The 144179-nt window shown below is 38.4% G+C and overlaps 1 protein-coding gene across 2 annotated transcripts; it reads right to left on the reverse strand.

Moving 5' to 3' along the window:
- Positions 1–23827: 23827 nt before the first annotated feature.
- On the reverse strand, positions 23828–91507 carry SLC38A4 (solute carrier family 38 member 4). Of its 2 annotated transcripts, none has more exons than XM_019653096.1 (18): positions 91485–91507; positions 62244–62301; positions 60231–60340; positions 51029–51259; positions 46583–46673; positions 45944–46059; positions 43072–43145; positions 42512–42604; positions 38027–38108; positions 37854–37936; positions 37695–37753; positions 36556–36831; positions 36344–36423; positions 34925–35025; positions 33622–33746; positions 28608–28752; positions 27587–27684; positions 23828–26121 (listed from the first exon to the last, which is right to left on the reverse strand). In XM_019653096.1, the coding sequence occupies exons 4-18, from the start codon at positions 51145–51147 to the stop codon at positions 26020–26022; spliced, it is 1644 nt and encodes a 547-aa protein (XP_019508641.1). In that variant the 5' UTR covers positions 51148–51259; positions 60231–60340; positions 62244–62301; positions 91485–91507; the 3' UTR covers positions 23828–26019. The 2 variants fall into 2 exon arrangements, with proteins under 2 accessions (XP_019508641.1, XP_019508640.1); XM_019653095.1 differs by lacking the exon at positions 91485–91507 and adding an exon at positions 84195–84274.
- Between the last annotated feature and the right edge of the window lie 52672 nt (positions 91508–144179).

Here is a 144179-nt window from a genome sequence, read left to right on the forward strand (position 1 = left end):
CACCACAAAAGCAGCTTAACTTGCATATTACATGGCTCCTGCAAAAGAAAATAATTTGTTTGGTAACTTTCTTTTATCATCTGCCATGTTTTTACTTAAATGTGTCTAATTAGCCTGTGTTTGTTGTGTGCCAGCTGTGTAAGTAATTAGGAAAGGAGCCCAAGGCACCATGTCTGCTCCACCATTGCTGGGTCCTGAGTTCCAGAAAATGAAACAAAACAAAACAAAATTAAAAAATGAAAACATACTTTTCCCTTAAATTCCTGCTGCTTTTCCTCTCTCATTCTGACGCAGAGGGCGGAGAGCCATAAAGATAATTTAATCGTTCAGGGACTGCAAAATGGTTTCAAGATGCCAGCCCTCTTTATCGTGCCCTGATCGCAAATGGCTGAAGAACAGGAGTGGCTTTAATATACATAAACCTGATGATACAATCACCAATAAAGTACTGGAGGAGAAAAAGGGGGTTCGTTTACATTTTACCCTACACATAAGAACACAGGGAAGTCACGGCAGGGGTGGTAGAGATTGGATTTAAAATTTATCAGAAATGCTGTATGCATAATAAATTTGGAGGGAGGAACAAACCTGATCCAGGGAGACCAAGGAAACACTATTTCAGTCATTTTCCAAAAGATGATGCAGCCATTGTAAGTCAGGTCAGTGTTAGAAGGAATGATGAGGCAAATCTGGGAAGTATTTAAGAGAACAATGAAGGCGTTGGTAATTGATTGACTGAGGATGAGCGAGGGATGAAGGATGGTTCCCTTTCTGTAGGCTTGGGTGACTGGGTGGACAGTGTTGTCACCACCTGGAATATAGAATACAGGAGCAGCAGGAGGTGTGAGAGAAGATGATGTAGAAGTTGTAGCAACTTAAGGCTGTTTTCTCCAGTTTTCTTAAGCAAAATAGGAAGCAATGCAGGCTGCTAATAATGAGAGGAATGGGAATGTTAGGGTCTTGAGGATGGTGAGGGTTTGCAATGGTAACTGAATATAGAGAAGGTGCTTCCAAAGGTAACAAAAAGCCTGAAAAGCGGGGCTGAGGACTCAGTAGAACCTGGAGAACATGGACTGGAAGAGTAATAGGATTTTCTCTAGCAGTGTCAACTGCCGAGCTGTTGGAGGAGAGAGAGAGAAGCTGCAAAAAGGAGACATTCTGTAAGGTGTGATGGTTCCTTTGTTTTGTATACTCATCACCGAAGTCTTGACTGGGATAGTCAGGTAGCATTTACCCATGCCAATTGCTGACCGACACAATTTATGTTGTAAACGAATTACTGTGTAAACCAATACACTTAGGATAATCAGTGTGAGAAAGATTTGAGGGACCTAGGTGTGGAGGAAGGGAGGCTAGTCAAGACAGTCTGTGCAAAACATAAGGTTCTGGTCTAAGGCAATCTTAATTGAGATATAACTGAGGCCTTTATGACACCAACAGAAAGGTGGATATTTTTGGATAGTGTTTTTTTCATTTGTTTGTCTGTCTGCTTTAATGTGTGATTGAATCTTTAAAAGAGAAAAAAAATGCTGGTGTATCATTTTTAAGAGACACTATGATTTGGCAGTAAGACCACAGGTGCCAGTAAATCAGCTTTCTGGGTTCAAATCTCAACTGTACCATGTAAGAGTTTTGTGCTCTTTAGCAAGTTACCTAACCTTCATCTCTAAAATGGAAATAATGATTTTACTTAATTATATGGTTATTGTAAGAATTAAATAAGTGAATACGTGTAAAGAAAGGGCTTGGGAAAACTGCTTGGGACATATTTAAAAACTCAGTAAATATTGGTATTATTTTCGTACGTATTTAACCCAAATGTCATCATCTCAACCTTGTTGTTGATATTAAAACTAAAGTAGCCAGAGGCCCTGCCGGCCGTGCCCTTCCCAAGTTGGTGTACATCCCTGGGGGTCACAGCAGCTCCTGCTCACCAAGCTCATCCACTTACTTCTCGTGTCCCATGGCTCTCTTTTTTTCCACCTCGTTGGTCCAAATGTAGACCACAAGCACCTGTTCTAGATTTCCCCAAAGTATCTTCATCACAAGGCAAGTTAGAGGCATCTTATCCATGGCTCAAAGGGTACTAAGCAGCAGCTTATACCACAGCGCTGCAGGATACTGGGGAATGGAATGGAATGCCCCTGTTTTTGAAAGTCCATTGGATATTCCCATTGCTTGGAATGTGTTCCTGGCCATAGCTTTGTCTCACATGGCCAGGTTACTGAGCCTCTTCCTCTCTCTTTCAGCTTTAACTTCTTCAGCTCTCTTTCTTTTTAGCCTAGTCCTCTATGTCCTCTTTCCTGGGCTGCCAAAGGTACTTCATCTTTTTTTTGTTGTTTTTTTTCCTTTATTATTCACAGGAAATTTCTCTTTGTTTCACACCTCCGCCTTCCAAAATCATGGACTATCAGGGTGTTCTGTCAAATTAAAAAAAAAGAAAAATTATCTCACTAAAAAAAATGCTGCTGTCAACTTTTAAAATAAGTTTTTCCTCATTAAATGTACTTAGGTTCACAATTAATAAATGCTACATAGTGCTACTCTAATATAAATGTCTCATGCCTCTGTATAGCAATGATTCATAAATGCTAGTGAAAAAATCTCTTTTTATACAATTTGTTAATATTTGGTAGAGAATTTTTGCATCTTTGTTGATGAGAAAGATTGATTTGCAATTTCCTTTTCTTGTAATATTCTTGACAGTCTTTAGTGTCAAGGTTATACCGGCCTAAGAAAATAAGTTGGGAATTCTTATTCTTTTTCCCTTCTATGAAAGAGTTTGCATAAGAGTATTGTTATTTCTTCTTTAATATTTGGATCTGGAGTGTGTGTGTGTGTGTGTGTGTGTGTGTGTGTGTGTGTAAAGGTTTATTTATGGGAACCTAAATAGTTTTTACTTTAATATTTCTTATATTAAAAAAATAAAAACTAGTTATCAACTCCTATGGCTCAGAATTCCTATAAAAATATAAGAACAAAATCAATTTATATGCTAAAAATAAAGCTGAAAAAACCATGATATTCAAAATTAACAATATTATTTGAGTGTGATGGATAATTGTTTTCCTTGGCTAAGTTGCAATTTGAAATGTGAATGCGGGTATTCTGAGACTGTCCTTCCTAAACTCTTGCACAAAGGGATAACTCAAGTCTCCCATCCCTTTCCTTCATTCAAAATATGAGAAACTTTTTTTAAAAGGTACACAGTGACATCATCTGGCCTTCATTTAGCAGAAATGCCTCATCTATGTATTAAATACTTGTATTGTTTTCTTTATTTTTTTATTAAAGATTTTATTGGGGAATTGGGGGAGAGGATCCACGCTGGGGAATTGAGGGAAGGGGAACAGACAAGTTGTTGTCATTTTGTTCTTCAGTATAGTTGTGGAGGACGTTGCTTCACTGGCCCAAGTTGGCACCATCATTGCACTCTTCCTGGGTGAGGCAAGTCGGTCACCGACCTCTGGACGGCCGCTCCTGGTGGCTCTTGGCAGCTCATGCCGGCTGCCAGCCACCCACAGTAGCCCATGGCAACCCACTGCAGCAGGGACTGCAGCCTACGCCGCTGCCAGCGACTCACCACAGCCCAGCTCCAGATCGATCTGTTGTTCACCAACTTAGCTGTAGAGGGCAGTGTCACTGGCCCCCATGTGGGATCCAAACCAGGGCCCTGCTGCTCAGAGCTGGTGTCCCAAGCCAGCTCTTAACCAACACGCCAGTCGGCCGGCCCTGTATTGTTTTCTTTTTGCTACCAGCGTAATGCTCTTAATAAAAGGCTTTCCCCAAATATCAATGCTGAAAAGGGGTTAGTTTTTCATGAGTAACTTTTCATATTGTCTCTTTCTCATCATTAACTCTCTTCATCAATTATCTCCCCTACTGAAAAAAATTCCACTTTCTGGGCTGGCCAAGTGGCGTGTTGGTTAAGAGTTGGCTTGGGACACCAGCTCTGAGCAGCAGGGCCCCAGTTCAGATCCCACATGAGGGCCAGTGATGCTGCGCCCTCTACAACTAAGATGGTGAACAACAGCTCAACCTGGAGCTGGGCTGTGGTGAGTCGCTGGCAACGGCGTAGGCTGCAGTGGGGCTGGCCGGCAGCTGGCGTGCGCTTTCATGAGCTGCCATGAGCTGCTGTGAGCGGCCGTCCAATGGCCTGGGAGTGACTGCCTCACCCGGGCAGAGCGTAATGATAATACCAACATGGGCCAGTGAAGTGACGTCCTCCACAACTAGACTGAAGAACAAAAGGACAGCAACTTGTCTGTTCTCCTTCCCCAATTTTCCAACGCTATTCGCTCCCCCGATTCCCCAATAAAATCTTTAAAAAAAAAATTCCACTTTCTGTCTCTCCTTTCCTCATCTTTCTGTTTCTGTTTCTCAGTTCCCTGGTTTCCCGCCCCTCTTTCTTGCCCTTCCCTTCCTTCTTTGTCTCCCTTTTGTGCTTTAAGATCGTTTTTTTTATATAATATTAGAAACATTTCATATCATTCTTTTTCTAGAGTAAAGCCCTTTTGACTTCACTATAATGAGTTAATATTTGTAAACCATTTAAAATAGTTCCAGGCACATAGTAAGCATTGTTTGAATACTCATTTTTATTTATTTACTAAATTCATAAAAAGGACATGCCTAGGCATACTTTGGAGCCCATCTTGCTTTATAGTGATTTGCTTTTAAAACTTCAGGAATTAAACCACATTGGATGGGATCCAAGATGCACCTATTCTCCCCTCTCCTCTCCCAGTATTACTGAGATATAATTGACACATAACATTGTATTGGTTTAAGGTGTACAGCATTAATGATTTCATATATGTATATATGCATATTGCAAAATGATCACCATAATAAGTTTAGTCAACATGTATCACCTGACATAGGTACAAAATTTTTCTTGTGATGAGAGCTTTTAAAATCTACTCTCTCAGCAATTTTCAAATATGTGATACAGTATTATTAACTATAGTCACCATCATGTACATCACATCCCCAGGACTTATTTATCTTATATGTAACTGAAAATTTATACCTTTTGACCATCTTCACTCATTTCATCCATCCCGTACCCCTGCCTCTGGTTACCACCAATACAGTCTCTGTATCTGAGTTCTGTTTTTTAGATTACACACATAAGTGAGATCATACAGTATTTGTCTTTCTCTGCTGACTTGTTTCACTTAGCTTAAGGCCCTCAAAATTCATCTATGTTATTGCAAATGTTGCCAGATGGACTTATTTTATACTAACTCTTGCTTTTGAGTGAAAAACAGAGGGTGATTTCAGTCTTACCAAGGACAAAGATCCTAAACATCATGAATGCTGTAGCTAATATATTGCAGGAGAATGAATCGATGCTGAACAGTAGGTCTAATTTCATGTGATTAAACCTACATATTATACATAAAAATAACACAATTGTTTTAGATGCTCAATTTTGCATTTCTTTTAACACCCAGTTTCACACTTACTTGTACTTCTGCTTAACAAAATTGGATACTGGTTTTACAGAAAAACCCAGGAATAACTGAAAGAACTACACATCTATTCATCACATATGTGTTTGAATTTGAGATAATTTTAATTACAGCCTAAATGTGGGTTTTTAAAAGGACTTTGAGAAAGTAGAGGTATATTGACAGAAAATAAACATTTCCAAATCTGAAAAGACTTATCAGAACCTGTATTCAGGGCCCACATCCTGGGAAGCCCAAATCTGGGAAAGCCTGTAAAGATGTTTAAGACTTGCAGGATGCAGAGACGACACAGATTGTGAGTGGAAATCCCTGATTCTGGCTCAACGGAGCCCTTACAGCTATTAGCTGCTTTGTTTTCCTTCACGTCATGCACAGTTGAGTTTAATAAGGCTGTTGGGGGGTCTTTTCACCTCCACATGTTTCCTTATGTTTCCCTGAGCTATGACCGACCCATATGGGCACTGTGAGCTAGGCTCTCAGCTGCTGAGATAGCAATATACCTCTTAAGTCCCTTCAAAGGAGCATTTTACAACCTCTGCTTCTCAGCTTTTGAATGTGAGGAAATGATCATTTTAAACAAGGGTTGCAATAGACCTCAACTTTGGCACCTTCTTTGTTAGCTATAACTACTTCAGGAGTAAACAGGATGGCAAAGTGAGAGCTCTCATCAAGCACAGCCATTAAGAGAACTTAATTCAACAACTACCAGATCCTGATGTCTGCAAACCCACCTTTACATGGAAGTACGTACTTTGTAATGTTAATTCTTTGGCAATGCTGATGAAAGCCCATAAATGATTTGTTGCCAAGCAAGGATCTAGCTGTTTCCACCAACCTGACAGGGCTCTATTCAGCACAGTGTGACTGACAGATGACTACCTTACAAATAGGATGACCATAGATCCCCATTTTCTAGGACAGTCCTGGTTGATGCATATTGTCCCTGTATCCATCCAGTTAATAGCCCTATTCACTCCCAACCATGTCCAAATTTGGATTACAAACTTAAAGGACAACTTAAAAACAAATAAGAGGTCAGAAAAATGTTGTACCAGGATATGCATTATCTGTTCTTGTCCTATAGGGTTCCTAGCATTTGATAAATTGTTGATTTCTGCTAATTGAATTGGGAACCTAGTGGGATCTTCAGTGACAGTGGGAGGCAGGGGTCTTGCCCACTTACTCTGCACCCTCCCTCCAGCCTTCCCTTCAATCTAAATGAGAAAAGATCATTGGCATTACGTTGCCCCTTTCCCACTGTATTCCTTCATCTCTCCTCCTTCCCCGCTCCTTCTCCTTCTCCTTCTTTTTCTGAAACTATTGTTCTAGATTGTTTTTAAATTACATTTTCCATTTTAGGAATCTCTGCTCAACAATTGAGATACATGTTACAGCTGCATGATCAGAAATTATGGGCCTCAATTATGTGCTTTACTGGTTACTTGTCCTGTTTCTTCTGTTCCTGTTCTGTTTCTTGTATCCCATGTCATTCTCTTTCTTGGATTACATTTTTATTTTGAGTAATATTTTCAGAAAGTTATGTGGGTGGCAAAATTTCTAAATTGCTTGCATGTTTGGAATTATCTTCATTTTGCCTTCATACTTTGATGGTAATTTGGCTGGAAAAAGTTTCCAAATCCTTTTTCCGCAGAATATTTTGGTTATTTCTCCATGGTTTCCTAGCTTCTCCCCATGCCAATCAGATGTCTGGTGCCAGATACACTCTAACTCCTTTCTAATTTTCCTTCCACTGTCTTGCTGTTTTTGAAAGTTTGTAGTATTTTCTTTGTATCCTTGGAATTCATAAAAATCACCAAAATGTGTTAATATTTGCCTAAAGCACTTAATGAGCCCTTTGATCCAAATGCACACACTTTCTTCAGCATGTGTTAATTTCTTCCATTATTTCTTTGATTTTATTTTTCCTCCATGCTCTCTGTTCTCTCATTTTATTGGGTAAATATTAGATCTCTGGATATAGCTCCATGTTTATTAACTTTCCTCTCATAGTTTTCTTTTTTTTTTTTTCTTTTCTGTGTTCTTGTAAAAGTCCTTAGCTTAAGCGTCCAGGCTGCTAAGTATGCCGCTAGTCCTCTCCATTCTTCTGTTCAGTCCTTGTACTGAGTTCTCATTTTAGCGACCAGGTTTTTAACTTCAAAGAATTGTTTAGTGTTCTCATGCTTAAATTTCATACTATTCCCTTCTCATTTCAGGGATATGATTTTCTTGAATTCTCAGAAAAGATTTCTGTAAATAATGTTTTAGGATTTATTTAGTTTCTTGCATTATTTGTGCTTCCCTTGAGGATAATTCCTCTATTTTGTCCATCCTTGGCTTTCTTTCTCTTTTCCTCAAGTGTTGGGGCCTGTCTCTAGAGTAGGTGGGCCAGTGTGATGGGTGAGCTTCTTCTGAAAGCAGGGAAGCTTATCTTCTGAGTATGGGACTTCATGTCCACAGTGAAGGTAGAAGTGACATGGGAGGTTACCCGACTTCCCTCTCTAGCCCCAGGGTTCATGCTGGCATTCCCTAGATGGAAAGGCTATTATTTCGAGAGGTATTCTTGGGACTTTAGACTGGGGGCAAATGCTATAGACAACTGCTGGGAACAGATTCCCATAATCTGTTAGCTTTCGTAAACATCCAAGTCCAGTTTATCTGCTTTATAGCATACAGAATTTCCTTTATATTCTGGTCTGTTAATGTCAGCTTTTTGGTTTTCTAGTGCTGCTATGGATTTGTTCTTTTTGGGGCATTTAGGAGAAAGCAATAAGTAGCCCATCCATTTTGAGCTTTCAGTGCACACCAATCCACCAACTATTCTAACCCCAGGGAAGGCTTGACCAATTCGAACCATATGGACTTTATTGTTGATAAAGTTGACCATAAAACACCTGTTACTATGTGCTTCCATTTACCGCTTTCTAATTGTGTCTTTAATTTTATAATTTTTAAAAAATTTCTAATTCATTCAGATGGAAGGAAATCCTGTCACATGCTACAACATGGATGACCCTTAAGGACGTTACCCTAAGTGAAATAAGCCAGTCACAAAAAGACAAATACTGCATGATTCCACTTACATGGAGTATCTAAAGTAGTCAAGCTCTTAGAAACAGGAAGTAGAATGGTGGTTGCCAGGGGCTGTGGGGGTGGGGTGGGGAAAGAGTTGTTCAATGTGTACAGAGTTTCAGTTTTGCAAGATGATGAAGTTCTAGAGGTGTGTTCTGTAAGAAGGTACTTATGGTTAGCACTGTACACTTAAAAATGGTTAAGATGGTAAGTTTTATGTTATATGCTTTTTTGCTATAATAAAAAATCAAATACTACAGCTTTAAATCTCAATTTGAGAAGAGCTTTATATGTAAACACTCCAGGACGAGGGAAACAGCTCACTTAAATTCAACCATAGCTGTAAATGACCAGTATCCACACCTATTCTAACAGCAGGTTTTCATTGCAGAAAGGATGGCTGAGAACTTGAATCTTTGGGGTTTTCAAAGGGGTCAGGTGGGTACAATGTGATGCCAAAAGGTTAGACAAAAAGTCAATGGTGTTCCGATGGTGAGGGGCATATTTAGGTGTTCAGCAGTACCAATTCGATTGGTAGATCATGTCCTATAAAATTCTTTCAAGGAGTCAAAGAATGTTTGAAAAAATGAATTTCCTATGGACTCTTGTATGTAGCTCATGAAGTTATAAGCTTCTTTTGCAGATTATATTGTTTATGTGAATATGCTGTGAAAAGCTAAACATATACAAGCTAGGTACTAATCATGATAAAATCAGCAACAAGGAATTGTTTTGACTTGCTTTTCTTTTTTATATCCCCAGTCAGATAACTCGCTAAAAGCTAAATTTAAAAAAAGCTCCATATTGCAGGATGACTCTTCATACTGCTGTCCTGACTGTATGCTTTCAATGTCACGGCAGTAACATTACACTAAGCATTAAGAGGTTATAAAATATTGAAACTCCAAATTAAATAATGTATGAAAACTAGGAAATGCTAATGTTTTGATGGAGGATTATGAAAAGAAGCACAGAACACTCAAAATAAACTTTTAAGCTGTAATTTTATTTGTAGCGGGAGAATTTACCTTACATAAAGTTAATAGTTTTAAATACCTCAGAACAAACTATCCAAAAAGTAACATTTTATTTCAAAAGGGCCTTGCTTAAGTGGTTTTCTGTTTTATCTTTTTATTATTATAAATATTTGCTTTATAAATATATTCTCCCTTGTAATGAAATCAGATGACTGAATTACTACCTGTACTGAGATATCTGAGATCAGAAGACTTTGTTCAGCTTATTTGAAATTCACATCAGTACCATGTCTATAAGAAACTGGCCATACAGATTCTGTGAGAGAGAAAAAAGAATTATTCTAACAGAAAAAAATGGGCAAAGAATATAAACAAACAACTTTCCAATGATGGAGCATGGTTATAAACATATTGCTAAATATACGTGTGCAGTCAGATTTATGCTAATTAAAATAATGAAGTACTGCATTTCCCCATCATAAAGGCAATTATTACATAATGAGAATATCAAGGAGTTATCAAATTGTAGGGAAATGAGTACTCTCATAGCCTACTGGTGAGAGAATAAATTAATGCTGTGATTTTGGAGAAGACTTTGGCAGTTTCTGTTCCATTCATGATGCGCATGCTGTATGACCCAGCTAGAAAAACGCTTGCACATGTATATAGGGAGGTGTGAATTATGATCTGCGTAATTCACTGCAGCATTTTTGTAATAATGAAAAACATTTGAATGAATGCCTGTTACTTGAGGAGTAGTTAAATAAAATGTGATATAGTCATACAATGAAGTACCATAGTTAAAGCAATAAAGCTATATGAATCAACAAAATAGATCTCAAAAAGTTATACTAGGAAAGTTATAGAATAAATATAATACATAAACTTACAGTTAAAAATGACACCAAGGCAATTTTATATTTTTATTTATGATATAAAAATACAGAAAAAGACCTGGAAAGATACACAGAGAATGTGAAAGTGGAAGCTTCTAGGGCTCTTAAAGGGCCAGAACTGGCACAGGGTCATTTCAACTACAATCTCTTGGTCAAGCTGGTCCCTAGGCCAGCCCAGATACAATGGGATTTCCCCTCTTGATGGGAGGAATGGCAAGCATATGGGCAGTGTTAGCGACGGTGGAATTGGTGGCGGTTATCTTTGGAGACTGTCTACCATATTTTCCTTTCCCTATTTCATGCAATTATCCTCCATCTCTTGGCTCCTTTACTCTCATATCTTCATCCAAGCTTGCTTTTAGAAAAGATTTCACAGGAATCTTTTACTTTAATTGTGACTATGAGACAAAATATGCCATTCTAATGGAACATTTGCATTTCATAGCTCTGTCTGATTGTGGCAAGAAGTGATTTATCTTTTTTTAAGGCAAGTTTAGGCATTCACAAGAAGGGGAAGTGCTTTTTAGTCTTGCTTGTTGTCACACCTCATGGTTTTCTAAATGCTTCACCTCCTCCACCTTCTCAAAAGCTGGCTGGAGATAAAAGGGTAATATCACCCTGGAGGGATTGAGTTCTCCATTCACAGATGCTGCCCAGAGCGTGGCTGTGAACTTCTGAAGGATGTTCATTGTTACATGGAACAGAGGTGTCCTGTATCCACTTTCCCATGGCTTTAGGGTCCACAGTTAGTTAGCTATTGACCTGGTCAGATATCAAATACTGGGCAACAAGGAGTCATCTAGTCATCTATTAAAAAATATCTGTTCAGGCCTGTGTAGCTGGGTAATATACAAGGTACTGGTGTACCAGAAATGAACAAGACAGGCAGGGTCTGCCCTCACAGAGCTTCTAGTCTCATGAGATATACAGACAAGGAAACAATGAGTGCAATATGGGTTAAGTACAAATAAAGGGAAATTATAAGGTGCTAAGGGAAGACCACAGAGGGATATAAACAGTGGTGTGCTGATAAGGTTTAACCACTGGCTGTTCCAAAAAGACAGATAAAACAAATGCCCCCACCCCATGTGTGGTGTTTGTCATGTTCCATGGTCTAAAGACGCCAACCAATTTCAAGCTACTAACATGATGTCACTGAACGGAGTTATAAAGATGTACAGGTCTTAAAAGCCAGTACAAGACAAGGGCAGTACTCTGCTGGATCTAAACCATTGGGGTAGGAGGAGAGGAACATCAGATATCAGAAAGGCTTTCTGGAGGAAGAGCCATCTAAGGTGAGAACTGAAAGCTGAGGCAGAATGAGCCAGATGAAGAGGAAGAAATATTCCATGTACAGAGGACAGCATGAGTCAGGGCCAGAAAGGGGAGAGAGGGCATGGCACTTTGGAGAATGACAGAAGATCAGTGTGGACCAAAGGCACAGTACTGAGTGATACGTATGTGTGGGCCGGGGAAGGAGGGGACATGTGCACATGTGTTGTGTACAATGTGGTGTGTATATATGCATGGTATGGTGTGTACATGTATGTGTCTGTACACATGTATACAAGTGTGTTGTGTGGCAAGCATATGTGTACCTGGTACAGTAAGGTAAGTGTGTGTGTGTGTGTGTGTGTGTGTGTGTCTGTCTGTCTGTCTGTCTGTCTGTGTGTATCTCAGCTCTGGCCACCATAACAAAATACCAACTGGGTGGCTTAAACAGTAGACATTTATTTTTCACAGTTCTGAAATTTGGGAAGTCCATGATCAAAGTGCCTGCAAATTTGGTATCTGGTGAGGGCTCTCTTCCTGGCTTGTGGAAGGCTGCCTTTCTGCTGGGTCTTCACATGTAAGAGAGAGAGCCCTGTTCTCTGTCTCTTCTTCTTCTTCTTCTTCTTCTTCTTCTTTTTAAGTTTTAAAAAATATAGCTAACATACAATATTATACTAGTTATTTCAACATTTACATATCTAAAGAAGTGATCATCATGATAAGTCCAGCAACCATCTGACACTCCACTATGCTATCACATTATTATTGACTATATTCCTTATGCTTTACTTTACATCCCAATGACTGTTTTGTAACTACCAATTTGTACTTCTTAATGCCTTCACCTTTTTCACCCTGCCCCTCAAACCCCCTGCCATCTATCACCCCTATAAATCTAGTACCCATATGACACCATCTATAGCTATTACAATATTATTGACTATATTCCTTATCTTTGTAACAACCAATTTGTACTTCTTAGTCCCTTCCCCTTTTTCACCCTTTTCCAACCCCCTCCTGTCTGGCAACCATCAAAATGTTCTCTGTATCTATGAATTTGTTTCTGTTTTGTTTGTTTATTTTGTTCTTTAGATTCCACATATAAGCAAAATCACATTGCTTCTGTCTTTCACTGTCTGACACTCCACCCAGCACAACGCCCTCCAGGTCCATCCATGCCGCTGCAGATGGCAAGAACCCATTCCCTTCCCTGGCTGAACAATATTCTATTGTATATATGTATCACCTCCTCTTTATCCATTCATCCATTGAAAGACACCCAGGCTGTCTCCACATCTTGGCCATTGTAAACAATGCTGCAGTGAATATATGGATGTGCATGTCCCCTTGAAGTAGTGTTTGGGGTTTCTTCAGATAAATACCCAGAAGTGAGATTACTGGGTGCTTCTTTGTCTCTTGTTATAGCTTTTCTTTTAAAGTTTGTCTGGTATAAGTATTGTTACTCCAGTTTGTTTTTTTGTTAGTTTGTTTCCATTTTCATGAAATATCTTTTTCCCATCCCTTTACTTTCTTTCAGTCTGTGTGTGTCTTTCAATCTGAAGTGAGTCTCTTGTAGGCAGCATATGTAAGGGTCTTCTTTTCTTATGCATTCATCCACCCTATGTCTTTTGATTGGAGCACTTAATCCATTTACATTTAAAGTAATTGTTGATAGATATGTAGTTATTGCCATTTTATTACTCATATTTTTTCATCTTTTTTTTTTTCCTTCTTAAAGAAATCCCTTTAAGTTTCCTTGTAATTCTGGTTTGGTATTGATGAATTCTTTAGCTTTTTCTTGTCTGGGAAGCTCTTTATCTGTCCTTTAATTCTAAACAATAGCTTTGCTGGGTAGAGTATCTTAGTTGTAGGTCCTTGCTTTTCACCATTTTTAGTATTTCCTGCCAATCCCTTCTGGCCTGCAAAGTTTCTGTTGAGAGATCAGCTGACATTCTTATGGGTACTACCTTGTTAATAGATAATTTTTCTCTTGCTGCTTTAAAGGTTCTTTCTTTGTCTTTAACCTTTAATTATGATGTGTCTTGGTGTGAACCTCTTTGGGTTAATCTTGTTTGGGACTCTGCACTTCCTGAGCTTATATATTTATTTCCTTCATCAGATTAGGGAAATTTACCATCATTATTTCCTCAAATATGTTTTTAATTTCTTGCTCTCTCTCTTCTCCTGGTATTCCATGATGCAAATGTTGGTATGCTTAATGTTGTCCCAGAGGTTCCTTAAACTCTCCTCATTTTTTTGGATTCTTTTTCCTTTTTGTTGTTCTGGTTTGGTATTTTGTGCTATCTTCTAAATTGCTGATTTGATAATCTGCTTCACCTAATCTACTGTTAATTCCCTATAAACTATCCTTCATTTCAGTTATTGTATTCTTTATTTCTGACTGATTCTTTTTTATGTTTTCTTTTTTATTAAAGTTTATTGGGGACAATTAAAGACAATTGTTAGCAAAGTTACATAGATTTCAGGTGTAAAATTCTGTAATACATCATCTATATATCACATTGTGTGTTCACCACCCAGAGTCAGTTCTCTTTCCATCACCATATATTTGATTCCTTTTACCCTCTTTTTTATGTTTTCTATCTCCATATTTATATTTTCTGTCTTTTTTGTTGAAATCATTGAGCATCCCTATAGCCAGTGTTTGGAGCACTGCATCTGGTAGATTGCTTGTCTCCATTTTGTTTAGTTCTTTTTCTGGAGCTTTGTTCTAGTCTCTTATTCGGGACATGTTTCTTTGTCTCCCCATTTTGGCTGCCTCCCTGTGTTTGTTTCTATGTATTAGGTGGGACTGCTATGTATCCTGGTCTTGGTAGAGTGGACTTATGTAATAAGGGCTCAGTGGTACAGTCTTCCTGGTCACCTGAGCAAGGTACTCCAGATGTGTCCCTTGTGTAGGTTGTGTGTGCCCTCCTGGTGTAGTTGAGTCTTGATTTCTGTTTGCATATCAGTGGAAAGAATTGACCCTCAGGCTCACTGGTTGTGAGGACTAGTTGTGACTACAGTGGGGGAGTTGTGGTGCAGAGGCTGGCCCTATGGAGCTAAATTTTCTTTAGCAGGGCTCTGGTGCCTGCCCAGTGTACCCTTTGGGTGTGTTGTTCCTAGAAGCAGCTGGGTGATTATCCAGCTGGGTCTGAAGCTGGCCACTGTGTGTGCCAGCCCTGGGGCCTCTGGGGAGGGCCCCACTGCAGGCCAAGTTCAGCTGCAGCCTGTGCCATACCCAGAGCTTCCTGGCAGAGAAGATAACTGCCCATGCTGTGCTTGAAAGTGCCTCAAAAGGCCAAGTCTCAAATTGAGGCTGGCTGTTACTAGTGCCAAGCTTAGAGCAGCTTAGCCAGAGGTATGGAGTATGTTCTTTATTGTATTTTGTGAACCTGTGAGAAATTTTAGGAAAGCCCACAGCATGAGCCAAGGCAGGCTGTTTATATGGAAAAGCCACTAGAAGTGGCTTGGGTGGGCCTGAAAGTTAGGTGCGGCGGGGTCTCAGGGAATCAGGGCAAATGAATGGTGTTAGCCAGGTTAATGGAGACTCAGATATGGCAGCCACTTGTGTCTGCATATTGGGAAGGGGGAGGACTCAACAAAGAAACAAGGTCTCTACTAGCACCTCTGTCTGGGAGAAAGCTGTCTCTCTAGCCCTCACCCTGCAGCCAGACAATTCATTTCCTCCTCATTTGTCCCTGCCACCTTTGGAGCTGCTGCCCGAGTGCTGGAGCTCGAGCAAGTGAGTCCATCAGTAAGCAAGTCTGTGCATGGGCCCTTTAAGAGAAGCGCCTAGGTGTTCAGCAGCCCTCTGTCTCACTCAGCCACAATCTCCATTGGTTTTCTCAGCCAGAAGTTATGGAGACTTTTCTCCCCTGCACTGAGACCCCCAGGCTGGGAAGCCTTGTGTGGGGCTGGGACCCCTCACTTCTGGGGGGGCAGACCTCCACAGTCGAGCTATCCCTCCCAATTTTTAATGGCCACACATGGGTGTGGGACCAGCTTGTTCCGCATTCTGCCCCTCCTATCAGTCTTGAGGTGGCTGCTTCTTCTGTGTCCTTAGTTATAGGACTTTGGTTCAGCTAGACTTCAGGCAGTTCTGTGATGGTTGTTCTGTAGTTTAGTTGTAATTTTGATATGATCATGTTTACCTACTTCGCCATCTTGACCAGATCTTCTCGTTCTCTTCTTATAAGGGCACTAATCCTATTATGGGGTCCCCATCCTCATGATCTCATGTGGTGTAAGCCCTGACAGTTTTATTTTTCTGTTTTGTAATGCAAGTGGCTGACTTAAGCTTTGATTGCTAAGGCATCCATCTCAAGGAGGTATCCATTTCAAAGACAGCTCTCTCAAATAAACACATTGCTGTCCACCATAAAAGAGTCAGGCCACTTCCCTCCACTAAGATCGTTTTAGCGATCTTAGTCGATTTCAATAACTGACCACCTGTACTACTTTTTTTTTCATTTTCCATGGTTTAAATTTCTGCCCTTATGTTTTAAATTCACCAATAAAGAGTGAATCTATGAAACCTTAGTCCCCCATATTGAACCCCAATAAAAGTAGACCCCCAGGCTTGTGTTCTCTGTCTCTCTCTCTCTCTCTCTCTCTCTCTCTCTCTCTCTCTCTCTCTCTCCCTTTCTCCCTCCCTCCCTCTCCCTCTCTCCTCTTTCTCTCTCTCCTCTGCCACCTTGGCTCAGGTGTGCTGTGTAATTTATAGGTCCTGTGAGTAATAAACCTTTGTTTTTTCAAAGTTTCCTGATGGTTATTGCTGAAGGGCATCTCGCAATTATAATAAGAACCATGAGAACTGGTCTGGCCACAACATTGGTTACTGGTACACTGAGGCCAATACAAAATGCCTCATTTACTCCTAATTACCTCTCAAAGGTCTTACATCCCAATACTATCAAATTGGAAGTTCACGTTTCAAAATATGAATTTGGCAGGGATATAAACATTTAGTCCACAGCAGTGTGTGTGTGTGTGTATGATTCAAGAGAGAAACATGGGGCAAGGATATGAAGAGATGTATAAATGAGGAGGTTATGTCCTGGCTCTTGACTTTATCATAAGATTCTGCCCAAACTGTGGGGCAATCTGTCTTTCAAGGAGATTTTTGAAAATATCACAAGAGTCCAGCAATTTCACAACTTTCACTTGGTAAATTTTCCTCTAGCTGAAGTCTCCTTCATAGATTCAGAGGGTCCCGAGGGAGGATCCAGTTCAGTGCATTTGTGTTTTCAGTGGGTAGGGTTTTGATGCAGGGAAGGGCTTTTCCAGGATCACCTGGCAGGGAGCGGCACACAGCCCAGAGGCCTTCGAAGCCTCATTTCTTGATTTTTTAACTCTCTCATCAGTAGTGTTGGAATTGGAAGTAAAATACAAGTAATTTAATTTAGTTAACTCTTATTCTAAATAAGTGGGCAAAATCCTTACATGAAGCTCTTCTAAACACTACTTCATTTTATAACATTATTAAATAGAAAATAATCCATGTGATGAACACCTTTCATAGGTAAATAATAATTTGATGACATAAACTATCTTCTTTTCATTTTCCTGCACAGCAAGGTGAGGACTACTGTCATTTTAGCAGCTATTGGGTCTTCGGAAAAGTCATGACATATTTTGTCTGTGTTTTTCAAAGGTCATTTATTTATATAAAGAACAAAAATCATTAATGATATATTGCCCATTTTGTTCGATGACCTTTTGCCATCTTTCAGTGAGCTTCATAATTCCTCATTCATAGAAGGACCTGTCTTTATTTGTGAAAAACTAAACAAGGTGCTGATTTACAGCCTCATCTGAATTGAACGTTATACCACACAAGGAGTTTTGAAGAGAGCGAAACAAGTGGAAGTCTGATGGCGCAAGTTCAGGTGAGTATGGTGGGTGTGGCAACATATCCCATTCAAGCTCCAATAATTTTTGACGGTTGATCAAACTTGTGTGTGGTCTCGTGTTGTCACGATGTAACACAACTCCTTTATAATTGACAAGCTCTGGACATTTCTTGATGATGTATTCATTCAAACTGTCCAATTGCTGACAGTACACATTCAAATTGATTGGTTCCTTGGTAGGAGCTCAAAAAACACAACACCTTTAAAATCCCACCACAATGAGAGCATAACCTTCCTCTGATGAATGCCTGCTTTTGATGTCGTCTGAGGTGAATCATCACATCGGGACCAAGACCGTTTGCACACCACATTGTTGTAAACAATCCGCTTCTCATCACCAGTTATCAGTCACTTCAGAAAAGGATCGTTTTCCTCATGTTTAATGAGCATATTGCAGATGTCTATACACGCTGTCAAATGAACTTCTTTGAGTTCATGTGGAACTCAAATATCGAGCTTGTTTACATATCCCAGCTTCTTCAAGTGGTCGTGAATGCTTGAATGATGGATGTTCAATGTTTCTGCAATCTCTTTTGTCATGTAATGTGGGTTTGACTTGATCAATGCCTTTATTTTGTTGTCATCAACCTCAGTGGGCCTCCCTAACTGAGGAGCGTTGTTGAGATCAAAATCACCAGCATGGAATTTCATGAACCATCATTGGCACTGATGTTCTTATAGAACATTATCACCATAAACTTTATGCAACTTTTCACAAGCTTGACGCGCATTCTTCCCTTTATGGAAGTAAAACAATAAAATATGGCAAAAATGCACAGTTTGGTCTTCTATCTTCAACTTGTTGTAAAATCTCCAAAACTCAACCAAATCACTTAGTTTTTTTCAGAATGAAGCTAGAACTGTCAGCTGTGAAATGACACAACAATAACATAGATGTGAATGACTCTAGTACTTCCAAAAATGAGCTAGTACCATCTGTTGCAAGCATGTGTCATGACTTTTCCGAAGACCCAATATATCCTTCCTGCAACCCATCAGCGGCTGACCAAGATTTGTACCATTAGAAAAAAAAATAAATGCAAAATGGCAACTATTTTTGGCCCTCTTTAAATTGCTGAGTTAGCCTAGGCTGAAAGAAATGCTGATTATACATCTGGGAACAGAGGTTTGGGCTGCAGACCAGGTTTAGACAACCTCTTACTCACCAAGTTTTAAGTTAAAAAGCTGACAATAATAGAAAAAATATGCCCATCGTTTTTTTGAGAACAGTCACGTTTTCCTTTGAGATGATAATAGCAAGAACCTGACTATAAAGTAATCAATCTCAAATAACTTATTCACAAATAACCCTGATAAAAATGCTCCATGACCCCGTGCCAGGGAAGCTGAGTCAGGCTGAACAGGAAAGAATTGGGTTTCTGTCTTTCTCCCTGCACCCCTCAGGGGTGGTGGAAAAACTCCAGCTTAGTGACATTTGAACTTAATATCAAACTAAGTAAAGATTGCTGTCCAGCAGCCTTATTGCTAGAGTTACACACTGCCCCAGCCAGGCTTGGCACTTAAGAGACCAGGAGGCCAGTTCAGGATGGTGACCCTTTTGTTATTGCTCCTTTATTCCTGGGACCTCTATTTCCCATTAGTAAAATGGATATAGTATGTTCTTCCCATGATTCTACTAAGCTAATCAATTAGACTAAAATCAGACTGATTTGAAAAAAAAAATTTAGATTGCAGTAAGTTTGTTTTATTTGGTTGCCTTCTGTATCCTTTGGTCTAGTTTCTCCACCTCAATCCCACCTCCAGCACACATGTAGAGGTCCCCCCCCTAATTTCTTCCCTTTGCTGAGGGATTAGGTGCTAGTTGTGGCATTGGATATAATTTCTCTTCTTCACATAGATTGAATTTTACACTTAATGGGTGAAATGAGAAAACTTAGATTAAAAAATGAGGAAACTGAAGCTCATTAAAATTCAATGTCTTGCCCAAATCATGGATCTGGGACTCAAATCCTGGTTTACTGGCTATGTTACACCATTTTTGTCAACAATTCATTCCCATCTGTCCCAGTCCCACCTCTGGCTAGGGTCTGCCCCATCCTTTCAGGTTTTGCTTCAGTCACTGGTTACTGTTCCCTAATTCAGAATTGCACTTTCATCCAATTCCGCCTTTAGACTCAGATGAAAATATAAAAATGTATAGGAATTGGCAGCATGCTTTAGTTCTTTTTCCAGAAAATATAAATTGGCAGAAAAACTTTTCTTTTCCTTAGAAGTTTTTTCTAACTGTAAAAGATATATATNAGAGAGAGAGAGAGAGAGAGAGAGAGAGAGATTCTTTGTAGACAATTTAGAAAATAACAGAAATGTATGAAGATTAAAAACTAACACCACTCATTATTTTTCTGCCTACAAATATCTACCCGCCACCCCCTAGTTTCATTGAGAAATAATTGACATACATCATTGTATAAGTTTAATGCGTACAATATGATGGTTTGATTTACATATATTGTGACATGATAACCACAATAGGTTCAGCTAAGATCCATCATGTCATATAGATACAATAAAAAGAAGAGACAAATATCTACTTTTAAAATTTTAGGTCTATTTTTTTATACCTAGTCCTATTTTTCTGTTTCATGTATTTTAATATGTAACATTGGGATAATAAAGCATTTATTCTTGTTTTTTCCACTTAATATTATACCACAGTTTTTCATTTCATTAGTGATTGTTCAAAATCATTTTTAATGACTGCATCATATTTCAGCCTATGGAGATACTAGAATTTATTAAATCATTTCACAATTTTGGGCTTTTGCAGTATTTCAGAATTGTAACCCATTATGTATTGAAAGAGTACATTAGTACATAAAAGTCAAATTACTTCTCTGAGTATTTCCTAAGAATATGTTCTTAGAAAAGAAATTGGTGGATCCAAAGACATGATCATTGTATTATTTCACAGTTTCTTATTGCTGCCATAACAATTTAGCACGCATTTTGCAGCTTAAAACAGCACTCATCTATTATCTCACAGCTCTATAGATCAGAGGTCTGGCTGGCTCAGCAAAGTGTTCTGCTCAGCGTCCCTCAAGCCTCAAATCAAGGTGTTGGTGCCCTGGGCTCCTACTTGGAGGCTCAGAAGGAGAATTGTCTTCATGACTCATTTGTTAGCTGAATTCATTTTCTCACAGTTTGCACATGGTCTCCTCCATCTTTCAGCCAGCAATGGCAGGTTGAGTCCCTCTCATGCTTTGAATCTTTTTAAGGTCAGCTGAAGAAAATTCTGATTTTAAGCACTTGTGTGATTATTTGGATAATCTTCCTATTTTCAGATCTCTACTTCCATTATATCTGTGAAGTCCCAATTGCCATGTAAAGTAACAGTCTCAGGTTCTAGGAATTAGGGTATGAGCATCTTTGGGGGGATGTTCTGTCTACTGCGAACATTTTTTGGGATCTTTATAAGTATTGCCAGAATGCTTTCCAGGTAAGCTGAGCCAAGAGTTCTGCCACCAGCATTGAATGAGAGTGCTCAGCTCCCCACACACACCAGCACAGAATAGTATCTTTATTTTAGTAATATGACAGGCAAAAACAATTGAATTTGTGTTTTTACTTGCATGTCTTTGATTCACAGTGAGGTCAAACTATTTGTAAATATTCATTCACCAATCATTTTTCTTCTGTGATTGCTTGACCATTGCCCATTCTTTTATTAGATTCTTAGTATTTCCCATAATTTTTACTATCTCTTCACACATTAAGGATATTTTGCTATTATTTTGTAGTAGTATTTTTTAAAATTTATTCTTTAATGTACAGGACTTTTTTTTTTACTGTTGTTTAGTTAGGTGTGTTCATTATGGCCTTTGTGATTTCTTTTCATTGTGTTTTACTTTCAGAGGCAGCTATCAAATAATTCTTAAAATGTCAACTGGTTCGTTTGGCTTTCATATTGAATTTGTTTCATTTTGGTGTATGATGTGAAGAGGGGCTCTAAACTGATTTCTTTTTGCAATCAGTTTATTCTACTCTGTCTATGAAATAATTAGTACAGCATTTTACTGGGAAAAGGCAGTCATGATGATGCAAGCTACAGAAGCAGAGCCTATACACATACTGCTTCCGCACATGAAAGAAAACGCAGAGTCAAGAGAACATGACAGAACTTCTAACCTGGTAAATAAGAATTGATGAAGTAATTTCTCCTGTTTCATTTATATATGTTTGTAAGAAGGGCTGAGAAAAACTAATCAAGTTGATTCCAAGTAGCCAGAAAGGGTTTTTGATGTCTTGGGCCTGTCTAGATAGTACTGGGTTTCCTAACCAAGATTCAAAGTGACTTAGAAAAAGTTATTTTGAATTAAATATCTGTATAAAATAAGAACTAGGTTAGCATACAGTAAACAAAACTAAATATAAAGAAAAAAAATTACCAACCAAAAAAAGAAAGAAAAGAGACTCTTACCCTCCAAATTTGAAAATGTAAACATTAATTATGACAGCACCATTCCAATGAATTTTATCCCAGTAAGACAGGAATTGTAGGACTTCAAGCTGTAAAGACTTGGCCCCAGAAAGATGTAATTAAGACGCTTTTAGAAAAATGAGAAAGCATGCCATAAACTGAGAAAATATATTTGTAATGTGACAAAGGACATGTATCCAAAATATAGAAAGAACTCTGACAAATCCACAATAAAAACACAAACAACCTAATTTTAAAAATGGGCAAAATATTTGAACACTTTGCAGAGGATACATGAATGGCCATTAAACGAAGGTTTCCAACACTAGTTATCAAAGAAATGGAAATGAAAATCACACTGAGATACCGTTTCACACCCACTTGAGAGGCTATAAAGTACAACATACAAAGTCAAATGTTGGCAGGGATATGGAGCAACTGGAACTTGTATATATCACTGGTGGTAATGAAAATGGTAGAACCATTTTGGAGAACTGTTTGGGATTTTCTTAGAAAGTTGAGCATATACTTATCATATGACCCATCGTTCCCACTAATAGTCCATTTCTATCCAATCCCTAGCACTCCCATGTTGTTTTCCTTCTCCCAAATCTTCTATATCTTTCTTTTATTATTCTCATGTTTCTTCTAGTCCCTTTTTCCATCCCAAATAAATTCTCCCTAATTAACCACAGAGAGACTCATTTCTTCCACATTTATTCTAGGGGATATATATGTGATGACATAAAATAAAAATGATTTAGGATTAGCTGTATATTTTGCCTAAATAAGATGGCAGTTGTTTTTGTGGGGTTTTTTGTTTGTTTTTTGACAGCTATAATTGTTTTATGTCAAGAGTAACAATGAAAATAAAACATATACCAAGAAAGACAATATATGTGGATTAAAATTTTTTTCTCGTACAAATAATTCACAGCCTTCAAAAATAGAAAGAAAATCACATCATAATCAATAGTGTTGTAAAGATTTTGTAGGGTGTCAGAGGCACTTGTTTTATTAGGGAGACCACTTCTTGGATGGTGTAGATGCCTGACCACTGCACTGTACACCTGAAATTGAAGCTGAATAATACTAATGTCAACTATAATTTAACATATATAGTCACAGGATGTGGAGTACAGCATAGGGAATAGAATCAATGGAATTGTAACAGCTATATACATTGCCAGAGGGGTAGTATATTGGGGGAGGGGAGGTTATCACTTTGTGAGGGGTGTAAATGTCTTACTATTACATTGTTTTGTACACTGAAACTAATTTTTTAAAAAAGAATATTGTAATAACTAGGTATGGTGCCAGATAAGTACTAGATCCATCAGGGTGATAGATGGGAATGGGGTTGGAGGCAGGGTGAAAAAGGTGAAGGTATTAAAAAATACAAATTGGTAGTTAATACAGTATGGGGAATATAATCAACAATGTTGTAAAGATCATGTAAGGTGCCAGAGGGGCAGTGGATTTATCAGGGAGATCACTTCATAAACTGTGTAGATGCCTGACCGATGCCTATATGCCTGAAGCTAAAGTAGAATAATATTAAAGCTCAACTATAACTAAATGCATAGGTATATTAGTCACGGGATGTGGAGTACAGCATAGGGAAGATAGTCGATGGTATTGTAACAGCCATATAAGATGTCAGAGGGGTAGTAGCTTGGGGGATGGGTTATCACTTCATGAGGAGTTTTAATGTCTTAACTATTACATTGCTTTGTACACCTGAAACTCATAAAAAAAATTTTTTTAAAAGAATCACATTATAGTCATTTGAAAAGTTCGTTTATTATATACTAATATACACTTTCTGTAATAAAAAAAAGCCTCCCAATACATTGAACCATCTTATAAATGCAATAAGAAAATAAAATTTTCATCTGTTTATAAATGGGGTTAAATTAACCAGTACAAGAAACCATATGTATGTCTGCCCTGCAGTCTATGAGAACTTATCCTGAAAATGGCCATGAGAAACAAATGGTTCTTTATTAGTTGGCACTGTAGTATTGCTCTTGAATATTTATAGAATTACATACATTGATATTTTCAAGTTAGTCATTTCAAATGCAAAGTATTCAAAATATATACAGATTTTACAGTTTTCCATTTTTTTGGATTATTTGTTGATATTTACATTTAAATACATTCAGATTAAACATTTTTTAACACTCAGAAGGTATCTTTTTTCACTTGCTAGTGATGAATGAAAATATATTTTAAAGATGCTACTTGGCAATTTTTTTCTAACAGTAACCCAAAAGTTATGATAGTTTCTAGTAATGCTCAAATTCCATAACAAAGTGCACCATTTTACAGTATTATTGCCTCTAGAAAATAATACATAAAAATACATATTTTCTTAAGGCACATTTTAGAAAAAAACAATTGAAATATGATTTAATGTTATCATACTTATACTGTATTCATGATACGTGTATTCACACTTGGCCTTACTAAAATATAAAATATATAACAAATGTTCTTGCTACTGATTTGAAAAAAACAAGTAGCAAACTCCAGAAATTCCAGGTAATGAGTCTCATTTATAAATCCATTTCATGTATGTTGTAGAAGTGAGCAAAAATAATAGTTTGCTTCTGTTTGCAGTGTTAGCACTTTTATTTTTATGGAGAACCACTCAACATTGTATTAAATGGCAAATGAATGTCAGCCAACACCTGTGCAAGCTAAAATGAACTAGATGCTATTTTAGACATGCTAAATTAAACGAACAAGCTTCGTATTAATAATTATTTGCAAATAGGAACTTGTTTTCTTGTAGGTGATTATGATGTTATTGTAAACATTAGAGAAGAGCATTACTGAACCATATATAACTTAGGTTTCAAATTTAAAATATCCCCCATAGACAGATACATACAAATGGATTTTTGCACCCATCCACTTAATTCCCTGCCCCCACCCCCAATAATATAAATGTTTTGACTGTAAAGAGAGAAAACTACACATGTAAAAAATAACAATCAAATGTACCATACATTAAAATTCTGATGACTACAGAATAAGATCATATACATAAACATATAGCAATCACAGTTTCCTGCACTGAATGTTTATCAAATAAAAATGTATCAAACAATACTGGGTAATGTAGCTCCACGTGAACCGTGGCCTTCTAAAAATTCTGAATGAGAATGGAAGACGAGAGGGAAAGCATTGTTCAGTGACAAAAGTAGGACAAGAGGATTAGGAATAACATTAAAAAAAGCAAATGCTCCCAGAACAGGCAGTTTAGCTATACAGCATTATTTTTGTTGTTTCTCTACAATTTAAATAAAACCCCTCTCTATGTTTAGTAAGCTGTTTTAACATTTACAAAACAACAACAACAACAAAAACACCTAGTGAATGAAGAAGTCACTAATTCAACGTCACAAACAGGATGGGCAAATATTCCTTTACTGTTGACCATATGATGTTCTAACCTGGTGTGTGGTCATTCATGTGCCTTACAGGGACAGCTCCTAAGACAGCCTTTTGCCTCTGTTATTAAATAGACCCAGAGTTTTGGGTGCAAGAATAGGGAAAGGCATTAAGTGTAGTGATACATTTACCACCAGGGCATTTTCGGTTGATGTTCTGAGAATACAAGTATTTGGTACCTTTTTGGCAGGGGCAGGTGAGGGGAGTGGGGAGGGAAAGGTATTATCTGATGACCATTACACGCAGCTACACTTATTCTGCTTGTACAGCAGCAAAAATACATCATTTCACACTGCTTCTAGTAAAACCTGGGTAGAAGTGTGCACCACAGATTTTAAACACCTAAACAGCCATTCTTGAGAACAATGATGATTTTCTCTTCTGAAGGTACCTGGTGATGTCACTAGTAAACGTCCTTGGAATCTTCTTGTTATAATCAATATAACTCAGATGTCTTTTGGAGCATAATTTGCACCCATTTCCAGTAGAAAAAAAAAAGTATTTTTCCTTGGGTTAGTGATGCTTGGAACTTGGGGGATTGTAAATCCAGTCAGTTATAATGAGCGCCATGCTTCCCATCATGAAGATAATGCCAACCACAAGGAAAACCAAAGCCTGTAAGTCAAAGAGAATTTGTTAGGGAATAGGGAACCCTACTTATGTGGCACACTGTGTGCAAAGTAAATAAACAGGAAAGTGTTTACCTAAGGCAGCACCTGATTTGCATATTGAATTGCATTATTCTTATAGCTCAGATGTCCATGCCTAGCAGTTTAGTCAATTTAGAAACTTAGCTGGGGAAAGAGGGTGAATGTAGTGGAAATATTTAACCCAAATGTTCAAACTATGATAATGGTTCATTGATTTGGTATATCAAAATGATGGAATACCCTATGCTCTTTAAAAATTAAGTGATAGAAAACATTTAATGACCTAGGGAGAGCTCACAATCTTTTAGGTGAAAAGGGGCAGGTCATAAAATAGTACTATGTATGATATGATCAAAATTTATAAACAAACAAATAAAAACAAAAGCCTAACATAGGTTGCATATTCCTTGGAAAAAAGCAAAGTGTGTGCATGTAGTACAATGTTTTAGAATTTTAACACTAGAAGCAACCTTATATGTCACTGCAAAGATCGGCCTCTTAATTCAATGTACGAGAAAGGAGCAGCTAAAATTTTTTTCACTAGAAAGAATCTAGGATATAATGTCACTCAGTTTTCACATCTGACAAAACTGAAAATGGGTCAGGACAAGTAACTTGCCAAGGTCACACTGCTGTAAAATCTGAGCAAGATGGACTACATACAGTGGAAACTTTGGAGTGAGAAGATGGGAGGAGGTTTTGATATCAAACTGCCTTGAAGTCCCTGAACAACCCCAACAGGTGAATGACTCCCAGGCAAAATTCAGAGTAATTCAGTAAGAGGCATTCTTTTCAAGCCTTTATATAAGACTTTGTGAATTAGTCACTGATAATGTTTATTGGAAAAACAATTATTTCTAGTATATGTTTCTGTAGCTCTGTGATGGCAAAGAAAAACATACTCTTTAGCTTAATGAAACTGTGTTTTATATCTAAAGACGTTAACCGGAAAATGAGGGGCTCTGTTCTGTATCTCAGTCCACACCAGAGGACAACAAGATACTATGGAGGGGAAAACAAAAGCAACATCTTTTCCTTCGGCCCTTCAACCCTAATGACTATGATCAACATGTTTAAATTATTTCATAACACTGCTAGGGAGCCTAATTCCTTCCTGCATCATTCCCCATAGACACTGCAACAATAGCTGGGTGGTATAAACTGGCACACATGTGTGCCTGTGGGCAAACTCCATCAGCCTTTGACAGGTAGTAAGAATTCAACATAGGATAGTTGATACTTGAAGAGAAGAAATCCTGGAATCATCTGAGTGCCGGGAACCCACCCTCCTTTCTCTCCGCCAGAGAATTCCAGCTCATCTTTGATTTTTTGTTCTTGTTCATAAATTCTTTGCACCATGTATAGTTTCTGGTTGACTCTAAGTAGCCAAAGAGCAACATGTAATGGGGGAAATTGCAAGCCTTACTTACCCCAACCTTTTGGGGGGACCGAAGAGGTTCTTTTTTGACGAGTTTAAGATAAAAAGCTGCTGGAAGGATGAAAATCAGCATAGTGGCAGAAGAAGCCCCTGAGGAGAGAAACACAAGACAGATCAATATCTTATGTGGCAGGTCTGACTCGGCAAGGCAGAGACTCAGGGCATGCACTTTCATTTAGACACCAAATCTAAAGCTACCCCAACCTTAGCACTAAAAGCACTAAAGCTCATCTTGTTTGCTCATTCAAAGACATAAAGAAAATGAAAATGTCCCTAACAGCATAGCTGCATACTGAGTATACATAATATATAATAAACAATAAAAAGACTATTACAAATTTACAGGAAATTAGTAATACTATCAACACCTATTAAAGAGGTTGAACTCATCACACACTCTTCCTATCTACTTCCAACTTCTCAGGTTGCTAACACCTAATATTTAAAAGTTTTACATTGTATTTAAAATTGGAGCAATCCCTCAAATCAACAGAATAAAAAATGAAATATATTAATGGACCCTGTTAAGGGAATTAAATATATTTCCCTTAACGGTTCAGGGAAATAATATGTTTTACAAAATCGACCTCCTCTTTCTCCAAAAATACCTTTTAATGCTCAGCTGACACAGACCCAAGAGAGCACCCTGCAGGTAAAATCTACCTTCCTTGCTTTTTGATGTAGTGCTAAGACCTAAGTACAAATTCTGGGTCCACTCCAAGGTACGTGACTTGACTTCTACGTGGCTCAGTTTTCTCGTCTGTCAGAAAAGGCAATTGGACTAGATGACCTATAAGGTAGCTTTTAGCGCTAATGTTTTCTGATCCTGTGAATAACTTCTAGTGTCTGCTGGGAGGAAGTGGAGGGGACCAGTTGGAGCCCCGCTGGACTAATAGGAATCTTGTGAGCCTGATTTGAATGGAGATCCTTGACTTCCCAACGCTGGCTCCCTATCCACCATTTAAGGAGATATCAGCTTGAGTTGACTAAATAAAAGGCTTTCTGAAACTTACCTATGAATCCAAAGATGTATTTTATAGTTGGCACAAGGATGACCAAAATATTATTAAGTGCAAGAAGTATGGCTGCAATCAGGAAATGTCTTATCCAGCTGAAGGGTCTTCTGGGAAATAGCAGTGTGGTCACAGATGTACGAATCTGCAACAAGAAAGTCAAAGGCAAGGTCATTGCTTTATTTTTTACTTTATTATTTCAAATATTCTCATTGCTCTGGAGTGTTTTCTTTGTTTTTCCTTTTTCTCCCAGAAAAGATTTTGATGCTGGTTTTTTTTAAAGAATTTTTGATTGTGGTAAAATACACATAACATAAAATTCACCATCTTAACCATTTTTAAGTGTACAGTTCAGTGGAATTAAGTAAATTCATATTGTTGTGCAACCTTGATGCTGAATTTTGATGTTTGAGATAGTGTCATTTTTCCTTGGTGATATATTTTGTGCTCATTTTCTCAGCTTTCAGAATTTTGTCTTCAAAATAATCTCAGTCAGAAAAAGATAAAATAACAGATATGAGATAAAATTCAGAGACCTGGTAAAACCCTTGTTGATTTCTAATCATGTCTTATCAGACTGGATTAAGCATTAATTGCCAGCAATGCATTGATTTGCATGGGATTAGGAATGGAATTGTTACAAATCTGGGTTTTTCTTAATTTTGCATTGTAATGAATATATTTTCCACCTGATACTTAAAAAATGATACTCTTTCTGTTTATTCCTTTCTCTCTCTCCCCCTTTATCTTTTTCCCTCCTCCCCCAATTATAGATTATAAATGCACGAAAGACAAGGAACAGGACCTAATAATCTTAACATTCCTCAGAGTTTCTAGCTTAGGGTCCTGCACACAGCAGGCACTCAATAAATGTTGCATTAAATCCAACAGAACGACTCGTTTCCCTCCCTTTAGGATCCTTGACAGATTTCAGCCCTATTTTACCAGCTGAAATAAGTAGGCAAAGGGTCAAAAGAGGCTCCATTTGCAGCCACCACTCAAGTTACTCTGATGTAACTGGATAAAAAGATCCTTGTGAGTAGAGGGAGGGAGTGCCAGTTACATGAACAGCTTAACAAAGTTGAAAATACTCTTATCTTTGGAATCTTTTAGACCTAGTGGAATTAGTTTGTTGGTTTTTCAATAAGTGAGCACTTCAGTTAAGCTGGAACTTTATATTTTTAGAAATGCTGGGATTGGTTTTTACTTTAAAATTTTACTTCTGAAGTCTCTTAATGGCACGGAGATGGGAATTTACTTAAAAGAGAGAAAATGTAAAATATATTTTGAAACACATGTATGAAATGACAAAAACTTCGAGCTGAATTGCTTGCAGTTTCTAATGTAACATTCCTTTCATACCACTCCACCAAAAATTGAAGCCATCTGTTCAGGTTTAAAGGCAATTTCATTTCCAGAATTGCAAACCAGATAGACTCTGGAAATGATTTAAGGCTGGCTTTGTGACGGATTTTAAAAATTGGATTAGTGAAAATTATGAAAGTCACTCTGAAAAGTTGGACTGAGGAAAGCAAATGCTTTGATTTTGTTTTCCCCAGCAGCCTATAAATTATGTCCTACAATTAGAGCTTATTCAATATTGTCCAAACTGGACTAACTAGTGTGTTTAAATAAGCTTTCTGTGGTACATATGCCGTGCTTAAGGATTTATTTGTCTGAAAAGGCTAAATTGATAGAATAAGTAACTTAGAGTACATGTTATTTTTTTAGGCAGAGGTCACATCTATGTGCTTTTTAGTCCTGTTACAATAATGCATTGAATTCAATAAGCTGAGTTAGAGGCAATCTTATATGTACAGTGCCTCTGAATGTCAAAGGTTTCTTAAGGTCTTATGGTTCCCAGGAAGACTAAGGTTTGGCCTAATGATGGAAAAGACAGAAAGTGTGCAGGATTAATGGTTGGAGTAAATGGTGAATGCTTGCTCCTCATAGCGAATAATGAATAACAAAACCCCAACAAGAACAGATGATGTGCAGAGTTGCCAGAGGGGCAGGCAACAGGGCAAACAGGGAGATAGGCTGCTGGTGGTGGGAGAAAAGAAGAGAAGGGACCTTGCTGGACATTCCATGTTAAATGCTGCCTTGAATGGTGAGCCTGGGATCAAAAGATCCCCAGCAGTTCTCTTTGCCTGTGTCAGGATAGAAGCAACTCTCTTGGCTTATTGCCCACCAAGTGTTGCCTGCTACTTCACTTATCTAAGTGCCCTTTTCTCTACAGACACAAACTGATAAGAATCTGGGTCAGATGCTGTGGGTGCGAAATGTCCTCAGCAACAGCCATGGCTTCTGACAGGGAATGAGTCCAGAAAAATTCTATGCAGCTCTAGAAAAAACCTCTGTTATTTTCAGAGAGAGTGTTCTGAACAGGAGCCTTTCAGCACATGCTATGCTGTAATGTGGGGACCCAATGTGGAAGTCAGAAATGTGGAGGCAGACTAGAAAGTGGAAGCCTTAGTTCTGAATAAAAAATAAAAAATAAATTCTGCTGAGGAGTAAATCAGAGTTTCACTTTGTAGGATTACTCAGGACAACAGGCCTGGAAATACCTCTGGGTCACTGTTCTACTCCAGTGCATAGCCACATCTGCCATATTCCTGTGCCTGTATCTACATATACTTCAAAGCAGGGTATCTGAAGGTAACATAGCTGAGAAGAATAAATTTGCTGTGGTAACATGAAGTAGAAGTAGCTAGAGAATCTGAGACATGATCTCTTTTTTGTAAGGTGTGGCAGGTGGAATTTGAGTCTCTGTGTTCTTGATAAACCCGTTTTTTCTGTTTTTCATGGTGTTGTGTGAATTTTACTGCATAAAGGGAAGCACAAGTGAATGCAGCATTATTAGTCCTTGGAGAGGAGGTGTAGTCCCATAATAGACACCCTGCCCCATATCATCCCCCTCCTACTACTAAGACAGAGAAAAGCAATGTTGGGCTGCTAGTGAAAAAGCTGGGGTTTTAATTCACTTCATTTACTTATTTGTTTAACAAACATTTCAACCTGACACTATGTGCCTTTTACCAAGAAAAACAAAAACTAATCTAACTGGAGAAAAGAAAGATAATAAATAGATTAATCAAAGAAAAACCATCCAGTCATCCAACAACAACAACAAAACCTTTCTCATATCTTCCTGGGTTCAAAGAAAGAGAGCCCAATTATTTATTGAAAAAAGGAGAAGACAAAATAATACCTAAAATGGACAGGTTTTAATCCAGATTAGGTTTTATTTGCTTGTTTGTGTTATTATTTGTATGTGGGCATAGCAAGGCAACGTAAATAAACTTCTTATTGGTCAAGAGTTTCTTATTCAAAGAAACCTGTAGGAGAACCACACTATGACCAGCATTTCACACATTAAAAATCTTGGCTCTAAATTGTAACAAACAAAAACACCACTAACAACTTCTTCTATCACTTTGGGGGAAAAGTGTCTGAATGTAGCCTTGTGCAAGGGGCTTCACAGAGACAAGAAGGCTGGACCCGCCTTTATTTCGTCCATTACATCCAGGGCAGCTTGGTTCATTTAGCCCAGATCCTCACCCAAATTGGAGTTCAAGGCAAATGTCAGCAAGGGGAACAGCCTATGCTTTTACTAGAAAAGGCAGTTTGTATATCTCAAGAAAAGGCAAGATTCATTTGAAGGCTGTATTTCTTAGTAAACATTGCTGAGCTCATCCTGTGCCATCACTACGCACATCTCTAACCTCCAGGGACTTATCCATGTAAGATGGACAATTACATGGATCATCTCAATGTAACATTGTGAGGGCAAAACAGAATTACACACACAGTGTTTCATAAATGCTAAGGTTGAGTGAAAACACAGAATTAATTATTTTTCTGAAATTTGCTCCTAATGGTCAATTTTGGTTCTAATGGACATTGATGAAGGATGTTTACAAATGACTGCCATTCCCATCAGTCAGATTTATATGGATGCTTATCTGTCACATAGGGGGGAAATTTCTATGCGGATGTCTAGATTTTTAATGTCTAGGTGAAATGGTCATCAGTAAATGAAAAGCTGACTTTCACATTCCATTATCATGATCACAGCCTTCAGTGTCGTGCTATGAGCACTGTATTAGTTCAACTGTTACCCACTAGCTGTGTCACCAGAGCCAAGTCCATTAATCTGCTGAGAACATGATTTCAAAGTACTATATTCAGGTCTTATGAATAAAGAAATATGGAAGCACATAACAGATTTCTTTTATAAAATGCTTTGATTCAACAATGATATGAATGCCTGCTGTGTACCAAAATTTAGTTAGTGATATCCTCACATAACAAAAAGGAGGGCTCCCGACATTCTTTGCCCAGTGACACTGTTTGCTTAGAAATGTGACCCTGTAGTACACTTTCTGTCTACAGCTGTCTTCTGCCTTGTAACCACAATGGAGCTGATTTGAGGCTAAAGCTGTGTGCATGTCATCTGACATACTTTCAGATATATGAGAGGAAAGGTATTATTTAAGAGTAAAATATTAGCCAACATAGTAATAAGGATCTGATTTCATGCTCATGAGAAAGGAATGTGCCAAAAAAATACTTCAGCACACAAACTGCATTTAAAGTGACCACAGTATCATTATGCGAGTAGCCCTCATACAACTCGGCCCTACTTTTATATGAGTAGCCCTCATATGCTTGAAACAGAAAGTGTCACAATCCGTACAGTATGGAACATTCTGTACAGGGCCGTGCCAGTTACTGTGTTGCTTATTTTTCCCCCTCAAATGAATGAGTAAATTCAGTGTTTATGAAAGGAGAAGAGTTGGCAGGGGAGTGCAGACCTATATTTATCCATAGGTGGTGGTTTTAGCTTATGCAGCCCAAATTTCCCTGACCAGCCTGCTCTGTGATCCCAGAAAAACTGACGCCAATGGGAAATGCAAACTCACATTTATAATTAAGTCTCCATCAAGTCAGAGCATATGTACTAATCTATGGAGTCAAGCAGGATGCTTTCATCAGAGCTCCATGTACTTACTGGGAACAGAACAATGGGCACAGTCAGTGTCACTGCCACAAGGACCGCCAGGCGCACCATGAGGAGAGGGGTGTCAAACGTGTACACTTTGCTGTAAGCATGAAGTAATTCATCTTCAACTTCTCCTGCAAAGAGGAAGAAGAGAAAGAGTCCATTTGGTGTTGTCAAGTCAGCAATGGTTACCTGTGGCGACATCTTATGGAGGGAACACAGTACAGTAGGAAGAACCCAGGTCTGGGAATCCAGACACTTCTGTTTTTACCCTGTCTGCAAGCTTATTAGCTGTGTGACCTTTGAACAGGGGGCCCTGAAGCTTAGAAGGTTGTAGAAGCTAATATGAAATTGCTGAGAGGCTTTTGTAGCTCATTTGCATCGTGATAAATCTCTCTGCTCTACAGAAGCATCACAAAACAAAATGAAGTTAAAAACCCCATCAAATGGTGCTCCCCCTCCTCGTCTTTTCCTCCTCAACTTGTCCTGCAATCGTCTTGACTCACTGAGTCAGTCAGAAAAATGCAGAAAGTTGTATTTATACAAAAAAAATATATATTTATTTGATCACACTGATTAGTGTGAACAACTGATACCAGGTCAATGTTTGACTCCCTGAGATTTGTCTATAGAGAGAGCCATGTTTCATGGAAGGAAATGACAACCCTATTCCTTTTGTGTCCTGTTAATATGCCGTAGAGGAAATGTTTTAGGCATAGTCATATATATATATGTACACATATTTGATAGTACATTCCAAGATTGAAGGGCATTCATTCATATACATTTCTTTGTTTAGGAACCCATTCACTATAACACAATAGAATGGGATAAGCAAAAAAAAAAAAAGCCTAATGCTCCAAGTTCTCAGACTCAACTCGACTAGTAAATACGAAGCAGGTTCCAACTCAAGGATGTACTTTTTTAGCCATTTGCTTGGTAGTTAGTTATTCCACCAAAAGAGCTTTATAACATGCAACTGGCTTCACTCTTATTGCTTCTAGACTGAGGAGGACTAGGGAGTGAAGCCAAGGAAATATCATCTATACCTAAAGGAAAATAATTAAATTTGAGGGATTAAAAAAAAAAATAAAACATGTGAATCACAGATTGTTGTAACCTGTTAGCCAGGCTGGTTCAGGTCCCATTTTCTTAAGTTAAATGACAAGTCTAAAAGAGCATGTTAATCTAGTACTTCTATCCATAGAACTTGCTGCTTATTGAGGGTGATTAAAACAATTATACCTGCCGGGATTAATGATCAGTCCCACTAGGATTTGCAAAAAGAGAATGACTTGACAGAGTGACCTACCATAAAAGGTTAGGTAACCAAAGAGGGCAGCAAACAGGTACATGATGAGCATCCCCGTGATGGAAATATTTGACACTGTTTGCATCTTCCTCCGGGACCGGCTGAAAAGAAAAAGAACATGGAGGGGTTTTTGTTTGTTTGTTTTGTTTAATTTATGAACATATCCCTCTTTAGAAATCAAATTTTTAAAATAATGTATGTCTGTGTTGCTCATTAAAAAACCTCATTTGCAGTGCAGAAACAGCTTATTTAAATTTGTCTTAGAGAGCTATGGAGGATTTGTTTTCATTTTTCTATTCCTTCAGTCTTAGAAACAACCATTTTTCTGGAAGGGGACCAGTTTATTTTGTGTCGATAAGTAAACTTGTCTCCTAAATATTTAAGAATGTAATTAATATAAAGATCAAATTGGTTCCTACTGTAGAAAGCCTTCATGTTTTATAGTAGATGGGTTTAATAAGGACAAGAACCTACTAGAATCAGTAAAGCCCTACTTCCAGGAGTTCTGGTATTATAACGAGGATGGTTGGTACTATTACCTGGATAGCTTCTGGAAGCCATTCTAGAAGGCACCCAGTGGCTTAAAGTCAATTGTCAGGCCTCTAGAGTAACTGCTACATGTAATTTTCAAAGTAAATCAAAGACACCAAAATAATTGAAAATGTTTCAAAAATTTTTTTGTGAGGTGAATCAGAATTTATGGGGAAAGTTATTGCTATTTAGTAAGAATGAAGACTGAAGTTGTTGATGGCTGGGTTTAATAAGTTGAAAATTATATGGCATTGTCCCTTAAGGGTAAAGAAGGAAGTTGCTATAAGTGGGCTCAGATCCAATTTATACCCAAGTAGATATCAACAACCTCAAAGGGAAAAGAGTATTATCGATTCATGCAATATCAGCTGGAAGAAACAAGATTGTGTAGCCAGTGTCTTCATTGTACAGATAAGACAATAAAGGTCAGATGTTGGCACATCTCTGTAGTGAATTATTCTAGACAAGGTGTAGGGACTGACCACAAGTGACATCAGAGGCTTAACACGGACACCCTAACTATAATTTTTGGTCTTCATGAGTGTGGTCTTTTCCAGTTCAGGTGACATTACTTCTTTCCACCAAAATTCAAACTGAATTCCCCATGCCAGCCAAAATCTTTACAGCCATTGGCTCCTCCTCCCCCTTTCCTGAACTCCCTCCCCTGGACAATTTCTGTGGAGAAATAGGAGAGAAGGGAGCAGATAGGTTAGTGTAGTAAGGGGGTTGATTCCTATCTTTTAGGTTAAAGCATGTTACTGAAGAGTGGCTGTAGCACAGACTTTCTCTGAAGAGAAAGCTGTAAACCATGCTCCTGTATAAAGCCCCTTTGAACATATGAGCCCATTTTCAAAGCAAATTAGAATACTAAAACAATGGCTGCCTTACTCTTTAAGTTCACTGTAGATGGGAAGGACCTCAGGGTGGCATACAAAAGCAAATGCTAGGATAGGAATTGCATAGGCCGTCTGAAAAACAAAGACAACACCGCATGTTTAGCATTCTGACCACAATGACAATCCCAGGCCATCTCAGTTTATAAAATAAAAATTCAAAGGCAACATTTCTAGGTTCATCAGAGGCCCAGGCCTCTCACTTACCCGGGAGTTGAATACAAAGTATTTGGGTTGACACTTGTCATCACTGTGTGCTTCGTACTCTACTCCACTGCCATGAAGAGAGCCCTTGGCCTGGTTCTCATCTAGCCCTGAAGGATTCTGGTGGGCGTAATCCATCATGAAGTTCACATCACTACTCTCAGAGTTATTGGGTAACATTACCACATGCATTGGAAGTGTATTGTTGAATGTCAGATTTCCAACATTGTGATCCAGAATGGGTAGAGGGCAGGGTATTTGGAATTTTTTATAAATCACCTAAATCATTAAAAAAAGAAAGAAAGAAAGAAAGAAAAAGTTAGCCTTTTGAAGAAAACAATGAAATGAAAATCCTGTGTGTGGCTTATGGAGTGGAGGTGAGGGGCCTGTGCTGAGGATTCCTTTTAGACTAACAGACAATGGGGACGCCCTTTAGCCTCTGTCCTAAGGAAGGAGTTGGAACTACAGTTGGCAGCCTGGCCCCCTTAGAGTCCACAGGACAGGATTTTGCATGAATCCATCCTAAACTTCATTCATACTCTTCCACAAGAAAGATGATCATTTCCTTGTTGTATTTCATATCTTTTAATTCTTTAAACCAATAATAAATAATATGGGTTATCAAAAATCCTCCTCTCCTCCTTTACCTCTTTGGGAAAATACTATGCAGATTTTAGCATCCATGATATTACAAGAAAGTCCCCCTTTCGGCAGGGCATGGGGGGAAGTGAGGAGATTTCGCTCTTCTTGGGTAGCAAGAGAAAAGGACAGATGCATGCAGATAGGGCTGACTCTAGCCGACTCATTTCTCTTCGGGGACTCTTCCTTGCTTCTTCCTCTACCTTTCAAAATACTGGGTTATTGTCATGTTCCTGCTTGAAGTGTTTCTTGTGTCCAAATAGACATTGTATGCTGAAAACATACTATTAGCAAAGGCCTTGACATTCTAACTCAACTATTTTTAAACTCATGACTGTTCTTTTCTCATTCCAAACTAGAATATAAAAAAAAAATTGCTTTTTTTTATGGCAGAACTCCTTCATGCTAATCAAGTGCTTGAACGAAAAAGAGAACACTAATTCAGGCACTAAAAGCACCTCATGCTCCCCAAGCTATAAGCATCATGTCAATAATTCACTTACCACACTGACAAAAAACAGCATGCAGGTAAGTGAAAATCCGCTGGTATAACCAAGGTAACCTAGGGGTTAGCAGAGAAGTTCGAGAAGGTGAATAAGGCATCTATAATCAGCTTACCTATTAGAATGTAAAATGAAAATAAAAATAAAAAGCAACTTTACCTAAATTTTTAAGAAGAGAGAGTGGAAGAATGATTCCCACCGACACAAATATGACGAGGTAGTTGCCATTGAGGTACCATTCTCTAGAAGAGAAAGAAAGGCCAGAACATCGGAATGAGAAAATACCAACTAGAACGAGTCAAGTGACATTACAGGGCGAATATAAGACATACCCAGAATTTTCTTCAAGTCCCATGAATGCTCTGATTACTTCAGGCAGTTCGTATTTAATGATGAAGAGGTAGCTTGACATTGCTAAAAATGAAAAACATGACAGCTAAGTGTTGTGCCCAGCACTAAAGTCACAGGCAAGTTGTGAGAAGTCCTTGCATTTGGGAAATACATTCTTTCTCAGTAAGATAAGCATCTAATCCCCCAAACAGAAAGAAAAGCCACCCACTGTGAATTTTGTACTGCTTCCAAGTTCTTTTCAAAAATAGACATTTGGCCCTCTGGCTCTTGTGTATGGAACTGTGCTAAGAGTATCAATGCTGATCCTGTGTTAAAGTCAGCTCTGAGGTTTTCAGCAAAGCTGCACTTTGAACGTTTTTCCCTTCAATTGTTGTAAGTTGTCATGGGCTGTGCTGAGTGTGCCTGTTTTAGTGTCTATAACTTGGGGAGGGGTCTGGCAACAAAAGGCATGGGTGAAAAGAGAGAGGCTGGAATTGCAGGACAGAGCTGGGTAGACTACATGGCACTCTGGCTCTCCCAGGTGGGGGCCAGTCTGTTCCTCTGTAATCTCCCTGAGCGACACACAAGGTCTCAGACCACCGATTGTCTAAACTGGAGTCATACTGGATTGGTAAAAGAATACAGGAGATGATAGCTTCTATCCCCTTTGTCAATGAAGTTTTTTCCCCCCTCTATATCCTAATCTCCCTTTGGCCAAATAAGAAATTACACAAAGTGGCAAAATTTCTTGAGCATCTAGGTAAGAAATATACATGTGATCATGTACTCTTCCAAAAAGTTAAAGAAATCTATCCACCCTCTCCCTGAAAAAAATATATATACATATGAATAACACAATTTTGCCTACAATTGTAGGGATTTATGCAACGTCAGACTCAATTAAAAATAAACTGACAAGCTTTGCATTGGTAGCTTTAACTGTATGCTGCATCCTACTGGTGAATTGTTGCTAACAGATTTTAAAGCAGGTTCCTAAGTTGCAAATTGAGCTATTAATATTAAACTAAGGAACATGAAAGATATTTCCTTAACCTCAAACAAAAGTAATAATAGTGATAATTCCCCACATTGTTTAGCTCTGCCCATTACTCCATTCAATCATCTGAAATCACCTGTGAAACAGCAAGATGTATGTTATTATCTTCATTACATAGCTGAGGATATAAAGGTTTTGAGAGCTTAAATGACATGTCCAAAGTCTCACAGCTTGAAAACTGTCATTTCCAAAATATAAGTTCCCTGATTTTGGGCTAGTGTTTCTTCTCTATTGTAAAGTGAAATGATTCTTACAATAGCTAATGTATCTTCTGCAAACAGTATTTGGTTAATCTTTACAAAGACCTTGGCTAAAGCTAAATCTTGCCGAATGTAAATAGAGGAGATATGTCTGATTAACTGGCTCAGTGAGGTAACATTCAATTTTAGAAAGCTATTAATTGCTGACGTTCAGTGATGTTACCACTGTTAATGTGTTTGGTCTTTGAAAATTCAGAACGATACAGGCCTGTCTGGGTAATGTCAACAGTATTCTGCCAGTGTTGAAACATCCATGGTAAATGTTAATTTTTCAGGGGACTGAGAAAATTAAACGTTTTAAATGTGGAGTTGCTAAATACAGAAATACAAGTGATTTTCCTTAGGCCAAAATAACCGCTAATCATATAGAATAACCAAAGTGAAAGAATTTTCAGGAACAATGTATAAAATTTCATCTTACTCCTTAAAGCCACACTTCTTTTCATGTGTGTGGCTTGATCGAGAGACCACTTTATAGTTTATTTGATTATTTAGATGCATATTAGTAGCTATACTTTGAGCAACAGACAGTGCTATTGCCACTCAGCCTGTTGGGCTCAGGGATAAATATGCATAAGGTTATTTCAGTTGCCCAAAGAAATAAGTTAGATCAACTATGAGGTGATCCTATAAAATGCTTGATACCTTAAATCTTGACAAGGCTGAAAATTTGAGCCAAATGTACAGCATTCTATTTGGTGGGGGATTGGGAGCCGATATGGTTGTGGTTCCAAACCAGCGAAATGAATGATACAATCCTGACATTATTGTCAAATTCTACCCAGGATTGTAGTCTTAACTATATAAAAATATGAAGAGAAACAAATACAAATCATTAAGATATGCCTGAATTTTATTTATTTCTTCGCTAACTATCCATTAGAGGAGCAGGTATAGTTGGATAAAGGTTATTAAAGGAATTGCTGCATTCCAGAAATCCTAAATAACTCCAGTGATTTTTGTTTATCATAAAGGGTTACCTTTTTGCAAGATTTTTGTGCAAGTTTATTTACTGCAGCATTGTTTGTAATAGTGAAAAACTGTTCATCAATAGGGGATTCAGTAAACCAATTATGGTGTAATTGTACAAAGGAAAACTTGACAGCCATTAAAAAGAATAATATGCAAATATATTGAAATAACAAATATATGAAATTGTTAAATTTTAAAAACCAAGCTGAAAATCAATGTTATAAGATGTTGTGATTTTAACAGTAACGGTATATTGGTTAAGTTTGGCGTAGAGGAAAACCTGGAGTAGTTATTTCTAAGGGTGACTTGCATAAACATTTCTTTATAATTTATGTATTTATGTAATGTTTTAGTTTTTCACAGTTAGCATATATTTGTCTTATAATTATAAAAATGCCCATTTAGAAAATAATCAGAAGGGCTCCAGAGAGAATGGATATTGAATCCCACAACCAGGGAAGAAGGAAGCATTATTATGTGAACTCTTATTATGTGCCATATGTTATCTTATTTCATCCCCACAATGACCTTGTGAAATGGAATATTACTCTCATTTTCATAGATAGAAAATTAGAAGAGTAAAGTGATTTTCCCAGGGTCACAGTTAGTGACAGAAACAGACTCAAATTCAAGTGCGTCAAGAATACAGAAGTCTATTATCTATGCAAGGTTTTTAAAATATCTTTTCAAAAAAAGTAACAGATTAGATACCTACAAAGAAGGCTAAGGGAGCCCAGAGGAACTACTAGTCCCTAAAAGCCTACAGAAGCAATGGCTCATGGGAAGGGGGGAGGGATGTGTGTGTGTGTGAGTGTGTGTGTGTGAGTGTGAGTGTGAGTGTGTGTGTGCGTGTGTGTGAATGTGTGTGTCAGGGTTGGAGGACTATAAGAATAGAGGAACTGAATATAGTTTGTGATGGTATGATGGTATGACACAGGACACATAGGGGATAGATAGATAGATGATAGATAGATAGATTTGAGGGTTATAGGAAAAGTATCAGAAAGGTAGGTGGAGAAAAGATGATGGAGACCATTATGTGTTAGGCCAAAGAGTTTAAATTTTACCTTGAAAATAATGAGGAAGAATTTTATGCACAGGAGAAGCAAGAATAGATTTGAATTTAAGAAAGCTAATCTGAACGATGAATTAGATATGGGAGCAGAGGAAACTCAAGGCAAGGAGACCAGTTAGGAGGCTGCTACAATAGTCTGAGCAGAAATGGTGATCACTTGAGCTGTGGTGGTGAGAACAGAATGACGGGAGATTCAAGAGCTAAGTAAGAGATAGAATGGACAGGAGCTGGTTTGCATTTGATTGGATATTCATAGTTAAAGAGAGACGGAAAGGAAAAATTTAGGATGATACCCAGATTTCTGGCTTAAGAAATTGGATACTGCTGGTATTATTCATTGAGAGAAGAAAGAACAGAAGAATAGAATAGCAGGTTTTGGGGACTGGGTAGGAGGTGAGGACAAGCGCCACTATGTGGGTATATAGTCTGGACCACGCAGGGGGACATAGCCAGTAGGACATCTGAAATTAGGCCTAGATGCCTTCTGAGGGTCAAAGACACAAACAAGAGGCCTAGTGAAGCTGATGGGCAAACATATCACCTGGAACACTATTAAAAATGCATATCTCTAGGCTTTATTCTGGAAATTATAATTCAGTAGGAATTATAAAAACCTGTAGAATCAAGCCATCTATGGTTTATAGTGCTTCTGACACCTAGCTAGACTTCACCTTAGCACATCTCTAAAGGGCTGGACCTGTGCGGGCTCAGGGACTCCAAAATTTGGCTATACCCCTCAGATGCTTAATTTTCAATTTTATGAAATAAATTCAGTCATACATATAAAACATCAACTGTTCTGGCAATGACAAAAATAAGTATTAATGCTTTAATTTTTCTTTGAAAAATAGCATTTGAAATCAAGGAAGTTTTTATTCTATTCTATGTTTTAATTCTAGAATTCAATTGGTAGGTTTCTATATTGTATTTCATTCTTACATGTTGGTATTTTTAATTAAAGAGGGACAGCAGGTCTATTTAAGAAAATTTATCTTTTTAACTTAAAAACTACAAAGCTGTTTTTCTGGATTGAAAGCGCTTCTGTATTGCCCTAAGAGTTCTCTTCTGCACTGAACGTTCTTTGGAAAGTTGAAGTCGCCTGTTGAAAGTTATATCCCCTTACCTCCGATGTTCTGCATTGTAATGGAAATGAAAGCTCCAATTTTCCCAGGCCATCCAAATGCCTTTTCCCCTAACTTTTCATAAATTAGAGATCCTACAATCAAAGACAAAATAACCTTTGTTAAAAAGATTGTTTTAATGACTCAGATATGTCTATAACAAAATTCTACAATGGACTGTCAAACATGTAAATAAGCACCATATAGAAATTATAAAACCCAAAAAGATGCAATCTCAGAAACGAATACGAAACAGGTGAAAATGTTCTTCAAACAAGAAGCAATGGCTTCATTCCTGTTAGCTCCATGCGGTTAAGTCAAAACTGTCACTTGCATCATCCACCAAAAATCTCTTTTTCTATTTGGCTTCCACCTGAGCCAATTGACTTTCACCGCTCTCAGTTGCCCAAATAACCAGAAACATTGAGAGACCACGTTACTGGGGTCAGAGGAAAAGGAAATGTGACATTGACTCACATCATCCTTCAGTTATGGAGCTACTGACTGAAAAACTTTTAATGAGAATCAAAATAGAACATTTTGGACTTAATGAGTAGCATACCTCCTTCCTTTGAAGTCTTTAACAAGAGGTGAACTGAATAGAGTGATAATATCGCCACAGCGAGCAGCATGATTCTGTGAAGGGAAAAGAGAGTAGAAAATAAAGTTTCTGTAATAAGTAAGACATAATAATGTTAGATATTACAATAAATTGTCACGTTGGTCTTTTTAATTAACTTTCAAAAAGTATGTGGATTTGGGGGAAGCCGAGAAATTCTTTTCAGCGTTCCACACATACTCTTTAATGTCACAGAACTGGAATTTGAACATATCTTGTTTTTAGTGTTACCAAACTTCGTGGTTCAGAACTTCAATGCTAAATGTATAGCAAACTTAGCAAATACTAAATCTACTTACTCAGCACATGGGTCTATGTGCATCTTATTTGCATGATATTCACACGAACACATATATTGAAGTGCTATTCAATAGTCTGACTGAAACTTAATCTAAAACTCTACAAATAGAACCCAAAGCATGTAATGTCTGAGCCCCATTGCTACTGATCTGGCACATTAGATGATAAGACACTTTGTGAACAAGAGGGTCAGGCAATTGCCTGTGTAATAGAGAAACAGAGAAAGGTAAGTATACGGTGCAAAAAAAGTCCTTTTCTGTATTCAGAAAAAATCACTTCTGGTTCAGGACCTTCCACATGTACACATACATGTATGGTTTCTTTATGTAGATAGTGATCGGTGTTGCTCCCAAACCAAGAATTGGAGAGCAAAAATAAGGGTAGATAAAAGCATCTGTATAATAAATTAAGGAACAATACTAAACTTTACCTGGAATTTTTTTTAAATCATATTTGCGTCTGTTTTACATGATGAGAGCAAACTAAACATTTTCCCCACGATTGACAATATTCTTTGGTAATTCCTACCGAACTCGGTGTTGCAAAATGTACACTTGGACCATGAGTTATTCATTTTATAGCTACTCTATACTGTGCTCTTATTTTCCATAAAGTGTTTGCCAGAACTGCGTAATCAATGACTTGTTCATGTATTTTTCCATATGCCTTATGAACTTACCTACTTTTAAAGAATTACATAATTCAGATTATATAATTTTGTTCCCTGGAAAAATAATGAGCATTCTCTGTATACTAAACATAGGCTTGCTTTGGCAGAAAACACTAAGAGTAAAACCAGTGAAACCCTGTGTCACTTGCTGTGAAATAAGGAAGAGAGCTGAATCCCGTCTGTGCCGCTTGGACACACAAAACACATCCACTGTGTCTAGCCATTTAGCTGCTCTGGCAAAATTAAACTGCTCCATGTTTGTAAGCCTGAAATGAGGCCCTTGGGTTTAAAAGTGGAATATTCTCCTCCCATGAGAATGATCTGTGGCTCTAGGATTTGGGGAAGTGTTTCTTTTCCCTAGTAATGGGTGATCTATGCTACCTTCCTAATTATTTTTAATAGTATAACAAGGAGAAGGCAGCCCTTTTTGTCTTAGAGATAGTGTACATTGCAAAATTATACAACTGTATAGATGAACACATCTCTAGCCATTAAAATTAAGAGAATTAAAAATAAAAAGGTTTATTTCAAACATGGCTTATAAAAGTAAAGTTAACATAAAAAACCCACTCAGGTAACAAATATTGTAACTGAAACATTTCAATGAAAGCGCTGACACAACATAAACATTTATAGTCCTGCCTGATCCTTAGCCCTCAAATAGCTTGTGATTATCTAATCATAAGTGATGTACAGAGCATAAATAGCGTATTTTTGTAATATAAATGTTGCATTCTTAGACAGTTATTTAATGCTCTAGCATTGCATTGGGGATTGTGATGCGTTCACACTGATGCCTGACTAACATTAGACTTTATTCTTGTAAAGAATTCCAGTGCTGCCAACTGTGTCTTAGAAAATACCAGGGAGTACGTAATACACACAAGCATCTGGGGCTGTCTGTCACAAACAGTGCAATATCCATCCTCCAGGTCAGGTATGTGGCATTATTACTTTGAGGCAGCATTTGACTACATTTGATTAAAATGAATAGGTTTAAGAAATAAACTTGAGCCACTCTGTAAATACTTCCTGTGCCAAGCAATGTACTAGGTCTTGGGGATGCAGACATGCAGTGAGCCAAACCAGGCCTGGGCTCACCTCTCTGGAGATTATAGTGTAGCAAGGAAGATAGACATTAATCAAATGAATCAGACAACTACCCTAAAATATTACAACTGCTGAGTATATAATAAGGTGATTTGTCCCAGTCATGGAGGTCGGGAAAGGCAGCACGGAAGTGAGGCTTAGCTGAGATATGAGGAGTTAACTGGATGAAAAGGAAAAGGGAAGAGATACCAAGATCATGTGCAAAGGCTCTGTGGTAAGAGGAAACATGGCTCCTTCACGGGATGGAGAGAAGGCCAGTGTGCCCAGTGTATCTGGCACCCAGGGACATGGGGATGGGGTATGACATGAGACCAGGGCGTACAGAGCTCTGTAGCCTGGTTAGGAATGGGATCTTTTTCCTAATAGTGTGATAAAGTCATATTTGCTTCTGGGAAAGATCTTTTGACTACTAACACTAAATTATTTTAAGCATCCACTGAGCAATGAATTACTTTTTTAAATGGTCCTAAGGACTGGTGGGTCTGCTCCATCACTTTGGGTGGTTGTGTGCATAAAGTTTCTGCCATGTTGTTAGAGATGGTTGGTTGAATAAGTACTATGATTAGGCTGCTTTGATTATTCCTCAGGTTACTATTTTATCTAAAAGCAAGAGGAATATGCCAATGCTTTCTCAGGTTATTTCTGTTCACAAAGATCAAACTTCAGATTGTTAATTGAAAGAGCACCAGGTATGCACAGGCCTCGAACCAAATGTAGATATGTCCATTCACTTACATAAAAAGTATGATCCCTGTGTTAGCCATGGCGTAAGACAGGCCCAAGATTCCACTGCCCATGATGGCATTACTCAGGTTGAATGAAGACATTCCAAAGGAGGTGGTTCCAGGATGCTTGAAGAAAAAAGGATGCATTATAAACAAAAAAAATAAAAAAATAAAAATAAAGGCCAAAAAATGAACCATTTTTGGATTATTATTATTCTCCCATTATCTTTACGGGAGAAGATTATAGTCTAAGATTGAAGACAAAGGTAAATTGAAGAAAAGCTTTTTATTGACTCAACTTCAATAAAAAGCATGTAGTTTTCAGTGGAATGCAGTGCTTGGCTTTAGCAGGAGGTCTTAGTAAAAATGAAAAATACAGGCTGAGTAACATAAAGAAAGGGAAAGCATGTATGATTGCAGATTACATTTGGGTTAGAATGATGTCTCCAAAAAACAAATTTCATAAATGATTTATGCAGCCATATGGCGAACAGGAAAAACAAGCCCCTATTCCCGTAAGGGCCTGAATAAACAGAGAATGTGCTGATGAAGGCTTGGAAAATTTCAGTCACACTGTTTTCCCACAGAGAGCTAGGTAGTCAGACAACCCCGAGTCCTGTTTACTGCCCGAAAGCAGAGGTTCGCTTACATGTTCATCGTCATAATCTGCCAGCTTCTTTTTCCCCAAAAATCCATTTGTCAGGAATTTCCGACTTTCAGTATCTTCATTAGCAAATTGACTGAAAACACATACAAAAAGGCAAATAAGAAAGTAAAAACATCTAAGTAAATGCTCTGAATTATATTTATCTTTCAGGTGATCTAAGTAACTGAATATGGGAAGGAAACACCAGACACCTAAAACGCTTTTTTCTTTTCTTTTCTTTTCCACCTTCATACTAGTGTTCCTTCCAGACCAAAGACTGAGCTCCAGTTACAAACACACTTTGGGAGGGAGGGAGGAAGTTATGAAGGAAGAAAATACTGTTTTTATTTGGAATTTTTTAAAGCCACATTTCTTCTCCCCACATTAACTACACAAGGAAGGGAATTCGAGCTAATTTTGTTTCCATGTAGAGCCCTTCCAAAGGAAGGGTACAGAGTGGTGACTGAGGTTTATCAACTACTACCACACCATAATCAGATGATTTTATTCATTCACTAAATATTACTAAGTGCCTGGGCACTGTGATCTCATCTCATTCGAAGCTCAAACATCCCCACAAGAGGCACTTTTTGTGCCCCTACTCTAAAGATGAGGCAACTATGGTTCAGATAAGTGAGGTAGCATGTACACACCCAGCAGGCTCCAAGTCTAGGGTCTTCCACGGGGCCACGCAGTTCCAAGCAGGACCCTGTGGCTGGTATTTTCCCTTTTTTGGTTCCACCTGTTGATTCACACATAGCCTTTGCTGGAAAGTAGTTCCATGGTAGCTCTGTGTTGGGTTTGGTTGTTTTTATGTGTGAGTGTGTTTTAATTTACTCTGAAAAACGTGCTTGGGTAATTAGACAATGGGTGAAACTCAGAAAAACATTAAAGAAACCCAGTGGTTTAGTAGAAGAATTGGAAGAAAGCAGGACTTTAAAAGGTCACTATTCACGGGACATTGTGACTGGTCTGGCTGGAAGCTGCACACCCCTTAACTGTACTGGCAGCTCCTGCAGTTATGTCAGGGGCTCTGAGGACATGAATCGAGTACCAGCCACATTTCCAGAAGGCCTGACTAATGAGTCCAGCTGCCACCATAGTATTTTGACGCTACAAAATATCACACAGGCTTTTTGTCATTTGAAATGCTCAACTATGCATGCTTCATAAAAGTGCTTTATAATTAGATAGAGTGCATTTTTTAGAACATTTCTTGTATGAGAAAGTAAGGTAAAGTCCTTACAAAGTGTTTTATTAAAATAACCCTTAGAAATAAAAAATGTACAAAATAATTATTATAGGAGATCTATACAAATTAATAACAGGAACTAATCCTGAAAAATAATCTTGTGAGGAAGAGGGTTGACAAGGTGACTTTTTGAGGATAGAAAACAATATCAGGTGTAGATAGACCCAGAAGACAAAAATCACAATGTTTTACGTGCTTTTCCAGAACCCAAGGAGTGGGTTTTCTAGGACCTCACAGTGTGCATACAAGTTAGAAACTTTTCCTGGCATTCTCCTTCTGTTTCTCATCTGAAGCATAATGCCCTCAGATGCTGCCTTCTTCCATCTCTGCACCCACTCCCTTTTGTGTTTCATTTAAATACTCTGTAGTTAATATGCTCGCTATGTGGTGACTAGTATATAATATTCATAATTAGAATCTGAGACAATAAGATGAAATGGGCCTAAAGATTATAAAAACAAGTGTCATCCGAATTTAAACTCTGGAATATCCAACAGTCTATGTTTTGCCTTAATGAATAAACTGGAATCCTTTAGTCCATGAGTAGCTTTTAAAATTTAGAATGTGAAAGTAATTAGATTTTCTTTCTTCAGGCATGTTCTTATTTGGGCCTGGGATGAATTGTAGTCATAAAATATGTCAAGATTATCTAAAATATATGAGAAATGTCCCCAGTATTTTAAATGTTTTGATACCAAATCCAGCATGTATTGAAAACACAAGTATAATGATCCCAAATAAATGCATTATGTTGAATTTCTCAAAAAATTTACATTTAAGGGATCAATCCAAACCAAACAGAAACAAAACTCTTCTTTTTATTTTATTTTATTTATTTATTTATTTATTTTTAGCCAAGCCATCCTGCCACCTGTTGTCAGCTCAGTGGCAGCTCAGCTCGGGCCTGGAATCGAACCAGCGACCCTGTTGCTCAGAGCTCGCACTCTTGAGTGAGCTCTTAACCAACTGAGCCACTCAGCCAGCCCTAAAACTCTTCTTTTTAAAGTGATTTTAAAATTGCAAAATGATGACCCATGTTTGAGTGAGGAGTTAAAAGGTAAGTCCCTATGAGCAGTCCAGAATACATTATAGGGAGCTTAACAAAAGCATTCTTGTTCTTTCCATTATGGCTTTTAGAAAACCAAATGGAAATGGCTCTGTAGGACTGTTCTTGGGACAGTGTCCCTTCAGCTTGAACACCCCTGCAGAGCTCCTATTTGTCTGCATCCTTCTCAGAAACAAAAGAACCTTCAGATTAGGATCAATTTACTAAGGGTGATGAAGTGAAGGAGAAATAAGAAAAGTTTGCTGAGTATCATCTATATTCTAGGAACTCACTTTATCCTCAGAAAAATGGGTGCTATTTTGCCATTCTGCAGTTTCCACTGGAGCTCAAAGAAGATAAATATCTTCTCCAAAGTTAGGCAACTACTATGCCGGTTCCAAAACCCCATGTTTTGTCACATTGTTTTTCCGGCTCTAGAAAGTGCTATGATTTGCATCTCCAGGGCCGCTGTAGTCCAACAACCCTAAAATTTACTGCACTGACTCCTTGGAGGAAGAACAGCGTTTCCTCCTGATGGCCTTTCCTGGGTGTTGTGAGTGAAATGAGGCATCCTTGTTTGAAAATCATATTCTCTACTTCAGGTCTAGCTTTAGTCAAAAATTCCCTTCTGAGTGTCTTTTTTAAAATATTTTTTTATTTTTCAACTATAGTGATATACAATATTGTATTAGTTTCAGGTGTAACCTTCTGAGTGTCTTAAGTCATGCATAATTTGTATTTTATAACATTTTCTGAGAAATCGATGTATTTAACAAATAACTATCGTGCACCTACTATGTACCAGGCAATGTGATATGTGCTGGGACCACAGACGCCATTAACCTGTTATAGTAGCATGATGGATATCTGAATAGGGAGGGTGCACAAAGGAGGGAATGGCCACTTGCACCTGGGGGAGGGCTTCATAGGATACCTGGCGTTGAGATGAGTCTTGAAGGATGAGTGGAGTCAATTGAGAGAAAGGGGAAGGTAGATACGTGATACTGAGAGGGCATTCCAGGCAGATGGAGCAGAATGAGTGAAGGCACAGGATGCTTTGAGTGGCTCAACAAGGCTAGAGAAGAGGGTACAATAGGGAGCAGGCAAGAGACAAGACAGGAGAGCTAGGTCAGGGGCAGACCCTGAAGGGTCACACATGCCAGGCAATATATCGTCTCATCTTTATCTTATAGTTAATGGGGAGCCACTGATGGGCTTTACCTAAGGATGGAACATGAGTCAATTTGCAATTATAAAAGGTTACTTGTGCAAGGAGGTGGAGGGCTCGTTGGAGGAGAACAAGATGTACAACAGAGAGACAAATCAGGGATGTTTTAACAGATAGGTGAGAGACGATGAGGGCCTCAAGTAAGATGGCAATAGAACAGATACAGAGAAGAGGGTGGATTTGAAACATTAATGAGGTAGAACTAACTGGATATAGCCAAACATTGAATGTGCCATTTGAGGGAGGGGATGAGTCAAAGTTGACAACAATGTCTTTCGGTTGAGTTGCTGAACGATAGTGGTGACTTTCACCAAGATGGGGATTACTGGAAGGGGAGCAGGGTTTTAAGGGAATTATGAGTTTCTATTAACATTACAAGTTTGACTTTGTACGTGAAGCAATTCAGACACGAATCATTCAGTAGAGACGTGTAGTAGACAGTACAAATAAATGATTTGGAATTCAGTTGAGAAGTACAACAGGCTGAAGAAATGGCATATGTTTAGTGGGTGAAACCATGGTGCTTCTGAATGAGCTTGCTGATAGGACACTTTCAGTGAGAAAAGTATCCCTACAGACCTCTGGAGATGTAGCAACATTGAAAGGGTAGTCAAAGAAGAGGAGTCTCAGAGAGAATGGTCAGAAGTTAAGAGAAGTGATAGGCTACTATAATTAAAATTACATTATTAGTGGGGACAGGAACACTGTAACTTCAATTCTAAATTAGTCACACGAAGGATTAACATATAAAAATGACATAATATTGTGTACTTTAGGATCAGGGAGTTGATATGTTAACATCAATATCATTGTTATCTCTCAAATAGGAAGTAAACCCAATTCTTCCTGAACAAGGACCTTGTTTTCCATGCCCCTAAACCTCTCTTACTTTTCCATAGAACCTGGTCCTTTTTAATCTCATACCTGCTCATGGCTGTCTTTTCTAAATTTCCCATCCTGGTGTAGCAGTCTTGAGCACTTTCTCCACTGCTGCTCTCATCATCAAGTTCAGTGTTGACATTTCTCAGTTCCATGGGATCCATCTGAGCTGTCAGCGCTTTCTTGTCCACACACGAGCTCCTTCAGTGCAAACAATATACTGTACCTTCAGCTTAAGTCTCTGCCACTTTGTGTTGATGTTCAGTACACTCTGTTCTGCAAACAGAACATAAAACAAATTATTACAGTTTTCTTTAAATGAGATAAATGAATATAAAACTCCTACTTTATGTATGCTCTGTGTAAAAAACATGGGAAGGAAGTCAACTCCTGACAACTTCGTATTAATATGTCCACAAAGGTTCCTTTACCCAATACAAAAAGGATATATGGAAGCAAAGAAATAATTATACAAACAAATTGCCAAATCAGCACATATTTACAGAGTGCTTATGGATATAAACAGAGGCAGGTGCTTTGCTAGTCACCGTGGGAAGAAAAAGGATAACTCTTAAGACATAGCAGCAGTCTTCAAGAAGCTTTAGGTATTTTTAAGCAGATTGCATGACTTAAAAGAAAAGGAGACAATAATAAATTGTTGACAAACAATGACCTGTCAATGCAGAATCTATCAGTGTCCCTCCTAGCAGTAACATAAAAAAATTACCGCTTTAATTTGCTAATTGTTCATGAAAGAATTACCACCACCAAAATGCAACACGTGGTACATCAGGTCAGGGAACTACTTTCCAGGCGCTTGGATCATGAAGCCAAAGTTAAAAATAGTAACAGCATTAGTCGCCATCTATATACAATTAAAAGCATTTTAATAACAAAGAGATCCAGTTTTTATGTTCTGTTCGCCTTTAATTCATTGGATCTCAGCATAAGCTACGTAACTTTTTTGGACCTCATTTTCCTCAATTATAAACTGAAAAGGGGTGACTGGCATTGTGTAAAAATAAGAAATGCAATGAATCCATCATATTTTGTTGATACAATTTCTCCTGAAAGTTTTACTTATTAAAATCATTCAATTCTTGTTGAACCATTATATTAGGAGAAATACAGTCACTCTTGGTAAGTGTGGTTCTAAAAAGTACACTACCCATTTGGAAAAAAAAAATCCTGAGCAGGGAAACTAATATAAAAATTGCTCTAGAACTCATAAAATCCATAAATCTCCTGACAAATATGAAAAAAAAAATCATGGGATTGCTTACACAATCTAGTGCTACAAGCAGCACATCTGTGGAAGACAACACACACTTGAGATGAGTTCACACTCCAAATTATGAAAGTTACAAAACACACATGGAAACTTATTAGGATGAACAGGCATGAAAAATGATGATTCACAACCTGAGTAGCAAAGCAATTTAAAAGGGACTTTAAAATTAATATAATAAAAAGTGATAAAAAGGTTTAAAATAATACATAGCACCCATAAAATAAGAACAGTGGAAAAGACAAAGCTAGTTTGAAAAAGAGCCTAAAAAGGAATTCTAAAAACAAAAAAATATAGTCACTGAAATACAGAAAACTCAGCTGAAGGAAGGGTAATGAAACTGGAAGAAAGATCTGTGGAAATCACCCACATTATCTCACAAAGAGATAAAGAAAGAAAAATATAAATTTAGGAGGTATGGGGAGAAAATGAGAATAAGGAGTTTAAACATATTCTAATGGCTATGCTAATATGAGAGAATTGTGAGCTGAGGGAGAGACAAAATAGAAGGACATAAAGGCAGAATGAAAAAAGATAGAGGTTCTCAGGATTTAAAAAATACAAAGTACTTCAAACAGGAGGAATAAAAATGAATATTTTCATTAATACTAAATAAATAAGGGAGTGTAAGTATGTACCATCAAAGAAAAAGAGAAAAATCTTGAAAGCCTCCAGAGAATAGAAGTAAGACATGCATATGGTTAAAAGAAAAAAAAATAGAAGCTTGAATTAAATGAGTACAAAGCTTTCACACATCACACAGGCCAATTTCACTTCCCAGCAGCAACCACTAATCACAGTTTCTGTTTTTAGTTCTTCATTTAAAGTTGGTCACTCTAGATTTAAAGTATTCACTAAAACAGCTCTGACTTAGTTTATCAACTCAGCTGGTACCTATGAAAAATAAGGAAATTAGCATACTTTTTTCTATCCTTCCTCCCCATGCACTAATTGTCTTAGTTAATGAAATACTTGTAAATGTTGAGATTCATGGTATTTTCATACCATTCTGTAAAACAAATCTCTTATAATTTTCTATAGGTTGTTTCTAATCACTAAAAACCAATAATCAGGGCGTATACCACATGACTGTGTAAATAATATGCCCCAAAGAGCCAAGAGTTATATTTGACTATATAATAAATGAAATATAATCTTTTATTACTCAAACTTTGAAAATGGATTTTTCATACATTTTTATCTTCTGAATGGTTTCCTCCTCCACCCTCTGGGTATCATTCAGCTGCCAATGTTTCTTGACTGCCATCCCATCTTCTTTCTTCAATTTGTTTTGAAATAAACCTTGAATAACTTTTTTCACACAATATGTCCATATTTGTAAACAAAATTTCTAAGTTGTTTCATGTTGGAAATTGCCCTCAAACTTGGTTGATTGTTTGAATTCTAGATACAAAATAATTTTCCTTCATAATGTTGAAGATATTTATCTCTTGACTTCTAGCTTCCACTGATGAGTCTGATTCTCATTTCTTTTATTTTTCCTTCTGAAGGATTTTAGAATTTTTCTCATTATCATTATCTGAAATTTCTCCAGAATACAACTAGGTGTGAGTCGTTTTAAAAACCTCATCTTACTCTGCATGTGGAGAGCCCATTCAATTAAAAGACTTGTATCTTTCTTCTGATCAGAAGAATATTCTAGGGCCGGCCAAGTGGTGCGTTAAGGTTAAGAGTTGGCTTAAGAGCGCGAGCTCTGAGCAACAGGTCCGCCGGTTCAATTCCCACATGGGCCAGTGACGCTGCGCTCGAGCTGAGCTGTTGCTGAGCCGCCAACAGGTGGCAGGATGGCTCAGCTGGTGTAACAACAAGATTGCCTGTTCTATGGCGGGCTATGCCCACCTGCAACTAAGACTGAACTCGGCAACTTGAGCTTAGAGGCCACAAGCTGCCAACAGGAAGCCAGATGGTGACTGGCGCCCTCCACAATGAAGATTGAAGAACAACAACTTGGCTGGTCCCCTTCCCCAATTCCCCATCATTGTTCCCCTTCCCCAATTCCCCCAATAAAATCTTTAAAAAAAAAAAAAAAGATTTGGCTTGGGACGCCAGCTCTGAGCAGCAGGGCCCTGGTTTCGATCCCACATGAGGGCCAGTGACATTGCGCCCTCTACAGCTAAAATGGTGAATAATAGCTCAACCTGGAGCTGGGCTGCCGTGAGTCACCGGCAGTGGCGTAGGCTTGCAGCCCCTACTGCAGTGGGCTGCCGTGAACTACCGTGAGTGGATGGCAGGCAGCCGGTGTGAGCTGCCGTGAGCCGCCGTGAGTGGCCATCCAATGTCCGGTGAGTGATATGATGATATACCAAGAAATATATATTTGGTCTTCATCTCCAGTTCCTAGGCAGAGCTATTAATGTGATGCAATTAATATTTAGTTTTTGTCCCCAGTTTCTGGAATGATAACGGTGAAAGGATCATCTTTTGTGATTCATAACAAGCCCCTCTCAGTTTAAGTTAGTAAGGTGACTTTTGGAAAGCCCCTAAAAATGGGGGCTGGTTGCCAGGGAAATCAGCCATGTGATTAGAGGGTTGAAATTTTCATCCCCACCTCCCAACTACATTGGAGAAGGGAGGGTCTGGAGGGTGAGCTAACCACCAATGGTCAATGATTTGACCATTCATACCTAAGTAATGAAGCCGCCATAAAAAATCCTAATGGAATTGATGAGCACATGGAGTTGGTGGGGGGGCGGCACACCAGGAGAGAGTACGGAACCTCTCAGTCCCTTTCTCCATACCTTGCCCTGTGCATCTCTGCCACCTGGCTGTTCCTGAGTTGTATCCTTTTATAATAAACCAATAATCTAGTAGGGAAACTGTTTTTCCTGAGTTCTGTGAGCAATCCTAGCAAATTATTGAATCTGATTTATAGCTGGTTGGTCAGAAGTACAGGTGGTCTGGACTTGCAGTTGCATCTGAATGGGGCAGTCTTGTGGGACTGAGCCCTTACTCTGCAGGACCTGACACTAAGTGCTGGTCGGCGGTGTCAGAATTCAATTGAATTGTAGGCTACCCAACTGGTGCTGGAGAATTGGTGGGTGGCGGGGGGGGGGATCCACACATTTAGTATCAGAAGGAAGTATTGAGAGTAGAGTAAAAAAACATTGTTTCCTTTTAAACGATATCCATTTTATTTTTCAACCTGTCCACTAATTATTTTTCACAATCATGTTTTTAATGTCTAATAATTTGTTCCTACCCTCTTCCTCTGTTTTTCATTTTTCATTTTACCTTTTTTTGTTTGTTTTTCAGACGCAAAATTTTCTCAAGTCTTTCTAAGTGTATTGATTGGAAGTTTTCAAAAGTTCCTTTTGTTCCTTAGATTAAGTTTTGTTTTGTTTTGTTTTGTTTTTCTGGAATTATTCTGTTGTTTATCTTGGCTCTTCTCTTTCGTGCTGATGGTTTTCCTTAAGTTCTTGGTGATCCTAGGTTCATATTTATGAATAAAGAGTATATTGGTTACCTTAGACAGCTAGTACTCAGGGCTTCTCTGAGCTTTGCAGGCCTGTGTCACACTGACGGGTTGCTCCCTTGTAGGTCCTGTATAAGTGGCTTCTCTGCAGCTGTTTGTATGTGGGGCATCCGGGAGGAGCCCACCCCCAGACACAGCTGGCATTTGAGGAGAGAGAGGTTCGTCTGGGAGCAAAATGCTGTGGTGTATTTTCCTCTTGGTGGAGATTCCATTCCTGCTTGTTACTCTTCTTTGTTTGCTGTAGAGGCCCCAATACCTACGAGTATTCTAGAGTCCATTCTCAGATTTTCTTTGCAAACTCAATCACAGCCTTATCCTATGGGCAAAAGTGGCAACACAAACTGACCAACCCTGGTCATGTCCAGACTGAGGATCCTTGGTGAATACACGGTCACTGGCTGCCTGTGAACCATGCCTTCTCTTTGTATATGTTGACTTAACTGAACTGCTACAGGGCTCCCTCTGGTTGCTCCCTACAATTACCCTGGTTTACCCTGATTCTTTTTCTCTTTCACAGATTTTTCCAGCCTTATTTGTTTTATGGCTTCTAGGAATTTTTTAAAACTTCTCTTTGTTGATGTTGGTGCTATTATTTTTCGGAACTTTTGTGTTGTTGGTGTTTTTTCCTTTTAAAAAGTATTTTGTTTGACATTTCATTGCTTGGAGTCCTCAAGGCTAGGTCCTAAGCCCCTCTTTATTCCAATCTACTCTCAAGACTTTATACACCAAGGACTCCTCAAGTTACATCTTTGGCCCAGGCCTCTACTCTGGTCTCCAGTTCCACTGTTCCATGGCCTGATGTAAGCACTTGCATATCTCAAAGGCAGTTTAAATTCAGTGTGCCCAAAATGTAACTTATGACAGTTCTCTCTTCCAATATTTCCTATCCAAAGAATGTTGTCACTCTTTATCCAGCTACTCAAACCAGAAGTATTAGTATTCTATTATAAAATTTTCTTTCTTACTCCTGGTGTCTAGTCTTTTACAAAGTCTGGTTGACTTTACAAATAATTAAAGTGTTTCTCAAATTAGTCTAGTTCCATTGCTTCCACCATCACTCATGGCCAAGCTACCATCATTTCTTACATTGTCAGTTGTAACAATTCTAACTGATGTCCTTGAATCCTCTCTTGCTTATCCCCCATCACCAGTTCATCTTCCACACAACAGCCAGAGTAAGATTTTTAAAACAAAACTTAGATCATATCACTCATTTGCTTAAAACCCTTTAATGTCTTCTCTTCACTCTTAGGATAAAGTCTAAAATTCTCAGCATGACCACAAGGTTCTATGTGGCCCACCCATTTCTCTGGTCTCATCTCGTCCACACCCTCCCTGCCTTGGTGTGGGGAGCTCCCTAGCATTCTTTCATGTTCAGGGACTCACTGTGTCCTCTACCACCTCAAGCCATTTGCACATTCCAGTCACAGCCCCTGAAATGCTCTCCTCCTCTGGCATCCCCCACTCACCTTAATCAACCCCTCTAGGGGGTTACAGATGTATACATGTTGGCAGTCCTGGGGACTTCAGTAAACATCTTTTTCACCTTGTGCTTATTCATAGGCACCTCATTGATGTCAGTCACATTAAGCCATGCTAACCCGAGAATAATAATAACCAAAGAACATAAAACACTCATGTGGCACTTAATATGTGTCAGACGCTATTATAAGGGCTTCATGTCTATCAACTCATTTAATTCTCACAGCAGCCTTCTGATGTACGCAGGTACTATTTTTGTTCATATTCCCATTTTACAAGATGAGGTAATGGAGGCCCAGAGAGGTTAAGCAGCCTGCATGCTATGCCACCTGTGTACTGCTGTCTCTGCTACAGAGAACAAAACCCCAAAGGAGAGCCGAAGCTCTGGCTTTGGTGATAAATAAAAGTGGGGATAAATCCTTGCCAAGTTACCCATCTTCTTACTTTCCTGTCTTCCCATATGTAAAATGAGGGTAATGTCATTCACCACAAAGCAGTATTATGAGGGTTTAAATGATATTTGATTTTCAAACTTTGGCATGTGGTTGGTCCTCAATAAATTTAAATCCCTTTTTCCTCTTCAATAATCAGAATTTAATTGCTGTCTTTATTTGCATGCAAACATGTACAGTATTTTATATGCATATCCACACATGCATATAATTTACCTTAGGCAGTTTTAAAAGAGGACTTGACAGTTCTCAAAAATCTCACAAACACTGTTAACAAGGCAGGTACCCCTTCACAAATCAGGAAAGGGAGACCTAAGCTTATGCTATTTTACCAGGTATAAAACACTTATTCCATTCTCTTTTGAAGGTGATATAATATGGTAATACATCCCATGAAGTATTCTGAAGCTGTGGTTTAAGACCTCAGACCCTAATCCCAATTTTGGCCAAGGGACCTCTCACAAAAGTTGGAACACATTTTCATAGCTCATATCTTTAGCTCTGAAGATTCTATTCCTGATCTGTTTTAAGGGAACAGCAACTATAAGCACATTTTTTAAAAAAATTAGAACATTAGGAGAAACTAGATACTGTGCATCATTTGTCTGCACTAAGTACATACTTTGAAGCATTTAGACTCCATCATAATTGTTAAACTTTAATCACATGATTAATCACACTATTCTACTTCAATGTAGAAGTATTTTACAGATGGTATTTATTCATTCAACAAATACTGAGAATGAAATATGAGCTAGAAACTACAAAAGATAAAGCATGAATAATACAGAACCCCTGCACCTGATGAACTCTGTTTAATAGAGAGGCCAGGTTTTTGAACAAACTATTATAACCGATTTTACATATTTACTTTTTTATCTGAATAAATACTTATTGAATTAATGAATCACTACATGGGTAGGCTAGAAAAGAATGATGCTGGTGAACACTGTGATTGGAAAAATATAATTATAAAATCAAGTAATATATTATGTAAAATATATTACATAATATAATTTTCCTAGGCACAGATTCTTCTGCTGCTCCCATCTCAGTCCACGGCACCTCCATTCCCCCAATTGCTCACAAGAGGAACCTGGCTGTCAGTATTGACACCTCCCATTCCTCTATCCTAAACCTCCCTACCCAAATCCAATCCATCACCAAATCCTATCAATCCTTCTTTCAATGCTTATTTATCTACTTCTACTTCTCTCTCCATGGCCATTATGTTATTCCAAATAATTACCTGCTAAAGGCCCTAAAATGATTTTGTCATTAATTTAAAAATAAAGTCAAGTTTCCTAATATGTCATAAGGCTCTACATTCTTTAACCCAGACATAGCTCTTTAGTCCCTTATTGAATCGAACTAACTAACAATACACTGGACTTCTTTCAATGCTTCATTGCCACCTCAGGATCTTTTAACACGCTGTTCCCTCTACTTGGAGTGCTAGTCCCCACATTCTTACCCCAAGCATCTCCCAAAAACGAAAAGAATCTGAAAATCTTTAAATGCCATGTGGTCAGAGAAGCCCTGCATCTAAACTAGATCCTCTATTAAAGGTTCTTGTAGCATGTTCTCTTCTCCCTTCCAATACCTATTATACTTTGACTTACATTTTTAGTTGTGTGATTATTTGATAAATATCTGACTCTTCTTCTAGGCAGAAAGTTCATGAAGGTGGAAGCAATGCCGGGTTTGTAGACTCTACATTTTCCCAACATGTAACACAGTGCCTGGTGTGATATTCTACTAAGACTAATGCAACTTTATATGATCCCCTTTACACATACAAGTATACATTCTTGTTATTCCTTTATAAGTTAATATTTCAAAGTGAAATGGAAATGTTTCCCTCTGGTTACCATAAGAAAGAACAGCTTTGTTGAGCAATGAATGGTCCAAATTATTCTAAAAGAAAAAATTAAATCTGATTTGACAGAACTTTGTGGTCTAGCCTTTCTTTTCAATGAAGTTGTTTTCTGTGATACAAAAACATTTTACAGAAACAGACTGGTTATTGCAGTGTGGTCATCTTCTACACTGTTGCTTCAATCACTCACTTATGAAGATGCAAAATCAAAACTTGAAACAAAGGTACTTAGAACACTATCACCATTAGAAGACTTTGTTTCATCACATTTACTAAGAGATACCTAAATATCCTAATGAGCTGATTCCTTATATCCAAATTCTTGTTATTAAAAACTGTGGCATCTTGTTCTTTGAATAGGTACCTAAGAAATTCAGGATACAAGATTCTCAAAGCAGCAAATTTCTCCAACTTATGTTGTTCAACTTCAAAAGCATCATATCTGGAAAGCAAAACTGTCCTTGAGTCAAGAGGCAAAAGTTATGACCTTCCCTAGTTACTGCAAACATTTATTTTACCTGATAAGTGAAAGTGAAAAGGGAGCTAATATTGTCAGAGCATTTCCCACCATCCCTATGTGTTTTGTCTTTCATGCCAACTCAGTTCTGATTAATCTACTCTGAAATCTAGATTTAGTTAGCAGATAGACTCACATGTCATTCACCCTTTGGTTGAGCAAGCAGGAAGTGGCTGGTCACGCAACTTCTTAAAGCCAAATTATCTTGGACCCAAGGAACGATTTAAATCCACGTCCAAAACGTATCTGAGATAAATGAACATAGTTTTGACAATGAAATCAATCTAGTATTACCTGGATGTTAAATTCTCTTAAACAATTTTCTCAACAGTGTCATTCTAGTCACACATTGATAGATGGCTTATTAGTCCCTGGCATGATTTCTCATAGAAATTACCGGTAACTTCCATAAAAGCATTCACTACATTCAGTTTGAAATAATATCTTAGAAAAGAAATTGTCAGTCACAGTAGAACTGTATTTACTTGACTACTTCCTATTGCTGGTGCTAATATCATAGCATTTTCATTCTTTTTCTCTACTTAGACATAGCTTAGAAATAATATCTAGGGAGAACTAGAAAAGTTAAAATAAATAACCCTGTGCTGAGGTCTTTTCCCTTTGCTAAGAATATTACATGCTTGCTAATATAAGAATTAAAGCAACCATTTTATTGGGTACAAAGAACTATTCATAAAAATCTGAATGTTATTTTGCTTACAAACTTTCTAGTTCTGCTCTTAGAAGAAGACATAGATTCTTTAGTTATCTTAAACATTAAGAAACATCTTAAATTCCTGCATAAATTTTAGTTGCTATTTCCCCAAACAGTAGTTAGTTTCCATAAATGTACAGGGATATGTAACATAGATGATATTAACAGTGAACTCTTTATGCTGCACAGAGTATTTAATACCTGTAATACATTGTGGATACAGTAAATTTCAAAATGTCTTCGTTCTATACAATTGATAGTGAACCACCCATAGAGTTGCTTTTTATTTCTGAAAATAAATTATTTCACATTCTTTAAAGTAACTCATATATTTAAAATAATCATTTCAAACAGTAAAGCATACTGTTTAACATGGTTAAATAAAACTCAAGAGTTTAGCCCTCAATACTACACGTATCAGTACTTAAAAATTACTGATCTACTTCTTAGGAGTATAAATATAAAGACTTTCAAGAAAAATCCCAAAGTATTATCTAAAAATAAATCTAAATAACTGAAAGAGCTTGGCATATAAAATAAATGGAAATCTTTTCTAGAAAACACAACTAAATTTCTTTAGTTTGTCAAAAATAAAACTTCTTTCAGCTAACAGTCCATGAATATGATATACATAATCAGTTCAAATGTTTTTTTCACTGAGCTATAAAACACTCTTAGTTTTGTTATCAGGTGGGCGTTTGAGTAAAACCATCAGTATATGCTCTAAGATGCTCCAAATGCAAGGATACCTAAATGCACTGAGAATTCTCCCTGTCTGATTAATCAATTTGAGCATAGCTCTAGTTTTCGATACTTGATTTCAGCCCTGCAAAATATAAAGCTATGCTTATATTCTATTCAATTTCTCAGTTTCTTCTAGTAAATTTGCTCTAAAAATAGTCCATTAAAATGGTCACACAAGAAGACAGGGTGAGACACAACTCTCATTTTTTCATTTGACAGTGACACAGCCTTTCACATCTGCTGCATATGTTCCTTCTTTGATTAGTCTAACTTTTTTGGGTGTTTTTGTTTTCATGGTAAAGAAAATCTTTAGTGTTATAACATTGAGAATGTACTTTTAAAACTTTTTATATTTTTTAAGACAAATTATGTCAACTCTTTACTCAGGAGATGTAAATAACTAAATACTTGCTACCTGCAGATTTTGCAATGTTTTCCTTTCCTATTATTCACTGCCCTAATTTTATGCTCAAAACTAAAATTATCTGCAAAAGAAAACTGCAGTCAGGATCTGGGTAAATAATTTCCATGTCTGACATTATATTGAAATGATCTTTTTTTTTAATAAGAAAAAATTATCCAAGTAGTATTTTCAAACATTTTAATTTGTAATAAATAGTCAACATCATAAAAAAGAAGAAAGGAAGCATTATTTTAACACTGCATATATTCATGTAAAAACATATTTACCTTAGTTATTTATCCAGTCCTGTGCAGTCTTTCCGGAATTGTGTGGGATGGCAGAACCCTGAAAGAGAGTTGACTTATATGAACCTTTGGGCATCTAGACAATGATTTAAAGACCAGTGGGCGTGAAGGAGACAAGCCAATCACCGCCACCACCTTGCCCCAACACCTCCCTCTGTCCAACTTGCGTCAGCTCTTAAAAAAAAGTGAAGCTAAATCAGTTTACTGTTTTATATTTGGATTAAACATCGGTTACACCAATTTCTATTTGCTTTTGGAATTTTGGCTTTTATACAACAAAATACTCGCTACTGAAAGTCCTACCTCGATTAGTGTCATTCTGTATCAAGATTCTATAGGTTGGTTGACTAATAAACCTAGGAATGTTAATTTTTCAAAAAATTTATGAACTGAAGTCAAAGTAAAACAACAACATAATAATAATAGTTATAGAGTCAGACAGTTAAATGAGTTATTATAATCAGAATGCATAGAAAATATTTATACAGCACTAGGGTTACTTTTTTTTTTCTTTTTGTTTAAAACAAATCACTTTTTTTTATTAGTGTCAGGTGTACAAAACAATGTAACAGTTAGACATTTACACCCCTCAAAAGTGATAACCCCCAAGTTACTTTTTTTGAATTATTGACTTATTTGGATAACAAATAAGTTTTCAACTTATTTGAATTATTGACTTATTAAATATGGAATGACAGACACTTCCAAATGGCACCAAGCTACTCAAGGTGCTGTGAGATTGGAAACCAGAAGCCTATCAGCACTGCTACCACTCCAAAGGAACTGTGCTGAGCAAGAAAAATCTGGAGTTTTTAAAGAATTTTTAAACAGACCCTTTTCCCCTTTCAAAAAAATCTACTTGGCTTTCCACATATCAGGGAAAGAATTAAAATGTGTTGGCAAATAATGTATTCTGTATGAAAAAGTGTCATGTAGACTCATTCTGAAAGTGAGGCGAGAAAAACAAATTAAAAATCAATCCAGAATTAAGGGGTTTTTATGTTTTTAACATATTTTTACACATATTAAGGATTTTAATATATTTTCAGTTTTTAAAATTGAAAATTTATGTATTGAAAAACAATTTTTATAACACGAATGAACAATCTGATAACCAATCAGAAAAAATGGTAGATTACAAAGGTTGTGTTAATGTCCTACTTCTAGAAAAAATCAGCTAAACGTTGTTCTTCAAGTAAAAAATTCTTAAGTTGATACAAGATATTAGACATTAAACAAAATGTCCAATTGAGGAGGTGACCCATTTCTCTTTTCCTTTTCAAATGTGCCCATTTAGTCTGTTATCTTTAATAAGGTATATTTACTATTATTTGCCTTTTAGCTAACTTGTTCTTTATTTTTCAGTAGTTTTGTCCTTTATCAGATTAAAACTATATGGTCTAGGTAAAAAAAATGATAACAAATATACTAATTTTACTTTCAGGGAAATTTAAAGAATATTTCTTTTTCAAATAACTTCCATTGTTTAATTATGATCTTTCCAATTTAAGATTTCTTTCCGATAGCACAGTTACCAGATGAGTATAAGATTAAACAAGCAAAAACCTGAAACAATTATTAGAAACTTAAATACTTGTATCCTAGTAAAATTTCATTTGATAATGGGTCAACTGAAAAAGAATAAATGTACTCCAAAATGTGAATTGCATGCTCTGATATCTTCATATAAAATAGGATGGAGATAAATGTATAAATACCTGAAGTTTTACCTCTTTAAAATTTTAAAGTTTTGGCTTCCCTATAATTCTGATGTTCTTCAAGTGTTACTAAATAATTATAGTAAATTAACATGTTGGATAAAAATAAAAAGCACTCATAAGAGACATCTATGATGGGTCTTATCATATTTCTTTTGAAACTACTCTAATTGCAAAATTCTTATAAAACCTTCTGGATTTTTTTATTCAAAAATCAAATATACGAAAACTAATTTGACAGAAGTTAAAATAATTTAGGAAGTTGTTTATTGTTTGAATGTTATTTCCCTAAATATTTGACGTGTTTAGACATGCCAAAATTAATGAAAAAATGTACTATCTGGTCTTGCCTTAACTCACAGTAACTTTCTTTCATAAGGTAAATACAGACTTAAACATTATAGTTTCATGTTCTGAATATTTTAAAAAATCATACCATGATGTAATTTTATGTACATTTGATAATAGGTCTATGCTCTTTTGATTTTTGAAAACATGGCAAATGCAACATATTCAGTTAGGCTCTAATTTGGTTCAAGTATCTGTAGAAAGATGTAATGGGCCAGAATATGTACAGACTTTACAAAATGAGTAAAGTGAAAAATATGTGGGTAGTGAATAATGAAGCAAGTCTGAGCAATGACAGGACAAACACTTTAACTGATCCTTCACATAAGGAATTCATATAAGTGCCACCAAGAACAGGTATATGAGACTTGGTGTAGAGGGGGCCGCAGCAGGGTTGCAGGGGGAAGATATGCCTACATAAAAAGGGATACGTGGCTTTTCAGACTGTAATGTGATTTCTGTTAGCAGAATTGCACAATATGCTCCAGGGCACCAAAAGAGTCCCCAGGGGTTGAGGCCATCCAACAGGGCTTCAGGGAGCCCATGGCCCTTGAGGAGGGATTTAAAGTCCAGGTGAGATTCCAGTAGATAGAGAGGAAAGAGAGAGGCATCCCGGATGAAAAACGCAGACATGCTAAAAACATATTCTGGCAACAGAGAGAATCAGCCTGGCTGCAGTAGAGACTTCCTGGAGAAAAACAGAACAGAATGTAATAGTGCAGACTGTAAAAGGCATTAAGTCTAGGAAACCCAGATTTTTAGTGATGAGGACCTCTCGAACGCTTCTAAAGAAAAGCAGAAAATCAGCAGGGAAAGAATGCAAATGGGATGATGGGATAGAGATGGAGGCCGGGACAAGGAGGAATGCGAGGAGGCTGACTAATAGTTTGCCTGTCTGAGAATGATGGCAGAAGAAAAGGCAGATGGAAAGGATTTCAATTGCGGTCAATGGTAGTTTGACCCTTTCTTGTACTACTGTTTCCGTATCACTTTCACTAGCTAACAATACAGCCTATAAATTTTATGTGATCATTCTATGAGAAACAGAAACTTCCAATAAAATCTTCATTTTTCTTTACATAGAGAAAGAGACTATACGGCGACAGCTCATGCACTTCAGCACCCCTTCCATCAGTCTGTGGCCATCTTTTTCAAATAGTACAGAGAAGGTCCTGGATTGTATATTTCAATATGTTTTCTATTGAAAGCACAAAATTGTTGCCCCAAAATAAATTAAGTGGTTCATATCATACCTATCCATTAAAGTAGAATTTTTCTTGCCCATATTTAAAAACCATTGATCATCTTGTTTAAAATTTCTACCTCCAACAATGTCATAGGAGTGAAAGTGCCAGCTGGATTGAGTCAAAATTGGTCAACAATTGAAAAAAAGAATCCCTTTAGCCAGACCATCATGGCATTTTGCAATGACACTGGGAAAGATAACCTCTTGTTCTCATCATGACTGTACCCAAATTTCTAATTTTAGTCATAGGACAAAATAATACTTGGAAATCGAAACTGGTTATAGCCAAATTGAAAGAAGATGGGTAGAAACAGAGAAAACTAAGAAGCCAAATTAATAATTTTGTATTGCCGTTGTCTCTGCATTCAGTTGCTTTTCTTTGCTACTACTTCAGTTTTCCATTAGGTCATTTACCTGTTTGTTTGTTTTTTCCTTCTGTTTCTTTTAAACTTTTCTGTATTACACTGTTTTCATGATGCCTTATTCTCCAAAAAGACTTAGTTCGCTTTTATCATTTTCGGGCTTTAGATTTGTAAACGCAAATCTAATAAAGCAAATCAAGTTCCAACATTTTATATCTGTCTTCATCTTATAGCCAATATTAGTGCTTCTAAATATTTTTTAAAAACCACTTATATTCATCCAACTATTTTTTATAGTATTATAGGTAAATGTCTGACCTACCAAGTCATTCCTAAAAACAAAAGACTACAGATGCGAACGTAGAATTTATCCTCTCACTTTTAGGGTTCAAGCTTACAGTGATGAAGAGAATTAGTGATTTTTTTTTTATGTCATGCTTTGGCACTCCAAATTCTTCATTTTATCTTACTATGGATACATGAAAAAAAAAAAAAAGAAGAAAACCTGTACAAAAATATTACAGAAATCTTCCTAAATCATTGAAATAGCAGAATTCCATGTTATTTTGAATGTGAGTTGAGTACTTACATACTTGTGTTACATCACTTTCAGAGTGATGAAAGCTTATCTATGCTCTAAGTATCTCTCTTCATGGTTATGTAATTATTAACCTCAACTTACAGAATAAAAAATAAGGAATAAAGGAAAATAAATTTGAATATTATCCAAAAGAGCCACATACTAAATTAATTGTAAATGTAGAAGTAAAAATTAATAATTTTTAAAATTCCCTTTCAGGCAGAGCCTTTCAGATAGTCATGGAGCCTTAGACCACTTCTATTTTTCGAGGCTCCAAATATATTTTTAAAACTCCAAAACAGGATTACTAAATTGAGTACATTTTCAATGTTCCTATTTAACAAAATAACACCTTAACATGCATAACAATACAAGTGACTTTATAAATAACTTCATTTGATGATACCATCAAAAAGTCTAAATTTGGGACCCTCCTGAATATGAGGCCCCAAAGAGCTTCCCAGCCCAGGCCTCTGGGGGAGGCCCATCTTGTCCTTTCTAAAAACTTCCCTGACCAAGAAAAATGCAATGACATGTCCTGAGGACATTGCTTTTAGTTGATGGCACCCTCCTCTCTTTAGCCCCAGCCTAAACACCTTTACAGTTATACAATGGAGCATTCTGGTAATGTTGGAATAGTCAAGTACTATGTTGCAAAATTAGCAAACAAGTTTGGTGCAGGTTGACAAACATACTGACTTTGCTACAGTCCTAAATAGAAAATTCCTTTTAGCCTCAGCTGACAAAAAAACAAAAACAAAAACAGAAGACAGCTCATGTTGATAGTTTGTTCTCTGCCTTTCCCCTTTCAAGCAACTCAAATCCTTCTGATCAATTTCATTTCTTGATCCCATATTATTTCTTAAAATGACACAGAGAAAAGAGTATCACAAGTTCATTCCTGGCTTCTGCCTAAGCAGATAGATCATGGTGAAGAAGGAAAACAAGGTCTGTGAGGCTTAAGGCTGAATACAACTTAAATAATGTATTGAAATTCTTAATATTAAATTAGAGCTTTTAAGCTTACTTTAAAGAATGACTCCTACCCTTTGAAATGCCTGCTCGAGAAGATACCACTGCTGAGAGATGTATAATTATAATGATAATTATAACACTTCCTAAACAGCCAAACCACCTTGTTAATTTAAGTCCTTTGTATGGAATGCAGTATTAATACAGTGCTAGGTTGAGTTGACTGTCTTTCTTTTTTTTATTTTAATTAAAGTTTATTGGGGTGACACTGGTTAGTAAAGTTACATAGGTTTCAGGTGTACAATTCTGTAATACATCATCTATATATCAAGTTGTGTGCTTACCACCCCGAGTCAGTTCTCCTTCCATCATATTTGAGCCTTTCTAATTCAATAATAGCAATTGATGATTTAAAAAATTACGTTCTTTTTGGGCCACAGTACATTAATTTCCATTGCTGTCTTCCGGATTCCCACTCATCCCTTTCCCTTGAAAGCACATTCCCTACCGCAACAAAGTCTGTATTTTGATTTTGTAGTTTCATCAGTGTTTGGATGCTGAAAACCTGTCATCTTGCTTGAATTTGGAGCCCAACAGTTTCTTGAGCTCTGAACCAATAGGCTGAGTGGCTAGACTGAGATGACAGAGGGGACAAGAGAGGGAGACAAACACTCAGCAGGATTTGTAATGGAGAGGACTCTCCTAAAAGGTGATAGCACAAACTATGCTATAAGAAAATCAGTGTCTCTCATAACAAAGGTTATGTGCAGGCTGGCCTTTTCAGTATGCTATTCAGGATGTGGACATAATGAATGCATGTCCACCACTAAGTGTTCTTCAAAGAATTTAAGATATATAATAGATAGGGACATTAACATTTCCGAATGGGCTTTTTGGTGCCCACAAAGAAGGATTCCCTGAGTCATGTCTCCTCAGTAAAGGAGGAGGCAGGTTTCTGCCTGGGGTGCTCTTCTGTCCTGCTGGGCTGTAAGCAGCTCTAGGGTTGGGCCATTGGGCCATGGTGCAGTCAGAGCCCCTCACAGGGTGCTGAGTAACTGATGTACCATCCTCTGCTACAAGAGTTAGCATGGTAAGATTAACTGAGCAGTTTGTTCTCGGGTTGCGTAAATTAGGAATTTTAATTCCTTGAAGGCTGGGTATGAAGTTGGTAGCACTAGTCTTTCTTTAAATATAGGAAAGCTGACTCACAAAAAGTGAATGTCTTGACCTCATTCAGGAGAGAAGGGACATTCAGGCAGGTGGTATATTTTAGGAGGTTCAGGTATGGATTCAAGTATGTCCAGGCAGCCAGTTCAGATGAGTGGTAAACCATCTCTTTTGTCTGTTTTTCATGAATAATCTTAGGCCATGCCTAGACCATAGTAGGTACTGTATAAATGTTGAATGACTGAAAGTCTTTATTAAAGGTACTGAGTCAACCTGTGCTTCCAAAACAATTCTTTAGAACTTATTTAAGGGTTACAACAACAAACATTCTAATAATTACTCTAATTAATGGGTCCTGCCCTATATTAAAATGCAGTAGTTCCTTCTTATGCTAAGAGCCATTTGTGTGATGGTAAAGTGAATGCTCATATGCAAGGAGCCAGTCCACACTTATAGAGAGCTGCCTTCCAGGAATACTAAGCAGTAATTACCAATCACATGTTCAAAAAATATCCAAAGAATAAGAAGGGCATGGCAAAATTATAATAAGTTTTTAAAAGCAAGATGCTACATTTAATAGTAATAGGATCCCTGGGTTGTTTTTTAAATTATGCATATAATATATAAAAACACTTGCAAAGAAAAAATGCCTGAAAGAACACATATCAAAACATGAATAGTGGTTATTTCCAGATTGTGGAAATGTGGATCATTTTTATCTTTTTTTCTCATCTATATTTGTCAATTAAACTTTAAAAAGTATAGATTACTTTCACTCTGAGAAAAACAATCAGTGTTATTTAAAAAATGTTATTAAAAAAGCAACAAAAACAAAAAGTTCCTCTCTTAGGTTTTATAACGTAGTTACTCAATCCCAGACATAAACCACTAGCTAAATCTCTATTTTTAGTAAGAATATTTTGGGTGCTTCACTAGCAACAATTAACTTTTTAAAAACATCTTCAATTCTGAGAGCATTTATGAGTTATTTAGAGTCAAGATAAAATTAAACATGTCCAGTTTGTTCTGGAAGGATGGATTGTTTTTCCCCATCAGCACTGTATTAGATCTCAAAATATTGTTGAGAAGAATGGAGATTTTAGAATATATTTGGAGCCTGAATATTTTTTTCATAATGCTCTGAGATAGTTAATTTCTATTGTAGCATAAGGCGTCATCTTCATTTATTCATTCAATAAATATTATTGAACCCCTATGTGCCAACCTTTATGGTAAGGGCTAATGCAAACGAGACAATAAAAAAATAAGACACAATCTTTGCTCTCAAGAAGCCTTGGTCTCCCAAGGGAACCCATTGCTTAAATAAGTGACAATGCTATCATATGGGTGGGTAAAATGCCTGTGGGAACTGAAGGGTAGAAATGTGGCACCCAACCCAGGTTAAAAAGCACAGGGAAGCCTTACTGGGGAAGGTGACAGGTAGGCTCAGACTGACAGAATAAACAGGAGCTGGCCAGGAGCAATGGAGTGGGGAGCAGATGGAATGTTAGAGGGACAGCATGAGCAGAAGCAAGGAAGAAAGCAGCAGCTCCTGGCCACCTGGTGTTCCTGGAATGCTGAAAAGCACAGCTGAAGAGGTCACTGGTGGGATAACAGGGTGGTTGAGTGCCATGCCTTTTCTTTGTTCTATTTAGTTCAAATTAGTTCATAATAAAGACCCACCCAATGATGCCACAGAGAGCTCAAAATTTCAGATATGTGAAGAAAATGTGCTTTGTTAGAAATTGTGATAATACATACTGTAAATAGTAAAATCACCAAGGTAACAGGAGGCAATTCTTGCCTGCGTCGAGTCCTTGGAGAGAGTGTTTATGCGGGCTGGGCGCTCTGCTTTGTGTTTGGACTATCAGGATTGTTGTATCATAATGTGACTATGACCAGAAAAGTTCAGGCTCATGAGAAATTTTGCTTCAAATAATGTAAAATATATGAAAAAGGAGCTAATTACAAGACTTACAAGAATTTTCAACGATAGAAATTCTTGACTCTTTCTCTAGTCCTTCCTAGATGTTTGAAGATTACTTTTAAATTAGAATCTAAAGTTCAATATATTTAAACTTTTCATAATTATTTTAAAATACATCTAAGTAAAGATTGATGCCCAATTATGAGTAATTTACTGAGTCTTAATTTGCAAGCATCTGTAGTCTCTAATTCTTTTTTTATAATGTCCACTGTAATGTGATAAGTTAACAGTTGGAAAACTGGTATTTGCTTTATAATGATGGGTGATTTTCACATGTGCATGAGACAACTGTATTGATGCACATAATTTTGTGCCCTTGGATAGAGTTTAAAAGGCTGAGGGCATTTTTTTTAACCTTGCTTAAGAATTTTAACACTAACTTTTTCAGAGGAAGCCTGAGGGCTCACTCTTTTCTCTTGAAACTGTCTCTATTTATCCCTTCTAATGGATAATACATCTTCTGATACCCAGAGGCTCTAAATGGCTGAATATGTTCTTCTTCCTTTGGTATGCTAACACTTAGCACAATGGATTTCTATTTGAGAGATTTGGGTACAAGTTCTAACTCCATCACTCACTAGCTGTAGAATGATCACAATCTGGTAAACTAAACTCTCTGGGACTTCCTTTTCTCATTTATCAAGCATATATAATTCCTAGGTCCAAACAAGACCATTGGGAGGAGGAGCAAGTGAATTTCATTCATTCATTCATTTATTGAGGATCTGATCTACTATGTGCCAAAAATACACTTATAAATACGACTATAGGTCAAACTGGCAAAATAGTTATGTCTTTCTTTAGATGGAGCTCCTTTGCCACTGTTTGGACTATAAAACTTAGAAATGTAAATAGGTGGTAGATACACTTAAATTGTGTTCAAAGAAATAGCAAAGTGGTTGTCTAATAGAGATGTGCTGGACAAATAATTCTGATATGTTATCATAAAATTCTGATGCCAAACATTTCAATTTAACTAATTCTCCTCATAAAAATTTTCATCAAAATAAAAGGCAAACAATGGAATGAATTGTCTTTAGTCTTTCGTTTTTCTTTCCCTTTCTTGTTTGCAGTCAGTCAATCATGCATTCATTCCATTAGCTAGTAGTCACTGAACATTGACTATGTGTCCCAAAATATGGTGGAGTGTCTCTGCGTCTTTTGGCTTCCCTTCAATTTGCAAACATCTCGCTGTTTTTTTCCTGACTGGCCACAAGACTTAGAACGGGAGCTTTGATATACACAAAGAGTTCTGTCAATATCTACATATATATTAAATTATGTATTATATGTTGCATATGGGGAGAGAGAGATCTGCATACCTGTATCTATGTCTACATTTAAGTCTATTAGGAACCAGAGGTGTTTTTTTTCTTATTCAAAGCTCAGCTTTTACCCTTTGGTAAAAGGGTAAAATGTGCTGTGCTCCTATAGGTGCATTGTTGTTTTCTAACTGAAATTCCAAATTCTTTTATCAAAGCTGGGGCTGCTATATGACATAGAGAGCACACTGGAGTTCAAATTCAAGTACACAGATGTGATCCCCATTCTGCTGCCTACGGGCTGAGAGGCTTTAGCTAAGAGTTCATCTCTCCCTCCTCTGGGCTACAAGCTTTGCTGTTGTGCTTACATGCTGAGCTAACATATTTTGTCTAGAGGTCTGCCCGTCTAGATTTTGAAGTCCTCAGGAGCAGACACTGTTTCTTATTCAGGATGGCATGAGGTCAGCTTATAGATTCTGGAGCTCAACTACCTAGACTTAAGTCTGATTCCTGTCACTTATTAGCTGTCTGACTTTGGGAAAATTGTTTGCCATCTCCGTGCCTCAGTTTCTTTATCTATAAAGAGAAGATAATGATAGTGCTAACTTCACACTGCTGTTATGAGGATTAACTACATTAATATTTATAGAGCATTTAGAAGAATTTCTGGCACATAATAAACATTATTTAAGTATTTAGTATTTCATGTATGTATTTACAGAATTGACTCCAACTTCAAAACCTAATATGGTACCTATTTCATAAGTCTTTGTTGAGTAATTGAAATCAGGTAAATATTCTGGAACTCAGTTTTATCTTTAAAACTGGGTCTAATAAATACCATTATACAAAATGATGGTGAGGGTTAAATGACATCATGGATATTTAAGCATGATAAACATAAAAGGTATTTTTATTACCATTCATTCATAAGGGCAATATGACAGCAAAATTGGTCATAGAATTAAATTAGTTTCAACACCTTTTGCTTTGGAAGTGAATTGTCACTGTTCATTAGACCGTTATTTTCATTTGTGAAACTATTGATTAGTGCGGTAGAAAAGCTAGAAAACGACAGATTTTGACCCTGACCCATGGAATCTCAGAAAACAACCGTGTAATGAGACATGGTTTGCAATATGTGTTTGTTTAACATTAACCAACCTGTGAAGCTGAACAGGACCATGGTACATATTTACCTCTGAACCTGTCCTCAGAGTCAGTGTTTAAACATGCAAATGTACTGGTAGATTTTGGAGGGTTCGTTGGACTTTCTATGGGTTATTTTTCTTTTCAGTGAGATTGACAAAACATGAAGACTCAAAGATGTACCAAGACACATTTTCCAAATGCCAAAGTAAGTTACCTACATTTTGCTTACACTCTAGGGTTTGAGACTGCTGGACATTTTAGTACTCATTCTCAAATTGGCCAGCCACGTAATGTTGGACTAATCATAGTTGATTGACAATAGGAATGAATGAGTGAGGCAGCTTTTTGATTAAACAGGACCCCATAATTGAAGGGCATCTTCCATCTTTATATCTCTTAAATACAAGGAAGTCTTACAAGCATGCATATATGCTACTTCTCATTAACTTGAGGTTAACCTGGATAAGGTTGCTTAGAATTTGAGTTGATGTCTGAAAGTCTGCATTGTTAAATCCTTTATTAGGTCCAGCTTGATTCTTTCTTTAAGATTTAGAAATGAGAAAACACATATACAGGTATTTTCAAATAGAAAGCTTTATAGAAATAAATAAATAACATTAATTTAAAAACTTCAGTATTCTTATAAGATATTCTTATACTATTTGAGAAATACGCCAGGGTTTTTTTTGGTTGGTTTGTTTTTGGTTTTTTGTTTGGTTTTTTATTTATTAGGTAGTTTGGGTACAAATGGGATAAATGTAATGTTGATGGAAGTTGGTGATGTCCACTCTGGTGTCTGTCCATCTCTTTCCCTTTCAAACAGTTGGCTTCCAGTTGTTGACATATTGAGTTGTGCTCACATGAGTGTAAATATACTGACATGAATAAGTCCCTATTTTCCTCCTAAACAGAATAATATTGAAGTATATTTATTACATAAACATAAATGTCTTTAGGCTTAGTACCTATCCAGACTCCATGGTCTCAACAACGCAGTTTAATTTTTATAAGGTAAATTTAGGGTTTTTAAAAATCAGTAGCACTATTTGGTGGTAGGATAATAATACCTGTCTGCCAAATTATTCATTGTCCAATATATAGTCATCTAGACTGGTTTTCCTGGGGCAAACATTAAGTAAACAAGATTTTTATCACTCCCATGCCCAATTACAAAAAGAATCAAAAGGAGCAAGAACTGCAATACAAAATAGAGCTGCAGTGAGTTGTTGAAAGACTCTCTAGGATTTTATTCACTGCTTTTTGGTTGTGCTTTGGTCACAAGAAACACTATTTAAATATTTCCTTAATAGCCAGTATAAGTTATTTTTATTACACTAATATAAGGATTTATAAATATGTGGCTAAAAGGTAAAACATTTTTAGATGTCATCTCAACAAAGAAACTTCCTTTTGATTACCTCAAAGAGCTAAATTACCCCAGTTATAGTGAAAATTTTGAGGCTCTGTTTATTCTTTTCCCCCTAGGATTTCAGCACATAAAAGTACTCAGTTTCTATGCATGTTATCACAAATATTTAGATATATCAGTGAGAAATATATATATATATTTTCCTAGATACTTCTGATTACGGCGAACTACTGCTTGAGCAGTATAAAAGTGGACACTGGTCAACGTTACTCAAGCAGTAGTTTGCCGTAATCAGAAGCACCTAGATGCTGAATGTAACCACTCTGAGCACCTTTTATAATTGGAGAAGTCAAACATGACTTGTATTCATCTTTTGTTATTGGTATCTACTGAATATTACAATTTTAATAGTTTTTCCTTTCTTAAAATGTGTTTACATTTTTTGGCACCCTATGTATGTATGTATGTATGTATGTATATAAAAAAATCTCTCTCTCTCTCTCTCTCTCTCTCTCTCTCTCTCTCTCTCTATGAGAGAGAGAGAGAGAGAGAGAGAGAGAGAGAGAGAGAGAGAGAGATTTTCAGTGTGCAGGAATAGATGAGGTCACATAGCTTTGTGTCACATGAGTTTTCACTTAAAATATTTAAGAAAAAATTTTCTTTCAAAGCTTTGTATGATTATCTAATCATGCTTAGTTATTTTATGTTGTGATTGCTTAAATTATTTGAAAGTAATTGACATAAAATGTACATGCGATATTATTCTTGTATTGAGTAGATTTGGGGGGAAAATAAAATTTTAAGATTCTACGTGGTTAGAAGGTACATATCTCACTCTCTCTGTATAGCTCTATGAGTCATGGAGTTGGCCTTCATTTTTGTATCTTGAGTAGACTGGCAAATTAAGACCACTTTTTATTTTTTATTCTATTACTCCATTCCTTCCTTCTCCCCTTCCCTCCTTCCTTCCTTCCTTCCTTCCTTCCTTCCTTCATTTCTTCCTTCCTTCCTTCCTTCTTTCCTTCCTTCCTTCCTTCTTTCCTTATTTTTGCACAGAAAAGTACCTAAGTAAAGAAGGCATGTGTATTCTTTATTACTTTCCTGCAAGTGAGATAATACATGTAAAGAGCTTAGAACACAGCCTGAGATTTAGTAAGAACTACATAATATTAAGTGTTGTTGTTGGTTGTATGTATATTTTTAAATCAGTGAACCACATAAAAAGCCTAAGTACTTAATATTTTCATGAGAACTTACTCTTAAACAGTATACTATTTTTGATTCAGAAGAATAATTATCATATATTAACCAAACCCCCAATTCAAAAATGTCATTCCTCATTCTTGGCTGAAAACAAGGTGGAAAATTTAATACCTTGGCCTACTGGCAAACATTCCTGGAATGGTCCCCAAACTTTTGTTATTTGCAGTATTCACAGATCCCCATGAGAAATGGCTTCCTTTAGTGGGCCCCTTAAAATACTCAGCCACATCATAGACATTTCCATTCATTGCCTTGTGTTAACTTGTTATGAAGCGAACGTTAAATACATAGGAAACCCTGAAAAAAAATATATATATATAACAGGAATGCTGACACAGTCTTGATGCCTCCAGGATGACCTTGGTCGGCTGCAATGTCTGTTTACTCTGGTCTGGTATTCAATAAAATGTAAGGACTTGCCATAGCAACCACTACAACACAAAGCATGTATGTGTTTCTAAGATAAGGAGAACTTTTTTTTTTTAAAGAAACATACAAAAATATGTTAGTTGTAAAGGTACAGATTAGATTCTGCAAAATAGAAATGTTTCATATGAAACCATATGAATATTTCTAAATATTTAGAATATTTCTGAGTACTTGTTATTTACAAAAAATAATCTCAAGGTTGTAGTGTATTTGGATGCATAATGGTGACTCTGGCAAAGAATACACAACCATAGCAATGTAAGAATTTGGGTTAATGAGTGTCATTTTATAAAAAAAAACATGATTTGTAAATATTATGCTTTATTTTAATGTTGCTTGATATTTTATGAATATGTTTATAGTTTATTTGTTCAAGTGAACCTTAAAGAATCTGAAACAAAACCACTCTATACTTATTTCTAAAGAAAAAGTATGAAACATTTCTTCTATTTTTATTGTAGAAAATAATCTGTGCTTTAGTGTCAGATGGGCAGGTGACTGGGTCTTCTTTTGGCCTCAATATTTGGTATGTTTGGCGGCTTAAATCCCATGGAATTTGACTATCCCACCACACTTGACTATTTCCTTATTATCCCTATTCAAAAGTGTGTTGCCTTCATTTATTTTCGTCAGTTAATTTTGGTGAAGAATAGAGGAGTAAAACAAATGTACTCATATGGGTTACTGAATTGTTTTTCTAATTTTTTAGCAAAACAAAATATTTACAAATCTAGAAACTCAGAAATATATACATACATAACGTTAGTTTTATTGAAAGAATTACAAAGGGTACCAACTGGCTTTTTATTTCAATTTTGATCAAAAATTTTAAAAGTGACTATGTAGGAACTAACAGCTCAGAGGAATTAGGGGAATCTATGTATAGAATAAACTCTCCTCTGTTGATAGGACCAAATTCCCAAAAAGTCCATGATAGGAGAATTCCAGGTGAAGTAACTTAACAGTTTATGGGGAAGATATGGTGTACCGGGTTGGAGCCAAGCCTGCGTGAATCTGTAAAATATGTTTACACTCAGAAAAGTAAAAATATCACCAGTGACATTATTACATATTTTAAATTGGTGATAATAGATACAATTAAACTTCAGCTTCTCACCTTTTGCTCAGGAAATGTTTCTAGAGTCTTAAATTTTGCTGTTGCATAGCTAATTGCAGTAAAAAATTAATTACTATTAAATAAATTATTGAAATATAATACTAATGAAGTAATAGAAAGTTACATTAATAAAGGTGAAAGCTCCTTTAAAAAAGTATTTTCTAGTATATATGGCTAGTGTAAACATTGGGTATTAAATTCTCTTATCTTTTCAATAGCTGAACAGAATACAGAGAAATCAGACTAAAGTTAAAAGCTGGTAGGTATTTTGGAAAGGTTTACTGTTCACTTTCACCTTGGAAAGTAGGATCTGCATGTTCATCTGACATAGTAGCAGGGGAAGCTTGTAAGTGTGAGTTTCATAGTTCATCCTAGCATCTTTTCTTATGGGATAATAAAGGCTTCTTCTAGGAGTCTTTTGTTAGCTGTTATTAGTGGACTACAGGGGCATGTCAACGAGTTTTGTCACACTAGAGCCTTAAGAAAGGCAGCTTAGGCAAATCCCAAAACCTATGAAGCATCTCTGCATGACTCATATTTTCTTTTTTTAAATTTTTTTATTATTAGTTTCAGGTGTATAGAGCAATGCAATAATTATCCTTTACACCCCTCACAAAGTAACAACCCCCCTCCTCCAACCACTGCCCTCCCACCCCCGATATCATACTTATCTATTACAATTCCATTGACTCCATTCCCACACTCTACTCCACATCCCATGACTATATGTATATATAATTATAGTTGACATACAATATCATTCAACATCAGCTTCAGAAATACAGTGCTGTGGTCTGGCCTCTACACTGTCTTTGAAGTGGTCTCCCTAACAAGACATGAGTCCATCTGGCCCCCTAAATATATTTACAACATTATTGATTATATTACCCAGACTGTACATGACTCATATTTTCAATCAATCCAAACCATTTCCCCATATATTAAATACTTAATATAAAACAATAAAAATATAATAATATAAAATAATATTTAACATAAATATTGTTTATATGCTGGGTGTTTTTTTGTTTTTGGGTTTTTTTTTTTTTGCTTTAAAACTGAATTGTTTTTAGGCTAACCAGACTCACAAAATGAGAAAAGCAAGTGCATCATACATTAGACATGATTTTTTGATGATCCTTGGCAAAAGTATTACACCATAGACCCTCAAAATGAAATGTTTCATTACTTAGCTTAGGTAGAATGGTACATTTCATTTTTTATTTATTATAAAAAGTTTCAAATTTATACACATTTAGATGGAATAATATAGTGAAGCCTCACATATGCATCATCTAGCTTCAACAATTATTAACCATGGCCATTTTATTATATCTAAACTACCACCCCTCCTCTCCCATTAATTTAAAGCAAATACCAAATATATAATTTCCTAGTTAATAGATCTGTGTATACCAGTAACAAAAGTACGTTTTAAAAAGTGGTCATGTGGCACAATTGTTAAAATCCAAACAACCCCTACTGTTCACTTGTGACATCTTGCAATGTTAGAGAAAGTTGAGCAAGCACCTGGTGAGTAGACCAGAACATATTTTGAAACCTGATTGAAAGGGCAGTCCAGGTCAGCCAGGTTTGATCAGGAAAAAGTGTTAAGTAAATCATGGAAGATTTACTTAAGAGAAGGGATATTTGGGCAAAATTGGGCAAAATGTAGCCTGGAGGATCCTCAGGGAAACAGGGAAAAGAATGACAACAAGGTGCAACTTTTCTTTAAAAGAGAAACAATGTTATGAGATTGAAGAAGCAGAATACTGGAGTTTGAGGATGACATTTTAAATGTTGTATACATCAACAAAATTCAGGATATGGGAAATTCTTTAGGAAACATGACTTGTTTTCTTCATCAAGTAAACTGTAAAAGGAGAATGAAAAGATGAGGTATGGTTGAACACAGGGATTAAGACAGACTTAAGAGACATATCAACCAATGAGTGTGTGAACCCTATTTGGATTCGGATTCAAACGAACTAAGGGTAAAACAAAAGAGGGAGACAATCAGAAATATTTGAACACTGCCTGGAAATTTGATAATATTAAGGAAATGTTGGTTTACTTAAGGTGGGATAATATTTTAGTTATTCTTAAAGACTTCTTTATCTTTTTGCAATACATACTGAATCATGTGTGGATCAAATTATATGATGACTTGGATTTGCTTGGAAATAAGCTAGTAATGATTGCGGTAGAGTAGCGCGGGACAGAAGGTGTGCGTGTAGATGAAATACAACAGACAAGATTTGATCATTGTTAAAGTTGGGCGAAGAATATTACACTGTTCTCTACTTTGAAGTATGTTAGAAATTTTCCATATTGAAAAAGTTTAAGCTTCCTACTTTAAAACTGCTACATATATTTTTCTTGATATTCCTCCCAAAAGTTTGAAAGCAGCAGAAGGAAGGTCCTATAAATTCCTTCAGCCAACCAGAAATTTCCATTAAACTAGCACTTTTGAGTTTTCTATTACAGTTGAAGTTAACAATGATGAACCTAAGGCACTCTGAAACATTGAAAGATTAAATTATGTTCAATAAAATTTTAATTTTAAAATGGATCTTGCTGTATTCTAAGTATTTGAAAATTGACAATCCATGGCAGGTATCATTTCCTCTTAACCAGAACACTGCATTCCCTAATTATGTCACATGTCACAAAGAGGTTTTCCATATCCTTAGCTAGACAAGTGAGACTTTTAAGCAGAATTTTCTTCTTTTGTGCTTGTGAAATATATATATATATATATATATATATATATATATATATATATATATATATGTCCATGTGCATGTGTGCCTCACCTAATTTTTGAGGACACCTTTGGGGGGTTGTTATTTTGAAACTCTAGCACCCATAAAGCTTCAACCACTTAACAAAGTAATTATTACTTAACAAAGTGCCATTAGTACTTAATTAACAAAAAGGTGGCCTCACGACAGGATAAAATCAGAATCTGTGATTGCATCCCTTATCCCAAACCCATCCTACCTTGTTATTTATTTAAAGAATTGCTGTTCTTTTTGTAATTGCATGCTATGGTCTAAACAATCAATTTTAGATCTGTAATTCAAAACACAAACGGGGCTTATTTAACCAAAAAAGCACTAACGTTTATGACCTTGATTTGATTTAAACCATGCTTTAGTGAAATATCAACCACTTTGTAGGGAAATATCAGAAAACCTAATAATTTTGTATTTGTAGATCAAACAACCAGTTAAGTAGTTGAAATTTTCACTTTTCTAAGGCTACAGGTTGTATTTGCAAAGAGCTTCAATGATAGATGACTCATTGTGAGGCTATTTTAATTACTCTTTGAAGCCAATATCTAGTATTTGTTCCCTTCTTTATAGAAATTCATCCATCATTTGATTACGTCTTCCCAAAAATAAAATCTGTGCCAACCCACACATATTTCTATGAGATCTAAGAAGAAATCATTCTGTTTCAATCTGTTGGTGTCCAATCTCAGTGGGTGGGAAACTGGAGATTCTCTCATCCTGGTTGATTAGCACAGAGGTACAGTGTCTCTTCTTATGACAGCAATTAGGATTGAGAGACATAGAGAAGCCTAAACAATCAATCAAGTTTTGTGGTCTGCATCCTCCACTCAGACCATAATTCTGTTAATTTTGTAGAGTCTGACATCTCATTTTTTTAAACAATTCTCATTAATAATAATCATATTCATGATAGCCCAGCACTGTGCCAAGCACTTCCACATGTATCAAATCAGTACCTTCGCCTTTGGGTAGGTTTTAATATTATCCCCATTTTACAAGTGAGGCAACTGACACTCAAAAAGATTGAGTAACTCACCGGCAGACCGAAGCTAGTGAAACAGTAGCTGAGCCAGGATTTACATCCCCGTGCCTGACTGCAGAGCCCGGTTTCCTAATGATATTCCATCACCATTGGGTTCCTCCTTTGTGTTGGACACTATTCCTAAGAAGATCACCATCTTTAAGACATATGGAAGTCAACTGGAGAGCTCAGCATGAGAGCTGGGTCAAATAGAGCAGGTTTCTCGAGGAATAATGATATGACTTCAGAGACAGGAGGGGGTTCCAATCAGGAGAAATGGGGTCAGAAGTTTGGCCCCAGTAATACCAAAATGACTGGAGTCTGCTTTATCTCAAATAGAATGTTTGTGGAGAGTCTGGCTGAGGCTGACCTTGACTGTCAGTTTAAGGAGTTTAAACTTTATGAAATTATGGTATAAAAAATAATGTAAAACATTATATTTGGTTTCGTTCTTCCAAGTGTGGATACTGCTATAGTATTATAAAATTGTTTGAAAGCAATTGTACAGCTAATACTTGATTTTTTTTCTATGTTAATATAGTACATGACATGTGTCTATTTTACTTTTCTTTCAGAAAAACTCCATTTCTTCTCTTTTAAGAAAAAGTTCAAAAAAACCCCAAACAAACCTTCCCACCATCCCTTAAAAAAACAATGCCTGCAATGTTAAAAACCATGGTCTATGCGTTTACATTTCCTATCACCCCCTCCCACCCCTGCCCCGTAACTGTCATCATTAGTCAGATAAGTAAGCAGCATAATATCAGAGAGGTAAACAAAATTCAGTGGGCCTTTTGTTCAGTTTCCTGATTTACAGCAAAGTGTTCAGTCCCTCAAGATTACCCAGCTGAGTTATCTGTCCTCCCACATGCTGTGAGGCCTCACAGTCCACACACAGGCGATAGAACCCATGAAAACAGCCTGCAAAGTGACGTGAGCTATCTAATGTTTACACAAAATTAATCATAGAGACAGCACAAGCCAATCTGCCTATAAAAGGAATTATAAGCTATTTCAGCTATGTTGGTCCTTTACATGTTTAGGCTTTGGAACCAGCAACCCCTACTCCCCTCCATCCTCTGGCAGGGTTTGGAATCAGAAATATTGTTTGATAACAGATCATTAAAATGGAGACAGGGCAGTGCCTTCAGTTAGACTTGGGGCTAGTCAGGGCTCTACACTGATAGCTTATGTTATTTCGTGAACTGACAATAGGTCTCTGAAAGCCCAAAAGGTGAAATGCTAAAAACTCAAAGGGGTATTTACACTTGCAGATGGTAGTAGATATTTTGTTCTCTCCTCTGGGGCGGTGAGGGTGGGGGGAGGGGAGGGAGAGCTCTCCAATGGACGCTCCTCACGAAAGGGAAGGTTTGCACCAAACTCTTCAAGGTACTTCTTTCTCAGTAGTGATACACTCCCCTTAGCTAGTTACAGCCACCAGTGTCCAGGTTTCGCCTGCTTGTAAGCATTCAGGTGAAGGATAACATTCTCATTTTCCAACGTGACTTAAGCCACCTCTGGGAGAGACTTCTCCCACTAGCAGGTGGGGTGAGAGGACAGACTAGGATAACACTGACCGTCTCTGGACCCTTGAGAGTTGCCCTAGGGCTAAAGATACTGTTCTGACTCTCTCTGACCTGTGTCAAACTGACTGGCAGCCACTTGCTGTCATTTCCAGCCATGCCTCTGTCCCCGAGCTATGTGACCAAGCATAGGCTGGCAAAGAATTCCCTATGGCAGAGGCATTGTTTTTATTAGTTTCAGGGAATCTGCATTGTCTTAACTAAAAGTAAAGTCACAGAACACATTATCATACGGCTGTGGAAATTTTGAAAGGTGCCAGATCTTATACCTTAATGCCTAAATCCATACTTTTCTCTGTCCTATTCCTTTTCTCCTTTCCAATTCTCCCATGGCCTCTGTTGTAAATGATGATGTGCTTTACACATCCTTTTGCCCTATCACACACACACACACACATGTCATTTTGAAGAGAAATACTTATTCAGCTTTTGTCCTCTCACTTTTTATCTCACCAAGCGGCCTCAGCGCGAACGTTCTAAATAAGTGTATCAATTGAGAGAAAAATCCATTCTACTAAGTGGAGTCAAACAACTAGAATACCACTTGGCAATAGTAAGGACCCAATTATTGATACAACAGCTTGAATGGATCTCAAGAGCATTAGGCTGAATGAAAAAAAATCAGTCTCAAAAAGATCACATACAGTATGATTTCATTTATATAAAATTCTCAGAATGATAAAAGTATGGAGATCGAAAACATCTGGTTTTCAGAAGTAGGGAGAAGGAGGTGGCTGTGACTATGAGTAGCCCAAGGAGACCTTTGTGGCAGTGGAAGTTCTCTATCTGGGTTATAGTGGTGACTGCACAAATCTCTGCATGTGACGAATTGACATAGAAACTATGCACACATGCTGTATCAATGTCAATTTGCTGGTGTTGATAGGGTCAGAAAATTATGTCTGAGTAACTATGGGAAGAAACTGGGTGAAAGGTATATGGGGCCTCTCTGTGTTACCTTTTGCAATTTCCTGTGAATCTAGAATTACTTCAAAATAAAAAAGTTAAATATATATGTCAACCAACAGTATGGACTCCTCGGCTCAGGGGTATAAATATAGCACAGCAACACATACCAACCAAAGTGTCAGATATATATTTTTAAGTGTGCTGTTACTAAAGAATTGCTTCAAAAGGCAAGAATGAATAAAATAGTGACGAAATGTGTTCTCAGGACTCGAGTAAAATCGCTCCATTTATGTAGTGCTCTGAACCACTTGATTGCTTTTCAGGCATTCACACCGTGAAGCTTGAAACACGAGCCCTTTTAGTTAGATCACTTTAACAATCAAGGTCAGTGTGGTCATATAGTTTACAAGAACACTCTGCATCCATATATCACATTCCCCCCATACGGAAACATTCCAGAAAATAAGACCACAGCATGTGTAGCCATGCAGGCGACGTGCCTTAAAACAGAAAGGGCCACACTACAGTCGCTTCCCTTAATGAATCCCTCTCTCTCCCCTCTTTTTTCAGTTCTTTGCTACATCTCCTTCCACGTTCATCTCATTCACTCGCCTGGTCTCTCAGCCAAGTCATAGCAAAAACGGGCAAACCTGTGAACGGTGCTGTGTCCCCCAGGCGTTGGCCTCCCGCAGTCCTCCCTGCTCGCCGCGACCCAGCTCATGCTCCCCGAGCCCCGCGCACGCCCGGCAGCCGGCAGGACGCACGCGTCACCCTAGAGCCAGGAGCCACAAGCCACCAGCCACCACCGGAGATGCTGCTGGGCAGGAGTACCAACACTGCAAACAGAACAGCAGCCCAACCAGCTGTCAGCCAAAGAGGCCTCGTGGTGAGTTACATCTTTTTTCTTTTTCTTCTTTAACATTTTTATAGTACCGTGAGTGTACCCAATGTTATAAAATTATGCCAAAACAAAGAGCAAAGTCCTTGCCCTGAACAGTATGCAATGTAAAAGGCACCAATGACGCAAGGCGAAATGACAGGACAAACACAGGGTGGGTAGACAAAATTAGGCGTGAAACGTAAGATAGAATCAATAAGACTTTCAATGGACCCGAAAACGGAAAGGCTACGTCAGGGCCCAACTCCTCACAGCAGGAAATAGAAATAAAGATGTGCAATAGTAGCAATAGTAATAAGTCACATTTTTGAGTGTTTATTATATGCCACGCCGTGTCATTGGACCAATTCTATAAGGTGGGTACTATTATTGGATCTAATTGGAAAATTAGGGTTTTAAAAAACTGTTTAACAAATACCTCTGATGCTTACAAAGTGCCAAATATGAATCTAAATGCTTTACACATATTAACTCATTTAATCCTCATGAAATCCTTATGAAATAGGAATGGTTTCCTTCATTTTACAGATGAAGAGAATGAAGCAGTCAGGTTAAGTGACTTGCTCAAGGTCACTCAGATAGAATGTGGGAGAGCCAAAACTTGATCCCAGGAAGTCCAAGTGATACAGCCAAGATCTGAATCCCAGAAGCCAACTCTGTGATGGCTCTAGGATTATATCCACACGCCCTGACTCCCAATCCTGCATGCTTAATCATGTGCAACAATGCACTCTGATTTAAGTAATTTAATTTAAAAATCTTTATTGATCATAAATGATACACAAATTCACTTTGCAAGAGCCTTTAATATTGCAATGAAAAAGTCTTTAGTTGAAGAATAAATATTGTTAGAAAAAAAAAGGGAAAAGGAACATGCATGAGTATTTGTTTATGCCACATACTATGTGAGGCAGTAGGGTGACAGCAGTGACCAAAAGGGACAAAAATAAGAGAGAACAAGGAAACTGGAGATGATGTGCATTTTAATGTTGAATACACATTAGATTTATCAGGGGCAATAGGGGCAAATAGCCAACAGGAAATAAGGGAACATTTCCATCTCGTAGTAGAGGGAATGACATTATTTTGGGCTGGACTGTCCTACATAAGTATTATTTAGCCCTTTTTTTCATTTCCTCTCTTCTGTTTCCTTTATTTTGGTTATGACAGTTAGGGGAAAACGTATTATCAAAGAACATTTAGTACAGACATATGTTAACATTTCAAATAATGCTGTGGATGGCAGAAGTAATAACATGAATAATAACAGCTATCACATATTGAGTACTTACTAGGTATCAGGCATTAATTAGTCTAAGCATTTTACATGTGTTAACTCTTTAACCCTCATAACAATCTCATGAGGTAGATGCTATTATGATCCTGATTTTATAGATGAAGAGATTGAAGCTCAGAAATATTAAGAAAATTGCCCAAGGACATAATGCTAAAAAGTGGAAGATTTAACCTATTAACTGAAATTGGGTTTTGTAGATTTCATTTACCCTTTGAATTCCTTTCCTAATAACAATATGACTAAGAGTATTTTACAGGTATGAAAATGGTGACAAGCCATGCAGATCTCTGAGCCTGGAAGTGAAAAATTGGTATAAAAGATTTCTAAAAAATGAAGAGACATTGGGACTTAAGTTTTCAAAGTCTATTATCAAAAGCCAGAATCTTAACTGGCATAAACATCTACTTTTGAGATAGGAGGGTGACATTCCTTACTGTTATTCCATTCTCCATCTCACTTTATTTTTTAAAATACATTTTTACTTCCTGACTCCTCTATAACATGCTAAAATAAACCACAAAAAAATAAAATAAGGAGAGAAATCCTCTCCCTCCCCTGGCTACCTCCCAAGAAAAATACAAAAGAGCATTTGTTTGGAAGTCTTTTTCATGATTGTGTAGATTGTACCTATGCTGAAATAGAATATTCCCTTGAAAACCAGAAAAATAATTTGGTTTTCACATGCAGTGAACGACAACATCTAGTCTTTCCATTTGAGCATAGGTTTCAAAACACTAGCATTACAAGAAGTCTAAATAACTATAGTTTTCTCTTATAGGACCATAATGAAATGATAAAATAATAAAATGTATTGCTAATTCCTGTACAGCAGATCCTTGAATAATGTCATTTCTTTCAACGTTGTTTTGGAGAACCTTAACTCTTGTTTATATCAATTAGCTTATGGAAAACTTGGTTTTGTTATATGTCATGTTGCTTTAAGTTGCAGAACCTATTGACCATGTACTGAGGACTTAACTGTGTTCAGTCCCGTTCTTCCCTATTAGCACAATTCACTTCTGAACTTCAAGGGAGGGGCAGAAACTGTGGGACGCTTGCAGAGAGAAAGGGCAGGGACCTCCTAGACGACACCCCATTCCTAGCCTCCTCCCTTGCTCCACTTCCTCCATACTGAACTCCCATATTCCCACAGTGGCTCCCACCTTCTCCTTTCTCTGTTAACACTGTTCTCTCTGCTGAGAATCCTCTCCCACTTCCTTCATTTGCTTGCCTGGCTAACTTTTATTTCTGCTTCAAAACCTAGCTCAGGCATCACCTCATCTTGAAATGTTCTCTGACCCCTTTTCTAAGCCAGCTTCAGTGGCACAGTGCTCAGGTCTGATTTTTCCCTAGCCCTTAACATACTGTTAGTGCAACTGCTTATTTATTCTTCTCCCCACTAGACTAACTCATTTATTTAACAAACATTTCTTGAACACTTAGTATTTGCCCATGACTATGGTAGGTGTTATGGAGACAAGGATAAAAGAAACTCCTTAATACAGTTTCTGGAATATAATGATACTCAATTATTGTTTGTGGAATGAATGAATGGAATTAAGTCATTACAAAAATAGTGGGAGGAAGACCAGAGGAAGATTAGCAGTCACATGAAAATGACTTGTTTTTTCCGTTCTCCCATCTCTCATATCCTATTCTGTTGTGTAACACATTTCTAAGTCTCTTCTTTCCTTAAGTTTTTGTGTTCTCCTAGCAGTCTTTCTCCTACTGCTGTCTTTATTGGAAGCAGGAACTTTGGCATAGGAGGGACATCGTTCTGATGCCAGCACTGTCACTTATTAGCTGTGTGATCCTTGGCTCTGTCCTTAATTTCTCTGAGCTTCAATTTCCTCCTAAAATGGATATAACAAACACTGATAGCATGGAGTATTATGTGAAGATTAAATGTGATTCACATAGGGTTTAGCTCAAAGTCTGACTTAGAGAGTCCTCCTTTCTTTTGTCTCTGCCCTGTGCCCATCCTTCCTACAAGATTCATCAGGGCAGTAGTGACATGCAAGATGATTTCAGATGATACATGGAAGCACATTTTAAAAATTCGTATAATTATGTTGATATATATTAAAAATATGTAACTAGTCATTAAATCCATGAAACCTTTGACTTTTATAGAAACCATTGCTTTGGATATTAAAAAGTAAAAAGAAGAGGGGGTTAAGTTTTTTAAAATAGTTAGAAAATATTAGGAAGTCGGTACCAAGATAAGGGGAGAAAAAGAAATAGATGCCTGAAAAACACTGAAGAAAGTAAACAAAGGCAATGACATGAAAGGAGAAAAACATTTAACACAGAAGCTACTATATTTATTGGGTTGTCGGAAAAGTCATGACCCATTTTTGCAATGAAAAACATAGAAAAAATACGTCATGACTTTTCTGACAACCCAATATTATGCTTGCTCTCAGCACTTGATAACTGACAGGTAACCACAGTTATACTATACATTTCTCCAATGTCACTTGTTAAAAAAAAAATCCAGACCTGGAGCTGCAAAGATTCAGGCTTTAGATGCATGATTATGTCGTTGGCTTTCTTAGGATACGATTAGTCTGTAATAGACCAAGATAGTCAGCTTTAGGTCCCTAGAAGTCCCTTGTCCAGTTCTGCCCATGATAAAGTACAAAGTGAAAGAGAATTGTTCATGTATATTTAAGAATAATTAATGCCCAAATAGAACTTCCAAAGATGTATGTTCCCCACACTGTGTACCTCCATTTCCCGATCTGTAAAATGGGTATAATAATGGAATCTATCTCACAAGGTCATTATGAAAGTAAATGTTTACATAAAAGAAGCACTTAGTAATATATATATATATAATATATATATATATATATACACACACACACATATATATATATACATACATACACACATATACACATACACACACACACGCAGAGGGTGCCAAAAAATGTATACATGTTTTAAGAAAGGAAAACTGTATTAAAATTCTAATATTCAATATATACCAATAACAAAAGATGAATATAAGTCACATTGACTTCTGCAGTTACAAGAGGTGCTCAAAGGGGTTACCGTCAGGGTCCAGACATTTCTGATTATGGTGAACTACTGCTTGAACAACGTTGACCAAAGTGTCCACTAGTATACATTTTTTTGGCACCTCCCGGTATATATATAAGCCACTACGATCATTAATGTAGTAAGACTAGGCTCCTGGAGCACAGAATACTGTGTACTCTGTCAGCAGAGCTCACTTCCTATCCCTGCAACCTGGAAAGTTATTTATCTCCTTATGCCAGTCTTCCTGCTTTTCGATATTCGTAATAAAATCAGCCCAGTTAGAAGCTTCCTGTCTCTGAACACATATGGTATTAAGTAATTTGGGAAGATCAGATATTTTTCTTAAGTGTCTCTGTCTTTATAAACTTCTAACCAGAATATTGATTTTTCTGTAGCTTCATTTGTTTGAATTTGAGAAGCTCTCTCTCTCTCTCTCTCTCTCTCTCTCTCTCTCACACACACACACACACACACACACACACACACACACACACACATACACACACTCTCACACACACTTCTTATGGTCCATGTGAGGGAGTTCACCAAGCTCACAGCCTCTTGAGAGACTTGATTGCATTGGGGAGGGGGGTGGTGGGAAAATATGGTCTAATTTACCCAATTCACCCTCCAAAAATATTAAGGTCTACAAAAGGTTATAACCAAAGCTGAAACAAACGCAAGCTATAGCCCTAGCTAACTACCAGGCCCTGGAAATTGTGCTTTAGGTGTAGGATGCTCTCTTTACAACATAAGACAATTTAGTCATAATGATTATCTGCGCTGCCTGGAAGCAAATACAGGTGAATATAGGTATAAGAAAAGCAAATACAGGAAACTGGGAAACAGGCCATCCACGGTGAAGGCCTGGCAGCTTCCTTCTTCCCTTAAGGGTGCTAAGCTGCACCTCTCCCGTGTGAGTAACAAAAAAAGCAGGTCTAGGAGCCTTGGGGGATGGGGCACCGGCCGACGGGGAGGCTATGAGAGGCGCCTGGCTCTGATTTGCTTAAGGCTCCATGGCCGCAGGCACCCCTTCACTTCTTCTCCTGATCTAAAATCCCACTGAGGCAGGTAGAGATGCACCTTTTGCATGAAGAAATGGACAGCAAGAGCCAATGCGTCCTTTTCCGGTGGAAGCAGCCTCGGGTTTCTAACGGCTATCGAGGACTGCTGTGAGGGATCTTTGGGGCCTCGCCAAGAATCTCAAGGCCCCCAACTACCGCTCCTTCACTTCCCCGCACCAGCCCTGGCATACCAACGACCGAAGCCCTCTGGCCTGGGTCCCCCAGTTTAGTTCATCCCCTTCCCTCCATCCAAGTCACCAGCCCAGGGTACATCTCCTGGGCTGGACCCCCTGCGCATAGAAGGGACGCCCTTTCCACCTCCCCCTGCTGGATCACTAAGAGGAACAGGAGGGACTCGCGGGTACCCCACTCCGCGCCTCCAACCCCAGCCGGCGCGGACCCAGGGCGAAGCGCCCACCTGCGCCTCCACCATGCGAAGAGCCCCTTCCTGTGCCCTGTCGCCTGCGCACCGCTGGCTGGTCCACGCGCTCCTTTCTCTTTTCTCAGACTCGGAGATGCTCCCACCTCACTCTTCTAGGGGCTCGCTGCGTTCGCGCTCCCTTCTGCAGCCTCGCTTCCTTCATTCATTCTCGTTTCTCCGTTTTCCCTCCCACGCTCATCCTCTCGAGGTCTGGTCTCTTGTGGTTCTCGCCCTCTCCCCTCCTCCCTGGACTTCTCCACATCTTCTCTCCATTCCCTCGACTATCGCCTTTCGCGCTTGGCATTTCTGCACCGCCCCTATCTTCTTTCCAACGCCCCCTCCCCCCAGGCTCCCAATCCCACCGCGCGGGACGCCTCCCTCGAACCGCGGGCTGCGTCTTAGAACCGGTCCCGCCCGGAGCCAAGGACTCCCAACTCAATTTCCCTGAAGGAGATCCCCAGGGGCTTCCCCGGCAGGAACCCCTACCCGGGGAACCCTGCTGGACTCCAGAGCGGCCAACTCTCAGGGACAGCGGGTCTATATTAAGGCCTGCACCCGGTGTCCCCACCCTCAGGACACTGGCACAGGTCCCGCGACTCGAGTAACAACACCTTGCCAGCCCCACACCACGCTGACGCGGAGCCAGCTCCCGCAGCGGGTGGGGCTGGTCAACTAGGCAGGTGGTGAGGCCACCGAGGGGAAAGGTGAGTCAGTGCCAAACTCGAAACCCCCACACCGAGGGCATCCGAGGCCGGGGCGGGGGTTCTCCACACCCAGCCACTCCCTTCTCTCCCCTGGGAATAGGCTGCCTTGGCACAGCCACCTCTCCTTGCAAAGGGGAGTCACTGGAGCCCTCTTAGCCAGCCTGCTTTCCCTCCGTGTGCCCTAGTTTACTTAATTTCTAGTCAATCCGGTCACTAGTCTGCAGTAACCCACTCAAAGTGTGATCCTTTGGAGAATAATGAGAATTCGGGACTATCAACGAGTTATGAAGAACTGTAATGCCTAACCTAAGCCCCAGACGGTCGAGAGACGGGGCTGCACACGTGTGTGTGTCCCCATGGGCTCGTGCGTGTACACACACACACACACACACACACACACACACACACACACACACACCCTAGACCCATCCCGGCCGAATTCCAACCACGAGTTTGCACAATGACAAGTCTCTAAGTCAAACAGAAAATATAAAAAGTTTTCACTCACCCGCCTCTTTTTCTACCCTCTCCTGATTGGGATCCAGGGGAAGTATCGGAACAGGGTGGTTTGAGAGACTCTTCTTTTCTTTTTGCCTTTCTAAGAGTGGAAATTTCCATCATGTGATAGGGGGCAGCATCCCCAGTGTCGCGTTTCCTGCGGACCCTCCCTTTCAGCCCAGCCACCAATCGCTAAGCGGCAACCTGAGATGTAAACAGAGGCATCCTCCCAGGTGGGGCTGAGTTGTCCGCTGTCCCCCAGAGCCAAGTCTGGAAGCTGAGAGCCCCTGCTCCCTCTTTCCTGGGTCCCCAATAGCATAGAAGATCTTTGTGTGATTGGTTTTTTGTTTTGTTTTGTTTTGTTTTGTTTTTTGGGGGCGATGAAGTTTCTTCATTAATCAAGGTAGCGATAATTGGATCTGTCCTATATGACGGAATGCATGTTGGTCTTCATTTTGAAGTCAGTAAAAGAGTCTTTCCGGTAGGTGACTCTAAACTTCCTCCTTGGCTTGGGGATGTCCAGCTTGAACTTCACATATGGGGGGGGGGAAGAACATTTGGGGAAGGGGTACAGATGAAAAGCCTGTCATTCACAGTTAAAGTTACTTTACGCAGGCGGGAAGCAGGGGATAACTTACTAGCACTTAGCCATGGGTAGGCAGCTTTTGGAGGGGTAATTTTTTTTTTCTCTGAGATTCCAGTTTAAGCATAATCCTCCATATATATGAAGAAGGAATTAGGATATAATAAATATCACTACACATTCAAGTCTGTTTATTAAAGGCACTACTTAACCATTTTAAGGAAAAATGTTTATATTAAAGCCGTTTTCTGATTCTAACCCAAATTCTTCTTTCAAAGAAAGCCCATGTGACAAATATATTCATAATCTCATTTATTTAGTACTCATTTGCTATTCTTTGGGGGAAAAAATATTCCCCCGGTGGAGACTTGACTCCACAGTTTAGCAAACTCACCAGGCAATGCAAATTACTTCGTGAATTCTCAAATATCCAAGTTAACTTTATTCAGCTGGGTACGTCTCATTGTTCACACCATGAATACCTAGAACGTTCTCATTTTACAGTTCCCATTAACTAAACCAGTAGCAGCACTTTAGCGCTTTAAGAAACAGGATAACAACAACAACAAAAATCCATCCCGATAATATGTAGTAATTGGGAACATGAAAAACAGCATTAACACACACAAACATCAAATTGTACTAAAACCATCCAATCATGCAGATTCAATAGAAGGATGATGCAATGATGAATTCCTTCACTGGAGTTACCATTTTGGAACCTAAAAACAAATTAATTAAAGGAGTATGTAAGAAATATTTGTCTTGTGAAAGTTGATATCCCTTGCCTGATCAAATATGGTATACCTTTTTAGTTTGTATAACAAGTTTCCATTTTGTGAAATTAGAATACATCAGAATAATTCTGAAGTTCCTTTAAGCTTGTTGAAGATAGATTATCTTCACACTAGTACCTTTCTCCATTTGATTCTTATTTAATAAAATAAGCATTTTTTGTAAACTTACTGAAATGTCAGGATTGGAAGAGGATTAGTGAGAGATCAAGACAGATACATATTTCTCTCTGTCTAACCTGAGATTTAGTAAACGTAAAACCAAGCTTTCTAAAATCCATTCCAGAGAAAACACAAATAAAGATGGGATTGATACACTTGTAAGGAGGATTTACTGTGCAACTCCTCAGCTTTTTAATGCACTGCTTGTTTAATCAGTTCTTGGCATCTCTATCTTAGCTAGTCCAGAAAAGATCAAAAGCAGTGGTTCATTGCCTAATTTACTAGAGAACTATGGGTTACTTATCTATATATGCTGTTAATATTAATTATTAACAGTCTGTGGGTTGAGGTAAAATGAGTTGCATTCATCTATAAAGCAATGAAGTGCTGAGCAAAGTTCAAGTTTGTCATCTCTTGTAGATATTGTACATCACTAGAGTTTTAGAAGAGTCCAAAGCAGTGTCTGGGTGATATGAGGCAACTGAAAACTCCTTGTCTTCTGTGCTACGGTAAAAAACTTGAGCCATTAATGGCTATGCCGAATCTACCCAACAATCCTCAAGGGTTTGTTTGAAACCAGTGTTTGAAAGAATGTGAAGCAGCCCTAACCAGCATCATCATTATCCACGCAGGACCACATTGTGAAACACATTTTGATTTCTCATCAGATCATTGTCTGCCTCTTGAGCACATCACTTGAGTTCAAATCTCAGAGCCACCACCTACCAGCTGTGTGACCTTAGCTAAGTCGCTTGGGTTCTTACTGACTCAGTTTCTCCATTTAAAAAATGGAGAATATTTCTTAGCCCATTCTTTCCTGACTTATTTTCAGACAGTATTATAATACAAACTCACATAGTGATGGAGGAAAATAAGATGATTGCAATAGATAAAATAGTTTAGAGAGAAGTTAGAATTTACTACCACTTGACAGAGCCGAATTGATTGAAGCTCTCCACTCTCACATTATGTTAATACACAGGTCCTAGGAATGGTTATTGGTTTTGCTGTGGATGCTTTTAAGAAAAGTCTGTATTCAAAATATTCCCCAAAAATGTTCTTTTGAACTAAAGCTAATGCTTGAAAACAGAGTTCTATGCTCCAATAAATTTGTAAAACATTGTGTTAAAAGTTATTGTGAGGTTCCTCAGAGGTTTTAATCAGTCTCTCCAAGTTAAGATGGAGCGTGCAGTTTTCTCTATGATCATGAGCCCTTTTTGGAGGAACATCTCTAAGGCCTAAAGATCCAGAGAATAGCCATTACTAATTTCAGTATAAATAAATGCCTTGGAAAGGAAATAGAACACAATTATTATTATTCAAACACCATACATATAAAGTTCCTTGGTTTATAGATTATCAATGAAAAATTTGAGAGCAGTGATTTTAGTAGTCTTTTATATAATATTTTTTCTTTGGTAGTAGACTTTCAACATGGATTATTTTTCCAATTAATAATTATTATAATTAATAAAATGGCTTTAGGTTACAAAGCACCTTAACATATATCATGCTACTTGATACTAAAATAAGCCAACCATGTGGATATTATTTTCCCCATTCTATGGGAGAGGAAAAAGAGGTTCAGAGAAGTTAAATGACTTCTCCAAAATCACACAGCCAATAAAGGACAGACTGGAGCATGGACCAGGTTTCCTGACTTCAAATTCAATGTCTTCCCTCCCATAGCCCACTTCCCTTTCCTTCTGAGCATTTTCTTTACTAAGACTGATTACTTTTTCTGCCTACCATGTTGCCAACCCTAAATAGCATACTTAGCTATAAAATTTTGATTTTTAAAACAACTACTATAAAAGTAATCATCTCTTTATCATAATGACATAAAGCTCTATAAACTTTTAATGTCAGTATAATTATTTTATTTTCTACAAATTTGAATTTGATTTATGTGAGAAACTAAATAATACCATGGCATATGTTTTTGGTTGAGTTTCTTTCAGTGTATGTTCTCTAAATGGGCTACTATTTCTTACTGGCACTAGGAAAAAGATACTTGGATAGAACACTCACCGTCTCAGTTTCACACATGATGTGACAACTAGATACTGGATCTCAAAACAAAAATATCAGACTAGGTTTAGGATCCTAGATGATTCAACTCTAATATCCAAGATTGGGATGTCAGGGCCCAGACAGACTCTTAGGTCCCTTCCAGGAGGTGAAAAGCGAGAGCAGAGCCTGCCTGCACCTGGACATAGCTCAGAGAGGAGAACATACGTCGTGTGATAGCATTCAATACCCCGCCGCCGTGGGGAGGTCAACTTTTGTTTCTCTGGTCTAGCAATGGCACTGCACGCAAACAGCTGACCAGTCATGTCTGCCTTTCTTTTCCGTCTTGATGCTCAGAGCACCAGACAACTGCACCCCTTGTACAGCCCATATTTTAAACCATTCACCACCCCCTCCTCCCCAATGCCATGGTCTCCACGCCTTAGTGCTTTTGAACATGCTGTCCTCACTTCCTGGAAGTCCTTGCTACCTGCTCTGCCTGTCAACTTCACCTTTTTACTCATCTTTCAAGCCCCAGCTCACATGTCACCACTTAACTGAATGAAACCTTCCCTAACTCCTCCAGCTATCTTTTGTCTTGGTAGGCTGGGAACATGGAGTGGTAGAGAAGCTTGAAGAAGTGTAGAAAAAGAGAGCTAGCCTATTTGGGACTTGAAATTTAGTACTTACAAGTATCCTGCGAGGTAGTGTTTTTTATTCTTACTTTTCGGATGAGAAAACTAAAAGTGAATGAGTTAAGTGACTTGCAGGAGGCAGAAGCAGAATTAAGACTTAGGTGTATGTGATTCTAAAATTCCCCATTCTGTCCCGTCATGAGACTTACCCTCATCTGGGCCCCAGAAGCACATCAAAATACAATATTTTGGCACCTGCTAGACTGCAAGCCCCTCAGCAGCCAGTCTCTGATATTCTTATCTGTGTTCCTGTCATTTGTCATAGCATTTGGCACGTAGGTACTCTGTAGACATTTGTTGAATGAGGGAGTGAATGAACAAGTTAGGTACACCCCTAGGATTTGCATATTATAATAAACACTCTCTGCCCCTGAGTTGTTAAATAAAGTTATCTGTGATTTTCCCTAATGATGTTTTGTATCTTCTCTCATTTTTTTTTCTCTGAGGTTAAAAGTCACCTCGATTAGATGGCCAGTTATCATTTTGGTGCCCAGGTCTCAAGAATCCATGATTGAGTTTTCCAAACTACTAGCTACTGTGACACACTTTGCACAACTGGTGTTTAAACAGAGACTGACATTGATTTTATATTGCCAGGTAACTCAGTAGCATGGCAGCTTTCAGAAAATGATATCATATTACTCTAAAAGCAAATTTAACACTTGGTGACATTCCTCTGGGAGTTAGAAACTTATTTATGTCAATATTAACTTCATATTTTCTTTATCTGGAAAAATAAAATGAAACAACTTATACCAAAACTAAATATGTTTAATGAGAATTACCACAATATATAATATAATATAATATAATATAATATAATATAATATAAATATTATTTTCCCCTGAAATGTACAAGAGATAGAACACGTGAAGTTAAACACTTGGCTTTCGGTTTCTGGAACCAGACTCCCTGGGTTTGAATTCTAGCTCTGACACTTAGTAGCTCATAACCAGTTGTTAACTATATAATAATTAGGCATATTATTAACCTCTCTATGCCCCATTTCCTCATCTGTCATTTGGGGGTAATAATTGTACCTATTTATAGAGTTGTTTAAAAAATTAAATTAATTACTTAATGCACTTAAACCATATATCCTTTTTCAAATGGAAAATGCTGATTATAGAAACATCATTTGTTAGTAAAAAACATTTTGTAATTACCCAAAAACTTCATTCTCATCCCCTGGGCCTGTTTCCTCATCCTTAATACACGAGGGAAGACAATTTGATCCTGCATCCTGTGTGATCTTGACATTCTACAATTACATAGTTTTTGAGTATTTACTCTTTTATCCCCTTGTTGCCTTGACAAAACCTGTTTCCTATTATTTGTCTTCTGAACAAATAGAGAAAAGAAACTCTTATTAATCTATTTTTTAATTTTCACAAGACTAAATCTAAAATAAAATAAAACTTGCAAAGTTCCATGAAAACATTTAACTTTTTCATTTAAGTCTTCAAATATAGGAGGTGGATGGTGTGAGAGAGGTCATAATTATGTTCTTCATTCTCCATCATCCTCCAGCATCTGGCTGTTTCTACACAGCAGTGCTATTTCATTCTTTCTCATTGTATAATAGGTTGTTTGCATGGCTCCTCTTGAGACTGTAAGTTCTGTAGATGCTTGCTTTTTCTTTTTAATGTTTTTGCTGAAGAAATGAATGGAGCGATGGGTAAATTAGTTGACGCTTCTCTGTTTTTCAAGAAGTTGAAAAGCTGAGTAATAACTTTCTTAAGGATGAGTATGGAATTTAACCAAATAAAAACATTTCAGATCAAAATACTACTGTGAAGAAGATTTGGGAACTTATTGTCTTTAAAATTATAACCTGGGGGCCTTATCTTACTTCAGTCTGGAAGGGGTTCTCCCTGGGACTTTGGAGAAGTTGTATCTTCTTGGGGTCTCCTGGACTACTCCATGTAGCAGCCACTGACCAAGAGGGGTTCTACCAAAGGGGCCAGTGCCCTTCCAGCCCCTTCTCTGATGAGGCCCTCAGCAAAGTGGGAGGTCCAGGCCCTTCTTTCTCATGTCATTCTGCTTGACCAGCCTTCAAATAGCCCCCAAACACAGGACTATGCAGATATGCCAAGTTCTGAAGAGTGAAGCACATCTCAGAAGGGTATTCCAAGGTGGAAGATTTTAGGTTGGAATTCTGACTAATTTAACTGCACAAAGGAAGGCTCTAACACTCCATGGATGCTGCCTTCATTTGAGACATCTCTCCTCCCTGGACTCTGCCTGGCCATAGGCAGCCCCCTATTCAAATCTGATGACCCCATCTTCCTCCTAAAAAAAACCCAGATTGTCCACATGTACTCATCCTCTGATTTAACAGACAATTTTTGGTTACCTCCTAAGAGCTAGGTGCTAAGGACAGAACTATAAGCAAAAATAGATACAATCCCTGCCCTGGTGGCATTTTATAATTTGGTAGGAGGAAATATTTTAATCAAAGTATGACACTATAAATATAAAATGATGAAGACTGCAGTGAAGGAAGGATGTACTGGACCTAGAGAAAGACTACCTTGAGCAAATGACTCTTGAAGATAGATGAGTGTGAGGAAAGTTTTGGTTCTTAGGACGGCAGTGACCTTAGCATATTGATGTGCCCATGGAAAGCCCAGGTCCGCCGTTGAGGCAGGATGTGAGCTGGTGCTCCTGAGATGGTAGGAGGGATGGAGCCATCTCAAGTGGAGCGAGCGATCGACTTAGGTAGCAAGCCCTCTTCCCTGCTCAGTGTGCTCTACTCATCCTCTGCAGAGACAGACAAGCTCCTGTCTCCAAAACGAGGTAAATACGGGGAACCTGATTCTAGCTCTGTCTCCCCACTAGTGTGAGAGCCATGGGCTGGCTGGTCTGTGTCACTCGGCCCCCTAGGAATCAACAGGCATGCAGAGACAGGCTTTCCTCAGCTAGAGATAACCAGTCACCCCATCCTTTTGGTTGATTCTTTAGGAATAAGGAAGTATCCCACCCCACCCCCAATACAATGCTTTCGACTCTTTCTGCCCGGCCTTAGGCCAGGCACATGGCACTAAACATCACGGTACAGTAGTTGTCAGTGTTGCTTCCTTTGCTGTCTAGAAGGCATGGCCCAGCTTGATGGAACCTTTTTGATATCAGGTCTTCTGCTGAAGAGGGAGGTCTGGGAGGGAGGAATCTGTTAGTTCAACTTGCCACAAAAAGTTCAGGGGGAAAACAGATCCTGGTTCTTAGAATAAGCCATACTGTAAACTGGAGAGAACCTCTGAGTGAGTCAGCAAGGAATGAGCCTCATACGGGGGGGTCCCTGAGTACCATCGTATTGAGGTACATAAAACAAAGAGAGGTTCCTTTAAATCTTAAACCAAAACCCAAACAAACCAAAAAGTGGGAAAGTTGATTTGAAACCGAGTTTTACAGTCAGTCAACCTCCTCATTTCTTCCTAAACTTGTGTTGACATATTGCAGCATGTAGTATGTTGGGAAAGATGTGTTGCAATATTTAATGTGTAAAGGACAAAGTCACACCTCAGTCCTAGGTCCTGGGTTCTGCATTTTTATAACGTAACCAATTTTCATGCGAGCAGTTTAACTTATAAAAGGCCATCTCGATTCAGAGGTATGAGGGAGTGCACAAGTGATCAAGATGATCATGACATTGGGCTTCCAAATATAAATTTCAAATATTCTCATTACATTGAGTCTTCCTCTGATAAACCTAGTACAGTAATACCTTGGTTTGCAAGCATAATTTGTTCCGAAAACAAACTACTTGTATTGCAAGACATCGCTTATTTACCACGTTAAAATATACTAGGAATGGGCCGGCCAAGTGGCTCAGTCGGTTAAGAGCTCGCTCAAGAGTTTGAGCTCTGAGCAACAGCGGTTTAATGCCCAGCCCAAGCTGAGCAGCCGCTGAGCTGCCAACAGGTAGCAGGATGGCTCAGCTAAAAAAATAATAATAATTAAAAAAAAAAATAATATATATATATATATATATATATATATACTAGGAATGTTTGCTTGTCTTGTAGAACACTCTCAAACTACGCTACTTGCAGTCCAAGGTTTTACTGTATCTTGTTTGCTCTCACTTTAAAAACACCCCACTGTGTAGTTCTCTTACTCTTTACCTAAGCATCCCCCTCATTAAGTTGACCTTAGGCAGGAGAATAAGTTGGATGGAATTTGACTTTGACACACTGTCCTGCTTTCCTTTTGAGCATTCTCTGGTCCCTGCATGCCTGTCCACTGTCCTAATTTTTGCAGAATTAGAGCATTCTGTCCATATAGAAAGGCAAACTCTTTACTTTGCTAGGGAGATTGGCCTAGTGTCCCAATCTCTGGACACCCCATCACAACTTACCGTATTTCCCCATGTTTAAGATGCACCCTTTTTCAAAAAATTTGGGGTCTAAAAACTGGGTGTGTCTTATACAGTGGTTGTATGTTTTTTTATTTGCATTTGCTACTTTTTTTGCGCTTGTTTTTGCGCTTATACAACCACTGTATAAGATGCACCCAGTTTTTAGACCCCAAATTTTTCAAAAAAGGGTGTGTCTTATACATGGGGAAATATGTCCTTTCTCTCATTTCTTCAGAAACTTGTTCTGATTTAGATATCAGCAGCCTGAATATTTAGGGCAAGTAAGTCTTTGGTGCCCCCCAAACCAAAACCCACAGAGAGTTAACCCCTCTGCTTGTTTGCAGAGCAAGCCCTGAAAAGAGCTATATTATGGCAGCCTAAGAGGTGTCCTGATATGGGAGAGGCATCACCCTTTCTAGAATTGACCTCAGCACAAAAGATGATCACTTGATGCCTGTCTAATGTGTCCTCAGCGTTCTCTTGCCTCATGGGAGGTGGTGTGTGTGTGTGTGTGTGTGTGTGTGTGTGTGTGTGTGTGTGTTGGGGGGTGTCCCAGTGTCCTCACATTCTCATCCTTTTCCATATCAAAACCTGTCCAGAGGAAAAGGCTTGACAGACCCACTGGCATTAGGTGTGAAGAATTAAGGTACTATCTCCTGCTCATTAAGCAACAATTTATTGAACATTTACATGCTGGATAATGTCTAAGATATAGACACAAATTAGACATCTTCTGTTCTTAAGCATTTGCAGTCTAGTGGAGGGGAGTATACATGTAAATAATAATTATTCTAAATGAGGGTAATTGTTGGGGTGGAGGATAGTGTTGAGGAGCATGTATGAAGGATTGTAGAACTAAGTTGCCACATGGTTCCAGCTGGGACATTGTTGGAACATATCTCAATACCTTCCCCAAAGCAACATAGTAGTGATTAATGTTACTTATTCATGTTCTCCGTCATTTGAAGGGATCCTTTTCCCTAGAGATAGTTAATATTAACAGAATAACAAAACAACCTTTAAGCCAAAGGGATGAATCTCTAACTGTGAAATTTCAGGTGCCATGAAGGAACATGTTGTATCCCTTATAGTCCCTCATCCCTGGCAGGTCTATGCACAGGTTTGTACAAGATTCGTCTGGAGCAGCATGTAAAACAGAAACTCCCAGACTCCATCCTGGAGGAGTCCATTCAGTAATGTCAGACTGTAGCCTTTGGATCTGTATTTTAATCGCATAGCCTAGGTCATTTTCATGTGTGAGCTATGTCTTATAATGCCCAAAATTATATCAGGTTGGGGCATGTCCATTTGGAAGGCCAGCTCTTGCCCTTTCCTAGGACCCCAGTTTAATGCCAGGGAATGACTTCTGCTCCAAACAGGCTGGGTTCTTTGTGTTTCAGTGTCCATACCTGTTACATAGGTGCTGCTTGCTCCGAAATCCTGAAGGGGTTTCAGCAGGTTGGGGCCCAGCAGCATGAGGCCTGGACCAGATCAATGTTTTATAAAGCAGGATCCGTGGATAGTCCTCTGCACGAGAATTCCCCAGGATCCTTATGAAAATTCCCTAATCCCATTCCTAGCCTGCTGAATCAGAATCTCTGGAATGAGTAGGAATCCACATATTTAACAGGTTCCTCAAGTGCTCCAACTAAAACTGAGAGCATCTAGACCAGTCTCCCCCACTGTGGAGACAGCTTGAGGTCCAGCAGGCCAAATACAGTACATAAAGGGTCTGGTGACAACTCGCTATAGTAGGAGGAGCAAGAGGGCCAAGCCAGGGAAGCAGCTGAGGAGAAAATTCGCCGGTGGTGTGGGGAGAGTGGAGAGAGGCCCCCATGTAGGAGACTCAGGAAGCACTTTGGTCACGAGGTTCTCTAAGCAAAAAGACCTTGGTTATGGCCCCTGGAAGTGGGGGCAGGACACTAGTCTCTCCAAGGAAACTGGGGTGCAAGACAGTTTCCCAAGAAAGAATTTAGATGAAAGACAGAATGTAGGAACGCACTATCCTATAAGATTCCTGAATGTAAAATTCCTGAATATAAGATTAATCTGAATTGGGTTGAAATTGATTCTGCAGATGGGAAATCAAGCGACCACTGAGTGAAGGGAGATTTAAGGCGAGGAAGAGCGCTGTGTGAGAGCGCTACATTAATGCCAAGGCCCTGGTGTGGAGGGGCGTCCTAACTGCTGGGACAGTCAGGGACCTGATCTCTGGGGCAGTCATTCTACACTACCATCTTCTCAGAATAGTTCAGCCCAACAAGAAAATTATTATAAAAAATTGAACCTGAGTAGTTGCAAACAAGCATTCCTTTATATTTTCACGTATGTAAAGTGCTGCTTTATATAGCCAATACAATTCATTTGCATACCTTTTGTCCATTTGAATAATAAAAGGAAATGAAATAAAAGAGTGTAGAGGACAGTACATAACAAAGAGATGTCCACAAACAGACTTTCGTTAAAACAATCCCATTCAGATGTTACTGAAAGTTTGGCAAAAATAAAAAGGAACTACGACATATAAGGGGAAAATAACTATGCATATACTAAACATTATTTTCTTGTACCAAGTAAAAGAGACCTCAAGAAATTAAATCTTTGGTAGCCATGACCCCATGAATAACAGGACTTCTACTTCAAGCCAATGAACCATGTAGTTGGGTGACTTTCTTCAAAATTTCTCAAAGCAACTGTCCCGTCAGTACTCCAGGGATTGGCCCCACCCTAGGGCCCTTCCCTCTCCCCACCAGGTTTCAATGTGACTCAGTCATCATTAACCATCTCCCTAAGGCTGATGATTTATTAGAGTAACATTAAAGGACGGATTCAACAGGATGATTCAAGATGGACTTGGGAGCTCCCCAGCACAGTAGAAATCACTCCATGCCCAGTTCCTTTTGAAATAACGCCACCATTGTGAGTCACAGCTGTGCCCCATTCTTTTACTAATTGTCTCCGTATCTCTTAAGGATAGTTTCTCAAAGCAATGGCATTAGTATTCTTTTAGATACTATGAGAAAATGGACCTATCATTGAGCCATATATCCATTAATAGAAGGGCTAGAGTCAGTTCTTAGAGAAAGCACCCTTCTAGAATTATCCCTTACCCTCTCTTGGGGGCAGTGGATAGGAAGGGATGGTAGTAGCTGTGGTAGTCGGCGTTACTGGGGAGGGAGACCGTGGCTTCATTAGGCTGTTGCAGTACCATGGCCACTTCTGATTAGAGATCACTCGTAGGTCACTACTCTTGTTTCAAACATAGTTTGCTTCCAAATTTTACATAATATCCCTGTTTATGTAGCCTCACTAGAGTAACATCCATTCATTCAACTAGACTAATGACTTTTATGTGCAGCCAAAGCAAATAATATGGGACAACTTCTTGCTTTTCATTATACAGAAGTGTAACAGAGCCAAGATTTTATTTGTTATTTTCTTTACAATATTGGAAATTCCTACAAAAACATCAGTAGGATCTTTCAGTTTTCGTCTTATTAAGCTGGGCCTGAAACCCTTCCTATTGGAGCCACGTGGTTCCTTGGCAATATCTCTGATCCTTTATTTTTCCCTTAACTGTTCTGGTGTTTAATTTTTCAACATAACATTTTATTGGCTTAGGCTTTATTTCTTGGACTATTTCATTGTTGCTATTATTTCATTATAAAATATTTCATTCGTTTAAAATACAGAGACATAAGCACCCATCTATCCACCTCTAAACTTAAACAAATGCCTATATCTTGCATGCTCTGGAATTTTTTTTAAATAAGTAAAACATTACAGACTTATTTGGGTCCAGATAGGTGGAGGTTTTTTTTTTAACCTTCTTATTGATATTAATATTTCAAAGTTTGGTTAAGAGAAATTTTATCTTAAGACGTGCATATATTTCTTCAGAAAATTGTTGTCCTTTTAAATGAATGGAAAGTGAGTCCTTTAAATGAAGGCACTCTGGATGGCTCAATCCTAGTCCTCTTGTTTCCTCACTCTATAGTTCTTCCCCACTTAATCTCATCCATGCCCCTGGCTTGATTAGGAGTTCCAGACCTGCACATCCAACCACAACCCTTCAATTTCAACAAAACCCCCACCAAACCTATGATTTCCTTTAAACCTGAACTTCGGCTTTTCCCTCTCTCAGCAAAAGCACTGTCATTCATTCAGTTAGGCATCTCAGATGTCTAGAACTTAACCTTGACACTTTATTCTCCATCACTCCTTATTTAATCTGTCAGCAAGTCCTACTGACTCTGCCTCCTCAAACATGTACCAAATTGATTCACTTCTCTCGCCCGCTGTGACCACCCCACCAGGCCAAGCCATCATCACCTCTTGCCCATACAACAGCAGTAGCATCCTCACTATTCTCCATACATCCTTCCTCCAGCAGGTTTTCTGCACTATTGCCAGAATGAACTTCTCAGACTTCTGAGAAGTCTGCTGGACTGTGATTCTTAAGATGCAAAGAATCATGGACGGTCTGCATAGTCTGACCCAGGCGACCTCCTTGGCTGCTTCTGTTACCCTCACTCTGTGCGCCAGCCTTTTAGGGTTTGAAAGCCTTATGCCTCCTCCTCTCCCCAAAGCCTTTTCATGTGCTGCTCTCTCATCTGGAAGTCCTCTTCCTCACCCATTTGTGGGGTTAACTTTGATTCATCACCCAGGTCTCCTCCACTCACGTATCACTTCTCTAGGGAAGCTTCTCTGACCCCTTCTCCGCAATCTGGGTCAGGTCTCTTTGTTATTAGCTCATAGTTTTTGGCACTCTTTTCCTTCCTGGGCCTTTTCTGAGATATGATAATATATTCTCTTGTTCATTTAATTCATTAAAACCTGTCTCTCTGTCCCCTACTAATATATTGTAAACTCTATGAGAACATGAATAAATAAGTGAATCTCAGGCTACATGATTTATAGGTAGCCTTGTCTGAATCATGTGGAAACAAGTGTGATAAGCTGATAACATAATTATAGAATTCCGGGTTTTCATTGCTATAAATCTCTCCCTCTTATGTTTTGAAAAGAACATCAGGCCATAGACTAATGATCCACTGGCATAATAAGATAAAGGAAGGGAAAGCTCCTGGCATAAATGCTCAATGAAAGATAGAATATTTTTCAGGTATTTTAGTGAAATGGAAAGAGCTGTGAATTCAGATCCCTGGTCTGCCTCTTAAGTATGTATTCTTGGAGCTCTAGCCAAGATGGACAAGCCCCAGACTCTGTTTCATCATCTATAAAATAACAGTATGCTCCATTCCAAGTTATTTGTAATAACTCGGAAGTATATTTCCACTGTGCCTGCTCCACAGTAAGAGTAAGTATTTGCAGACTAAAGAAATAACTGAATGAATAAATAAATAAGTGAAAATGAAGCAGCCAGTGGAGCTCCAGGCAAACAGCAAGCGCTCAGTGAATCATAGCCACATAATAATGCAAATGGCTGATGAAAATGCCTTCTTGTAAGAAGGAAGTTGTGAGCTGTTGTAGGAATAGAAGATTGACAGTAAACAGGAGCAATCATGGACAGTATTCCAGGGCAGGTTTTGTTTCTGGGTGTGGTGCCTGAGCAGGTTGACTCCAACTGCATGGGGATGGGAAGGCACAGCCAGTCGCCTACCACACAATGTCACCTGCTGTCTATAGGTTGCTCTAGATCAAAGTAAGTGGAGAAGGGGTGACTCACAAAGGAGGCAAAAAGGATGAGCCAAACGCAGAGGAGCAGAATCAGCGGATGAGGTATATCAGAGAGGCCAAATGAGGAGGCAGCTATCAATAGCATCAGACCTCCAAAGATTCCATTCAGACAGAAATGAAAGCGTGTCCTCCATATCTAACGATAGCCATGAGAAGGCCACTGATGACTTTGGCAAAGACACTTCAGCAAAGTGGTGGGCAGAAGGCAGAATCGATTGGGTAGGGAACTTTTATTATTATTGTTATTATTATTATTTTTTTTTTATTATTATGTTGATTATATTATATTATAATCAAGTGAGCTTACGTTACACTTTCAAGAAATTCGTCCAGAATTGGCAGAAGAGAGATTGGGTGGGGTGGGGTAGCTTGAGGGAGAGAGAGGTTTTTTTGTTTATTTGTTTATTTTTAGGTGCAAGAGGCTTAGCATATTTACAATCTGAGAAAGAGACATAGAAGGGAGATGTCCAGTGTACTGGAGAGGATTGAATAGAGTTGAAGTTCTGAAGAGGTGTCAGGGTGCCAGCCTAGCCCTCATTAACCTACAGATGCACCTCTTAGCAAGCTCCCCCACATTTAATTAAAATGCACTCTCCGTCTCCTTTCTCCATTCATTGGCCCTGGGCCCTCTAGGGTGGTCTTGCCTTGTATTCCCATTCTTGACTTTCTGCTGCCTCCCCTCCACCTCGCACCTTGCCTCTTACTTTCTTTAGCCTGCGCTCACCCTTAAGATCTGATGACTCACTGAGCTTCCCTGGCACCTGGCCACGGCTCTCCTTGGCCACACTGCTGCCCTCACCCTCAGCTGTTGCAACTCTTGGCTGCTCTGAGTAATCACCCCACCGAATCTCCCTCCCTGGCTTGTCCTCGTGGAGGACTAGTGCTTCCTAGAAGAGGTCACAGGAGAATGAAATCTAGGGCTCAGGGAGAAAGTTTGCTGTGAGGCTGGAAAGAAGGAGGTGAGGAAAGGAGCCAGTGCAATGTACCGGGGAGGGTGACTGTAACATGTCCTCTGATAGAACTTGGTACTATTTTGGGTTATTTTCTATAATTATTATGGGAAAAACAAAATGTTTGTTTTTAAGACAAGACCTTATAAATGAGGGGGAGGAAGTATGTTTATTCATGTATGCAACAGGTATGTCTAGAGCCCCTGGTCGACCCTGTGCTGAACGCTAGGGACACCGAGAAACTGGCTCCATCCCTGATCTCATGGAGCTTTCTATTGAGCAGGAGACAGGCACAGACATTAAACAAATAATTGCACACCTATTTACGTCAGCACGAAAGTTGGGACTCTGGGCGAGTTCGATCCTTACAGCTCCTGTTTTCACTAAAAGGGAAAAGGCAAGGTCACCTGCTCAGCAAGGGGATAGAACTGAGTCGAGGGCTGAAAAGGAATGATGAAGACTAGGAATGGGAGTCGTAGGAAAAAGGGAACAGACAGACCAGGAACATGTACACGACAGCAGAGTTATGCCTGCTTTTTGCTTGCATCTCCCCAAATTCAAGTCCCAGAACTTGACTTGAAGCTGGCCAGGTGTGTCACGTATTTGCTTTTAAAACGCAAAGCCTTTTGCTTTCAGACCTTGTTAGTCATTGATGTCTTTTTAACAACATCGCCGGCAATCTCCTTTTGCAGAAACATCTTTAATTCATAGTACGTGTACTAGTAATAGATAATCCATGTCTTCAGGACTGTTAAGTGGCAAGATAGATGTTTAAATTAAAAGCAATACAACCGTGCCCTTATTAGGTTCTTAATTAGATTTTAACACACTGCACTTAAGAGTCATTCAGCCCTCTTCCCCTGAGCTGCGCAAGTAGGGACCCATTGCCTTCCTAGGACATAGGCACTATAGGCTTACTTAAGTTGGCCCCAACTGTATCCAGTGTATTTAAACAATTATATCTTAATTAAGTTCTTGTAAATTATAAGTGTCTCAGAACATTTTTTCTCAATCTTAAATGCACATTTCTTAATATCATTTACTCATTTATGAGAATATATTTGCTAAATATTGGAAAAAAGAATTGAAAATAAGACAGACATCTCTAACATTTTTCTCTTGTATGACATAGTATGAAATAGCTTACTTTAATTTATCCATCACAGGTTTTATCTTCTATATAGTACATTTCTAAGTGTATTTGGAGTTTTCTTTTAAATGGTGTACTAAAATCAGGTGTTTTCAGATATTAAAATTAAAGGATAGCAACAAAAAAAAGTTGTGGCAACAAAAAGCACTTTACCGATATACAGCTATTTTATGGATAACTGATTCACTTGTCTTCTGTGTATCTTGTCCCTATCCCTCCATCCGTCTCATTTGTTGATCGATCTGGGCAGCCTGATCTGTTATGAGCTATGAGGAGGGAGACAGAGAGAAAAGATATGTTGCTGAATGTCTAATGACATCTGTATATGTTGCACATAGTAGCCAAATAATAAATATTTATAGCATTGAATTAATTGAACCAAGATGAAGGAAGTGTGGATGATGAATGACATACATGTTGCTATGATATCAGATTGAATCAGTGGTGCTGGGGATAAAAGGGAGAAAGGAAGGAGGTAAAAGACAAGACAAAGTAAGAAAATAGAAGCAAAGTGAAAAGAGAATGACCACAAAGGTGGAGACTGATATATATGTATACTGTTACATTCATATGTATATATGCTGCTACACATATGCATATATGTACATATATAGCAGTCTTCATCCATGTGTGAAGGTGTGCGTGTGTGCTTGTGCGTGTGTGTGCTTGTGTGTGTGTATGTGTATGTGTGTGTGTGTGTGTGTGTGTCAATAACATTACAGGGTCAAACTTTAATAAATAAGAAATTAAGTTAGACTTAATCACATCTAGTTCTTTCACTTGAAACTAACACCTCAGTTGCCATACTCCTTATGTCACACAGTGATCCATATGAACGAAGTGAATCTCAGTAGCCGGAAGGGCAGAAAGTACAATTATTGGAAAAGTAAATTCTTTATTAAGTTAAGGTCCTCACATATCCACGCATGATTTTAAATGATTTCCTCTAGTCTTCTATTGCATTTAGGCACCGTTTCATTTGTCTGTGCTTTAGAATGCCAGCGTAAAGTGAAAACAAAGGCTAAAGAAGAAACAAAGACAGGAAACAACAACAACAAATGAGTGTTGTGGCATTCTTCTTAGCTGCCCAGCCAGCTGTGCAGCCCCCTTCCTGTGTTTGGGGAATTTCTCACCTTTTGCATCTTGCAAGGTGGTTCAGACGCTGCTCACTTTTAAAGAAGAATACATCAGGGATTTGCTTTCCCCACCGTCTTTTATGTGAGGGCCAGAAGTAACTCCGGTGTCACCAACATACCCACCCTGGCATCACAGGCACGTGCAGGATGCTTTCTCTGGCAGTGGCAGCAGGGATGCCAGTGGTACGGGCAGAGCCCGTTTTTGCTCTGTTACCCTACAGGTTGCAGTGCTCAGGGAGGTGGCAGTAATGGCCTCCTGAGACCAGACTTCTAGTGTGATAGGGGCATTTTCTAGATCTGTCACCCTGTATCAAATTGTCCACCCAAGGCCTCCGCGAGCCAGTTGAGGCCTTTGGGTGAAAAAGAAAAAGGTGCCCCCTCCTGGCAGGTGGAGGGCTCTGCCGGCATATTTAGTTTTTATTTCTAGCAATTTTGTTAAACTCATTTCTCTTATTAATTTTCTGAAGCTTCTTTTGGAGTGTTTATGCACAAAATCACATCATTTGCAAATAATTTCAATTGTGTTTCTTCCTTTCTAATTCTTGTACTTTCACATTTTTCTCCATGTCTTCTTTGCATATAGCCATGCTAAGTTCAAAAGGAACTGTGCTGTGTTACCAGTAGTGCATTACACAATTCCCACCTTTATATGTATCCATTTGCAATAGCTCATTGGTAGTTAGTGAAGAGGTAAATATATAATGAAGAATGTTCAACAAAACTATTGAATGTCATGTTAATGAAGATGTCTAAGATGTTGCAATGCTGTATCATCTTACAGAACTATCAAATTGTGCTTCATTAAAAATGCCATTTGAAGATGTCCATTGGCAAAATTTGACTAGCATGATATCTGATTATCCTGAACTAGCAAGTAAAGCTTTGGTGTTAGTAACATCACTTTTTACCACACAGTTGAGAGCAAGTATTTGCATTTATATTGTTGATGGTAAAAAAAAACATAAAAAGCGACTGTATCTTTCAAGACTAAATCAAGATTTGGCTATTAATATTTATCATATTAATGTTCTAAATTTGAGTTATATTTTTCCTTGTGTTTATAAATCTATTTAGTTTTATAGTAGTATAAGAATTGTAATTATACATTGTTTATGCCTAGGTTTATTACGTATTTAAGTAACATTGTAGTTAAAATAGATTTAATAAATCCTAGTCACCTGTGAGGATTTTTTACTTTGAAATAGCCTCTCATCTTATTATTTACATTTGAGAAATTCTGTTTTAAGGAGCTGGAGACTCCCCTTGGTCTCACTTTGGGGGACCCTGCCTTTGCTGGTCTTCCTAAATGTGTAAGTTACCTACTTAGGATGGTTGTATGAAGCCTACTACATCAGTTTCACCTGGGTGCTGTTTTTTGAAATACAAATCTGATTCTAGCCTTTGCTTGCTTAAATGTATTCAATAATTTTATTTATTTTTGAGATACCATTCAAAATTCTTAACATCACTTAGAAAGTTCTGTAGTATTTGTTTCCTGCCTACCACTCTAAATTCATCTTTGCAAACTGCTCCCCCCACAGTTCACTCTATTTCAATCGAAACTCCATTTTTTGTATTGCTTGGACCAAACACCTTGGACTGGCTCTTGGCTCCTTCTAATCATACACCACATCAGCAAATCGTTCAGGCTCTCCCTTCTTCAAAATATGTAAAGAATCTGACCACTTCTCATCAATCACTTCCATACTGTTGTCTCGACCACACCATCACCATCTCTTGCTAGAATTTTGCAGTAATTCCTTGATTAGTGTTCATTCCCTTATTCCTGTATTAGTTTTCTGTTGCTGTTGTCACAGATTATCCAAACAGCACCTTAAAAGAACACGAATTGCAATCTCACAGTTCCGTAGCAATCCAATAGGCTTGTCTGGCTTTCTGATCTGGGATCTACATAGTCCAAGGTGTCAGCTGGGCTGCATTCCTTCCTGGAGGCTCTGGGGATAAATCCACTTTCAAGTTCATTCAAGTTGTTGTCAGAATTCAGCTCCATGTGGATGTAGGCAACACAAGTGTTGCTGTCCTGAGAAAGATATGCAGGCTGAGGGTGGCGCAGGGTGGCGCAGGGTGGCGCAGGGTGGCGCAGGGTGGTGCCTGGTGCTCCAGTGCTGAGCTGACTCACTGAGCATGGGGAGACACATGCACCCCCAGCACACGGCAATAGAATGTTCTATATATAATGTGCTGTGTGCAGGGGAATGTGTGTATGTATGTGTACCCTTTAAGGAAAATGTTTAAATATAAATAGTGTTCTAATAGATCAATGCTGCATCCATAGGCTGGCTTTAAAGGAGGTATATGTGCACTCATGCACTCATATAACTCTTTAATGTTAGGCTCTTGTCCTGCTAGGCTGTAAGCTTCAAGAGGGCAGAGGCCCTGCTTATGTTGTTCGTCACTCTGTCCTCATTGCCAAACATGCTGCCTGGCACAGAGAAAGCCCTCAGGAAGTTTATGTTGAGCAAATAGGCAAACAATAGTTTTATACTGGTCAGTAAAACAAGATCACAAGAATGTTTTAAATTTTAGTATTAGTTAAATGTTATCTTCATGAGCAAGGTAAAACCACTGAGCCTGTAATTTGTTTAGGAGAAAATAGTGTATGGGAAATAAATTTCTGCTCCTGATGCAATAGCCCTGGGATAGATGCATCAGAGATGAGCAGGTTCTGCTCTGATGGATGGATGAGGGGTGAGCTCAGCACCGGGCAGGCAGAAGCTGCTGCTGTGTCTAGCTCACTGGGTCAGGTGATGTTGTGAGACTGACCTGTTTCCTGTGTCTTCTCTGCCTGGGCAAGAATGCAGGGATGGAGATCCAGCAGCCAGCAAGCACTGGTCCAAGATGGAGTCCTAATACTGCATTTGTCCCAACCACAGCTGCCTCAAAGGCGACTATGCAGACCCCCAGAGTACACTACCTTAGAACTACAAGAGCAGGCTATACAGGGGATGGGCTGGTCAGTCTTCCTAAGTTTTCTTCATTGTCTGCTATTGCCTTTGAGTAGGTCCTTCTTCCTTTTGTAAGGGCCCACTATTGAAGGCTCAAGTTGATTTGACAATGTGAGTAAGTTACAATGGATGTCTTTAATTCTGCTCACCTACTAGAGAAGAGATCCAGATTAAAATGTGCAAAATAAAGAGAATGAACCAGTGCCATGTGTGAATATTTTTCTCTACTCACAATATTATAGGAGTTGTAGGAATGATTATACTAACTTTTGCAGTCTATTTTATGAACCAGAGACTATTCAGTAAGCTGATGATGAGCAGGACTCATAATGAACCTGACCCTTTAAACAGGAATATTAGTTCCACATTTAAGAAGTAAACATGTGTTTGTTCAGTTTATGTAGTCAACAGATAAAGTAATCATCATTCAATTTTTGTTAATGGTCCATAAAAGAAAGTTCTATTGGAGAACCCTCACTGGGTGTCCCCTGAGTTTCATGGATTTCCCCAGTACAGTAAGCAGTTTACATGTCAGGGTCAAAGCCAAGGAGACAGAGACACTTTGCGGTGAGGGCTAATGATTTCCCATATGATTTTAGGTGCGGTTTTCTGATCTCTCTGGGCTCAGTTCCCCAATCTCTGAGAAAGAGTAAACATTTCTCCTTAAGCGTTTTGAGAAATAAGCAACAAGCTCATTATAAAACACTTTGCCAAAATCCTATGCCACACAAGTGCTCAACCAGGAAGGCCTCTGTGTACTTGAAGAGTGTTTTGAAAGCAGATCTGGAGATGATTGAGGGTGATGTTAATTTCAGAGCTAAAGTTTAAATTTTGTTGGTTAAATTTTGTTGTTGTTTTTTTTCTGTGGGGTGGTCCTTTGAGGAGGGATGCAGATACGGGCAGCAAGTGACTTAGGTCTAGGCAGCCTGTGCAGTGGGCATTTTTGGAAAGACAGCAATGAATGAATAGTTCTTGCCTTCAGGGAGCTTAGAGAACAGGGAAAACAGAACAACATGCGCTTATAATTCCATGTGCTAAGAACTTCAAGAGTATAGATGTTAGTGATGTGAAATATACAGAAGGAGAACCACAGCAGGGCAGCTAACACCCGAAAGAACTGTAGAAGGGAGAGGAGTATAGGCAGTATTCCCAGGAGGAGTGGAGAAAGAGAAAGTCAGATGTGTTAGACTAAAAGTAGTTCCTGTTTGGCTGCAGTGCCGAGAAGATTGCCTCACAGTGAAACAGCAGAGGGCTTTAATCCACAGTAGGGATTTTAAACTTTATCCTGAGGATAATAGGTAACTATTAAAAGGTTTTAAATAGGGAAGCAACATAATCAGATTTGTGTTCTAAAATGTCACTGTAGAAAGGCATTTTAAAAGGTTGCTATGTCTTGTACATTTTACCACCATATGTGTATATATATTTTTAAAGGTCACTATGGATAATTTCTCCATATGTGAAAAAAATTGGGCCTCATCAAAATTAAAAGCTTTTCTGAATAATAATAAATGTCAACTATAATTTAATATATAGATAGTCACAGGATGTGGAGTACAACATAGGGAATAAAGTCAATGGAATTGTAACAGCTTTATATGATGTCAGACAGGTAGTAGGTTAGGGGAGAGGGGGTGAGGGGTGTAAATGTCTAACTAGTACATTGTTTTGTACACCTGAAACTAATAAAAAATTAAAAGCTTTTGCTCTGTGAAAGCCTATGTGAAAGGGATGAAAAGATAAGCTACAGACCAGGAGAAAATGTTTGCAGACCACATATCTAACAAAGGATTAGTATAAAGAATATTTAAAGAACTCCCAAAACTTAACAGCAATAACAACAAAATAATGCAATTAAAAAGTGGAGGAGTCATTTTTTCTTTTACTTCCCTTGCCCGCAGGGATGTATCAGTAAAAATATTGCCCAAGGTAATGTCTGCAAATTTAGACCCTATATTTTCTTCTAGGAGTTTTATGGCCTCAGGTCTTACATTTAAGTCTTTAATCCATTTTGAATTTGTTCTTGTATATGGTGTAAGGAGGTAGTCCAGTTTCATTTTTTTGCATGTGTCAGTCCCATTTTCCCTGCACCATTTATTAAATAGACTATCTTTACCCCAATGTAAATTCTTGCTTCCATTATCATAGACTAACTGCCCGTACATGCATGGGTTAAATTCTGGGCTCTCTATTCTGTTCCATTGATCTATGTGCCTGTTTTTATGTCAGTACCATACTGTTTTGTTTACTGTAAGACTTAGAAACAACCGAAATGCCCATCGGTAGACGACTAGATTAAGAAACTATGGTACAGGGGCCAGCCAAGTGGCGTGTTGGTTAAGAGCTGGTTTGGGACGCCAGCTCTGAGCATCAGGACCCTGGTTCAGATCCCACATGAGGGCCAGTGACACTGCCCTCCACAGCTAAGATGCTGAACAACAGCTCAACCTGGAGCTGGGCTGCCATGAGTCGCCAGCAACAGCGGAGGCTGCAATCCCTGCTGCAGTGGGTTGCCATGGGCTTCCGTGTGTTGCCAGCAGCCGCCACGAGCAGCCATTCAGAAGCCGGCAACTGATCTGCCTTGCCCGGGAAGAGCGCAATGATGGTGCCAACTTGGGCCAGTGAAGCAATGTCCTCCACAACTAGACTGAAGAATAAAAGGGCAGCAACTTGTCTGTTCCCCTTCCCCGATTCCCCAGCACTGTTCCCCTCCCCCAATTCCCCAATTTAAAAAATCTTAAAAAAAAAAGAAACTATGGTACTTTTACACAATGGAGTATTACTCAGCTATAAAGAAGAAGGAAATCATACCATTTGCAACAATATGGATGGACCTAGAGAACATTATGCTAAGTGAAATAAGTCAGTCAGAGAAAGACAAGTACCATATGATCTCACTTATATGTGGAATCTAAAAAACTGAGTAAATTAGAAATGTAATCAGAAATAGTCTCAGAGACACAGGAAAAACTGAGGGTTGCTAGTTGGGAGGGGGTGGGGATAAAGGAGAAAGGGAAGGGATGAGACAATACAAATTGGAAACTACAATATGGCCTCAGGGATAGAAAAGACAGTCTGGGGAATATAATCAATAATGTTTCAAATATTTTTTATGGGGCCGGATGGACTCATGTCTTGTTGGGGAGACCCCTTCATAGATGGTATAGAGGCCTGACCACCGCACTGTACTTCTGAAGCTGATGTTGAATAATATTGTATGTCAACTATAATTATATATACATATAGTCACGGGATGTGAAGTAGAGAGTGGGAATGGAGTCAATGGAATTGTAATAGATAAGCATAATATCGGGGGTGGGAGGGCAGTAGATGGGGGAGGGGGATTATTTCTTTTGATGGGTGAAAAGGATAAGTAGTGCCTTGTTCTGTACACCTGAAACTCATAATAATAAAAATGGAGCAGTCCCTTCATTGAAGAGGATATACAAATAGCAAATAAGCACACAAAAAGATGTTCAATGTCATTTGCTATCAGGGAAACGTTGATTAAAACTCCAATGAGATATCACTGTGCACCTATCGGAATGGCTAAAACAAACAATAGTGAGAAAACCAAGTGCTAGCGAGGATGTGGAGAAGCTGGATCATTCATAACTTGCTGTGGGAATGTAAATGGTACAGCCACTCTGAAAAATAGTGTGGGAGTTTCTTATAAAACTTTCAGGTACTGGTTAGAGCAGTCGTGCTCCAAATGCGGCGCCCAGGCCAGGAGCGTCCGCATCACCTGGGAACCTGCTGGAGATGCACATGTTGGGGCTCCACCCTAGACCTGGGGAGTGGGAAGCAGTCAGAAGTGGGGCCCTGCAGTCTGTTTAACAAGCCCCCAGGGTGATTCTGATGCTTGCCAAAGTTTGAGGACCACAGGGTTAGAGAGCGGCAAGAGAAGATGTTGGGAAGCCAGTTTGGATCTTTTCAGTGAAAACTGACAAGTATGAAGCGCCTTCCAGGTATACATAATTTGAAAACAAGATGTGGCCCAGGGAAAAATGAGGTGTGGTCTCCACAGGATAGTGTAGGCCTTCTAGCCACCTACCAGGAGATGCAGGAGGCAATGCTAACTTCCCTGCTAACTCACCTCCTCTGCGGCCAGTGCTGGCCTAATTAAGGGATCATCAAGCACACAGAAAGAATAAAGCCCAAGATTAACACTAAGTGGCAATTAGTGGTAGTAGGCCATGTCCATTATAGGCTGTGGGCATATTATCATGTTGATCTGAGCACAGCCAGAACAGTGTTCATGAACTGCCAGGCTTTCAGGGGCCTCTTATTTACTGCAAGTCACAGTAAGAGCTGCCCCATGAATAATTACATTTCAGGTTGTTTAATTCTGCCACCCCAGAACTTAATCTTTCAGCTGCCTATTGAAAGCCTCCTCTGGTTTCTCCATTATGCTGCTGTGAGGGTTCTGGAGGTGGAGAGCAGTATCTGGTTTCTTGGTTCCCTTCTATTCCTAGCTGTGATCTTCAATGTGGCTGGCTGTCAATGTTCAGAGCCACGGTAGGCAATTGGGGACCACAGGTCAGAGCACATGTGTGAGAGAGTAGGGTTAATACTCACTCTGCACACGAGTCATCGCTGCTCTATTTGCAGAACCAAGCAAAGATTTGCCAGGTGGTCTTCAACGCCTGACTTGGCTCAACGGCTATCCAAGTGGACGTTCAGTTAAAATAATTCTATTCCTCTATTGCCCTGCTTGCAGATTAACCAGTAAAATGTCTAAAACTTTCAACACTTTTCAACATATTGTTACGGGAAAATTGATAGCTCTCAAAACTGCTCCTTTGTTGAGAACTTCCTGCAAGTCTTCTGAAATTTCTTACCAACTTCTGACTTTGTAAAGAGATAGTATGCTGTACAGGAAAGACCCGACTGCTGGAATCCCACAAATTTATGCTCAAATAGCAGAATTGCCACTCTCAAGCTGTTTAATTGGTCAAGTGACTTAAATTCTCTAAGCCTCAGGTGTCTACCCATAACATGGGCTCAAATGCTTCCTTCTGTGGTTGACTTGAGAAAAACAAAACGATACATGTACAGTGCCTGGCGTGTATTTGGCACAAAAATCCTCTTGGTTCCTTTCTTCTAGTATTAAAGATAATTGCTTTGTCCTGATATGAGTTTTCCCCCATAAGTTTAATAGTGTATGAAAAAAAGCCAAGTGATTATATGACAGTTTTCTTTCCCTTGTTTTTTTTTTTTCCTCTACCGCTTCAGTCAGCATAAAGTCAGTCCTTCTGAGGCTCAGTCAGTTCTAGTCCATTTGCCAAAGATCCTATCATGCCTTTTATGGCCTGAAAAGTGATATCCATGTCTGGAGAGCATCCAAATCATAATGATACTTCAGCTCATGTTTGTCAGACAGGCCTACAAAAACAGGCTATAAAATATTAAAAGGAACAGGATTCTTTTCCTATACCTTCAAAAGAACTGAACAAAAAACCAACTAAATGCTTAAACCAGTATTACCCAAATCATACTATGATATATGATTATAACAACATGATAAAGTAATATACCAGTTGCTAATATTCAGCTCCACAAATAATTGTAAACTTACTCTCTGTGAAGTACATTAGGCCTTTGGTAAATCTTAAAATAAATTTTCCTTTAAAATAAATACTTAAAACATTTGTGGGGAGTGAAAACCAACAAACAGAATCTAGCTGAAAATCAGCTTTGTTAGACAGAATAATGTTTTGTAAAAATGAAATGCAGGGCCGGCTGAGTGGCACGATGGTTAACAACTGGCTTGGGATGCCAGAGGGTTCGGATCCCACATATGAGGGCCAGTGAACACTGCCCTCCACAGCTAAGATGCTGAACAACAGCTCAACCTGGAGCTGGGCTGCCATGAGTTGCCAGCGACAGTGTAGGCTGCAGCCCCTGTGGCAGTGGGTTGCCATGGGCTACCATGTGTAGCCAGTAGCCAGCGTGAGCGGCCAGCAGCCACAGTGAGCGGCCGTCCAGAAGCCGGCAACTGATCTGCCTCCCCCGGGAAGAGCGCAATGATGGTGCCAACTTGGGCAAGTGAAGCAACGTCCTCCACAACTAGACTGAAGAACAAAAAGGACAGCAACTTGTCTGTTCCCCTTCCCCAATTCCCCAGCACTGTTCCCATCCCCCCAATTAAAACAAAAATGAAATGCAAATGCCTTTTGGCCAGGCATGCATACCCCAGCTAGCCACAGTTCGTTCCCATCACCCTTGTTATTTCATGCCACCTGCTTCCTATATTACAGAGCTTGCCAAGCTTGTGAAGGCATTTGAATTTGTAGATCCCAGTCCAACCATTTAGATCAAATTACTGGGTTCCTATACAGGCAACTGGGCTTCAGCAGCAGGGGCCTTTCAGCACATGTGACCTGGCCTTTGGGTGAATCTTCCCCTTTTCAGCACAGAGATGGTAGCAGTTTCCTGTAGTTGCTCATCTTTGAATAACTTGGCTTTACAATTTTTTGCTCCTACAGAATTTCCAGCAATCTTGTAAAGAATCTCTGTATTAAATTTGATTTCTATTAATGTTTGAAATACTTCGTATGGCTTCTGATTTCCTGTTTGGACTTGGACCAATGCAGAGCCAGGCTGAACACAACTACAAAGGCAACTCAAGCTCAGAAGGTGCACTTACCAATATCCATAAACATAAGAAGGGAATCAATAGTCACTGAGCTTTTGAGAAAAACCACACCATGAAAGAGAAAAAACCAAGATGAACAAAAGAAATGCACTAGAGAAAAGGAGATTACTTGGTAGACAAACAAGAATTTATACTTTAAAAAACATAAAATTAGATTTAAGAAGATTTTGCAGCCCAAAATAACAACAGGGTGCTATGTAAATGGAGCAATCAGAAAATGGGACTTTATTGAAATTAAAAATACAATTGCCCAAATGAAAAGAAATTAATGAATGATCTGAATAACGAATTGGACAACTAGGGAAGTTGATGATATAGACAGTAAATTCAAGGAACTCTTTAGAAAATATATAGCAAAGAGTCAATCAGGTGGGAACTAATAGTAGAACTTAATATGTGCCACTTAGAACTAAGTGCTTTAGTTACAATAGCTTATTTAATTTTCATACCAACTCTCTGAGCTGAGAACTGTTATTATATACAGGGAGAGGTTGGTAACATGCCCAAAGTCATACAGTTAATGGGGTAGTAGAGCTGATTTTCAAATCCAGGGAATCTGACCCCAGAGACCATGCTCTTAACTAGTATTCTGTATTGCTTATTTAAAAAGTAGGAGATAAGAGATATGGAACACATATTCAGGAAGTCCAATAGCCAGGAAATTGGAGTCCAAAAGAAACAAACTGAATGAATGAAAGGAAGGAAATAATTGAGAAACAAGAGTAGAAAGTGTACTCAGCTGAAGAAAGACTTGAGAGGTACTACTAAGTGCCAAGAAAAACTTTTTAAAAAATAGCATATCTAGGCACACACTTGTCAAATTTTAGAACTTCAGGATAAAGAGAAAAACTTAAAAGCACTCAGAGAAAAAACAACTAGATATAGAGTACTGTAAATCAGATTAACATTAGATGTTTTATATATAGCAATGGAATAATGGTTTGTAAATTCTGAAGTTTTGGATTTGGAATTCTATACATAGACAAATATTAACCCAATGAGTAGGCAAAATAAAGACATTTTTGGACATGCAAGAATTCAAATGTCTAGCATTTATTGCTATGCAAACAGACAAACCAACAAAATATAAAAGGTGTCTTAGTCAGTTTGGGCTGTTATAACAGAATACCATAGACTAAGTGGCTTATAAAAAACAGACATTTATTTCTCACAGTCTGGAGGTGGGAAACATAAGATTAAGGTGCCAACAGATGAGGTGTCTGGTGAGCCTTGGTGACCTCATATAAGCCTGATTCCTGGTTTACAGATAGCTATCACTTGCTGTGTCCTCACAGGGCAGAAGGGGTAAGAGAGCTCTGTGGGGTCCCTCTTATAAGAGCACTAATCCCTCAAGATCCATCCATGTTGCTGCAAATGGCAATATTGCATCTTTTTTATGGCTGAGTAGTATTCATTGTATATATGTACCACATCTTCTTTATCCAATCATCTGTTAAAGGACGCTTAGATTGTTTCCATGTATTGGTTATTATGAGTGCTGCAGTGAACATAATGATACATATATCTTTATGAATAAGTATTTTCAAACTTTTCAGGTAGATACCCAGAATAGGGATTACTGGGTCATATGGTAGCTCTATACTTAGTTTTTTTGAGAAACCTCCATACTATTTTCATAGTAGTTGTTACCGGAAAAGGACAAGAACTATATAATTTCACTCATATCTGGGATAGAAAACAGAAAGCAACAAATAAATAAACAAAACAAACAAACTCATAGATACTGACAACAGTATGGTGCCTACCAAAAGGGAAGGGGACATGGGGGGAGGATGAAGGGGGTAAATGGGGTCAAATACATGGTGACAGAAGGAGACTAGACTTTGAGTGGTGAGCACACAATACAATATACAGATGATGTATTATAGAATTCTACACCTGAAATTTATGTAGTGTTATTAACCAGTGTTACCCCAATAAATTTAAACAACATAGTCATGGGGATGTAAAGTACAACATAGGGATATAGTCAATAATATTGTAATAACTATATATGGTGCCAGATGGATACTAGACTTATTAGGGTGATCACTTCATAAGGTATACAAGTATAAATGTTTAATTACTATGTTGTACACCTGAAACTAATATTATATTGTATGTCAACTATAACTAAAAAGTAAATTTAAATAAAGAGCACTAATATCCCATTCACGAGGGCTCCACCCTCATGACGTAATCACCTCCCAAATGCCCCAACCTCCAAATGCCATCACGTTGGAGATTAGGTTTCAAAATAATGAATTTTCAGTGCATATTCAGTATTTGGCAAAATTATTCTAAGGAAAAAGGAGGACTTGTGATACTAGAAACATCAGCAGTTCAGTATGATTCAGAAATGAAAGACTCCAGAACAAAATTAAAAGTGAATTCATTAGGGTGGGGCTTGTAAAAGGGCCTTTCAAAAAATATATAAATGACAATAATATATTAACTTCTCTGCTCAGTATTTGGTTCCACCAGTAAAATAGTACGTAATTATAAATAATGTAATGTATATGACTTTTCAAATTATTATTTGAGATTTTTTTAATGATGCTCATATAATTTTTAAAATACTTAATGAATGATGACAAAGAAAACCATTGTGTCACTAATTATAAAGAAATTAAATAAAAAGAAACCTACAAACGAAACATAATTATTAAGCAGAATTTGATTGTGATCAAACAACTTTTCCCTGATTTGGGGAGGAAAAACACTTTGCTTCTACATTTTTTTCAGAATAATGGGAACATTTTTTTTTCTTGATTGTGTCTGAACTATTCTTGAAAAGACAAGCAACACCTTCCAGCAATCCTAAGGAAATTGCTATGCAGTAATCCAAGACACGGGCAATGAGCTGAGACCAACTTAACAATTTAAATGTGCTGTATCTGTATCCAAAAGTTATCTGAAACTTTCTCAGCAAGCTAAACATTTTGAGAAGTCAAATCATCAGCATCTCATATTTTGCATTTTCCATTTCCAGAGTTTGCAAATAGATTAAATTAAGATATATACCAAATATGGTAAAACCATATAAAATTATAATGATATAATATTATAATGTTTTGTTTGCCTATTTTTCCCCCACTTCCTCAACTTTGAATAACTTATTTTACTTAACAGCTATAATGGTGTCTTGGTGACCTTATACAAGAGAAACATTAAACTCAGAGCAAATGTCTCTAGGTGGTATGAATCTAAATATCATTTTAGAATTTTCACAATAAAATGAAACCAAATCTCACGCTAAAGAAAATATTCCGGGCCGGCGGAGTGGCGCGATGGTTAAGAACTCGCTTGGGATGCCAGAGGGCCCCGGTTCGGATCCCACATATGAGGGCCAGTGAACACTGCCCTCCACAGCTAAGATGCTGAACAACAGCTCAACCTGGAGCTGGGCTGCCATGAGTCGCTGGCGACGGCGTAGGCTGCAGTCCCTGTGGCAGTGGGTTGCCATGGGTTACCGTGTGTAGCCAGCCGCCGCAGTGAGCGGGCCGTCCAGAAGCCTGCGACTGATCTGCCTCTCCAGGGAAGAGCGCAATGATGGTGCCAACTTGGGCAAGTGAAGCAACGTCCTCCACAACTAGATTGAAGAACAAAAACGACAGCAACTTGTCTGTTCCCCTTCCCCAATCCCCCAGCACTGTTCCCATCCCCCCAATTTCCCAATAAAAAAAAAATCTTAAAAAAAACAGAAAATATTCCTTTCATTTCTTATATATCTCCATAGGCTTAAAAAGATGAATAATTTTGAAATAGCATGGTAATATACTAGTATTCTATTACAAACTTTGTTATTATTTTTTAGAACCATATAAGTGGATTTAATTTATTAATTCAATTTCAGAATCCTGTTGGTGAACAATAACTCTTTGTCCTCTGGAGTTGGTGTGACGAAGAATGTGGGAAGATTGATTCAAGAGACGTTTAACTTGCTCTGAAGTCAGATATTTTTGAACTAGGAGTAAATTCTTATACCTCATCAGTCTGTGTTGGCTTGCATATAAGTACAATACATTTTAGTTTTGGCACTATCTTTGAGAAACTAATGTGTAGTACTTCATCTACCTCCCCCAAGTCAGGATGTAAAAGTCAGTCAAAATCAGTGCTGTAAATGCAGAAGAAAATTACTGTATAACAACAGAAGGCTACTAACAGTACTTAGAAACTTTGATGGGTATCATATGGTGGTTCATTCATCCTTCCACTCATTTACAAACCATTTATTGAGAGCATCCTATGAATTACACACTGTAGTAAACTCTGGGAAATAAATGGTGAAACAAAAAGGCATGGTGCCTGCCATCAAGGGAGATTAAATTTATCAATTAGATAGCATCTCATACAGAATATAGCCTCCAGTTTAGGAAGATTATTCTGTCACTCTCTCTCTCTCTTTTTAACTGTAAATTTACATTTGCTACACCAGATTCTCCTATTGAAATTAGCTATACTCTGATAAGTTCTCTTGAAAGCTGTGCATAGCCAAAACTAAAGGGAAATTTCTTGTTAAATGTAGCACACTTACCACATGGTTATTTTCTTTTGCTCCTGAATGCCATTAAAATGATAAATGACTAAAACAAGAAAGGGAGATTTGTCATCAACAGACAAAGGCTTTCAATAGATTTTCAGATGATTAAATTAAAAGACATGGTAAGGGACCTAGCAGGGTGGAAGAAACTGAAACTAAAGTGCCTACTGAAAGGAACACTGATGAGGAGCGAGTCCATTTGCTTCACTGAAACTCATAAACAGCCTCCAGACGTAGAGGCACCCAGGTGTGAATATAGCAAAAGATTAAAAATGAGAAGCTGGAAATCTGCATTTGAAGTGGTTAAACACCTACAGATCTTCTGTTCCAACCCACATTGCACAAATGACAACCTTCTCCTATCCACTTACCCATCACATCTCTCTAAGTGACCATAGGCTAATTCTTTGAAGACATTAGGCAAGAGATGTTCTTCACTGGAAAGTAGCAGGTGCAGTGGGGTAAGGTGCAGGGTTGAGGAAAGAGTAATATATCTTTGAATATGATCCTTCTAGGTAATTCAAAGAAAAGGCCAGCTCACTGCGTAGTAACCCTAGAGTAAAGCCTACCAGTTGATTAGCCCCTCTCATGCACACAGCATTAGTCTTTTAGTATTTCACTCTTAAATATGGATAGACAAGTCTTTTCAGCAAATGGCATTGGAACAATTGGAGATCCACATGCAAAAGAATGAAATTGGACTGCTGCTTTATACCATACACACAAAAAATCAACTCAAAATGGGTCATGGACCTAAACACAAGAAATAAAGCTATAAAATTCATAGAAGAAAATATAGAATTCATAGAAGAAAATACAGGATTAAGTATTTGTGACCATGAGGTAGACAAAGTTTTCATAGCTATGACACCAAAAGCACAAGCCACTAAAGAAAAAAATAAATTGGACTTCATTAAAATTAAAAACTCTTGTGATTAAAAGGATAGTGTTAACAAAGTGAAAAGACAACCCACAGAATGGGAGAAAATAAAACTTGCAAATCATATATTTGGTAAGGGACTTCAATCTGGAATACATAAGAACTTTTACAACTCAATAATAAAAAGACAAATGACCCAATTAAAAATGGACAGTGGATCTGAAGAGACATTTCTCCAAAGAAAATATACACATAGCCAATAAACACTTAAAAAGATGCTCAAAGGCCGGCCGAGTGGTGCTTTGGTTAAGAGCTGACTTGGGATGCCAGAGGGCTCCTGTTCGGATCCCACATATGAGGGCCAGTGACACTGCCCTCTACAGCTAAGATGCTGAACAACAGCTCAACCTGGAGCTGGGCTGCCGTGAGTCGCTGGCGATGGCAGGTGGGTTGCCATGGGCTACCGTGTATAGCCAGCAGCTAGTGTGAGGGGCCAGTAGCCACTGTGAGCGGCTGTCCAGAAGCCGGCGACTGATCTGCCTCACCCGGGAAGAGCACAATGATGATGCCAACTTGGGACAGTGAAGCAACGTCCTCCACAACTAGACTGAAGAACAAAAAAGACAGCAACTTGTCTGTTCCCTTTCCCCCGATTCCCCAGTGCTGTTCGCATCCCCCAATTCCCCAATAAAAATCTTTAAAAAAAAAGATGCTCAATATCATTAGCAATTAGAGAAATGCAAACCAAAACGATGAGATACCACTTCATACATACTAGAATGGCTATAATCAAAAGGACAGATAATAACAACTGTTGGCAAGGATGTAGAGAAACTGAAAGCATACACTGCTGATAGTAATGTAAAATGGTACAGTACTTTGGAAATCTTCCTGGTAGTTTTTTTGTGTGTTTTTTTAAGTTACATATAGAGTTATCATATGATCCAGCAGTTCTACTTCTAGATATAAACTCAAGAGAAATGAAAGTATATGTCGACATAAAAAGTTGTACATGAATGTTTTATACCAGCCTTATTCATAATAGTCAAAAATGAAAACAACCCAAATGTCCATAAACTGGTGAATGGATAAACAAAATATGCTATAACCGTACAATGGAATATTGTTTGGCAATAAAAAGGAATGAAGTACTCAGAGCACAGGATAAAGACTCTGGCGTTTATGTGAGCGAATACATTTATCTGCCTCTGCCAAGCCATGGTAGCTGGTTCTCATAGTTCTAGAACTTGAAGATGCCCAAGTCTATTCTGCCTTGGCTGAAGAGACAGATGTGGATTCTTCCACAGCTTGCAGACTAGGAAAGGGTTACTCCTGTTCCCCTTCCTTAGTCCCCTGGATGCCACAGTCTTTGAAGACCCCTACCTACCTGCCCTTGTCTGGGTCATACCTCGTCATTCTCAGGGCTTCCTACATTTTTAGCCTCAAGCACGTATTAATCTCTTGCGATCAGAACAGTGAGCTTCTCAGACCAGGTTCCCACTTTTCACTGTCTGGGGCTCCCACATTCCCTCTTTCAGATGACCTCGGTTTACTACCTTATTAATACATGTCACACCCCTATGTCCATAGAACCCCATGGCATGGCTCTTGCCCAAGGTGGAAAGGGGCCGAATTATTATATAATATCCATGTAATTATCCAGCTAAGCGGAGCACAGCATTGTTAAGAATCTGACTTAGGGGACATAATTAAGGAATGGATTTTTAAAAATAGACTTCTCTAGGATGGTGAATGCTCTGACAGGAGTAGATGCTGCTCTCCACCATTCACTTCAGAATGTTCCAAGGACATTCCTTGTATGAAGATTTTCTGTGTTGTGAATCAAATAAGGCCCCTAATGTGAAGGAATTTATAAGCTGTGGGAAGAGATTGGCAAGGACGAGGGATTCAAACAGGGTTAAAGTAAGTTGCACAAGAGAAGGGTTAAATGTATAAGAGGAGTGGTGTAAGAGAAGGTGGTTTAGAAGGAATACATTTTATCTAGTTGGAGGAGGTATGTACAGAGTTTATTAAATGATTTATGCAGCATTTGTGAAGCACCTGCTGTGTGCTATACCAAATGCTGTATTAGAGGAAAACAAAGCTATAAAGACAAAATTATGCTGCAAGGATGAAAACATGCCAGGAGATAGAAGAAGAAGGTATCATTCATGCTCCTCAGGCTGAGAGTAAGGGTGAAGGGGTCAGGAAAAGCTTTACTTGGATATTGGTTTTTGAACTAGACCTTGAAAATAAATGGGATACTGATGGGCAGAAATGCTAAAATAGAGCATTGTAGGCATAAGTAACAGCATGAGCAACAGCTCAACCATTTACCTTAGCTGTGTAACTCGAGGCAAATTATTTAGCCTCTCTGTGTCTTGATTGTCACATCTGTAAAATGGGGATGATAATAATACGAAACACCCTGGCTTTTGTGAGAAATAAATGAGCTAATACATGTGAAATGCTTAGAATAATGCATGCCCTATAGTAAGTGTTCAGTCAACGATGGTTGTCGTTGTTGTTCTGTAAATATGAAAATGTAAAATGTCAGTGCTGACAAACAGCGACTAACATACATTTTTAGGGAGAGAAGCAGAACATTTCTGGAACAAGTTTCAGTAGAACAAAACAATAGTTCTTTCAAATGTCACTCAAAAATTGAGACTTTTCTGTGACTCATTGCCTATATTTTTGATGCAGTAGTTCACATTAGTTCTAACAAACATATTTTCAAAACTATAGCCCAGTTTAGAGGGGCTTATATATAGTAAGCTCTGTGGAAGCTTCCATTTATTAAGGTGGTCTTAAGATCTGAAGGACATTTTGGCCTATGGAGTGGCACCATGTAGCTGTCTAGTCTATTATCTGCTTTGTATAGTTTTACATGTGCCAAAAATATTAAGTTTTTAGCATCTGAAGCTCTTTTTATAAAAATTAAAGTTTATTACGGTGACAATGGTTAGTAAAGTTGCAAGTTGTATAGGTTTCAAGAGTACAATTCTATAATACATCATCTATATATTGCATTGTGTGCTCGCCACCCAGAGTCAGTTCTTTTTCCATCACCATATATTTGGCCCCATTTACCCTCATTATTAAACACTTTCTTATTTCAATATGTTGGACAAAATGTGATGACAAAATACTTCACTTAATGGAAACTGGGAATACTGACAGATTACCCTTCCAGTGCATTTTATACTGTCTCATCATGACAAGGCTTCGTTGGCCCGGTGGTGGTCTAATTCCAGAACACCATAATATTGAAGCAGATTCCTGCCTGTGTGACTCAGAGGATTTGCCTAGAGAGTGTTCCCTGCTCCTCTTCCTGACTGCGTCTCCCTTTTTATTTCTCTCTGTCTCTGCCTCTTCTAACTCCCTCTCCTTATCTCCCCTCACCACCTCAATTTGCTCATTATCTCCAAATACTTTGAAAGTTCTACTTCTATAAACACTGCTTTGTCTAGCTGCCTGCAAAAGACCCTTCTAAATTGCAAGTCATGTTTCCACCTGAGTAATGAACAGATTTCGGGGGAGCCATAAAGAATGAGAGAAAGAGTTGCAGTGGAATCTTCTTGGTACCTTACAAATGTTCTCAGTTTGGGACGCTCACTTATTTCTGCTTCTTTACCTCCATTTTTGCCTGTTTCTCCTTTTGTTCCCTCATCTTTCTCTGCTCTCAAAACAGAAGAAATGTTTTCTTAGGTAGCTGCACATATTGTGGTTACGATGATGATGTTGATAATAGTAATATTACTGTAATATACCTTTTATTTTATACTTTTTGATTATTGATCAGTAACACCTGTCAGACCATATTGAGAATGAACAAAGACTCCCAGAAATGAAAGGTTTCCTATGGAAATGTCACTTACCTGTCCTAACTATTAGGCTGTTCCTAACCACCACTTATAAAACATACTTGTAATGCTTCAAGAGTAAATATCTCTTCATAATAAAAAATAATTAAAAGAAAAAATATATTATAACAAAAAAGAGTAAATATCTTGAAGATCTTGAATTTGCAGTACAGCTTTCATATGATAATTATCCCATTTGTCCATCCCTGAGCTAATGTAGATTAAAGCTTTTTAAAGCTCTATTAATAAAACCAATATTAACATAAAATAGACTTTAAAATAAATCAAGATTTATAAATGTCATGGAAAGTGCAGATTATTAGAATCTCTGATATGCAAATGTGGTGAGTAACATTTTAACTGATTTGGTTTGTATTAAGCAAAATAAGGATAATACTATTTAAACAAGAGAAATGGCTGGGCTAGAGGTATAAATTGGAGAAGTATTAGCATGTAGTAGGGGTTGAAGCAAAAGGACCAGATGAAATCATTCAGTTAAAGTAAATCCATGGAGAAGAGAGTGGAAATGAAGATGGAACCCCAGAGAATATCAACAATAAAAGGTGGAAAGATAAACAATGATAGAGCCTGAACTGGAGCAGCAGAGAGAGGGACTAGAAGAAAACACAGGGACAAGTCTGATGTCACTTTTATGCCTCTTCCAACGTCCAATTACAAGAAGTTACAAAAAGAAGTAAATACCAAATAAAATTAAAACTGCCATTTGCACTGTAAATTAAAGATAAAAAAGCTATTTCTGCTAACTTAAATATTGAGGAGGATGGACTGAGAAATGGAGTAGGCGGAATTCTAAGCTGGCTACTAACATTCCTGTTCATTGGTTTGCCTGCCATGTATAATCTCCTCCCCATGAGTGTGGGCAGGTCCTGTGAGCAGGAGGACATCTCATTTCTGTGATTAGGTTGTTATGTGGCAAAGGTCATTAAAATTTTTCTTTTAGATAAAATATCTCTAAAGATAATAAGTAAGTCTATTTTCATCGATTGCTTCTCAGTCTTTTGGCTAAGATCAAGTGAAGTAAATCTATTTTCAATGAAGTCAATGAATGTTATACCTGATTTATATACAAATGGATGAACATAACTTTTATAGAGAAAAAAATCTTGAGCTATAATACTTAACAATCCTGACTCATCATATGCCAAGAATATCAAGTAAAGAGATTCAGTAAGTCTGAAGTAGGGCATAGACAGCTATAGTGTTACAAAACTCCATAAGTAAGTCTGATGGGCATCTTCAATTGAAAGCAACTGACTTATAAGGTACGACATCGAAATTAAAGGAGTAAGATCACAGCCAAGTAAAATTTGAAACAGTAACTGAAATTATAACTGATAACACTGTGGTTGCCTAACAACATCAGGTCATCAGGCAAAACAATGCTAGAACTCACAAATAAGGAAAACCTGGCACAACTATTTCTTAGAATTTTGATCAGTGTTATTCCTGAAGGTTAAAGTATACATGGACATTCAAGATACTGACCAATCTCTAGGGATTTTCATTAAAGCGTTCAATTTTGGATAAATTTATATTAAAAAATTTTTACCTATACAAAGCGAACTTAGGAATGGCTGAGCATCTCTTTTTTTTAGTTAATTAAAGTTTATTGGGGTGACAATTGTTAGTAAAGTTACATAGGTTTCGGGTATACAATCTGTAATACATCATCTATGTATCACTGTGTTCATCACCCAGAGTCAGTTCTCCCATCACCATATATTTGATCCCTTTTACCCTTACCCTCTGGTAACCACTAAACTATTGTCTGTGTCTATGAGTTTTTGTTTTTTCTTTTGTTTGTCTTGTTCCATTGTTGTTTTCAGTTTTATATACCACAAATCAGTGAAATCATGTGGTTCTCAACTTTTTCTGACTTATTTTGATAATTCTTCCCATGCAACTCATCAAACCAACCTAATTTCCAGCACCTCTCTTTTATAAGGTCAAAGAACCAGTATTTGTAATTTTTCAGAGGCCATCTGGGAACTCTCAAAGGTACTTTTAGGTATAAAAGATAGCTTGATATAAACTTTTTTGTTTTTTAAGATAATTAGGGCCAATTTTTGGAAAGCAAATAACAAATTGTCAGAGGAAATTTGGACACTTGGTTAAGACAGCCATGGGTGTCTTAGAAACAATGTTTGGTTGGGGGCCGGCCGAGTGGCGCATTGGTTAAGAGCTAGCTTGGGACACCAGAGGGCCCTTGGTTTGGATCCTACATATGAGCGCTGGTGACACTGCCCTCTACAGCTAAGATGCTGAACAATGCTCAACTTGGAGCTGGGCTGCCGTGAGTCACTGGTGATGGCGTAGGCTGCAACTCCTGCTGCCGTGGGTTGCCATGGGCTATTGTGTGTAGCCAGCAGCCAACATGTGTAGCCAGCAGCCAGCGTGAGTGGCCAGCAGCCACAGTGAGCGGCTGTCCAGAAGCCGGCAAATGATCTACCTCACCCAGGAAGAGCGCAATGATGGTGCCAACTTGGGCCAGTGAAGCAACGTCCTCCACAACTAGACTAAAGAACAAAAGGACAGCAATTTGTCTGTTCCCTTTCCCCCAATTCCCCCCAAAAAAATCTTAAAAAAAAAAAGAAAGAAAGAAACAACGCTTGGTTGTCTATTTAATCAGAGTGACAATAAAATATTTAAAAAAAACACTTAGATGGTAACATAATTGAAAAGAACCTTTCAAAAGTGAGAGTGAAGAATCTTTGTTCTTTGTCACCCCTACCCCCATATAATCAAGGGTTCAGTTAGAAGGAGACTGTTGGGATGTTGAGTCCTGAGAGAGAAAAATAAGAGCAGTTGGGGTGGAGTAAGGAAGAAGATAGATGATCACAGGGCTTGCAGTCTGGGCAGTGACCCAGCATGACATGGATGTGAAGCTGGGTGGGATTAGCTGGACACAAAATTCCAAATGGAACTCTGGTGTCATGTTTCTCTGGTAGGAGTAAGAGTGAACTGTGGAATTAGGGTGTCAGATATTTGAGGACCTGGATAGTTGGAGCCAAATTAGAACATTCCTGAAACAGATCAGAGTTTAGAGAGGTTGTGTTATTAACACTTAATATGTTGATACAAGAAAACTTAATTCACAATATTCTGTACATTTTTTCCTTAGGACGATTTTAAGCTCTTTTTAAAATTTTGTTCTGACACATACTATTTGTTTTTAAAAATACAATGCTTGCTTATTTCAGTAGCAATTTCAGAAGATGTGTCTATCTTTTTTCTCCCTTTTGGCTAAATTAAATGTGTAATAAAAGTCAGAAATATAATTCCTGCTTGAAGAGTACCCTGAAAAAGAAAATATGAATCTTTAGGACACACACAAAAAAAACCCTTTCCAGAGTATCAACCTGATAACTTTGGATGGAAAAATGTGATTTTGGCTCTTAAGCTCAGCAAATCAGGCTGCAACTGTACCCTGCCAAAATATCAAGAGCAAAGGGAAAAAATCACCACTGTGTGTTTCCACAAATTGGGATGTTTGGTGTAATATATTTAGAACACCTGTACAATTGATTGAATTCCTCATCTGCATATTTTGGCATCATGACAGCAATAGCTTTGGAATCCTTCCTTTTTCACTGCTAATTTGGATGGAAAACACACACACACACACACACACACACAATTCAGTGCTTCATGTGTAAAAGACAAGAGGGGCTGCCATCCTATTTCTTTTCCCACTGAAATCTTTTTCAGAAGTTAGCCACAGAGTGGGTAAATTAATATACTTTCATATTTCTCTAAATGAAAAAGTATCTAAACATCCCATTTCCTCTTAACTTTTCCTCCACTTTGTCAGTTTAATCCTTCCAAAGATTTTATCATCTTGGTGATAGAGGCCCTGGGTATTGGAAGGTGGGAGGAAGAGAGAGTCGGAGAATATACAGGGCCACTGGACCATCCCAAATGTAACATGGTTGTCCAAAATGGAAGAAGGGACTTTTGTGACTATGGCAGAGTGTTAGTTAGCTTAGGTGGAGAGTACAGTAGGATTTTCTAGAACAGTCCTCAGGATCACTTTTCATTCTATTGCATGAACATCATTCTGAACTTCAACTCTATTTCAGGGCACTTATCAGGTGACATTCAGTCAATCCGTGTTTAGGGAGCTCCTGCTACAAACTCCTTTTGAAGTTTATAATCCAGTGGAGAGTCAGGACCTACAACAGGAAAGAGTGAACAACACAAAGCTACAGTTCTGTGACAGACTGTAAACTCGGAATGTTCAATGATAATGAATAACAGTGAAAACCTAGGATTTTAGGAAAGGCACATGGAGAACAGAAGTTTGAGTTGGACCTTGAAGGAGGACCAGAATTTGATAATGTGGAAAAGGAGTCTTCTGTAAACAGACTCAACAGAAGCACAGAAATGGTTAATTTACAAACTTGACTAAAGAAGAGTGAAGTATGGTCAAGTTATAGAAAAGAAGGGTGGAGGCTCTTGGAAGCCAGATGAGAACATTTCACCATGTGGCACAGGGAGCCATGTTGGATGGCAGAACTCAGACACTGCCACATATCTGTGTCTTCTACCACACCTACTACACACCTACCCTTAGTAGGTGTTTAGTAAATATTTCTTGAATTGAAGTGTGACACAATGATGGAAGCTTTCAGAGACTTAAATGCCACAGTTAGGACCTAAAATTAACCACTTAAACTACATTTTCTGCTAATCATTGAGAAAGGAGGGAGAGGATATGGCCGATTTCAAATATGAAAACTACAACAATTATGAATGTACCTCACTGAATAAATAAATGATACAGATAATATTTATTGCACATTTACTGGCAATGGAATCCACCATGAACAAGAGATGCAAGATCCCTGTAAGATCATTTTACCCAGTGATAATTGCTTTGAAGACAACAAACCCAGGTGATGGGAGAATGACTGGGCAAGGATGAGCTGGTCAGTAAGGACGGGCTCTCTGAGAATGTGAGATCTGAGCAGAGTCCTAGATGAAAAGAAGGAACAAAGCAAGGGGAGGTCAGAACACTCCAGGTAGAAGGGAGAGCAGGGCATAGACCCAAAGAAGAGACCAGCTTAGCATGGTGTAACACAACTCGAAGATGAATTTTGTCTTTGGACATACATTCCTTTTAAGGTATGCCGATAGGAATCTGGCAGGAAACATTTTTTTTCTTCTTCAGTTCTATTCTCTTAGACTTTTCAAAACTAAAATTGAGCCTTCCCAAGACCCATAGTAAAGAGATAAACTCATAACAGCAAAGAGAACAGAAAGTGGACCAGTGCCGAACTAAAGTTTCAAAAACTCTCTGGGAGACTGAGAGAGGATGGAACCCATTGACACGGAAAACAGAGGGAGGGAGGATGTGGAGGGTGGGGGCAGCAGCCAAGGGGAGCAAAGAACCACTCTGCGAGGTACATGTGCTGTGGCTGCACCACCCAGCAATCCACATTCCCGTCCCTTCTCCCTTCCTCCGTGGAAAAGAACCTGGAGAGAAATGTAAAGTGTAGGTTGTGGTAAAGAGTAGGATCTTGAAACTCATTCAAAAGGACTTTAAGGGGGATTGGCACGCATGGGTAGAAAACGTTTTGAAATGTTTGGTTGTGAAGAGAAAAGAGGATGGCTGGAGCTAAAGAAAAAGATTAGGTTGCAAAAAGGGGTTTTTATGGTGGTGGTGATTATTTTTCAAACAAAACAGACTTGAGGATGTTGAAATGCCAATGAAAAGTGCCAGGGAAAGGGCCTTCCTAACCAATGTGCCTACTTCCAGGTTTCCCTCTTTGCCCATCTTGGTTAATCTTAGCTAATTTTTCTAAGGCTTGATTCAAAGCACACTGGCCTATCTCCTACAGCCCCTCAGCAGGTATCCTAACCTGCTGTGATTACACCTCTACTCATACCTTCCTGGTATTTAAAATATTCTCTTCACATTTCTAACCCTGAAAGTGCCAGTGAAATTTAGGCTATGTTTCAGTGCAGCCTTCTCTTACATTTTCCTTGAGGGCAAGCACTTGAACTTATTTCACGTTTGTTTTTATTTAACACACGAGCCAGATAATAGATTATTTGTTGATTCTTCTTCCCCAAAGGTTATCACTTTTCCTAATGTCATTTGTTGAATAGTCGTCCATGTCCTCACTTCCCACTCACCACATTCTGGCTGCTGCACCCAACACACCCCTGAAAATGCTGTTTGGAAGACCTCCCACGAGCTCTTGATTGCTAATACAGAGAACACTTCTCAGGCCTTACCCTATCTCAGATTTCAGCAAGATTGGACTCTCTAAACCACAACTTTGCCTTGAAAAATCTCTCCTCTTGGCTTCAGTATCACGTCGTTTTCCTGGCTTTCTTGTGACCTCTCTGCTTCTTTTCAATAGACTTTTTAGGATCTTTTTTCCATCTTGCCTTCCCTTCAATGTCACACTCAGGACTCTAGCCTAGCTTTCCTTCTTTTTTCACTCTGCCTGCTCTTCCTGGCTGTGTTCCACCATGTCGATATCACCAAGTCCCTTTTTCTCTCCCGCCCAGATCTCTCTTCTGAGTACCAAACCAACAAGCACAAATGTCTCCCAGGTACCCTGCCTTGGACAGCATAATCACATTTCAAATTTAATATGCCCAAACTTAACTTATCACGGGTACTCCACTCCTTCTTTACCCACCCCTACCATCACAAACCATTTTGTTCTCCACTTTTTCCTATCTCAGTGAGTTCAATAACCAGCCATCTAGTTTCTTATATCAGATTTTGACCTGGGCATCATCCTTGACTTCCAAAAGATAAATCAACTTTCCATCTTGGAGAACAGAGGCGCCCTCAACAGTGACTGACAATTTCAGGGAAAGTGTTCTATCATTTGGTTGATTTCTTCGTAATGGACAAGGGAAGAGTGATTTTTTTTTTTTTTTGCATTAGATAGGCTGAGTTTGAAGTCACTAGGGCCTATGTAAAAAATGTTGATTGGGTATTTGGAAAAGTAGGTATTGGAGTTATGAAAAGATTTCAGAGCTAGAGTTACATAGTTGAGAATTATCTACAATACATAGAGACAAAATTGAAACCATGTGAGAAGATGAGATCATCATGGGAAAGAGTACACAGAAACAAGGATATGTGGACACAAGTTGTGGGAGCAGGTCATAACTCTTTTAAAGCTGATAGGGCCTTATAGATCATCTGGCACAGATTTTTTTTTTTCATCTGAAACATTATATTGAGATGAAGGGAGGAAGAGAGAAATTAAATTCTAAAAAAAAAATCTACTTAGGAGGTCTTTGATGTCAAGTTTGTTTAATGTTCCGAAGCTCAGACCAAGAAAAGATTCCGAGTGGGTTGACTCCATGAAAGTTAAGGGCCTCAGAATCAAGCCAACATTGTTGCTGGCAGCACAATGAGCCAGAAAAAACTTGAGTCTCTTATGAGATCCGTGAACCAATAGATAAGCCCTAACTCTCACCCCACCTCCAGATTTCCTGCAATGTAAAGCAATATCTCCCCTTGTGGTGTAAACCAGTTTGATTTGTTACTTACTGTATTTGAAGTAACAGCAAGTGCTGGAGCCAGCTGTTGTGGGCTCATAGAGCTGATAGTGCACATCTCTTCCCAACTCTATTCAGTTACATCCTGTCATTAGCTTGAAATTGGCCATGATGGGACTATGTACACTTTGAACTTGACAAATGCTGTGAGTTAGGTTTTTCTATCCCACTGGTTACAATCAAAAGCATCTTTACTAATATACTTGAATCAAAAACTGCTGGTCAATGTTTGTCACTTAATTTATTTGGAAGAGTATCAATCAGTATCATGCAGCTGTAACCCTGTTACAACAGAATGTCTATCTACACTTTATAATAGAAGGTTTAGAATTGATTAGGAGGTTGGAAATTGGGGAGTTTGCATTTTCTTGGAGGAGTTGTTGGTATGGGGACATCTCTCTCCATGGAGATGTGTTTGGGGTGTTACCCTCCTACCTCAAGTCAAATGAGAAGCTTCTAGAGAACTACCCAGAGAACTGATGTGAATCCCATAGATTTTGAAGGACATAGAGACACACACTTGAAAGTTTAGAGGAAAGACACTGTGGCTGAAATGGCTGAGAAATAAAGAGATAGCTGTTTTGAAGGAGCACAAGTTCAGAAGTATTTCCCATGAGCTTGGGTCGATCCTTCAGAAGGGAGCTGATTGGATCATCTTGAGAAGGATTCTGGCTGCGAGGAGGATGTGGAGGGTCAAGGTGACCTGGGAGGAAATTGGAGTGGACAGCCAAGGACATGTCTTTATCGAAGGCAAAGACCTGTAGGTGAGAAACCCCTCAGAACGATACTAAGGTGTTGGGTAGAGGGGAGGTCACATTCACAAGAGTCCAGAATTGTGTATCTGATGCATCCACAGAGCACCAACACCAGATTATGACTGACTATGTTAATACAGTTAGAAGAGACTCCCACCATTATGTCTCCCTTTCTCCATATGCTACAACCTGAGGGGCCCAAAAAGGCAGCTAGTGAGTAGGTGAGGAGAAGGACTTGAAGGAGCAAGGAAAAAGAAGTCCGCATGGGTCTCCTAACCCCACAGATTTTCCGGTCACAGACAGGCCTTGATGGGCAAGGCAGAGGCTTTAAACTGGGTAAAAGATGGACATTTCAAGGTTAGATTGAAAGGTGCTTTGAAACTTTTCTTGTGACTGCAGGAGACTAGAAAAGCTGCGGAATCTACATGATATTTCCTTTAGGGGCAGGGAAGAATTGGCAAGAGAGAGGGTTGGAGGGATCCTTGGGGGGAAAAGAATAAAGAGAATCTCTGTGCCCTACTGGATAATTCCATAAACATGTTAGATTTGCAGAGATGATTACAGCCTTAGTAACTTTATTAACTGTGTGGAAGTGCATTAACATGCCTGACTGATGTCTACTGAATAAATGAATAAAACTCCAACTTGGAGTAAGAGAATAAGGTTTAGGAGGAAATTCTCCCATCTGAGTAAAATGAGAAATTGTTTGAATCTCTATCATGTCAGAAAGAAAGGTTATTTCTTTTTATTCTCTCTGTATTAAACAGAGTATATATTAGGATTCATGGGAAGGTGGTGGTTTGTGGATATTTATAGCACTTTTTCCCTTTAGCCCTATAAAGCTAAATACAAACAGAATTTCCATCTCTCCCCCCTGCCTCTGCACTGTGTAGAGATAAAGAGGAAGGTTCCTCTGCATGTGTTTTGATGCTTCTGCTTTTCTCCACAGGCAGTAAGTGCTGTGGTAGCAATTTGGACTCTTACTTAACTTTTAATTAGGGCGAATTAGAATGCATGGCTCTTAGGGTCTAGAAGCCTGGCACCTGGAATGTCTAAAACAGTAGCCACTAGCCGCCACAGGTGGTTATTCAACTTTACATTTAAATAAATTAATTACATAGAATTAAAAACTCAATTTTTCTATCATACTAGACACATTTTAAGTGCTTGTTAGCTACATGTGGCTAGTGGCACAGATTTAGGATATTTTTATCACAGAATATTCTTTTGGACAGCGCTACCCTAGATCTTTATTAGAGAAAAACATCAAATGTTTTTTGAAATTAATTTCTACCTGGTGTGATTCAGGTCTATTTTTTTAAAAAAAGGAGATAAACTTTCATATTTAAACAAGTCAAGAAAGGATATAAAATAGTCTTTGATTTAAGAATTTGAAGTAGTCTAAAGGCTGACTTTAACAGAAGTGGTCTTTTGTGTGTAAATTTTATTTAAATGCCTTCATGTGACTGTTTATATAACTTAATAATTTACATTGTAATCCATGAATACATCTTTTGGGATCATTCCCAGAGAGTCCATCTCAGTTTTTATAAAGCATTACGTATTTGATATTTGATATTGGGCAAAGAGAAATTAAGGTTCTTTATACTTAGGAAAGAATCTTTACGTTCACCCCAAGTAAACCTTTGGATAAATCTAGACAAATTACATTGATCCTTACCAGGGATAAGAAGGCTGCCTAGTTCCCTTCCCTGAATGTCAAGGACAATTTATAGCAGTTTTACTTCCAGTTCAGAGCTGGCAACTGAGGAAAACCTATTGTGTCAGAGAAGGACCCATTGGATTTAGCACATAGTAACTTCATAAAAGATCATTATAATTATTAAGGAACCAAAATTCAACTGAAAATCTAATTGGCTTTATTCATGAATCAGACAGTATCCTGTTTAGTAAATAGAGAGGTGCGCTGAGAAGCTATACAACATGGAAGGCTTTTATAGGCAGAATCGGGGGGCGACAAGAAAGTTATTAGCTAAAGAAAGATTGTTTCAGGCAAGGGTACTTTCCCTTGGGGAGCGGGGATGGGAGTTGAGGGATGGGGGTGTCTTATCAGACAGATTGCTTCAGCTTCCTGTAGGGGGATGGAGAGGGCCCAATGATAGATTACCTCATTGGTTCTGAGCAGAAAATTTCAGACTGACTGCTTAAGATTACATTCCTTGAGAAGGTGAAAAATGCAGTTAGGTCAGGCATTAAGTCTAGGTTCACTGCCATGGGCTTTAGCACAAGTGACTTTATTTTGGGCCTGTGGTTTGTCTCTTTACTACAATGAAGTATAGTTATAACAATTTTCCATGCACAGGAATTGACAATGGAGAGATGAGAGGAAAGATGGTAAGATTGTCATTTTATTTTTTATTTTTTATTTCTTTTTTTAAAGATTTTTATTGGGGAATGGGGGATGGGAACAGCACTGGGAAATTGGGGGAAGGGGAACAGACAAGTTGCTGTCGTTTTGTTCTTCAGTCTAGTTGTAGAGGACGTTGCTTCACTGGCCCAAGTTGGCACCATCATTGCGCTCTTCCCGGGCGAGGCAGATCAGTCACCGGCTTCTGAACGGCCTCTCATGCGGCTGCTGGCCACTCATGCTGGCTGCTGGCTACACACGGTAGCCCATGGCAACCCACTGCAGCAGGGGCTGCAGCCTATTCCTTCGCCAGAGACTCACAGCAGCCCAGCTCCAGGTTGAGCTGTTGTTCAGCATCTTAGCTGTAGAGGGCAGTGTCACTGGCCCTCATATGTGGGATCCGAACCGGGGCCCTCTGGCATCCCAAGCCAGTTCTTAACCAACGCGACACTCGGCTGGCCCAAGATTGCCATTTTAATTAGCATAAAGATAGGCCCCATGAAAGCAGGCATCTTTGTTTTGTTTTACATGTGCCTCACAGCCTAGAATGCCGCCTGGCACATAGTAGGCACTCAGTATTTGTTAAATGAAACTGTTATGACTATGTGTCAACTTAAAAGTTGGACAGTATACTATCCTCTGCATTATCTCCTTCTCTGGGAGGATAAAGGGAAGATTTTATTAACCCAATTTGTAGACTAGAAAAGGAATAAAGAGAAGTTCTGTGGCTTTTCCCAGGTGACATGGCAAGCGGAAAAGCCAAGACCTTGGCTCTGTTTTGCAAAGGGAAAGGAAATGCAGTGCTTTTCTTGTTTTTGCCTATTCAGTGTTGAACATTGTATTTTTTGTTTGTTTTCTACTTTGGAGTTTGGAGTTGCAAGAGTAAACATATTATTAGTTGGCTAGCTTGGGGTGAGTAGATAAATGAATGAAAGAAAGGATGATAAAAAAAAATACTTACCTTAATGTACAGCAAAATTTCAGGTATCAAGCCTAAACAAGTGTTAGTAAATTCTGTGTGTTTTACATTTTTTCTCCCTGAAATTTCTAGTTGTCTGATTTCTTTAAACTAGACTTCTAGACCAGGGATTGAGACACTCTTTTCTGTAAAGAGCCAGATAGTAAATATTTTAGGCTTTGTGAACCATATGATCTCTGCCACAATTATTCAGTTCTGCCATTATAGTGTAAAGCAACCTGGATAATACACAAACGAATGAGTGTTGCTGTGTTCCAATGAAACTTTACTTTTGGACCCTGAAATTCAAATTTCGTATAATTTTCATGTATCATAAAATATTTTTTTCTTTTGAATTTTTTCAACCATTTAACAATTTAAAAACCATTCGTAACTCATATACAACAGACTAGCTTTGGTCCATGAGCTGTTGTTTCCCACCCCTGCTGAAACTCCCACCTTGTAAGTAATATCATCACAGCAAGCTTCTCTGAGCACAGCTCTGACAGTATTCCTTGGCAAAAATGCCCACTGGCTCCATAGAGACTATGGAGTGAAGTATAAACTGTTTGGCAGGAACAACACCGCCCAGTAACAAGGCCCAAGCTGCATTTCCAGCCTTATTCTCCCTCACCTTCCAAGGTCTGGATCACCCAAGCTCTCCGTGAGCATGCCTGCTCTTTCTACCTCAATGCCTTCTTTATCCCCATACCTATTTCAGAATTTTCCCTTTTCTTCTGCCTTCATTTCTAAGCCTTCCCTAATCCACAACCCCCTCCCCAGCTGGACTGAACCTTTTCCTTGGCATTCCACCTTTGTCGTGTGTGTTCTTGTCCCCCCTAGTATTTAATAGGTTCTGTCTTCTATTATAATTGCGTGTATGATCTTCCCTACAAGTTATCACCTACTGAGGTCAGGACCTGCATTTTATATTTTAGGTAGGGTTCTGTGATACGGTTCCATGCACATCTGTGGGATTTAAATGAATAACCTGAAAAAGGTCAAAGTGGAATCACATAAAGTGTTGCTCTTTGCAGTTTCAGAAAATAGGTAACTTGACTCTTTCACAACAGCTTTTAAGATAAAATTATTGATAACAGGACAAAAAGAATAACAGTGTCTTTCACTAAATAGAGTTCTTTTTCGTTTTATGAAAAAAGATCTTTAAAAAATCAGTTTACAAAAGCTTAATTCGCTGTTACAGTTGGCCATAAATGAAAGGCTCCCCGTTAGCTATGAAATGAGTGATGGCCTGGGAATCTTCTTGTCAAGATAGACTTGCAGGAACGTAGTAACAGCTTGAAACAAATTAGCCATACCTATCCATGGAACAAGGTAGAGAAAGCTGAGCAGATCAAGGAACACACAATTTAAAGCTGCAGACGATCACTGAGAGCAGCGGTTAAAACACAGAGGGGCTGAGCCTTGCACGAAGATGTGTTGTGGTAAACTGGTCTGGCTATCTTTATGCATCTTATCTTCATATATAAATCTTCATGCAGTGTTTTCTTATCCTTCTGGAACCACGAGGACATCACAAGTACTGTGAAAATTTACTTACTCACTGTTAAAACCCAATCATTGTTTAAAACCAGGCTATTTTTGTGCTGAAGACAACTGGTGGCCGAGAGGTGAAAATTTTGCTAGGACTACGTGTGCCTGTCCCAGGGCCTGGGAGCTTTTACTAAAGCAACCTAAATAGATGTCTTTGCCCTCCTCTGCTTTGAATCTGAGAGGTGATGTTGCCATGGATGGAATTACAGAGGATGCAAAGAAATCTCAAAGATAAAACAGGGCATGTGCTAAAGGGTGCTCCAAACTGGGTAAGCAGCACGTTCAGCAGTTATAGGCACTGGGATTGGAGATTTCAAAAAAGAAGAAGGAGAAGGAGGAGGCAGAGGGGAAGGGGAAGGGAAATGGGGGAAGGAAGAGGAGGAAGAGGAGAGGAGGAGGAGGAAGGGGTAGAGGAGGAGGAGGAAGAGGGGAAGCATCTCTGAGAAAAGCTGTTTATTAGGGTCCTAAGTGCAGATACCTGAAGGGCACAGCAAGTCATATAAATGTGTAAAACAGCAGTACATAAGATAACAGAGAATGCTGGGAATATGTCTGGATTAAGGCCATTTAATTCATTTTTTAAAAAACATTCTCCTGAAAAATCCAAAATTGACAGGCTGATTTTGGGGCAGGGGTTCATCAGACTGGAACATCTGGACCTGGAAGAGCAGAGTACTATGGTCGTGATTTGTAGGCATAGAAATTAGACAGTACTTAGAGTCCTCTGAATATCGTCCTATTGTGGACCAGACACTATATTTAGGCGTTAGGTTTGTATTAAATTTAAGCAAAGTATATATTTAAGATAAATTTGGAAACAAGATAATATACATTGTATAACTGTTTTATTAGATTAACTTTGGCTGCAAGTTATATAAAACCTCAACATTAACTTGTTTAAACAATAAGGCCATTTAACATCTAACATAACAGGAAGTTTACCAGCTTAACGATGTCCTCACGGATCTGGGTTCTTTCCATCTCCGGTTTCCACCTTCTTTAGTGGGCCACCTTTGTCCTTTGGCTAGCTCCCCTTATAGGTCCAAAAGGGCAGCGGAAGCTCTGGGCCTCACATTCAGATGCAGCCATGACCTTTTCTTGGTTTTACCTACCAGGAATAAGATATTTTCCAGAAGTCCCTTCCACTATATCCCAATGCCCTGAATTGGATCCCATGTTCATTCTTAAGATAAGCTTTGGAAAGAAAACGTCATTTCCAGGTTGGGTTTAGGCTAAATCGTATCTGCCTTGAGGATGGGGGTCATCGTCCTCTGAGACATGAGGGAGGCAGGGAGGATAGTGCTGCTTGCTGGGGTGGAGGTATGGAATGAGCATTAGGTAATCAAACAGCAGAGGCTGCAGTAACAAACTGTTTCTAATCAGACATTTCTCTGGGATTAAGTCAGACTCTCACAGAAAACAGGAGACTGTGTAAACACACAATCCGGGTAGAAAGACTGGCAGATTAAGCAGTTTAAAAATTGAGAGATGTGGAATGTAGAGAAAAAAGCACAAGACCAACCAAGAGATTTGGCTCCCCATTAACCAGCTGAATGACCTTGATCAAGTAACTTAATTTTTCTAGACCTCATTTATTTTTTTTCACCTAAAAAATAAGGATTGGACTGGATGGTTCCTAAGATCACTTTCAACATTAATAGCCTGTTAGCCTATAATCACTGTTTACTAAGCTCCATATAAAATAAATGAACTGAAGTACCTGGTATTTGTGAGGATGCCTCTCAGAGTAAATAATTCTACAATGCAGACACAAAATAAGGGAAAAGCAAATGCTTTAAAAGCATAATTAGGACATCCAGGTTTTGGTCAGGCATATAAAGAGCATAGAAGTTGTCCCTCCATCCTAATAACAAGTAACAAGCTGACCAAAATCAACAACTTTTCTTAGATCTGTCAGAAGTGAGATCAAGGGCAAACCGCTGCACCTAAAATTGGAGAGAGAGATAGGCTGATACAGAGAATCACAACTTTCTGAAACAAACCTTTGCACAGAGAACAGAGACCTTCTCAGGAACCAGTGCCAGGGTAAGAAAACTTCAACTGCAGCTGATAAATTGTTGGAGGCTCAGTGTGGACAGCTCCAGGGGGAGGGGCCCAGCCATAGGGGAGCCCCCAACAGACACCTTTGTGAATTTTACCTGCAAGAGATCTACCAGGTTCTCATAGCGAAGGTTGGAGAAAAGTCTCCTCATGCTTCCTGCAGATGGAGGGGAAAAGTAACATTTTGAATTATTCTAAAGTGTTCCATTCTTCATAATAAGTCAGCCCTAAAGAGGGCAAGTATTTTACCAGAGCATAAATGATTGAGGTTTTATCAGTGCCTGACTGACCTGAGGGAAGAGAAATCCCTTCCATATGGGAGAAGGGAAGTACTCCACTGCAGTTGACTCTAGCCATCCTCTACCACCTAAATGGGGTGTTGGGAAACCAAGATGCACTTGTGAAGGTCACATCTCAGGGGCATAGGCTCACTCAGAGACTGAGACCTAATCATAGGGTTGAAGGCCATTTCTCCTCCCCCCCATGCCTGACCACACCACTAACGGCCCACTTACCAGAGTACTAATGCATCATGTCAGCTTTCAACAAAAAAGTTACAAATAATGCTAAAAGGCAAACAATGATGTTTGAAGAGACACAGCAAGCATCAGAACCAGACTCAAATATGGCAGGATGTTGGACTATCAGAACTAGGAATTTAAAACAACTGTGATTAATATTCTAAAAGCTCTAATGGATAAAGTAGATAACATACGAGAATAGATAGGCAATGTAAGCAGAGGGATGAAAATTCTAAGAAAAAATAAAAAAGAAATGATAGAGATCAAAAACACTGTAACAGAAGAGTGCTTTTGATGGGCTCATTAGTAGGCCGGACACAGCTGAGGAAAAGAATCTGTGAGTTGAGGATATGTCAATAGAAACTTCCATAATGGGAAGCCAAGGAGAAAAAAAAGACTGAAAAAAAAAACAAAAACCCAGAATATCCAAGAACTGTGAGACAACTACTCATACTCATAAGGGTAAATACCAGAAGGTGAAAAAAG

Source organism: Hipposideros armiger, unplaced genomic scaffold, assembly GCF_001890085.2.
Source record: "Hipposideros armiger isolate ML-2016 unplaced genomic scaffold, ASM189008v1 scaffold_194, whole genome shotgun sequence".
NCBI classification, from domain to species: domain Eukaryota; kingdom Metazoa; phylum Chordata; class Mammalia; order Chiroptera; family Hipposideridae; genus Hipposideros; species Hipposideros armiger.

Coding starts and splice junctions, on each gene's coding strand:
- SLC38A4 (XM_019653096.1), bottom strand. CDS start 51,147: ATGGATCCCATGGAACTGAGAAATGTCAACACTGAACTTGATGATGAG. Junction 38,109..42,511: donor TACAATGCAGAACATCGGAG/GTAAGGGGATAT, acceptor TTTCATTTTTAG/CAATGTCAAGCTACCTCTTC. Junction 37,937..38,026: donor GGACTTGAAGAAAATTCTGG/GTATGTCTTATA, acceptor TTTCTCTTCTAG/AGAATGGTACCTCAATGGCA.